This window comes from Cyprinodon tularosa, unplaced genomic scaffold (genome assembly GCF_016077235.1).
Source record: "Cyprinodon tularosa strain WSP-4 unplaced genomic scaffold, ASM1607723v1 ctg437, whole genome shotgun sequence".
Classification (NCBI taxonomy): Eukaryota; Metazoa; Chordata; class Actinopteri; order Cyprinodontiformes; family Cyprinodontidae; genus Cyprinodon; species Cyprinodon tularosa.
In genome coordinates, this window is record NW_024039160.1 from 424,412 (window position 1) to 568,590 (window position 144,179).

Below are 144,179 nucleotides of genomic sequence, written 5' to 3' on the forward strand. Positions count from 1 at the left end.
GGGTCTCCTGAATGTCCTAATTGGGATTTGAATTATAAATTAACCTACAGTAGGCTATTGGAAATAAGACTTCCAGGCCCTTTTAATTGAATATTTTCAAACAAAACGCTGTTTTAAGACAAAAGGGATATGAATACTCTTATTTATATATATATATATGATTCAAAAAGAAATTGTAACATTTCTTAGTCTACACACCCAGTTTAATCTATATTTGGTGCAAAAGATGAGAATTTGAGCAGGGATGTGTAAGATTGTTCTAATAGCTTTTTACATTCTTCAGTGAAGCTAATAGATCAGTGTTTAAACAAAGCATTTAGAGCACACCTCTAAACCTCTAATGTATGATATGACCATAAATAGGAAATGTTAATGGCTTCTGAACTCCTGATTAAAATATGCAACTCATGCCTAATTAATTCCCTGCCCTAAAGCACGGTTAAAGACCATCCAATTTAGCTAATTTAACTCTAAATTAGAGGATATTAATTTGCATAAGTGCAATTTCTCTCATTTTCACACGTTTCAATAGGATTTGGATTTTTTTTTCTCCAGTGTTATGCACTTAAAATGGATTATCCAAGTGTGTAGAGTGGGCTCTAAAGAACATGTTTGTAGGTCAGAGGCCCATTGTTTTAAGAGGTCATGATTTTCACGGTTATGATCAAAGAGGATGGAAAAAAGACCACCTCTGCACCAGGAATCACACGTCAAAAACGGCGTTTATTGCTGTGTAATTAATCCAAATAGACAGCATGTGAGCGCCAGAAAATAATTACATCACAAGTCTTTGCCTGATGTGTATTTTGAGGTGAGAGAAGGAAACACCAAATGTTAATTTTTTAAGGTGCGCATTATGCTTTTAGCAATTGTCACATTAGTGACAGGCATTTGTGTTGACATTAGTATTTTTAATTTAATATTTTCCAAGATAAAAAAAAAAATAAAATTCTAAATACCTTGTTATTTAATCAACTGGACAAACTTTAATTATTTCCATCCCCAAAAAAATAAGAACAATTAGGATATACCTTTTACTTTTTGTGCAAATAGATATTGGTCTGTAAGGCATCTGAACCACACCAAGTTAAATGACCATTTATTTGTTTTTAAATCCATATATTATGTTAATCAGTGGGCATTTTATGCTTTAATCTTTTACAGAAAATAATTTCCAAAATAAATTCCTCCCCACACACAATCACAATATGGAGAGAAAACAAGCGCCAACCATAACTGTAAAACAGTTTAAAGACAAGTTATTAAGATACGGCAGGGTGTCTGGAAAGCTGCACGGCTCAGATAGTCCTACTAATTAACCAGCTAATGTCAGCCTATTATACTTATGTCACTTTATGAAGATCAGGATAAAATCCTGTAATATGCTGCACAATATACATCAGAAAAAACAGAGAAGTCTTTTGATATTATTTGTTGAACACACAGCTTTAAAATAATGCATGAAATTGATGGTTTTAAACTAATTATGTTGCAGAATGCTTAGTAGCTGTTGGAATAATTTTTGCATATTTTAAAATGCAGTTAGAAGCAATTAGACATCATACATTTGTTTGTATTTCATGTATGACTGAATATACTGAAGGTTATAATTACTAGACACTCATATCATTTACTGGATAGATTAAACAAAAGTAAAGTTCAAAGAAATTGAATATTTTTATGTAAATGAATGTTCAAAAAATGTTTTCATTCTCTTTTTTCCTTTTACTGTAGAACCTAAAAGGAAACACTTTACCTACAGGCTTGATTTACTTTTCTAGACTTAGTACTAAAATTAGAAAAGAAAAAATTCAATTTTTTTGAAGGTTGCATAGAAACCCTGGCCTATTCATGGTGTCTCAACTTAAACCATTCATCTCTTTCTAAACGCTCATCAGGTTCATTTATAATTCATTAATAAGCCATCATATTCCAACTTCTAAAGCAGGGTTATAGCTTCATAAATCTGGGCTATTATCTCATCTTGTCTGCATTTTAAAATTATATCCATTCATGCTTGTTCAATTATCCCCCCGACAAAGTCATCTCAGCACCAAGAATAAAGAAACAAAAAACAGGACGAAGTGCGACTTTAGGTTCATCTTTACTGATTGATTTCTGCATCATACAAACATTTGGAGGGTGTTTTTGTGTTATGGTGGAGCAGGAGGGGGAGGCAGCCAATCAACTCACACTTTAGTCTAATGATGATTGGATGAGATGTTGGAGAGGAGGGGAGGGGTCTCTCTTAAAGGCACAATGGGGCTCCTTTCTGAGTTTGAATGAGTGGAGAGATGAACAGAAAATTGAGTCAAATGTACAGTCAAATAGTCTCTCCTGTTGTTTTGCAACTTTAAACTGCTCAGATATGCTTAACTGAAGCGATCAGTAAAGTATCATAGCTTTAAGGAAAAAAACAACAACACAAACTTAAGGAAACCTAAGGACAAAACAATGTTAGGGCACAAAACAAGTGAAAAACATGTGATTTTATAAGATAGAAAGGCGGAGTTTAGCACGTGGGGCGTGGTGGACATAAACAACATGTGTGTACAAAAATAACTTTCAAATTATCATTTACAAAAACAATGATAGAATAGCATTTCCATCATTAATATTATTAATTATACAATCTCATTTAGAGCCCATTGTAGTCATCATTCAGGGTCCAGGAGGCAGGCTGTGCTTTCTGCTCTGCCTACTAATTAAAACATTTACTAACCATTAAGTTTGAAAACCATAAAATCCAAACTGTGAAAAAGTTTGCAATAAGGAAGAGAAAAAAAATATAGCTGAATAATTTACATTATCTATGGAGAGGAATCAACATCATCATGCACGGACTTTCTTACATCTTCTGTTAATACAAACAGTAAAATCATAGCAAATTAACTTGGAACATTATATACCTTAACTGCACTGTGCAGCTCTTTACATATATAAAAAAACTATGCATATACTGTGTAGTCACTGCTGCAAAGGATGGAGATGTCATTCAAAGCAGTAATCCTTGGTCTTTACAGCTGCTTCTGGTGTGGAGAGGCGTGTTTGTGTCGGGTGGTGAGCTGAAGGGCTAATACTTCTGTCAAAATCCACTTTCAAATGTTTCATATGTAATTTTCAGATCCTGAAACACTGAGATGTTGACTGTGAGAGGCTGTGAGGACATCTTTAGTAACTGGAAGGGTTGGAAAAATAGAAACACATATACAGAGTTTTGGTCAGAGCTTTGGCCACCCCTGACAAAGACGTGAGGGGAAAAAAATTCAAATAATGATAATAATACTGGAATTATTCATCTTTATTGGTGTGAACATAATCTCTTACAGAGAAATTTGGGAAGAAAAAAATAAACATGAATGTGTTTCAAAAAATAAATAACAGGTGGTTCTTTTGTTGATAACCTCTCAAGCGACTTATTAATTTTCCAGAATGATATCTAATATTTCTCATTATTTAAAAGTATCTATTGACTGCTAAAAAGGATCCGTGCATTTTGGCCAGACAGGATTACAATCCAGCTGGGTTTAGTTTAAAAGGATTAAGATGGTGAAAAGCATTTTATGCATACAATTAAGTACGGTGCTGGATCTGTGATGCTGTGGGCTTTATAGGCTGTGAGGAAATTAGGAATTTCTCTCTTAATATTAATTAATAACAGACAGATTAAAATAAAAATCTGATTTCACTCTAGGATTATACTACCGCAATAAGAAATTCATTTAAATAAAGGCTTTTGACACATCTTTACCAGGGGTGGCAAAAATAGTTTAAAGACTAAAGGGGAGGAGAAGTGAAGATGGACCAAGATGGGTTTCATTCTCTCATGGTCCCGATGCTTAAGAGTCTGAGTTGTTTGCTAAAGAGTTTGAAAATTTATCTCTAATGTGATCAGACAAAAAAAAAATTCCTGATTTTTAATAAATAAATAATCTTTTCATTTTACAAATAGCCTGTGTTGAATTTTCTGCTTTCTTGAGCAAAACTTTCATAAACTTCCTATCAAGTCTAGCTGTCCCAAAGCTACATTCTTACCAGCCTGTAATTAGCTGCATATTTAGAATGAGCTGTCAGTCCAATCAGTGATTTGTAGATGTGGTAAAGGAAATCTTTAAGCAAAGGAAGGAAATATTCACATATCAGTGACTTCAAGTTATATTTTAGGACTAAATCAAACTGAAAGTTGAGATTTTTCAACAAAATAATCAACGAATCCTGTTTGCATATGACCTCAAACAAATGGAAGAAAGAACAACCAAATATAAAAACCTTAAGAGTTGAAGAATCACTGGACGATGGTAACCCTCGGCTACGACGCTCTGGTATCTATCCTGAAAATTCATAAAGTAGCACCAGCAAGAAGAAGAAACTTTGAGGGACAAAAATACAAAAGAAGTGAGAGAAAATACCCAGGCAACCTCCGCATACCCAACTGAAAAGGTTGCATCATGAGTACGAGATTATCTAAGTTCGCTTTGAAGATTGTTCGCTCAGCGGGAGGCAAAACCACCTCTGGGACAGGAATCTGCTTCCCAACTCTAGCTTTTCCTTTAGAAGTCACTTTCCTCTCATTTGGCTTGAAACTATTTTAAGAGTCACTCTGGATCATGCTTCATTTAGTGTAAAATAAAACAAAAAAAGGAAAAGTTTACTTTAAGTGTCAAAGAGGAGAGGAGACCCCCCCCTCCATTAACTAAGAGAGGTCCCAGGTCAGCATCTACAGCAGCCAAGTCAACATTGTGAGGAGGATAATCTCTGGATTTTAAGTCTCTATGCCAGCTTTGTTGTTTTCTTTTCCTGTGTGCCAGTCTGTGTTTTGGGCCAACCAGTCAGGAGTCGTGTCCCGATAAGGAAAGACGTTGATGGTGGATAGGTCGTTCCATCATGTCCACTCCACAGGGGGTTCTCGGGGGCCTTTGGGCTGAATGCAGCGGTTACCGAATCCTGAAACAAGAGATGTTCTTAGCTGGGTTTGCTTTTTGTTTTTGGACAGAATAAATAGCATCCAGAAATTTCCCCAACATTCTGCCTGGTCTTAATGCCAACTATGCTGCACATGCGGGCCAAAGCTAGACTTCCTTCCAGCAAAAGCAACGCCACATCAAAAATACGCCTGTCAGCAACATTCTCAGCAAATGTGCAGCTATTCCTTTTCCTTTTGACTAGTGTCCTGCAAATGTGTTCAAACTTTATCTTTTGTCATATTCAGACCACAGTTGACAACAATTTTAATAAAATTTGGTCAGGCAGACCAACAAATAGTTGTGCAAAACAAACACAATGCAAAGGTTACATGATGCTAATCTTTTTCGGATGATTCTCTAAGAAATGCCAATTCTTTAACGCAATTGGCTCCAATCAGCTTCTGAAAACAACCTTCCAGATTTGTACATTCTTCATCTGATTTATCCTGAAATTTGGCTACGCTATTTAAAAGCACTCATATATTCGAGGTAAATAACATTTGCATCGTAAGTCTCTTTCTGCTGCAACAGTTTTCCTTCCAAGAATTCCTCCCATTCGCTGCAAAAGAAAATACTACCCAGGATGATTGGGATTGAAGTTCTGAGAGAAATTACGGAAGATGTAAAATTTTCTATAGAGGTATTTGGAGAAAAGGCGAACTTACCCACCCAGGTCTACTTGGCTAACTCCTGCTGTGCTGCCATCTGATGCACATACCACTGGTGATGTCTTGGCACAATCAGAGACATCTGAACACAGAAAAACAGACAGAATCATTAAAACCTACAAAACCAAAGTAGTTGGAGGTATCTCACTATAGATCTGGATGAAAAGAGTAGATATTAGTACGGGAAATCTTAATGCTTGTATGAATGTAGTCTGTTTAGAAAGGTAGTATCTAATAAGAGCTCTGGTCAATGCTCAACTTCCACAACATTTTTCTCGTTCTTGTTCGATTCTTTATGACTCGCTCTGCATCAGAGAGATGCGTGTAGAAAGCTACTATAACACTAAACGTAAATTATTCTGACATTCCACGGAAAATCCTAAGTTTATGAAACAAGTAACAACTTTTTCCAGATAGTTCTTCAGCAAAATTTACAGAGAATTCCCAGAAAAATGTTAAAATAGCATTTTTTTAGCAGGTCAAATCAAACAGAAGAAAGACTATTGTTAGCTTCTCTTTAAATTAAAACACTACAATGAGTTAGCTGTAGCTCTAATGGTTAGCTCTGGTATGTCCTTAGAGGCAAAGTTAAAGATATGGGTGTTTCTGTTTAAATGCAAGTATAATTAGGCCTTTTTAGCCATTTCTTAATTTGATGCCAACTTCACTTGTAAGTAGAAATCTTTGTTTGATGGAAATACAATAGGCCTTTTAAAATAAGAGATATGATATAATAACCTTAAAGTCCTATAGAACCTCTTGTTTTGTCACATAGGAGGAGATGAGATTTAATTAAGTATATATCAGTTTAATCAGCTGATACTAACCCTGTGGTGTGGACCAAGTGGGAGCTCAAAAAATATTAAGTTTGCACTCAGTAAAAACACATCAGTGAGCAGTGATTCCCTTTAGATGAAGCTGCAGAGCTGAACCTAAGCCACCAAAGCAGTAAATTAGCCCTAACAATCCTTAAGCAATCTTCACAGCTCTCATTTTTATTGCACCTCTCTGCTGAGTTGTTTTATCTCTCCCTCTCCTTTATTGGTTTTACTTGTCGTCTTTCCCAAACAGCTGCTCACATTTACTGTTGTCACCGTTAGCCCACACTAGCTAATTCATCAAAGCTTTGGAGATCTAGCTCCATCTCTATTTAGCAACAACTGTGAAGATGAATTTGAGACTAAATAAACTGAGGTTATTGTTTCTGTATACACTGAGACGGAAAACCAAAAGAAACCAAACAAACCATTAAAAACAACAGAAAGAGTTGAAGCCGACATAAGTGTCTGTACCTTTCTGTGAGCAGCTCCATTCAGCTGAGGCTGATGTTCTTACTTCCAGAGGATCTGAGTGAGCGAAAGACAAACAGTTACAAACAAAACTGAAAAATAAGACATAGAACATTAAGAGACAAAGGAGTTCATCCAGTCACACTCATGCCACTCACACTGCTTAAAGACTTGCATTTTACTAGCTACAGAAGGAGGAAACCCAAAAGTTCATCCCAAAACGTTTCTGATATTCTGATATTCTTTGCTTTTCGTCCGGTCATACAAAACAAGATAAACATTGTTTTCACATTTTTTCCTCATTTTAATCACACGTTTCAACATATTTATTGGGATTTTATGTGCTAGACCAACAGAAGGTCAATCAATATATTAAAATGGAAGGAAACAGATGTGGCTTTTTCACAAAAAAACTGAAAATATTCCATTTTGCCCCTTTTTACCCCACACATAACACACATCATGCTGTGGGATTCCTTTTCTCCAGCAGGGAACAGGGAGTGGCAGATCAAATCTCCAAGTCTGCTGTTTTTACTGTGTCTGTAAATGAAAAAAATACTATGCTGATGCAGCTGAACTAGGAGCCCATGTCCCATTGAAAAAAACCCAATCTGAGGGACCAAAGCCCAATAACAAAATTCTTCTAATAGGGAATTTGCATTAATCAAATGTTCAGGTTTTTAAAGTCAATTCAATTTAAAACACTTTATAGACCCTAAAGGGAGGTTAACTATATTAACTCACAGGGTTTTTTATTGGGCAAATGAGGTTTTATGGATGTTAACAAGATAAAAATCATTTTTTTGAAGTCTAACAGGAGAAACCACATCTAAACTTACAAGACTTGAATTAAATGAAACTATTTGATTTTCAGTCTTCATGATGACGTATATACAGGTGCTGGTCATAAAATTAGAATATCATGAAAAAGTAGATAGATTTCAGTAATTCCATTTAAAAAGTGAAACTTGTATATTATATTCATACATTACATACAAACTCATATATTTCAGATGTTTATTTTGTTTAATTTTGATGATTACAAATGACAACAAATGAAAATCTCAAATTCATCATATCAGAAAATTAGAATATTACTGAAGACCAATAAAAACAAAGGATTTATAGAAATGTTGGCCAACTGAAAAGTATGAACATGAAAAGTATGAGCATGTACAGCACTCAGTATTTAGTTGGGCCTCCTTTGGCCTGTATTACTGCAGCAATGCGGCGTGGCATGGAGTCGATCAGTCTGTGGCACTGGTCATTGGTCCATTGTGTTTTCTGAGGACCACAGTCAGTGATGGTTTGGGGTGCCATGTCATCTGCTGGTGTTGGTCCATTGTGTTTTCTGAGGTCCAGGGTCAACACAGCCACATACCAGGAAGTTTTAGAGCACTTCATGCTTCCTGCAGCTGACCAACTTTTTGGAGATGCAGATTTCATTTTCCAACAGGACTTGGCACCTGCACACAGTGCCAAAGCTACCAGTACCTGGTTGAAGGACCATGGTATCCCTGTTCTTAATTGGCCAGCAAACTCTCCTGACCTTAACCCCATAGAAAATCTATGGGGTATTGTGAAGAAGAAGAAGATGCAATACACCAGACCCAACAATTCAGAAGAGCTAAAAGCCACTATTAGAGCAACCTGGGCTATCATAACACCTGAGCAGTGCCACAGACTGATCGACTCCATGCCACGCCGCATTGCTGCAGTAATACAGGCCAAAGGAGGCCCAACTAAATACTGAGTGCTGTACATGCTCATACTTTTCATGTTCATACTTTTCAGTTGGCCAACATTTCTATAAATCCTTTGTTTTTATTGGTCTTCAGTAATATTCTAATTTTCTGATATGATGAATTTGAGATTTTCATTTGTTGTCATTTGTAATCATCAAAATTAAACAAAATAAACATCTGAAATATATGAGTTTGTATGTAATGTATGAATATAATATACAAGTTTCACTTTTTAAATGGAATTACTGAAATCAATCTACTTTTTCATGATATTCTAATTTTATGACCAGCACCTGTACTCTGATTTTAGCAAACAGTGGGTTAAGAAATTAAAGAGACAAATTAATGCAACATCTTGAGATTTTTGTTTGAGAGAGAAAAATAAAATGTCCCTTTTCCTTCCACTTCCTGATTATGTTCAGTTTTATTGTACAATCACATAAAAACCCAAGTAAAATATGAGCGCACTTTTTAAGGATTATGATGAAAATATGTGAAAAAGTTTTTCCAAGCATGTTGATATGGAGTTGTGGTCTACAGCGCCCTCTAGTGATGCAATGTCGCTAACACCTCCAGGAGAAGGAACACTGTTCTTGCACCATGTGCTCCAGCATGGAGGATTATTTGAACATACGTTCAGATGGTTGAGCATCAGAAAAGGAGAACATCAAATCAAACAACAATAGCTGATGGGTCTCAATCACATTAACAGCTTGACAATAACCTCAGGACACCTACAACCACTTGGATATTTATTAAACACATCTTTGTAATTCAGCCTCACAGATTCATCCACCTTCAAGGAGAGGATGGCCGATAGCATGGAGGCAACCCAGTTGAGTTACGTCACTGGAGGCCCACCTGAAGAGGGGGGACCAATGCAAACGCACCTGTGGCCAGTATGAAGGACTCAGGGGTTCTCTCAGGGAGGGGGGGAGGGGAGTCGTCGCTGTCCCAGCAGTCTGGGTTAAGAGGTCAGAGGGCAAACGAGAGGTTAACAACTGGCTGACAACAGAAGGAGAAGAAGTGAAAGTGTTGTGATTTAGAACCTGCTCTTATTTTGCATCTAATTTTTATCAAAACAAATCCATTAAGATTAGTTGAAAGAATCCCAAATTTTAAAGTGTAGGGAGGAACTCTTTCTTCACCTGTATCATTATTTCAAAACAAATCTACAAGATTTAGTTGAGTTTGAGGCTTAAATGACAGCAGCTCACAATTGTAATTTTCAAACCTAATGTAAATCTAAAGTGTGTTTAATATTGTTTTTTTCATATAAATGCATTCTGGATTATTTGACTCCATATTTATTCCTGCTTTAAATGAGTTTTAAATAGTGTGCTGCAGTAATTCTGAAATGAGCTTCTTATATATATTTGTCTCCATTTGGCAACTTAGTCTAATGTACTGCAGCATAAATCAGCTTTTTCAGATGAAGGATGTTTAATTCATTTTTTTTTGTTTTTGCTGACACAGATAATACATTTTAAAGAACCTGCTGCCTAAAAAAGGTTAAACTATTCTACATAAAATTTAGATAAATATCTTCAGTTGTCGACATTATACCTCAGGTTAGTTTCTGATTGTCTTTTTAATTTTTGTTAACCATCTTTAATCATACTGCAGTTATAAAAATTTGTTTTATTCTCATTCAAAATTGAGCAAATGTTTGTTATGACAAGATTGTTTTACAATAACTACAAAAAATGTAAAATATTTTTTCCTTTCCAGTTCACTTTAAGAAAACGAACATTTTTTATTTATTTTAATTAACATTAAAATACATAACATTGATTTCCTGTTGCTATTTTATCATCTAATAGTGTAATGACGTCTTTTATTTCTTTATTTCTTTTATTTCTTTGCATCACGCTGGATTTATAGTCAACTTTTTTATTTAAAATTAGTCTGGAGTCTATGATCAGCAGGTGAATATAAAAAAAATTATTAAAAATAAGATTTGCAAGCATTTTGATCTATAATAGTAGGTGCTTTGAAACTCCTATTTGAATTTATAAAGAAAATTTTGGCAAAAATGTGCCAAAAATGACCAGAATTTATAATACTTTTTCATTTTTTTAAAACAATAACCCCTACTGGTCCTTTTGGATTGGACATTAGTGTCTGAACAGAGCCTCCCTGTTTTAAACTAGTTAGCCCTTCAGTAACAGTCATGTTGTGCCAACAATAAACAGCAAACCTCGGCACCGTGTGCATTGTGCTCCTCACAAGGGTTCAGTGCATCATTCCCAAAACAGCCAACAAATCAAGCAGCCACCAGCAACCCTAAGCTTTCCAACCACCACAATGCAGCAGTTTGCGCCCAATTAACAAGCAGCTATCAACAATCAAACAGCAGCCGTTAGCCAGGGGTAAATAAAACTGCCACGCTGAAATGAGTGCCAGAAAGCGAAGCAGGCCAAAACATAAACCAGATTCTTAAAACTCTAGAGAATCAACTAAAGATCAGGAGGATTTTCAGCCTTCAAACCACCGAAAAATGTAAACCACACCCTATAGTCACACTCAAGCAAAGGGTCCGACCCCACTCCGCTCTGCTAGGCCCCACCGTGCACTAATGTGGCACCGATCAGAAACATGCAGTGTTGATCCTTTGCCGTCCAACATGCACACACAGCTCACGCAACGTCGCCGATCCATTCGCTGATCCAAACACAGGTAGAAGAGGGGTAGAAGTTTGGCTGCGAATGCTTGTAGCATTCTTAGCAAACTAAACTAATTAGTAAATAAAGTCATGCTTTTAAACAAGACACCTGGCTGCACACCTTCCCCTCCCACCTGAGGCTCACAGTGCCCTCAGTAGGTTTCATTTTTAGGGGATTTTAGGAGCCGGATCATTAGGAAATTGTGCATATTTTTGAAGTGGAAGGAAAATTATACATAGTTTTTATTATTAAATGCTTTCAACAGGTCATTTTTTGTAATTTAATGAAAAAATCTGTTTAGATGGAAAAAGCTCTCTGACCTACTTGCTAAAAAAATCTTTTGGAGTTTATGTGAAGATGATTAAAGTCAAGTGTCTGTTTGAAACTGCATAAAACAAAAATAGAGGCTGTATAATTTTCCTTTCACGTATATGCACTGGTGTGAAAAGGTCAAAGGAGGGTCTGTCTATGGTGTCACAGTGTGACAGGCTGGGCAGGTGTAATAAATCAATCAGAAGAGCGATCAAAGCGGCTTTAAGACGTACTTGTTGGGCTTCCAGAGGGCGATGGGGTGGTCTGTCCGGCGATAGACATAGGCAGCACCTTTCTGACCGACTGCTGTGTTTCAAGGTGAGGCGAGGAGGTCACCGTGGCCGACGCTGTGGAGACGTTTTTATGATAACCCTCCTTCAACTCAGCCATCTCCTCGTTCCCCTCCTCGTCCGAGTTATCAGAGTGAAGGGGGTTGGTGAAGCTGAGGGCAGTCCTGACGGGGGTGGAGGAGGAGGATGACGAAGAGGAGGATATGTGGGAGGAGGAGGAGGAGGACGGGGCGACTCTGTCTGAGGATGAAGAGGAGGAGGTGGTCTTGGGGAAGGTTTTCTCAGGGCTGTTCCACGCTGCGTGGCCACTTTTCACTTCTTCTGTCTTCTCCTTGCTTTCGCTTGTTACAGGTAGGTGGTTTGGTCTGGTTAGGACGCTCCCGTCGCAGTGACCCTCCTCACATCCCCCTGCTCCCCCCTCTGTGCCGGAGTCCTCCGACAGCGAGGAGCTCGACGTCAGCAGGGTTTGACCGGACCGAGCTTTGAAGGCGTGGCCTCTCTGTAGCGCGGAGCTACTGTTGGTTGAATTGTTGGCTCCTACGGAGGACGACGTGTCAAAGCTGCGAGGCCCTTCCTGCAACGGAACCTTTTTAATCTCTATACTGAGCTTCCTCTCAATCCGAGGGGCGCCACAACATTCAGCCGTCGGGGAGAGGGGCGAGGAGGGTGTCTGAGTCTGGCCCGACTCCGGCTTTGTCGACGCTGAGGAGGATTTGTTGTAGTTGTCGTTGAGATCGAGGTGTGAGACCTGGGTCTGCTGATTTTGGCTCTGTACATTTAGATCTCTGTGCTCTGAGGGGTTGGCTTGTTTGGGAGGACCGGATTCAGACTGGTTCTGCTGCTTGTTCCCATCTTCATTCTGCAATCAGAGATAAATGAACCATGTCAAACAATAACGATATTTGATTATATTTTATTTTAAATAAGATGAAGCAACCCTGAACTGAATCACATATGCAACAGTCCAACAAGTCAGAAAATCACTCTAATTCTATGACCAAATAAAATATGCTACTCAGATTATGGGAAGTCTGTTAGATCCATTTAAAAGATGTATTAGACTCAACTTTATTTATCCCTTGGGATTACTCCTTCAGGGAAATTCTGATATATAGAGCACAAAGAGTTAAAACAAGATGAGATTAATGCTAAAAATACAACAGACATATTAAAAAGTCAATATCCTTAAGCATCAGTTTATGCTCATAACATTTTGTCGACTGTCTAGTTAATCTGGTGCTATACATAAATCTGGATTGAATTACGTTTTATTCTGGCAGAAAAAAAAAAAACTAAATATGGTTCTTAAACATTTCTAAGTCAGAAATTCTCAACTTTAAGACACATTTCCACTCAGGGGTCAAACTTTAATACAGACACAAACTATGAAGTATGTTTAGATCTACAGCGGTCTGAAATTAAACATGCAATCTGGAAAAAGTTGAAAACGAGAAGCGAATAAATGATAGGATCGTGGACAGACTCATGGATGAACTATTAGATTTACAAGAAAGTTTTTTTTTTTAAATCCACTGGTCTTTGTTTTCAGGTTTAGAGACATTTTGTTTCACATCCAGGATGATTTTCAATTCAAAATGTCAGAAATAGGGTTGAGTTCAAGGCTTTATAGAGTGGATCAAAACCAGGCCTAGTTTTGGTTTAGAAAACATGCAAATTAAACCGGACGAACAGGTCAGCCCCTTAAGCTGGGCGTAGACTGTGCGATTTCTTGTCCTTTTCGGGCCGATTCACCAGTAATGCGAGAATTTTTTGACTGGGCCGACTTTCCGCCTGATCGTGCGTCGTGTAGTATACGGGGGTAATGAGGAGCGATTAGCCTCTAACAACCACCCCCCAATCAGGAATCCTAAGGTCTGGACAAAATCAAACATGTTTGAAATTCAGTCGGCCGCCGTAAGGTCGCATTAGAGCGTCGGACCGCACAGTGTGAGAACAAACATTGTGAGCTGTGAACTTTTACACCCTGCAGTTTCATCATACAGTTTGAGCTGTAGCTGCATACAGCGATTTAAAATTTCGCAGTTTATTCCCGGCTTGAGGAATGGGGAGTCGTTTCGGTGCAATACCTAATACTGGTCTATGCCTCTGAAAGGGGGGTGGTTAGGGGGAATTGTTGGTCTGGTTGATGTTCTGATCCCCTCCCTGTATGGGGACCATACAGTGGATAATGAAGACAGACTGGAAAACAAATATTCCACTCCTCCCTGCAAAACTTTCACCTGTGTTTATTATAACTTTGCTTTTTGAGAATTATTGGTTCCCAATATCACCATTTGGTGGATTAATAATTACTAAAATCCGAATCCGACTTCAAAGCGAGACAACTGCTACCAGTCCAAAGAAGAAAAACATGTTTTTTTTATTACACACAGGTCCTTATAATGACCTTAAATGTTTCTTTGTTTTCCTACCAGACTCTAATTTATATGATCCACACATAATAGATTTTCCTCATTCTCTTTCTTAAACTACGTCTCAGTAGACATTTGGTTATTGCATTGAGGTGGGAAAGGAGAAAACCCACCATTCAATTAACAATAAAGTTATCAAAAGGACCAATGGAACCAAAAAGTATTTCTATGTTCTTTGTTACCATTGATGGGTTTTCACATGTAGAAATTAAATATCAGTCATAAATAGCAGTGCTTCCAGTACATTTCACTTTCCCAACGTACCTCTTTTAGGCCGCGTTGGGTCGTATCCAGGACATGGATGACTGGTTTGGGATGGTAGCGGTCGTTGTCCTGCCGCACGTTGGTGACAGTGGGGAAGGCCGATGGGGGAGAGGGGGTGAGAATAGGGGGGACAGGATGAGCCTCAGGGGGCTGGAGGATCTCCTCCTTCACATCACCTTCCACCTGGGAACTAGAAAAACCAGAGAGGAGTTAAACTGTTCCTTGTTGGTCTAAAATGACACATAATAAAATGAACCTTCGTTTTTTGCAATAATATGGAAAGTAGCAGTTTTTTTCTGTTAGGTGATATCACCACTAGATGGCAGGATTTAAAAAAGTCTGGCAATAAACTCCAGAGAAACGGATGACATGTTCCTAGATTTCAGGCTACAGTTGCTGGATAATTTTAGAGCTTAAAATAGTCTCTCATTCTAAAAGAAAAAGCTCAGATTAGATTTATAAAATTCTCTAACTAACTTTGGATTTAGGGACAGTAAGGCAACAACATTTAGAAGATAAATCCTTTATCCGGTACTAAAGTGAGAAAGCACTCAAGCATCAACTTGGATTTCATGTTTTAGTCACATTAGTGGAGCTTTTAAGTGTCGCTAACATTTAGGCTCACACAAGATTCAAAGTTAGACACCAAGACGTCCCTCCACTCCCCAGAAAACAGGCTTTTACATGCAGGTACACATGAAATGACGACGATGCAGAGAAACGGTGAAAGGATGTGGTGGCGTGCTGATTCAAGAGCACATGACTGAGGCTAGAGCCGAGGCAGGAGTGACTGCACAAAATGCTGCGTGGATCAAAGGCTGAAAGCACAAGGAGGGGGATTTCCTTTCTTTTAGTTTGGCAGTTAACCTACGAGAGCCTTTGTCACTAAGCCCGAGTTCTGGAGCTTAGCTGTCTCTGGCTGATTCTTTGAAAGAGGCCGAGAACTGTTGAGCTTTTATTGTTTATCTGTGATCTGAACAGGCTGTGATACCGCACCGAAAACATCGAGTAAAGGAAACCCCTGAGATGTTTGCTTGGAATTATAAAGGCAGCAACACTAGAACATTGACTTATTAGATTTTGTTTTTGTTGCCTAAGCACAGACCGTCTCTAACTACAATAACGTCCTGCTGCCTCCCAAAAGTCACCTGTTGGCAATTGTAGCCCATTAGGCTAAACATTACCCCTTTGTTTTCTTTAATAATAATAAAAAAAACAACCACAGAGGAGGTTGCCTCATTTTAATCATATTTTTTTGTCTCAACAGGCAAAAAAATAAAAAGATATTCAACAATAACAACTACGACTCCCGCTGGTGTTGATTGCTTCTACTGGGATTTAAACAGTCTGTAAAAAACTGCATGAGATGAAACTCGAATGGCTCCTAAGGGGAAGCTGAATAAACACTTATTAAGGCGCAGCAAAAGAAACAAGTAACACCAAAAAAAAGAAGAAAAAAGGGTGAGGAGGCTGCAGGCAAAGACAGCTGCAGCGACGAGACATGCATGATGAAATGGAACTACTAGGATTCAGTTTAAACAAACTTCTACTTTCATTCAGAGGAGCCAAACTTTCCCTGCAGTCTATTAAAGTGGTCCTAATCAACTCTTCTACAAGCTTCTGTTTGGACTTTGGCAGCTTTTATTCTTTTTGTACATTACAAATGCCAACTGAGCTGTGAGCTTTGTGCACAAGTAGAAAACAAAAAGCTGAAAATGCCCTTAACAGAGATTAGTCAACACATAGCCAAATTAAAAAAGGAAAAACCTTGAGAAATGTTCAGAAACTGCAGAGAGCCATTCATAAGATCATTTGAAAAGGTTAGAACAAACAAAATATTATAACAAGATATATGTATTAAATCAAAATGTAGGTCTATCAGGCTCTTCTGCCAAATTGTCAATGTTCTCCTTGGAGAAAGTGTCACATTCTTCTGCAGGTTTCAAAGAAGATAAGGGACACCCGAACGGAAGCTAAAAAAGATATTTACTAGTCCCATGGTGAATTTTGACAGATTTACACCTCAGCCAAGAAAGGTAACAAACCGTATGTGAAGACCAAAGAGCTTCATAGAATTAAGATGTTGGAAACACATTCTGAGAGAGAAACAAGTGATCTGTTCGAAAACCTAGGACGCATCCTTAGAAGACCGGATTCGAAGGCCGATTACGTCATAGCGCGGCGCCGAGGTCTGGTCGGATTCCAAGAGTCCTCGTTATGCGGCCTTAAAATGCGTCCTTCTTTTTGCCCGATTTGAAGGACGGGTCCGATGTATCCTCGGTATTCTTGGATATCCCAGGATTCATTGCGAGACCAAGCAAGCCGTGATCAGAGTAAAGGTTACTTGGCGCCGAACAGTGGTGAAAATTGGAAGTTCAGTTTAATATAATACAACTCTGTGAATAGTTCCGTCTGAAATGAATGAAAATAGTTGTTTTAATGGTTATTGAGTCAGATATGTGGCGGTAATGTTTGGTTTATCTAAAGGATTTAATCTGTTACTGTGTAAATGGGTTTGGCTGTAATTTAAGGACAGATTCTAATATATTTGCAGGGTGGGGACTATAAATCTGATAGGATTTTTATCTTTTTATTGCTGTTTTGCACAATATGCTTAACTTCCTATTTTTTGTTGTTGAATATTAGAGATTTTGCAGATATATTTTTTATACATATATTGTTTAGATTTACTTATATCTTTCTACCCCTTTTATAGAATAGAATAGAAAATCTCTTTATTTTCCCACAATGGGCAAATTTACAGCAGCAGAAAGATTATTGAAAATGGTCACACAAATGTGGACCTTAGAAAAATGTATAAGAATAACATAATAGGGAAGAGTTAAAATATAAACAATAAAATACTGTAAAGTGTTTTAACAATATAAAACTGGGGAATAAATAACCAATATGCAGCTATGGACATTTTTACAGTCATGGATATTTGAAAAAGCAGCAACATCAGAGATGTGCAGAATGACAGCAGCAGGTTATTTAACTGACTTTTTCTATCATTACATTTGATTTGATTTGTTCCTGCTCCCGCTGGTTGGAACCTTTATTCCACTCTGGATTCTTGTTAATGTAGTCTTTGTTCACTTCACAATAAAAAAGAAATAAATAAACAGTTTTGAAAACTTCTGTATTCATTCTTTTCCTGCTTTGTGTGTCAACGTTCACGGTTGCTCAGCAACAGAGCATACGGCGGTAAAACCCGCCAAAGGGTAGACCTGGTCGAATTTACAGCCAAAACTCTTCCGGTCTCCTTATTTTCAAGGACTTCGAAGGATCCAGTCTAGGTAGACCGCGTCCTTGGAGGACCCGTCCTAGGTTTTCGAACAGAGCCAAGGACTAAATGCAGGTTGTGTGTAAATAAACACATAACAAAGCCATGACTCCATTGTTTTAAAACGTCCTGCTGTATCTCCCTCCATCACTCACGCATACTCAACTATAATTCCCCCTAAACACAAACTTGCATTACCAAAATGACTCCATGGGAGTGCAGCTTATCTGGATAAAAATAGCTTGTACCGTCATGAGCAGATTTGGCTTGAATATGTGTTTCACATTACTTCTTTAAAGACAGTTGAAGGAGGACGGGAGGCGTAAGAAACACCCAGAAAGTTCCGGAGAGCATCCTCTTCTGTCCCGCTTCCAGGAACGCTCGCTATCTTGGCCGCTTCTCAAAGGTCAAATTTGTGTGTTTTAAAAAGAACAGGAAAGAAACTCTTCAGTAAACAGTTCACTTATGGCTACATCCTAAAATTGGGGCTCTGGAAAATGTTTCCCATCGAAGCAATTTGGTCAAAAAATTAAGGAAAGTAAATTTAGAGCAGGAAACAATAAATGTGTTTGAAAACATATTTATATGATACTAAACCAACTCGTTTATATTGATACCTCTGATAAATCTAACCACAAATGGCTGATGAAGTATTAAAGGTAAATTTTGTTGTAGATGAAAAACGGCCCTTGGACTCATGCCAAAATGTGGCCACTTATAAAAAACAGGAAAAAAATGGAGGAGCACTAAAAGATCTTAGCAAGAAAAGCAGATTTCTTCTCGAACTATGTTTGCAACTGATCAGGGAAGGAACAACCGAATAAGGTGATGGTTGAGGACAAAAGTTTTATGCCACATTAATGTGATAATTGTAGGAAAACAGCAGCAGTTCAGCAGATGTTTGTGAATGTAAAGTTTCTTAGGAAACAAATCTATGATTTTCTGTGACTTTTACTCTCTAATGTGTACTTTATCAGTATAAATCTATTTACTGATATCCCAGTGTCTGAACCAAATTAATGATAGATACATATTCTGTAACAAGAGGTTGACCTGACTTTTTAGGGTGGAAGAATATATGTAAAGCAGCTATAAAACATGAAGTGTAAGGCAGAATCAACTCACCAACAGGGATAACTCACTAACTAATTATGTAATAAAGTTTGTTAAACCTGTAGCAATCTCACAGTTTGCCAATATTAGATATTTGATCAACATTTTTCTGCTCTGCTGAACATGTTGCGCTGAAACAGGGTGGGAATGTGGTGTTTTTTTCTTCTCTCCTTTTATTGTTTTTTTTTTTTTGTATGTAGTAGGAGAATATTTCAACATTTGTACTTGTGCGTATATATTAGAAGTTATAGCTGCATAAGTATACGTTTATCCACAAAAAAAAGTGAACTGTATTTCTTATTGTGATTATCTTATCATTTGCTTCAATAAAAACAATTTGAAAAAAAAAAGAAGATATTTGATTAACATTATTTGGGTGAGTAAGGGAGCTAGGGCACAGATGCCCCTTTCAATAGTAATACGAGCCAGAAACACAGTACAAATTACTATTGCCCCATTTACACTACCCTTGAAAAACCGATCCAGGCCCAGACCGGTCCGAGCTTGGATCGGTAACCAGGCCAAGCTCAGTTTTGACGACCGTTCACACGTCACACTTATCTCGGTTATCTCGACTCCTCGCCTCCTAGAGACGATGTGCGGTACTACTGCTAGGATTGAAGGAGGGACTCAAGCAGCTGGTGGCGGTAATGCACCAAACGCTGTTTGTCAACCGCCGTAAAACCCAAGAAGAAGAAGACGAAGGAGGAGGGAATCAAGCAAATCAAAATGGTGGCTCCCGTCACATTCAGAAAGTTATGCTTGATTATTATTGCTGTACTTCCGTGTTTGCGGTGGGTCAGGCGAAGACGGCAACCTTGCGCGGATGTACTTGAATGGAGTGTGAATCGGCATGTTCAGCCAGTCGGCGATGACGCGTTCTGCTCATGCGCTCTTGTTATCAGAGAACCGAGCCAGGAAAAAACCGAGCCGAACCCACCTCGGGAACTGGTCTGCAGTTAGCGCGGTCCGGTTATGTCTATCTCGGTTCAGTTCAGGTTGTTTCCGTTCACACACGACAAGTTATCTCAGTTACTGAGCTCGGACCGGTCTCGGCTCAGTTTTTTAAGGGTAGTGTAAACGGGGTACATGATAACCTATCGTGCGTAAATGGAAAACAAACTGAACTGAACGGAGCTAGACACAACCGGACCGAACTAACTGCAGACCAGTTCCAGAGGTGGGCTAGGCTCGGTTTTTCCCTGGCTCGGTTCTCTGATAACAAGAGCGCATGAGCAGAACGCGTCATCTCCGTCTGGCTACACATCCCGATTCACACCTGATTCCCTCCTTCTTCGTCTTCTTCTGCTTGTGTTTTATGGCGGTTGGCAAACAGCTTTTGGTGCATTACCGCCACCAACTGCTTGACGTCCTCCTTCAGTACTGGCAGCAATACCGCAGATCGTCACTAAGAGGCGAGGAGTCGAGGAACCGAGATAAGGTGATGTGTAGACGGTCGTCAGAACCAAGCTCGGCCTGGTTAACTGATCCGAGCTCGGACCGGTCTCGGCATGGATCGGTTTTTCAAGTGTAGTGTAAATGGGGTATATGCCTACCAGAATTTGATCATTTAGATTGTCTAAAGGAGTCACTCAACACTTTTAGCTGCGGCAGACTCAGCTTTCAAGAGATTTAAGCCTATATCTAGATAAATCTATTAAAGATGGTCACAATTTCCACTTAAATCCAGTTTTTAGAATTGGAAATGTTCTACTCTGTTGGTAAATAAGTTATAAATTAATGCTTGAGCTTAGAACTTTTAGCTTCATTCTGTGCTACCTTCTATATTCCTTCTGTCATTTTTTAAACTTAAGACATGGGAATGGATTCAACTTCATGATCTGCAAATATGAAACCAGCAAAAATAGAAAAAGCTGGAAAAATGACAACCTTTAAGTAAAGGTTCAGCTTTTTTTTTAAATATCCAAGCTGTTCTGGTGGAGCAAAAATCTTAAAGCAATGAGTTCACTTAATGTAGCAAAACAAACCTCACAAATTGCTGATAAACCAAACTTTTCTTAGGAAAACCTCAGGTAACAGGAAATGACAAGATATACTGCTTCCCTACAGGAAGACCTCCCCTCTGAGATTAAAGCATCAGTAGCCATGAAGCTTTGAGGCGTCCTTCAACCTTGTTAAAAAAGTTGTCATGTGTTATATATTGCTGCAAGTGAAGAGGGGAGGGCTAAGCATTCAGTGGGTAGACTGTAAGAAGTGGAGCAGAACCCCTGATGGGAGCATACTGCATGGCTTGAGTGGTAAAAATGTCAAAGGAAGGAAGGAAAGGGGGGTAATAACCAACAACTACAGTAAGTGAAAGACCAGTAAGGGAGAGAATATATATTCTAGAAATTGAAAACTGTTTATTTCCATATAACATATATTAAAAACTTGAGAGTGAAAAAAGGCTGACTGTATCTGTGGGTTGATTGGAACCGTTTCCCTTTGGTTAGATCATATTATCGTATGACCCACAAAAACTTACTGTATTGCATTCTTCCTACAAAACACTTCTGCTATGTTCAATAACGTGCCGCCTACTCATCAACCATGGATGAACCAGTTAACTCATCTCTCTGGAGGACAAACGTTGCTCCGTTTATTCTTAAAATGTGTCCAACGTGGCATTTAACATATGAATTTACTGTTTTTGGAAGGATGCTAACAGAAAAAAGAAGCAGAAGGTCTTACCTGCGAATGCGAGGTGGTTTGGGAGGTGGCATGTCCCATCGTTCCTCATCTGACTGAATGCTTGTTTTGTCTGGACTGCTTTCGCTCTGGACAGATACAAAATAAATAGGATTTAGTACCAGTTTTTAATTCCCTTTCTAATGTTTATCCCCAAAAATACTTAAAACTTGGACACTATCTTCAAAACGAAAAATATTTATCTTTCAGTCAAACCCCTCAGTTATTTTCTTTCTAGCAGAACTAGTAAATTTCCAGGTAAGGAAGATTTTTAAACATAAAATTTTCTAAGTATCAATAAATAAGCAGCTACTGGTCAAATTAGGCTTCTCCTAGTCTAATTTTAGTGAATATGTAGAAACTATCACTACTTTTACTTCTAAAGTAGAGACAACCTTCAGTATATGTTACCTGCATAATTTAATTTTCTATTAAAGAGTCATTTCATAAAAAATATACAATGCATGTAGTGATCGTAAGGAGAAGAAGAATTTACCGCCAATATTTGAATATCTTAAATTATCATATCAGGGGCAGTTTAAATTGCAATTGAAAAGGACATAAACAATATTTAACAATCAGTCAGCTGAGGCTTTATTAAAATAGATAAATAAATAAGTGGTGGAGGGGGTTCCACAAGAAACAGTTTTTGATCCCCTTCTTTTTTGTTTATATGTTAAATAATTTTCAGTTTTATGTCCTGATGGGACAGGTATCTGTATGACTTATGCAGTGGGACACAAAAAATAAACTAAAATGAACAATAAGTTTATTACACATTATTTAAAAAAAAATCTGGAAAGTGTAAAGACAAAAAATCTTATTGGTTTAAAAAAACTGTTTATTCTTGTCAGAGATATAGATTTAAATTGCTGGGAAAAAAACTTGAAGTTAAAATATACATTTTTCCTGTTGATTATAGTTTCCCACAAAACATTCAGTAAAATAACCAGAATGACAAAAAAGCGGTTTGTAGTTTCTATATAAGAAAAACAAAATCAAAAATCAAGTCAAAATTAAGGGGTATTTAATCAAACTGGTGTTTCACCTGAATCCTAACGCTGCTCTTTTAACTAGAAAATGTCCGACTTTTGTATTAATATCTGAGATGCTTCATTCATTTTTCAAAATATAAAATGAAACCCATTTAAAATTTTTCAACATTAGAAGTTGCATCACACATGGCATTTAAAAATCTGGCAATCACATTTAGAGCACCTCCCAGATTAGGACAATGTGGCCCTCAAACAAGCTAATTATGCCCAATAGGTTGATAGAAGAAGTTGATTCCAAGTTTCTGTTTAATGAGAATAAATCGCAAGAAGAATAGAACATGCATGTGAGCATGTTTTGTGGGAGAGCGTTGAGCACATAAAAAGAGTGTGGGATGTATATACGTGTAGGCTTCATTGTTCTTGTTGCCATTAAGAGCACCTTATGTGGGCGTAGTGTTCACCAACAATGGCTGACTGGACATGAGTCAGACTGAACAAACTGAGTCACAACATCTCCCTGATAATCATAGGCTGAGATCAGGATTTCTTCTTGGACTCCCAAACATGTGAGAGAAGTTTTCATCAGCAGCAAGAAAGTAAATAAATTACTGGAGTTTGTCTCAGCCCAAGTTCAGCACTAAAAGATTAAGAATAAGAAATTTTATCTGAGGTTAAATAATTGTTTTCCATTTTACTGGGAAAAAGAATGCTGTTTAATTCCTAGAAAGTGTTTTGTAGCTTTAAGTATGAATGGTACTGATTGGAGGACTAACTCAAAGCCTAGTTAAAATGAATAGCTTTGATCACATTCTTTAAAATCCTAAGCAGACAGAGAGGAAATCAGGATATGGCAAATTAAAAGGTGCACATCAGAGATAGAGAAGATATGTGATGTCTGGCTCTCATCAGGAAGTGTAATCTGAGAAGAAGCTGTCTGATCAGGCTTACCGAAGGAGACTGTTAAGAATATTTTTTTACCTCGCTCTTCCGATGTTTCTACCTGCAGTACATCTATAAAAATGTTCTAAACACTAATTTGTGTATTTACGTTTGTAAACAGACACCTGCCACCTCTTTGTTACTCAGGACTGTGTCGATGGCAGGAATTGAGGCTTCAAAAACGCAAAGATTTATTATTTACTAAACTGCTCTGCAGATTAAAAGCTAAAGAATCTGTCTCGCACTCCCTTAACCCAAAAGTGTGATGTTCATTTTAGGGAACCCAACTGTAAGGTTTCCTGAACAGAAAGTCATCCGATTTTCAGCCAGTACTCCCTCATCATCTGTTTTTAGACATTACAATCATCTTAGCTTTTGCTCAGAACATGCTGTGATGACATTCAAATCCTGCAAACAGACGTATCTTAAGTCATCAGGACATTATGTCAGCTTTGAGAAGAAAACAGGACAGCAGAAGTACTTTAACTTGGTCAATGATGTCAGCGGTAGCTGACAGGACAAAAGTTTGTTTGCTTTTTGAAACAGAGAAACTCTCTTGTAAGATATTTTTCCTTCAGGCGAAATCCCTCCTGATCGTCTGAGTTTTTAGGCGGCAGACTCTCCTCCGTTCCTCCTTCCCTATATCCCCCCATGACTAATTACTTGGCTTCTTCCTACTCCAAGTGTTACTCAGCCACATCCTGTCTTGTCTTTAACACCAGGCACAGATCAGTACAATGTTAGGGTGTCATACCATGCCATCTTGTATCTGCGTGTTGGTGGGGCTCTCCAGATGCTGTAGTTGTTTCTCAAACAGCTGAGCGATAGCTCTGTGAACTAACTCGTACTGCTCCTACATGGAGAGAGATAAAAGGCAACTTGAGGAAGGCCAAGTAGAGGGAAGATGAGCAAAAACAAAACAAATAAAATGTCAATGATCTGTTAGAACGAATCTGTGACCGAGTACACATTTAAAAATAACCGTACTGACTGGAACAGTTGGCAAAACAGGAATATAATAGTTGAAGCATGCCAATAGAAAAAAAGGCTTATATCTGCTGTATATAACTTTGTAAAAAAAAAACATAACATTAAAATACAGCAGAACAGCCACACAAAGTAAACTGATAAATGCATTAAATGCAAATATGATCAGGGAGGAGGAAAATGGCAAATTCAGGAGAAATAAATTAGCTCTGCCTCTGATAAACACATGACTGAGTCAAAATGAAGCACTAATGGAGTATATTTGAAGAATTTCCCAAATACTGATTTAAATTAGGAACATATATGGAAAGATATTAAGTGAATCTAGAAGCTGCCAATACTGAGCTTGGGTAGTTGCTTCTGAAAGTTTAACAAATCTGTTATTTGTTTGATTCAGTTGTTGATGTTTTGAGAAAAACATAAAAAAAATATATATATATATATATATCTGATTATTTTCTCTCAACAGAAGAATCATACTTGAGCTCTACCAGGCTGCACTTATACGCCCACATATAAGGATGTTCATGGTTAGTATTTATTAGTATGAGAGTTTCTGAGAGAACAATCTGAGTTGTATCAAGCTAAATCACAGCTCACAGGGTGCCACAGAGAATACCTTCTCATTCTTTTATACTTTTCTAAATGTTTACTTCCTGTAACTCATCAACACTCCACTGATACTGAACAACAATTCAAAATAAACTGAATAATTTGTTCATTTGTTTTATTATATGAAACCAAAAATTAGGATATTTATTCTGCTTCATAAATACTAGAGAAAAATGGAGAACAGTTCCTTTTTTTAATTAAATATCTCCCCACTACTTTAAATGTGGAACAGTTGTTTGACCCGGGTCGACATGGGTCAGTGAGCTGTTCCCACTGGCACTAAAAGCTGGGTTTAAACAGGTTTTTGGCCAGTGGGAAGGGGGAATTATTGACCTGACTTTATGGTGATTTTTTGGGGGGAGGATTTGGAATTGAAGAGCAGATTGTCTGACAAAACAGCTGATTTTGTTTATTAAGTAAAGCTGGCTAAAATATGTCCAAAATTCTGTTGGTAAAGGGTATCTAAGACAGCCCTCAGCCCAAAATGAAAAGAATGAATATTGCTCCTTATCATTTTATATATTTAATATAGCATGGTAATGAGAAACTAAAGAAGGAACTGTCATCTGTTTTTCGGTGGTATTCTATTAAATAAAATTTGAAAAAAAAAAAAAAAAATTGTTTTTCCATTGTTGGTTTCAATTTGAGAAGTGAATAAACAAATGATACATGGATTCAGAACTAGGTGCAACAATTTCCACCTAGAAGAGAGCAAAGTTTAGACAGACCTGGTAATCCTTTGCTGTTCATAGATTTGGAGAAACGGAAGCTGCATTTAGGAAAGAAAACATATCATCGAAGTCTAAGAACAAACCTTAGTTTGAACGGCAGAATGTCGCTGTGTCCTCATCTCTTGGATCAACCGGAAAACATTAAAGTCCTCTGGAATTTTCTTAAAACACAAAGCAGAATATAAAGATGAGTACCCATAATACTGGACCAGGCTTTGGATTTCAAGGTTTATATGAGGACAATTTAAAGATGAGCGGGTGGTTATATTATATGGAAGGTTGTTTTGTTGCATACCCCAGCTTTGAGGAGGTTCCATGTGTAGTCAATAGCACAAATAGCACCCGTCCTCCCACAACCTGCACTGCAAACACAACAGATTCCTTCAAAGAAACCTCTCACAACTAAAAAGAAAACTCTGTAAATACTAGACATTTCTATTTTGTTGCCTGAAGTTGTACACAAAAAAAACACCTTCTGCAGACAGGAAGGAGACAAACGCTAGAGTGAGGCTAATCGCTGCTGAAGTATAAAATCATAAACCTGATCTCACGCTGTCAGACAGCTTGCTGCGACTCTAAAGAGTCGGCTCTCTCCACATCAAACCACACAAAGCATCTTCACAGCAACAGAAACACAGCTTTGAGTCCTGCTGTGTGACACAGGAACCCGGAAATGTCCCCAGGCTGCTCATTACAGCTTATTACACACACATGGAGACGAGCCTGTGAGCTTATGAGTAAACATGTGTGCAGCAGAGAACTTTCAATCCAGTCAGTCATCAGTAACCGTCTTTACATTTGCTGTTCTTCCGATCACTTCAGCAGTGAAAAAGGCAATCATTTACTCCGAGAAAAGGTGTGGTTGTATGCATTATAATAATCATTAATTGTGTGGTGCTAGCGTGGGCTGCATCAGCTTACCTGCAGTGCACACATATAGGAACTTCGTCTTTCTCCTGGTATTCCCTCATCAGTCCGATCATATCCAATATGGAGTCAAACGATGACGGGACATCGTGATCAGGCCAGTTGATGTAATGGAACTGAGATATCCTCCGAGTTTCCTGCAGGACAAATGAAACCATTAAAACTCTGAAACCACAAAGACTGCTAAAAAAAAAAAAAAAGTATAAAAGAAGTGTTGATTTTTTTATTGAAATACAGTTAGATATTTTTTATTTTCTGTACACTAAACCTTGTTTCTAAGATGTCATGTAAAGAAAAAGAAAAATTTCAGAGTTTTTATCAGAATTTTATGCAATACACCAATGTTGTTTCCAAAAACTTGAAATATCTTAAGCATGATTTTGTTGTCCAGCCCCTCTAAGCTGATACTTTGTAAAAGAACATTTTGTTGCAACAGCTGCAAGTCTGTCACTGTATGTCTCTACCAGCTTTGCACATCTGGAGGCTAAATTTGTTTTTTTCTAAACGGCTCGATTAGTGGATGCTGAGCATCTGTTAACGTCAATCTACTAAACTGGATCCAGGATTAAATTTCGACTCAGATTCTCTTTACTTTGAGTAAAATCAGTGATACTCAAGCATTTTGCCATTATGGTGTAAAACACTTGTAGGTCATAAATATCCTATTTTCTAACTAAATTAAAAACAGAAACAACTTGATAGGGAAGTTTTGCAGCTTCTTAACAGTTTTTAACGGAATTTTCTCAAACTAGATTACTGTGTCCGATTTTCAGGAAGCATGACGGGACATTTGTGATGCAATTTACAATGAGATAAAAATGAAAGCAGAAGCACGATTAAATAACTGTTTCGCCAAACAATTTCCATTTAAAGGGGCAAAGCCTCATTGTGGTACTTTCCAATGTGTACGTCAGTATCTCAGCCTGGTTGCAAGGGTTTTTCTAAAAAAGAAGTTTACTAAGACCTGCTGGAACTTGATGTGTTATTTCCATGTTCCATCTTTGTTTTTGCTCATTTTGTTTGTAAACAAAGCCCTTCTGTGTCTGGTTTAAGGTGGTCGTTGTAGTGTGTAGGCCTGCAGTTTGGCAACAATGAAGCATATTTACATTTTTATTTATGTCCCATTTGGCAGGTGGTTTTACTGCAAGTCATTAAAAAACAACATCTAACTAGAAGGCATTGCAACAGATTTAAAAACATAACTTGGTCTATTAAGACCATATAAAGAGTTAATCTGAGTGAGCAATGACCCAATAAACAGATAATACCCATCAGTCTTAAAAATAAAAAAAATCCCTGCAAATTAAAGTTGCTAAAAACACATAAACACAGTTTCCAAAAATGTAAAATAACATTCTGGACAATAGTTCGGCGAAATGGATTCTCTGTCAAAGGTTGTAAGCTGTAAAATTATATTATCATAACTTTCACCTTTAAAAAAAAAAAAAAGTTGGAGTACATAACTTTTTTTTTCATCTCTTTCTGGTAAATGTATTTATTTTGATTTATTATCTTATAGTTCATTTGTCTGTTAAAAGGGGTGTTAAGAATTACCCGACAGCTTTAAACGCTGCAAAACAGACATTATTTTGTTAATAATGATCCATGTTTCTCTTTATCTGTTCCTTTAAAATAAACATTAAAAATAAAATGAAAACATCTGATCCTGCTTGTTGGGATGTTTTTAGTTTTTGCTTTGGAAGACAGCTGTCGGTGAAAAATGTCTAAGTTTTTCATATGTGATTTTGGTTTAGGTCACAAAGTACAATATAATCTATATTTTAAAAAAAACATACACAAACCATATAAGAAATAGAAGAGTAAACCCATTTCATTGTCTCCAAAGTAAATATCACTATTACTTTAATTACACCAAGATAATCTATGATATGGTAGGAAAAGGAGCAGACTGATTCAGGACACTTTTTTTTTTTTACTTAGCAGGCTAAAAAACAACCACAAGGCCAAAAAAAATGTATGTACAGTAACACACCCACCACCTATTTTACCCTCCACCCAGATAACCCTAGATTAAAATTATCGGTCAGGGATTAGGAAAATTGTCATAATTGTATGCCATGCGCACAGTGTAAATATGGCCATCATATGGCAGTCTTCTGTACAGTGATGCAGGTCATACATTAAAAAAATGTTCATTAATTTTTTTTCTCTGACACATTGGAGAGGTAAATTTAAATGTTATAGAGCTAAACATGTTAAACTGGTGACCTGTTATGTTATTATTATTGTCTTGTTGCTGCATTTATTTTGTCTGGGAAAACTAATCCTGAGTCAGTTAAAAGTCAGGGAATTCTGAAATTATGTAAGACTGGAAACCCTGTATAAAATAACTATGTATAATGATTCTCTAGAAAAGTCACATTATATTAATAGTATCACCTGTATAAGCATACCGTGACTTTAAAATAAAAGTTATTCATTTGTGACATTGACTTCTGTCTTGTGATTTATCTTAAGTTTTTAACCTGTCAAGTTTTTTTTAGATTTTTAACATTACAATTTATATTTTTCCAAACACGCAACAGTTTAAAGCAAAGTTTAGTTTTAAAAGAGTGAGCAGGAAGGATTGAAAAGCATGTTAACACGGTAATGTAGGCTTGAGTTCATTATCTGACGCATGCATATACACACCAGGAACCTTTAAACTTAAAAAATACAAAATTACAAAAAACATTTTAAAAACAAACATGTTTCATTGATATATATGCAAAAATGAATATTAGGAACTATATTTATCAAACATTATACTGGGCAAGTAAAAATTGTTTCTGGGCAAATGAAATGTGAAAGTCACTTGCCCAAAGGGCAAGTGGTAAAAATCCTTAACGTCAACCCCTGGAGTATTTAGGTAGAACTTACATTATTATACTGAACCGTCAACGTCCTGATAAAATAGTCTGTTCTTTGCTGCTCCGATTCCTGGAAAACCGAGATGAGAAAATAAAGTAAAATCTCTGACAACAGAATGCACGGTTCTGTCTATTTGGAAACATCTTTAATATTGCAAGTTTCACAACTTACACAGGAGATTCTGAAAGGCCCGAAACTCAGGGGCTCTTCATCTCGTGATGGAAAATACCGCTCACATTTTTTCTAAAGCACAACAGAGAAATGGTTACCGCAGGAGAGATGCCACAGCTTCCTGCACACAGAAACCTTTGTTGTCTGAAGTACACAGTTAATATGAGATGTAGAACAAAGGCAGTGAGAATTAAAGCAGAAAATACTGAAAGCTCCATTTTGACAAGGAGGGTTTTACTGCTGTTAAAGGATGTTTGATTAGTGGAGGGAAGAAAATACCTGTTAGACTTGTTACTCATTTAAGAAATGTTGACTTTAGCTGGTTTTTCATCACCAGAGGCTGATTTATTACACAAATATTACAATTCGGCCCCAATTTACTTACGATTTACTTCTATTTTTCATTCATTCTTTACGACTTTTTTGAACCAACTACCGAAAACAAACATCATCCTCTGTAAAATAAACTGAATTTGAAATGATTCTCTTTATCTTAACAAATGTATCTTAATCATTTTCCCTTCAGATCAGCAGAAATTAAAGCTTTTAAAAACTGCAGACACCTTGCTTAAACGGACTTGCTAATTTTTCATCTAATGTATTTTGATTAAATTTGAAAAAGAAGAACTATTTAATACACAGAGTTTGTTCAAGGCTTTAGGCTCCTTAATTTAATTCCTCTGTGTCAGACATGTGAATAATAGTGTAGAATAAATACAAGCTCTTAAATAATCAGTCATAATTCATTTTAACACCAGAGTGGATCAATTGAAACATATTCAAGGCTTTTAAAGCCGCTTCTTTGCAAAGACGTTCCAGTACAAGCAGAACAGAGAAGGAAATCCACAAAGAAATAGCAGAAACTCTTCAAGGATAAACAACCTTCAATATGAATAAAGACCGATACATTCTAGAAGGTGGTAGAAACGGCGGAAATAAAATGCAGATGTGTGCAGACAGCCTTACCCTTCCCATCTCAAACTCTCGACAGGCCATTACAATAACCTGTGGAGACACAGACAGGAAGAAAGACCACAAATCAATACACGCTCAAAGATGAAAACTGCTTTCAGTATGGATTTAGTATCCGTATATGTTTATTTAATTTAAAATATGATAAACTGTGATTTGTTTCACGGGAACCATTAACTATTTTAATTGCACCTTTTCTCAAATACTGTTTAGGAGGATGTTACCACTGTTTATTTATAAAATGAGGAAATTCACCAAATCATAAATGAATAAATACAACTGAAAATACAAATTACTTCAATTTAACACAAGCAATTATGAAACAATGTATCCTATGTTCTCATATGAAAGTTTTAAATAAAAATACAGCAGAAATTTTAATATTAATGCAGTATGAGACTTTTTATCAAAGTTTGCAAATTTGGAAAGCCATATATTCAGCATGAGATTTTATGAAACCACTATTATCATGTATTCCACATGTGAAATAATGCTTTTTTTTATTTAAAAAAAAAAAAAAAGGGAAGTATTTCTTGGATTGCGCTGACATTGGGCTGATACAGACTGACAAAACTCTGTTAGCCAAAAAATAGATGTCCTCAACAGTTCTAAACCATTTATAAACCATCATTTTAAAAAAAAACAAGAGGAAGGGGAAACCCTGACAGACAGATCATAAGGCCTGTTAGCTGCTAATAAAGGTGGCCTCTGCTTCAAAACTTCCTAAAAGTCAGTTATTAAATGAGTCTTACATTTTTTTCAAGACACTTAGATTAAACCAGAATTTCTACTTTATTCTGTTTGTCGAAACACAAAGTGAAAAATTTAAATGCTTTTGCTGGAATGAGCACGACTTTACAATTAGACATGATTTCAAAAAGCATAAGATCCAGAAAAACTAGACTCAAATGTTCACATTCTTTAAGTTTATAGTGAAACATTACATTTCTAGATTTTACATCATTATATAAAAAATTATAACATTTGTGGGGGGTTTTCACCCAAGGGAGACTCTTGGTAATGATTTTCATCACAAAAATTATAATAACATGCATTAGCCAACAATGTCTGTTTTAGTCAGATTCATATCTGTAAAATCTTCCTAACAGCAGGGAGATGAATCTCTTTCACATGGAGTTATACTCACAGCGACATTGTACTCCCAGTTCATCCTCCAGAAGTCGATGACTGTGTTTGGGAGGGGACCCTGAGTGGCTATATAGGCTTTGGGGCCATCAACACCCTGAACAGACAGAGAATGAAAGAAAAAATTTTAATTCAGACAATTAATGATCTTAAACCAAATCCAACAATATGTTTAAGAGCAAAGAAAAACAATAAAGGATTTTTACCTTAATAAAGTTGGCATTGATGTAATCTGTGTCTTGATTGGTTGTTTTAAAACTCAACTTTACTCTAGTGTGGTCAACTGTGGGGGAGGAAAAATGAATATAGTTTAAAAGATATATTTATTTCAAAAGATTGAATAACAGTAAGAGAAGAAGAGGAAAAAAGGGCAGAACTGGTGGGGTTTTACCCCTTGCTCACACTGGCTCCGGTGCAGTTACCGAGCCGACGGAGACCGCAACTCCCGCACACCCCCTCTCACACCGCCCTTTTGACTACGGTGCGGTGCGGCTCTGCGGCTCCGGCAACAGGTCCGGAGATTTAACAGAAGTTCACTTGAGTTCACGTAACTTCACGCGATAACACGGCCCAAATAAAGGATTTTTGCGAGAGCTTGTTGCGGAGGGCTCCGGCACGCCGCAAGGATAGCTTTCTTGCGGAATTTTCTGCAGCGCCGGAGTGTCTCGGTAACCGCAGCCGGACAGCTCAGCAGCCGGTGAGAGAGGTTTAAGTCTTTTTAATGACTTGGAATCCTTGCGGCGCCGCACACACCGCACCGCAACGGTAAGACCGGAGTCTGTGTGAGCCTGGGGTTAGGCACAGCTTCAGAGAAAAAAACAAAAACTCATTGCTATGTACAGCAGAAGGCAGCATCTGTGTGATTGCGTGCGTGTCGGCGTCCGTTATGGATGAACCAGTTCTTTCTTTGCCTTATCAGCTCATTCACTAAAAGCTTTAATGAATGGATGGGGAGAAAGGAGAGCGTAAAGGAGGATAAACATTAAGGAAAAAGTAGGACAGACATTGGGTCATATAAGCTTCCCTGCGGTTGTTAAGTAGAGAAACAAGCTAAAACATCTCATGCCTTTTAAAAGACCCCCATTTATTTAGTAAACGAAACAAACAGCACATTTCTCTTAAAAGTCTACAATTCATCCTTAAAATTCTTGCACTCATACCAACTCAACCTTTATTTCATCCTGGGTGCTAATATTATCTTTGATGAAATGTGGATTTGTCTAGTCAGGCAGTGACCTTTAAAGCTGAGCTGATGGATGCACGAAATTTTAAAGCTGCAGCACTTACAGAACACAAGGTTACAGAGAGATTAGATTGTGAAAGCAATGCAGCAGATGGAAACTCTGTGCATTATTTTAATGGTCTGTAATGCCTGCCTCATCTCCACACACAGCAAGATGAATGCCTCAACTATAAATGAGAAAGAAAATGTAGATTCAAGGGAGTTGTTGGAGGTAAACCACGACTTACATGGAAGTATGTCTTTGTATCTGTTCTTCTTCACGTTCTCTTCCTTCTCTCCTACGTTTGTTGGGTAGATCTTCTCTGTTCGGTACTTTGTTGATAACCGACGCAACCGCTAAAATAAACCACACAGAGGGAGTTGGATAAAGAAGAAAATATTAGTAAGTAATGGGCAACAATTCTGCTTTCAACTTGAAAGATGACATGGCAAATAATATTTTAAACCACACAGGATTAACACCAAAGCTACACATGCATTCAGAGGTTTACACATAGTCACCACAGGCATGAAGGTCAATAGTTTGGGGCTCTTAATGATACGTTTCAGCAGCGTGGGATTAAAAAGAAAATTAAATTCATAAGTTTGAAGTTAGGGTGGATTTTCTTTAATCCACGCTGGATTAAAATTGGACAAGAGCATAACTCAAAAAAAAAAAAATCAGAGTGGAAGTTACACCACCAGTAAATCCAATGTGGACCAAAAGGAAGCTGTGAAAAAAAAAAAAACTCTGCTCTGATGTTGGCAAAGATTTAAAGTCATCTAAAAAACAACAGACAGAATCTAACATTTTAAGGAATCAGGGTAAGGCGTTAGAACCACCATCCCAACTGGTAAGTATGGTAGTGGCAGCAGCATGCTAAGGTGCTGCTTTGGTACCAACTCCTGGACAATCTGTGGTGCAATGTGACGAAGGTGGATGGATCCAAACATGATGTCCTAGATGTGCTCGATCAGATTCAGGTCTGGGGAGGAGCAGGCCTATTCTAGCCACATGTGGTCTAATTTGTTCTGCATTAGGAGGAACCCAGAGCCAACCACACCAGAATGTGGTCTCACAATTGGTCTGAGGAGCTCATCTTGGTACCTAATGGCAGTCATACTACCTCTGGCAAGCACATGAAGGGCTGTTTGGCCGCCCCACACCATTACTGACCCACTGCCAAACCGGTCATGCTGAAGGATGTTGGAAGCAGCAGATCGCTCCACATGGTGTCTCCACACACTGTCGCGTGTGTTCAGTGTGAACCTTGCTTTCATTTGTAAAGCACTAGGCACCAGTGGTGAATGTGGCAATCCTGGTGTTCAATGAGTGTGAAAGCACCAACATTCAAAAATCAGCCAGAAAGCACTTTGAGAAGTGGTCTGTGGTCCCCAGCTGCAGACGCACTATTTTACTGAGCATTTCTAGCTAATTGTCAAATAATTTCCAACTTTTCAATGTGAAATTGATTGTCAATCAGCGTTGCTTCCTAATTAGACAGTTTGATTTCACAGAAGTTTGATTTAATTGAAGTTATATTATGTTGTTTACGTGTTCCCTTTTTTTATTTGAGCAGTATATATTAGGAAGTTGGCCGACAGAGCTGACCTTGAGCGGCAGCTGTAATTAAACATATTTGTTCTCCTTCAATGTGGCAGTCAAGAAAAAAAGTGGCTTTTAATGTTTTATTTTATTTTAACAAACAGTGCATGGGAGAACCATAACAGGATGGCACCTTATCATGATAATGGCGGTTAAAAGGCTCGTCACACACTGCTGTTCGACAAAATCCTATCCTTCAATCAGCATCTGTCATGTTTGTCTGATTTTATTCACAAACCCATATGCAACCATCAGTGTTCAATAGGGTAAAAGTGTTGTGATTGTGCAAAATGCATTACTGACTTGGGGCTCAAATAAGAAATATATTCTCCTTATACATGTGGCTGAATTTAAAGGGAAATACTGTAACCATGTTTTCTAATAACATGAGACTTATTATGTTTTGTGCCAAGTTTATTTGTGCTTATAAAATATTTATCCTGTGATAAATAAACACATTTACAGGTCAGAAATCAAAGAAATCTACAACAGGATTAACTTGTGATACAAGCCAGAGAGAAGCCTGTTTATCAGCATCGACATCAGAGAACAGAACCAGCCTCCTGCGGTGCTTTTTCAGAGCCAAGAACGAATGTTTCTGTCTGGTTAAACCACCGTTAGGATGAACACGATAAAAACCATTGTTCTGCATATCTAACTCATAGAAATCTTCCCTGCACGCATGAATATAAGAGTGCATTCTTCAGCTCAGGCATTGCTATTAATACCCCAACATCGCTGCTTCACAAACACACACCCTTTCCTCTTAGTGTGACAGTGCATAAAGTTCAGCACAGCCAAATCTAATATAGGCTGACACTGATGAAGACACATTCGGTTAATGGGAAGAGAACAATTACAGTCTCTCAGCTGACAGCAGGGCAAAGCTTAGCTCGGCCTCCTCACACACGCACAGGCCAACAATAGAGGATTTTCAGGGCAGCGAGGATGAGAAAATGTCATTATTTCTGAACGATCAAGCCCTGCACACAGGATTTCTTATCCTGTTCACAGACATCTGCAGTTTTCATGTGATGTGATTTTGGGCTCTGTTGAAATCAAGGTCACCTACATTAGACAGGCACTGCGTTTAAGAATGTTGTTGGCACAAAAGCTGCAAAATATGAGTTACATATTCAATGGAGGTTGGTTATCAAAAACTCAGCCTTCTGATTTTGTTTAATCAAGAGCTCATTTTCTTTTACAGAGAACGTAATGTGGATTTCTCCTGAAAATCAGAGAATTTGACACATAATCCACCACGAAGAACCACCGCTCTGGGGGGCCGTTTCTATTTGAAGCTTATGTTTTGGTAAATTCTCTATCCAGATAAGATAAAAGCTGTTTCCTACAAAAAGAAATCGGCTCCTGGTTCCTCACAGCCTGCTGAATTTAACCTAGAATTTTAAAGTTGTTTCCATCTCCACCATCAGTTTTAGCCTGAATATAGCGAAGCAACTACCATCATTATGCAAGTGTAAAAAGTACAGCAAACCAACAGCCGTTCCATCCTGGAAACATTATTTATTCTGGCACAACCTTCTGTGTGCATATTTCAGTAAGTCATTCTGAATTTTTATAAGTCAAACTGGAACTATACTAAAAAAACAGTATAAAGCCTAGCTTACAGCTTTGTTGCTTTTTCTTGCACCTCATAAATTAATTTAAAAAAAAAACAACAACAGGGTTTTACTCCAACTGCATCACAAATAAATTTAGCATTTGAACTTCAGCCTGCACAACTGATACTGTAAGTTCAGTCAGTCAACATGTGCGATTTGGAGGTGTGTGCACTTTAATGCCTTATAAGGCCAAAGCAACCAAAGGAAACTGTCAAAGCATCTTAGATTTCAGTGATTTCAGGTATATTTATTATGTTTTGGTGGAATCATTTCCAGTTTGAAAGGGGTATTGGACAAAAAGGGGATGCATACAGTTTTGAAGAATTATGCATTAACTTACAACCAAAACCTTAGGCGCTATTTTTATTACTAAGCCTATGGTAATCCATCCCCACAATCATACATTTTAACATTAAGTAAGGTATTTACAGAATTTGGTACATCATGAAATCCTAACAGTAAAACTTTTAGAGAAATCCAACTTCTAAACTTTGAGAAGCAACAAAGAAATCCTGCTAAACTCACATAACCTCCATGTAATGTCATTCTCTGGGGTCCTTTTCTATTCTCTCAGTACTTCCATTTCTTTGTGAAACATTAACGCGTATCTGCATATGTTCTTGCCTGTATCTCTCCTCCCCTTCATTGCTTACTGAGTCTGAGAAAGTTGGCGTGGGCGTTCAGGCTTCTGAAGCCTCGTGTGAAAAATGGCCCCACCTCTGCTCACTGGCCCTGGGCTGCAGGCTTTCCTCCCATTACAGACGCGGACATGTACTGCGAATTTTGATTTCCTGAATATCCCCAAATCTCTAAAGACCTACCTCCTTTCATTTTTTTTCTTCTGTAACTTCTGGACTAATTTATGTTTCTTCTTTTGAAAAATGTCCTAAGCTTGCAGTAAGCTGCTGAAACTCAGAAAAAGTTAACACCAGCAGCACAGAAGTGCCCTAAAAACATGATGATCATTGTAAACCACAACAAAGAGATAATCAGGAACTGAGGGAGAGGAGCAAAGGAAAAGAGGAGTTGGAGGTACGTGCAGTGAACGTGGGCGGCGGCACAGCTGTGCGTGAGTGTTCATTTATGTCAGAGTGTGGGGTAAATAGCATTACAGCTTCTCTGGTCTCATGTGAATTACATTTGCAACAGAGGTCTGCTTCTGTGCTGGGCTACAGCCCGACAACATGCACAAATACACAGAAATAGCCAAAGAAAAAAGAAAAACTTCCCTTTGCAAAAACATTTTACCTAATTTACAGAACGTGGGGAAAGAAACACAATTTCCTCATTACAAAAGTAAACGGGAGCACATTCTGGCACTTAGATGACAGCTTAGTTTGGCTGAGGACCACAAAGGTTAATCTGCCAACACAAACTATATCACCTGTACTTAAAGCGTGTTTTTGGAGATTAGAGGTGGTAAATAATTTAATCACAATAACAGAGCTAATAGCCAGAGAACCGGGGGGTTTAAAACTTGACTGATTGAACTCTTACCCCTTCACCATAGCTACGCAGCTACTTCCTGTTAGATGCCAAACATATTTGAGTGAAGGAAACTCAAAGTTAATCAAAGCTATTACTAAATCAGTAAGTTACAAAATAAGCCTTAAAGCTGCATTTTCCATCCCCCATGTATCTTTCCATAGATTTTCTTAACTATTATCTTTGTGAAAGGAGGCCTCTTCATAACCCTGCTATTAACAAGATAAAAAAAATGCCAATAAAAACTATCACCGTAGTTTTTATCCAGTTGTTCAGGTTAAAGCATTCAACAAGGTTGTGCAAACATTTGTGCGATTTAATAAAAACAAGCTGGATTCTGTCCACCTAAACAGGAGGAAATCATTTTTCATTGATTTTATTCATTTTATTTATTTTTGTAGGTTGTATTTGTTTTATACGATGGTATGCGAGCACAAGATAGAAAATGCCTTTCTGTTTTTACAACTCCCATTCCTCCGAAATGTCTACATAAGTACTTATACTTCCTTAGATACAAAAGAACGTGCAAAGCACTAAAACAGATGGAAAGGAAAGGGGGCATTTTCTAAGAGATGGAGAGCTGTTATAAAACAGCATGGGTTAAAAAACATTTGGGATGATATTTCAAAAACAAGAGGAAAAACAGTGCTAACAAACAGAGCAGATATATTTGTAATGCCTTTTATCATTTAGCATTTCTTATTGCCATGCAGTTGAAAAACGGCATCAAGTCAATTTTTTTTTCTGGATATTGTTCTAGTTTTGTTACACACTCCAAAACACTTACATCTAGAGTGTGTTTAAAATGATAGAAAAAAAAAAAAGAGGCAACGATCATTTATGCTATCAAGACTTCATTCTACTTTGATTAGTTGTTAATTTTTCCACATTCAATGATAGAACAGTCTATGACAAATAATCATCAGTGGAGTGATCCAAAACTGAAGGAGAACATTAACATGGATAAACCTGAAAATAAAATTATATTATTTTTCATTTAGAAAAATATAATAACTAATAGTCTTTATCATTTAACAACACAATTATGCACGTCCCTGCATTGTTAAAGACCACAAAACCATGATTTGAGTGTAACGATTGGATACTTAGACAAGGTACTGTGTTTATAAATAATTAAGGGACAAAACAAAAAAATTAACTATATATATATATATATATATATATATATATATATATATATATATATATATATATATATATATATATATATATATATATATATATATATATATATATATATATATATATATATATATATATATATATATATATATATATATATATATATATATATATATATAGGGGTTACCCATATTCACCTATAGATATTAAAGGAGAAGTTCGGTTTTTTACACTAAGCCCATTTTCTGTAGTGTCCAGGATGAAATCGAATGATTGACACCAAAAGTTTGACAATTGCTCCTGTCTCTGCTTTTTGGCTCATTTAGAATCCCCCCCTGGCTGCTTTAGAATGGCTTCCATTGTGCATGTCCGATAATGTCCTTAAAACAACCTTAAACGTTCTTTTTTTAAATATGCTACTCACCGGGTCGTCAGCGCTGTTCAATGACGTTCCAAAAAAAGTTTCGTGAAGAAAAAACGTTCCTGTAGTGTTTTATTTAGCATTTTGTAAATCCCATTGAGTTCTGTTGGAATAGTCAATATTCCCCTGCCACCGGAAACGGAAATGGGGCCTGTTTACACAGTTGTAGTCTTTTCGCTTCACTCTGTGTACTCCGACGTCGAGAATCAAGAATCCACCTTTCGTATTCCATTTTCAGAGTTTTTTAAAGTGTTTAACAGAGACGTTAGCACCTCGACGTCGGAGTACACAGAGTGAAGCGAAAAGACTACAACTGTGTAAACAGGCCCCATTTCCGTTTCCGGTGGCAGCGGAATATTGACTATTCCAACAGAACTCAATGGGATTTACAAAATGCTAAATAAAACACTACAGGAACGTTTTTTCTTCACGAAACTTTTTTTGGAACGTCATTGAACAGCGCTGACGACCCGGGTGAGTAGCATATTTAAAAAAAGAACGTTTAAGGTTGTTTTAAGGACATTATCGGACATGCACAATGGAAGCCATTCTAAAGCAGCCAGGGGTTGATTCTAAATGAGCCAAAAAGCAGAGACAGGAGCAATTGTCAAAATTTTGGTGTCCATCATTCGATTTCATCCTGGACACTACAGAAAATGGGCTTAAAGTGTAAAAAACCGAACTTCTCCTTTAACTATGCGTCTCTCTCTACCTTTTCTTCCTCTTCTGTTTTCCACTTCCTGTCAGTCAGTGAAGTTACTAACATAACTGACTCAGTCCGTTTCCTGTGAACTCACAGGGTGGAGCTCACCAGGGGCTCATACCAACTTCAAAGACCCCCTTCCGGGTGTTTCCCAGTCATACTTGTTAAGAGAAATGCTTTTAGACAATGAATGGGAATGACGTGACTCATGGATGCCCGCACAGTTACTGGGTTAAATGGAAGAAAGGATTGTAAGAGGAACAAGCTAGATGAAACTGCAGGATTTTGTTATTGGATCTAACCTATTTTCTGCTCTCTAAATAAGCCATCATTTATGTACCTCCCTCACACATTGAATAATTCACACACACAGATACTCATTCTGTTTCTGGAGTCCAATGCGGAGCAATGACTGAAAACATGCTCTCCCTGCTGAGGTGGTGGGAAAAAGGTTTTTGACTGTGGCAAGGAGGTAAGCTTGGTAAGGGTGGGTGGAAGAAAGGCTTTACCAACGGTCACCTTCCATGCACACAGGCGCACACAAGCTAAAATAGGTCAGCCTTACAATGCTCTCTGAAAAATCTATCTACATGCTGCAAAAGCATGCGCAGAGAGAGATGCCCTGCTATGGTACCATGACTATAAGAGTCAGTTTCCTCCTGCTCCTTCCAGACTCAGTCACCATGGGTGTTCTTTTCTTTTCATTCACCTGGGCTGCGCTTACATCCAAGATTGGCCAGAAATTAGAAAAATACATCCTAAAGAGACAAGTTTTTCAGAGTTTGTTGAATATTTGGTAGTTAAAAATGAGGAGTAGGGGTGTCTCAGACTGTGTTTCTGTTATCTAGAAAGACCACCAAAAGCTGCTATGGGGAGATTTTTACACAGAATAAAAAAAAAAAAAAAAAAAACACAAAAATTGTTAAGGTTAGGCTTGGCATGTGTCAACCTGTTTAAAAGAGTTACGATTACCAAACCACAAATATGTTCCATTACAACCTTACTACAGCTTTGTAATGACTGAAAAACTTGAAATCTCAGGCCCCGTCCACACGAAGCCGAACCCTGGCCTAAACTCACAAATTTTTCACCAAACCAGCCTCTCATCCATACGAAGCTGGCGTTTCGGGGGTCTGTAAACGATCTTTTTTTTATTCAGCCTTCAGAGTGGGAAGATTTTGAAACGCCGTTTTCGCGTTGCCATCTTTAAGCTCTAACCGCATTTTTTTTCTTACACGCATGCGTCATAGCGTCGCCTCTAAACATGCATGCGCGACACAGTATCACAACAACAATGGCGCCGTATTGTGTTGAATGGTTGCTGCTCATGCTACTCACCCTGCTGTCGGGCTTACAACAGAATCTTCTTCTTCTGGAATATCTCCAGGAAGAACAGAGCAATATCGACGACATAGTTCAGCACCTGAATTTGACTGAACCACGAAAATGGACCCGCAGGGCAACCATGTATAAATATTAGTGCGCATGCCCAACATTTCGTCGCCTATTTTTGCTTTGGCACCACAGCGCCACTTACAGGCCTGGCATACATTTTGCAGCGTTTTCATGCATTCGTGTGGACGATCACATTTATTTTACGTCTCCGTCTTTACGACAAACGTTCTGGAAAATATTAGCGTTTCGTGTTCGTTTTGACTTCGTGTGGACGGGGCCTCAGTGAGTAAATCTTTCCTAAGATATGTGCATTTCATCTGGAATTGAGCAGGCAAGTGAAATAGTTTGGAATAACACAACAGCAGTCTCTTATCTTATTTTAAGGGTAAAATGTTTATTCCATTACCAACTCAAATAAAGGGTATATTGTTCCTTTTTTTTAGATGTTATTTAGAGTGTTGTCTATGGCATAATTGTCTGATATGCAGAATAAAGTAGTAGTATACCCTTTGCTGTGCACTGCCAGTTAGTAAAGTTCTCTGCCTCTGAGGCTTTATAGACATCTTTTCATTTGAAACAAATACTCAGAATGAGAAGTAAAAAAGCAGCAATAACTTCATAAGCTTTAACATGGAACCAGAGGCTGGTTACAGCTTGAACACATTCTTCTTATTAACATGCGAAAGTTTTCTGGACTTGAATAGTTGAGAATTATGTTAGTTTTCTCTATATGTCCAGAAATTACGAACATATGAATTACCAAGAATGGCTTCTAGTTAAGCATTGTGATAGAGGGGAATTTCACAGCTTTTATCTAACGCTTCAACTTAAAAAAAAAATAATAGGATGTCACAGACACTTTGTCTCAACCAAGATTGTTGAAAGATCAGTTGGAAATGTGAGTCTTTATTTTGCTAACAATAAGAGGTCCTTGGTTACAAACTTTGTTATGAATCAAAGTCAAAATCTGACTCTGCCTTATGGAAATGTGACTTTTTCATGTTAAAAAGTGTTTGCCCGTTTTGTTCTTCAGTTAACACTGCAGTGTCAAGGAGCTTTTTTTAGTTCAAATAAGAATAGCCCACAAGGGTGTGCGTTGTACACAAAGTGCGCTTTTGGTCCTACTCACTGATTAAAGTCATTCATGGAAGGGTGCTAACATTTGCTAAGCTTGCTTTCACCACGACAATTCGGGACTCACATGCAGGCACTTGCTAAGTGTTGCTGCTTGTCTAACTTTTTTATCTATTAGCCCCTTTTCCAAAACCCTTTTGAAAGCCCAGGTAGCAGTTCTTTACTTATTTTACCTGGGTACATTTATTCTCCCAGGGCTTTGGTCCCACTACAGACCCACAACTTTCTAGCTTTCTCTAGGCTTGTTGACGGCAGGTGGTGTACAGCGGCAGTTCTTTATTTCTCAAGCGGTGCTTTAACCAATAAAAGGGAGCCCAGAAATGCTATTTCTGTACCTTACGTAGTAACAAAATAGTTTTTTTTTAACGTTTTTAAATAATAAAATAGACATGTGTAGTCAATTTATAAAGAAATAGCCTACTTTTAAATTTATGTCAAAGTGTCAGATCGCCAAGTCTTCAGGTTAGGCCGGTCTAAGCTTCCTACTCAGCTGGGATGTGGAGTGTCCCTCATGCTAAATGTGCTGGATAATGGGAAAACATGTAATTAGCTTTTATCTAAAACTGAATTAGCATTAATATAAAGACAATTTTAGAAGGACTGCATATGAAAAATATATCCAGGTACAGAGTTAAAAATGTCTTTATTAATCTGTTTATCACCAACATTTCTTACCACTATAGCTGCTAGCTTTGGGAGTTTGCCAGTAAAAAATAAAAAAACTCTTCCTATATCTGATGATTTGTGGGAATTCATTAGAAAGATCAGTACTGGGGTCTAAAACAGCATCTTAATTGTGTCAGAGTCAGAGTTGTGGTAACAAATACTGGTTTGCATTTCTTTTCATATCAGCCCAGGTGGATTTCATATTTTAATATTTCAGGGGAGTGGTTTCTATTAATTTCTCAGCTATTCAATCAAACTCTTCACAGTTTTTCATTACTCTGACTATAAAAATGAAAATCAAGAAGTGTGAAGTAATTCCAATATTTGTATTAGCTATTTGCAAGATAAGAGGGTGCATTTCTGAAACAAATTGTCTGAGTTCTTATACAAGTCTCTCAGTTTTTTTGTTTTTTTTTACCCCATTAATGCATTATTTGATTTTACTGCTGGGTGGTTCAGTTTGGATACATTAAACAAACACTAAGTTACTTGTCAACATTCATAAAATATCTTCATAACTTTTGCGATTTTACATTGTCTTGCAACTAGTATAATGACACCTCTATCATGGAGCGAGGGGGTCTGTATCGCACTAAGGAACTTTGAGGGCGGTGGCAGTAACCCTGCCACACAAAACAACTACAAATGTGCAGACTGCTTTATGGCACACGTTATTTCGCCCTCTGCCTATTCGTTATAAAGATGGAAGTCCATGCAACTAAACTTCTAAGAAAGTGGATATTTGTGCAAATTCTGCAGGGCTGATATTCAGGCAGTGCAGCACCTTCCTGCTGGGGCCTATACGTGAGTTTAAAGTGAAATGATCAAAAAAACAGTTGAGGAATGGGGGGCCGGTAGTACGGGAATACAGTGCAAAACAAAAGTTAAATGCGTCTTATTTTCAACATTGTCATATGACATTGTTTCATCACAGTTAGCTAATGTAGTTCAATCAAACCGCAGGCGACAGGGAGATCAGAATTTTGCGTTGCTATGGTCTTACAGTGCTGGCAAAACGATACCGCTTTTGTCCACTAGGGGAGCCAAAATTGACCGAAACTGAAAGTTATTTAGAACTACTTTAAATAAATTTAATTAAAAAAACTTTTTTTCTAAAAATTTTTGATCCTCAAGCAATGTTTGGTGGTTTATTCTGTTCTCTGGTTGGTTGAAGAGTAAAGGATTGTTCACCTCCCTGCCCTAAAGACACCATGACCTCCCAGGTTTAAATGTCTCCATGCTTCAACGCAGCTGGATCTTAGATTGGATTGAAAAGAACTGGAGGTGAAATTCACTGGCCTGAGTGGGTATCACGAGTCCTTCAAACAGAGCTAAGAAAACATTATGGAAAACCAATCCAAAACAGTATTTATTGTTTTTTTACAGTATTTTATTGTTTATCTTTATTTATTTATTTATTTGTTTATCTTAAATTTAATCACCATTATGTCATTGTTATATATTTTTTCTAAGGTCCAAATTTGTGTGACCATTTTTTTCCTATAATCTTCTTCATGCTATAGACACCAGAATTTCCCCATTGTGGGACAATAAAAGGATTTTCTATTCTAAAAACATGGATCCTCCACCCTGATAACCAACATGAGTCAGCAGTCTGGACTTTGATAGCTGGAGATCTTAGCAAAGATAACTTCAAACAGATTGCACCAGTTACCAAAGGGGTAAACACACTCCCAAACATGAACACAATTCATGACAGGGATGCCATTTCCATTTAGTGACAACTGGCCAATATAGGTCAGTAGAGCATAGACGGCATCCACACACAGACACATGCTTGCTCTGGCTTTAGCAGCTTGGCATTCAGTGACATAAAGCAGAATGTGATTTCCTTTTTATCAGCCACCAGGCTTCCTGTCCTGTCTGTCCCTCTTTCGTTTATTTTTTTTATCTTACCAATATACCACAACCACTACACACAAATAGAGTTATGTAAAGACTCACAGTGGGGTCTATGTTGCTATAAACTGATAGTTGGGGGAATAAAAAAAAAACTTTGATTAACAAATTTAACCACAAGGGCAACAAGTGAAGACTGAAGTCTGCATCTGTGACAGCTCAAGCGTCCCGCATTCAGAGTAGGCTGCACTAACTTTGGCTTTGGAACGAGCCTGAGAACAGCCGGCTCAGCCAGCCATTACCGCCAGCGTCTCTTCAGGGTGCCCACTTCCTCTGAGATCTGTCAAACATGCTTCTACAATCCTTTTCCTGCTGTAAACCCAGACAGCCTCAGAAAAGATACTTACTATTAGGTAGGGATGGGAATCGAAAACCGGTTCCTGTTCAGAACCGGTTCCGTATTTTCCGATTCCATGGCATCGTTTGGCAGCTCACTGAACGATTCTTTTTTCGATTCCCGCAGCACCAGAGCCTAGAGCGCCGGCTCTGGGGAGCACGACTTACGTCACGTTTTTACGTACGTTACGCAAGTTATGCAAGTTGGAAGAACTATTCGAGGAGGAAGACAACGAGCTGCGGTCACTTTGTGAATCAAAGCCCCGTCTTTCCTTAGCCCAGAGGGTAGATCAGGAAATCCAGCTCTATAAAAGCTTGCACTCCATCCCCTGCAGGGATAGCGCCACACTGTGGTGGTGGAACAAGCAAGATACGCTGCCCTTGCTATCTGGACTGGCTGAAAACTACCTCTGTGTGCAGGCTTCCTTCACCCCATCTGAGAGGGTGTTCTCCACGGCTGGAGACACCATAAGCCCTGAAAGATCCCGTATCCTTTCAGAAAAAGCAGATATGCTCATCTTTCTGCAAAAGAACTGTTAATTTTCCCTACTACTGTTTTATAATTAGTATTTTTTGTTATTTAAAATAGGTTATTATCCCATCATTTGTTATTAGACATTGTTGGTTATTAAGTTTGTTCTTGTATTCATTTTTCATTTAAACACAGATGTTACTCCAGTTTCACATTTCCTGTGGACATCTTGATCTTGTTGAGTTTGTAAGATTGTGCAATAGTTAAGTAAACAAAGTTGATGTTGATAATCAAACTGTTTGTTCTCCTTTTTTCCCCCAAATTGGAATCGAAAAAAGAATCGATAAAGAATCGAATCGTTTCATAGAATCGAAAAGGGAATCGGAATCGTGAAAATCTTTTCAATTCCCAACCCTACTATTAGGGTCCTCTTTACCATACAAAGATAAACAAAGGTAATAAATAAAAGGAAAGGATGTAAAAAGATTGGTGACACATGAGGGTTTAACAAATCAGCTTGAAGTTCTAATTTGTTACGTTTTATCTACTTTTCTTGATTTGTTTTCCTCCAGAGATCTCTTTTACAGAGCTATTCCTCTGTTTTTTTTATTAAAAGGTATAAAGCAAAATAAACCCTTAGTAATTAAGATGATCTTTAAGTTGTTTTGCAGTTCAAAAGCACTAAAACTTCTGCAGAGGAAAAATTTAACTTGTTCAATTGAGTAAAATAGAACAAAAAAGGACAATCTTGAGGGTTCCAAAAGATATCACAGTGAAAATATATAAATAATAAATAAAAATATAAATAAAACTTTTCTAGGGTGGAATATTTATTTATAAGTAAATCAATCCCAGGTTTGAAAATCAGAAGCGCTGTGATGTTTGCTTCAAAAAGCCATTAATACTATATCGATAAGATCAAGGTCCAGGAAGTGAGAAGGTCACAGAAGGTGTAATTTTGAAATCATTTTTAAATATCAACCATTTCTGTGCCGATTTGCCCATTTATTTTGACTTATAACGCCACTGAAAAATGAAACAACTGCCTTAAAGATCAATCACGTAATGCAAGTAAATAAAAATACAATCCACAAAGCTACAATGTACAAACGCAATTCTTTTAAAGCTTGACTTTTACAACCTTTTGACAGGGATTTCAACAAGTTGCATCTGATGCAATGATGTAGATGAAAACTTAGTTACCAAAGCATGTTAGCAAAAAAAAAAAAAAAGATAACTGGTATTAGTGTGGTTATAATTTCCCTCTCTGGATCCTGGCCTGCAGCAGGAAGCAGATGTGGACAAACCTCATATAATCCCAGTCATCTGGGACCGGTGGGATGGGGGGGTATTCATAGCGTCTAAGTTGTAGCAATTGCTTCCCAGCTCAAATGGATTCAGTTCGTATCGGGGGGGAAAAGAAGAAAACTAATAAGATAAATTTTAGGATAGTAGATTTCCCCTCGGCTGCTTTTCTTTTTTTTTTTAAACTTTCTGTCTGCTCTCTTGCTTTTTTTTCACGTATGGATTACTCGACTTATCTATTGAGCCATTTCCTTTTACATAAATCATATATTACCAGACGACGGCATCACTGGAAATTTCCTGTGTGGTCTCCTTATCTTGATCAATTAAAATCTTCTGCCATGTTGGTGGGTCAGCTCCATTTCATCCTCTGGAGCCTCTCTCTTCCTCTCTCACACACAGACACACTAGAACTAGGGAGCGGAAATACTGTGTTACGGCTCTTCTCAGAAACAGCCGTTTCCAAGGCTACTTTTTGACTTAAGTCGTGGGAAGGAGTTGGGTGAGAACCAAGGAGACTTGTGACACCAGAAGAAATTGGGAAGTCGTGTTTCATGGTGTAGTAACACGAGGCGGGCAGACAGTAGTCGCCACACACTAACGCACTGAGAAACGGCAGCCGAGCCCTGCGGTGCGCCCCTCTGCACCCATGCACAAAAACAAGCTCATAAAAGCTACGACGAACAAAAACAGCTGGATTTACATTCTCAGAGGGAACACAGCCATCCAGTCGCATTTTACCGGCCTTCCGCTATGTGTATACATGATTAAAGTTCAGCTGGAAACCAACTTCAGAATTTGATAGTTCTCGTAAAAAAAAAAAAAGGGGGGGGGGGGGGGGGGGGGGGGGGATGCAAAATGAGGACTGGACAAACATTCCTACAAGATCAGAGTGCATAGCAAGAGAGTTCATAAGCCTGGAAATTATTTATAGCCCAAAACTTCATTTTACTTAAGTTTTATTTTATAGAATCACTTACTGTTGTGCACAATTAAATATGGGGAAGAAATTATACAAGGCTTTTGCAGTTTATTTTTTAACTGAAGCAACATAAACATGGTTTGCATTAATAGTTTAAATAAAATCATCCTGAGGAGACCCCTCATAGAGAAACACGGTAATGGCAGCATCATGTGGTGTGGATGCTTTTCTTTAGCGCTATGGGAGGATGAATCCAGCTGAACACACATTTAGGCTACGTTCACACTGCAGCCTGAAGTGACCCAAATCTGATTTTTTGGCCCATATGTGACCTGAATCTGATCTTTTCATGGCAGTCTGAACAACATAGATGGGATTTTTTCCAATGTGACCCCGGCCACTTGCTATGTGGTCCTGAATCCGATACGAATCTGCTCTTGTCAAATGCGACCTGTGTGTGAACGGCCAGGTCACATTCATACTGCCTGAACGTCATTAATACCCGACAACGGTCACTATTATGCTGAAGCGGCAAGAAAAACAACAACTATGGCAGGTGATGATTTTGCAAGCAGTATTTTTTTTAACCATATTGAAAAGATTGTGCTTTAATGGTTAGAAAAGGCCGCTAGATGCGGCACTACAATCTATGTTTACTTCCGGAAAAAAGAGCACTCTGGCCTGTGACGTCATTGCATCCTCTACTGCGCATGCGGGACACTTGCTTTGTATGATTGCAGTCCACACAGGAGATCACATACAAGTCGCATATATTTGGAAATATGAATGACAATGTAAAAAAAATCGGATTTCGCTAAAAAATCGGAATTGAGCATCAAGGCCTGCAGTGTGAACGTAGCCTTGGAGGCAACAGAGAACCAGTGATAGGGATGTGAGGTTGAACTCGCGGCAGGATGGGGAAACTAATTATTAGAGGAACACCGATTCATTTCCTTCATTTTCAGATGATAAATAGATACTTAAATGTGAAACTGGTCTTATACAGTGACCTTATCCACCCCCGCAAAGATCTGAAATCAGCCACTACCAACACTCTAAATATAAAATTTATTTTTTAAAGCACCGAGTCATTTTTTTTTATCAATAAAATCCGATTGGAACATTTATAGTAGATTAAAACCTTATAATAGAGTAGTAGCCATTCAAAATTTCCCCACATTCCTTGATGGGTCCTTGGTTAATCCCCTACAATTCCTTCTTAAACATCTAAAATATTCTGTCATGATTTGTGGAGATCAAGACCTAAAGAGAAACGTTATCTCCTGGTCAGACCCTGTAATTCAGCGAAAAGGTGGAGTCAGAGTAAAAAAAAAAAATATGCATGCCCATGAGAAGGGCAGTGGCTGGAAGTTGGAGGGGATTTTGCTGCCATTTGGCTAGCTTTCAACTGCGAAGGGCCATTCTGAAAGGCTGCTACTGTACATGAAAAATATAAAAACGTAAAATCTGGCTTTTTTAAACAGTGATCGACCAGCAAACTGCAATTGATAAAAAAAAAGCAGTTTCTATTGATATTGGTTTGTTTTAATTGCTCACTTTGAGTCCAGATCTTAATATTATTAATGATTGTTTTGAAATGTTTTATAAAATTCTAATAATTACATGTGAGGTTGACTTTGCAAGTTTGGTTAAAATGAACATTGTTGGTGTTGTATTGTGTTATATGATATGATCATTATAAGATGTATTATTTATATATATATATATATATATATATATATATATATATATATATATATATATATATATATATATATATATATATATATATATATATATATATATAGGCATTATTCTTTATTCTTTTCTTTAATCATGATCTAAGTCCTCCTAAAGCAGCTTTAACATTTGCCTGGTTTCTGTTTCTCAAAGGCCCCTGGCTCATTTTCAGCATGCCTGACTGATGACAGACCACAGCACACTGAACATCCTCCAGGTGGTAAATAAATTCAGAGTAAGTCTAAGTTCTCCGTTTTGATCTTAAAATCTTAAAATTAGACCATATTTTGCCATCTACTATCTAACATCTCTATGCTCCTAAACACAATTCATGCATAAAAACTACTATATTATATGTTTGGCACTTTCACGTTTCCCTTACCTGCTTCCCTTGTGTGTGTGTGTTATTTTTTATTTTTTTGTCTGCTTATCAGGACACTTCACAGAAGCTTGTGTGTTTGCATTTTTTCGCTTTCTTTGATGTGCAGATGTGGAGTCATCAGCATGCAGAGGTGTGGCGGGAACACACAACTACACACACAGAGGCTGAACTCCTAAACCCCATCTAGACTGTATTATTTAGCTCCACTGTAGCTACATGTGCGTTTTATGATGTTGCACTTAACATGTGATAAGAGAATATCGAAGTTGCTGCTATGAAATGCAAAGGTGACGGCTCAAACCAATCTGGGATCTTTTAGTTTCCGTAAATATGACCTATTTCCTGTCTTTGCATTGAGCTCCTTTCACTTCTTCTCAAGTCAAATACGTTTGTGGTTTTAGCTGCTCACAATTTAAAACACCTACACAAACACTTTAAAAAGTATTTCAATGCTCCGTCCTTGTTCCGGAGGCTTCAGATGAAATTCACAAAAATGCTAATGTTCTCTTATAATTACGATTAAAATCAATTTAGCCATAGCACAGCCAGATTAGGGTTTTAAATAACCTTTAGTTCAACCAGTTTACAAGAAGTGTGGAAGAAATCGGTATTTAACAGACTTAAATATGATAGTCTGACTGAAAGAGCTAAAGATTTGGGTGATAGTAAGATGACCACCCAAACCTGTAGACATGGAGTTTGTCGCCAAAGATAAATGTTCAAAATACCGACGGAAAAATGCCAAAAGCATGACAGCAATTAGGATTAGATTACTGTAGAGCTGATAAGATCACCGCTGCCAAGGAGGTGACGTTTTCGGTAGCACTGGTTTGTTGGTTAGCAAGATTATGGAAAAACTTTGGACAGACTGCTCTAGAAATGTTACCACAGGTGTGCGATAGCTCAATTTAATTTTGGTGGTCATCATGATTAAAATTCAGATTATACTGCATTTTCTTGCAATTTTAAAAAGGCGATTTTTATCCCTAAAAGCCCCTTAATCGTGTTCACATTACATTCAACATAAGAAATTTAGTTTCTCACTTAAATTCATCCTTTAAGGTTTCAGTAAAGAGGGTTTGCTGTCACACAGAAGGGATCCATGCATGTGAGTAGTAAACAATTTCCCTCACAAGGGTTAAAATAAAGTCCTACAACAAGGACAAGTGAGCTTTCAATGACATGAAAGCTAAAGCCGGGAATATGCTGTATGATTTTTTTTTTTTTGCCCGTTTCGGGTCAATTCCCCAGTCGTGCAAAAATGTTTTCAATCGGGCTGAGTTTCAGCCTAATTGTACACCCTGCGTCGTGTAGAACATAGGGGGTAACGAGGGGCAATCAGCATCCTGTCCTCCTGATTAGGAATGGTGAGGTCAGGCGAAAATCAAACATATTTCAAATCCGGTAAATTTACAAAGCCAATTTACAAGAACTTGAGCACTGCACATGTGCAAACAAGGGAGTTCTTCTTGGTTTGAAGATTGACAAGTCCAACCAGCGCCATCTCTCTGCGCTGAGTCCAACATGTGGTTTTTGGACGTACAGTGTAAGAAGCTTGCATCAGAGCGTCGGGCCATAGAGTCCAAGAACATACGCTGTGATCTTTGAACTTTTAAATCCTGTGGTTTTGTCCTACAGTTTGCACTCTAGCTAGGTGCAATGATTTGAAATATCATACAGTGTATGGCCGGTTTAAGAAGCCCTGCAGTTAAACATCTACATGCTTAGTGCAAAAATAAAAATAAAAAATCTAATCACAATGTTGAATGAAAATAAGTTTTTGGCAAATCCTTTCAGCTCTAATGACATCATAGATCTATTAAAAGAATCAACTTAGCATGGTTCATTAGGGAAATGAGCTGCTTTGGCGAGGATCTTCTCGCTCTAGTGTTATTCAACTTTCTTGGCTTTACTGTAGCATCAAGTACAAACTGTTTTATTCATATAGAATTCAAATAATGTTCCAGTAATGTAAAAACAACCCTGAATTGATCTAGCAAATTTGGTTTTATTTCAGTTTTTAGGGTGGAGCCATATTCAAGAGAAATGATCCTTCAGTCAATGACACTCAAGCCCAATATGAACTAATTGTAATACAATAAATAAATCCCAGTGATCTTTAAAGTACAAGGAGGTAAAAAGGCAACTATAAAAAACTCTTTAGCTTTGCAGCAGCTCTGTGTTGAGCAAACATGTGGTGCTGGTGGACATCTGATCGCATTAATTAGTTGCCTGTTCTTATTCACAATAGTACCTGTAGAGTTTTACAGGTGCTGGTCATAAAATTAGAATATCATGAAAAAGTAGATTGATTTCAGTAATTCCATTTAAAAAGTGAAACTTGTATATTATATTCATACATTACATACAAACTCATATATTTCAGATGTTTATTTTGTTTAATTTTGATGATTACAAATGACAACAAATGAAAATCTCAAATTCATCATATCAGAAAATTAGAATATTGTGAAAAGGTTCAAAATTGATGGCCCCTGGTGCCACACTCTAATCAGCTAATTAACTCAAACCACCTGCAAAGGCCTTTAAATGGTCTTTCAGTCTAGTTCTATAGGCTACACAATCATGGGGAAGACTGCTGACTTGACAGTTGTCCAAAAGACGACCATCGACACCTTGCACAAGGAGGGCAAGACACAAAAGGTCATCGCTAAAGAGGCTGGCTGTTCACAGAGCTCAGTGTCCAAGCACATTAATAGAGAGGCGAAGGGAAGGAAAAGATGTGGTCGAAAAAAGTGTACAAGCAAGAGAGATAACCGCACCCTGGAGAGGATTGTGAAACAAAACCCATTCAAAAATGTGGGGGAGATTCACAAAGAGTGGACTGCAGCTGGAGTGAGTGCTTCAAGAACCACCACACACAGACGTATGAAAGACATGGGTTTCTGCTGTCCCATTCCTTGTGTCAAGCCACTCTTGAACCACAGACAGCGTCAGAAGCGTCTTGCCTGGGCTAAAGAGAAACAGGACTGGACTGCTGGTGAGTGGTCCAAAGTCATGTTCTCTGATGAAAGTAAATTTTGCATTTCCTTTGGAAATCAAGGTCCCAGAGTCTGGAGGAAAAGAAGAGAGGCACTTCATTCACGTTGCTTGAAGTCCAGTGTAAAGTTTCCACAGTCAGTGATGGTTTGGGGTGCCATGTCATCTGCTGGTGTTGGTCCATTGTGTTTTCTGAGGTCCAGGGTCAACGCAGCCACATACCAGGAAGTTTTAGAGCACTTCATGCTTCCTGCAGCTGACCAACTTTTTGGAGATGCAGATTTCATTTTCCAACAAGACTTGGCACCTGCACACAGTGCCAAAGCTACCAGTACCTGGTTGAAGGACCATGGTATCCCTGTTCTTAATTGGCCAGCAAACTCTCCTGACCTTAACCCCATAGAAAATCTATGGGGTATTGTGAAGAAGAAGATGCAATACACCAGACCCAACAATTCAGAAGAGCTAAAAGCCACTATTAGAGCAACCGGGGCTATCATAACACCTGAGCAGTGCCACAGACTGATCGACTCCATGCCACGCCGCATTGCTGCAGTAATACAGGCCAAAGGAGGCCCAACTAAATACTGAGTGCTGTACATGCTCATACTTTTCATGTTCATACTTTTCAGTTGGCCAACATTTCTATAAATCCTTTGTTTTTATTGGTCTTCAGTAATATTCTAATTTTCTGATATGATGAATTTGAGATTTTCATTTGTTGTCATTTGTAATCATCAAAATTAAACAAAATAAACATCTGAAATATATGAGTTTGTATGTAATGTATGAATATAATATACAAGTTTCACTTTTTAAATGGAATTACTGAAATCAATCTACTTTTTCATGATATTCTAATTTTATGACCAGCACCTGTAGGTATTAAATCAGAATTTCTTAAAATGTCTCTCGGACAGCAGCTAAATAATCTAGCAAAGCAATGTTTCAGAACGGCCCAGTCCAAGTCTAGAAACTAATCCATGGATTGGCAAAACAATTCCTCTTCACAGGCAGCATCCATGCCTGCTGATTCTGATATTTATCTGCATTTTTCAACATTATGTGTGAACTTTTCAATCTCTAGATGTGCAAAAAACAATAGAGGAATGATAGTTGCATGAAAACACATTAAATCTTTTGAGTGCCATCATTCATTGATTTCCACCACCCCCACCCCCCACCCCCCCCCCCTCCCCCACCCCACCCATATGATTAGAGCACTAATTGGCTGCCCTGATGCAGAGATTTTAAAGTAGCTGCACAACACTTTGGTTGATGTCTTTTTTCATTAAAAGCAATTTAGAATAGTCTTTCCACCTCACCATTTTTCATACAGGTATCTGCTACTCGTTTAATCTAACCATATATATATATATATATAAAAACATGCTGCTCTATCAAACAGCTGAAAAAGCCCAGTGAACAAAGAATATAATCTTTGACTCCTTGCCCCACTGGAGCCTGTAATTAGGCCTATAAAACACATTCTATATATAAACAACAATGGACAGTTAAAGTGGGAGTTTTGTCAGGGAGCTCTGGTGAGTCACAGCACAGAGAGAGCACACCCCATGCTCTTGGGGTGTAGCAAGTTAGCCTTTAAAAAAGTCCTTTAAAGCAGGCAGGTTTGGTAAAACAGTGGATGAAGGCTGCGGCTGGTCAACCTTTGCATCTCTCTAATCGCTATGCTGGCACACAGCCCACCTGCATTCAGTCAGAACAGGTTTTCTCAATTCCAGGCTGCGTTAGCTAAGTCACTCAATAATTTTTTTTTTTTAAGGAACAAGACTTGCCCGAAGCTCTGGTTAGGAGTAGTGAAACTTTGCTTGTGCTAATCTGGTTACTGTAACAGAGTTAAAAAGCAAGAGAAAATTTTTCTGAGGAAAAATAAAAAAAAAAAAACCCAAAAAAACAAGGTAAACAGGTAACAAAAAGCAAAGCTTTGACCTTAATATTATTCTAGGTCACATAACTTCAAGAACAACTTCTCCCTTAAAGAAACACAAGAGTTTGTTTGAAGTAAATAGTTTAACAAGGCGTGGATATTCGAGTGATAAGTACGTTAGTGATAAAATGTAAAGTGACAATTATTGAGTTAAAAACACATCCGTTCTCTAACACTGCCCAGCAGCTAGAGCCTGTTTGAGCTCTGCAACTTGCACCATTAAAAACGTCAAAAACAAACAGCTATTATTTAGATAATTTTGTTGGATACTTTATGCGTCGATAAGGCTTCCTTCTGCACGCCGTGTAGAAAATGTTATGAAATAGGCCAAGAAAGAATGCTGCAAGCTCCAGCAAGCAGCATGCATGAAGTAGGGAAGTAATGGAGTATTTGTTTGCAAGTGTAGACAAATGCAGGAAAGGTTTAAAGGCTCTGAAGCCGATTAGCACAGACAATGATGCTAAGATTTAGAAAACGAAATACGAATTGTCATAAAATAATTTGTAGTTGTAATCCCCTGTTGCATAAAGTCAGGATGCAAAAAGACCAATTAAATATTTTCTATCTAAAATGAACGGTTAAGGCCTAGATGGTTATGAGAGACGTGCCACTTTCACAAGCCCAGAGAGAGGGAGAGGCCTTATTTTAGACCCCAGAATTGCAACATCTAGAGATGTAACAGACACAGTCATCAGTGCCAGTCTGTGGTCATCTGAACAACATTTTGAAATCGCCAATAAATGATTGTTTCTAATATTCAGCGGGATCCGCTTACACACACAACACCAATAATAATTGGACATGGTTGAGCTAAAACCACAAAGCACATGTCAAAGCTGGAAACTGGGTCATGACTTGTGAACTTGTCAAATTATTCAGAACGATTCGATTGATTTCTAACTGCTCTTTATAAGTGGACGGCCTGGTGGCACCATTGGTTGTATTGTCCGCTCAGGTTCAGTTGTTAGATCAATGACTCCCTGTTTCCTTCTTTCATTTTTAAACTGATGCAATAAAATCAACAGTCATTAAAAGAAGAATAACCGGGTGCTACACATTGCTTTGCCCCGGGTTGTTAATATGCTGATCTGAAGATAGCAAACAACTATTTTCTTTCAGGTTAAACCTGCAAATTCAACAAGGACCTGAAGGTAAGCATTAATGCAAGGTCCTTCAATGAAGCCAGTAGCTTTGAAACCCGTTGAAAACATAAAAACAAGACTATTCTAATATTTTTTATTGAAGAATTTACATCTTCTAACCTGTCAGGGTTTGACACGCCCATCAAAGGTCACTATTGCATTGCATTAATGTCTGTGTGTGTGTGTGTATATATATATATAATTTTTCAGCACCATCAACACCAAGTCCAATTCCTTGTATGTGCAAACTACTCACTACCTACTGGGCAATAAACTTGATTCTGATCAAAAACTCAGAGGATGGACTGGTGCATCGTAACCATTTCCAATTAATTAATTATTTGTTAGCCTTTGACAATAAACTCTTATGATTTAAGTTGAATTTGTTTAATGTAGGAGCAATTAATAATAGAAATGCACAGATCAAGGAGACAATTGTCCTCCCAATTGTAACAGACCGTTTTTTTATATTTATGCCTCTAATATAGATCCCTATAATACATATTCTTAGCTCCAAGCAGGGTGTAAATGTGCATGCAGTTGATTGATGGAGTTAATGTTTTGGTGCATTTAAATAAAAATAACTGGATCAACAATCAGAGCTGATTAGGATACAGGTCAATCAATAATTGCAGCTCAACTTATTTAATGCTTTTAAGCATTAAACGAAACAAATGTGTAACTAAAATCATTGTTTTTAAATGGTGACACATGAAACATTGCACTTTAACTCAGAAAGAGTGACTGAAAAACCACAATAACAAAGCACTTTAACCTTAGCTGCCTGGGTAGCACCTAATTATTAATAGGAAGGAGAAAAAAAGGTGGCCTGGATGAGTCCTTTCCATTTCTGAGAGGACAACTGTGGTTGTTCCTGAGGTTTGGGAGACAATGCAAGGCCGCCATATAAAGACTGGAAATGGGAGGAAAAGGAAGAGAGCAGTGTGGCCGCCCCTGTCTCACCTCCTGGGGGATACAGGAGAACCAGGAGACGGGAAAGGGGAGGTGGTGGGATATGGAGGAGATACATTTAAGACAGAGAGGTCCAGGTTTATGTTCCTGGTAATTCTGACCCACCATAAAGTCGCTGCCGAAGTTGTCCTCTCCTCTGTCTACATCCAATTCGCTCATGGCCTTCACCCTCTGGATAAAGTTTCTCAGGATACCGGCTTGGTCCATCCTTTAGCCTTCTTCTAACGTTTTTCTTTGAGGAAAAAAAAATTCCCAAACTAACAAGGTGGGAATGGGAAATAATACAAGAGGACACAAGGGGAAAATGGGTAATAAATAGAAAATAAATAGGCTTCACGGGTCCTCCCAGAGAGTCATCGTCGGTCCGCTACACACATTTTTTTATTATCGCCCCATGTTGTTTCTACCTTCCCTTCTTTCTTCTGGACTATTTCCACAACGACAGCAGTTAGTCCCGAGGAAAAGCGGTAACCGGCTCCACAGCCCCGCTAACAGTTCCTAACCGTGGCGAGGTATGAACCGTGGTGACTCGGCTCAACGAGAAACGGAATATAAAGAAAAACGGGACCCAAAAAAAAAAATAAGAACCACCCGGTCAGTGTTTCCACCCCTCCCTGTCTACCTCGATTGCCACATTCACACACTGCTGGCGCTGGGGCTTGCTATTCTGCTACTGGGGGGAACGTCCGGACTGGGGACAGCCAACAACACGTAGCCCCGCCTCTTCCAAGAACACCTGCCTCTGATTGGTCCCGATGAAAACACATTGAGAGAATACCATTGGAAGAAATTGGGTGTCACTCAACTAAGTTATTAGCTGTGATTGGAGAAAACAGATGTTCGTTGTGTTAACGCCTCTTACAGCTGCTCCAAGAAAATAATATATGAAAAATAAATAAATAAATAAATAAAAAATACTATACTATACTGTACTATATAAACCGAATTTAGATCAACTGCAGAAAAAGGTTTATTGATTTAATTCAGTTTATTTCTATAGCGCCAATTCACAACACATGTAATCTCAAGGCACTTTACAGTTCACCAGATCATACAGTCAAATTGATTCATAGTTTTTTATCTAAGGAAAACCAGTTGATTGCATCGACTCATTGACTCGGATGCAATCCCTCACACTAAGCAAGGTTGTAGCAACAGTGGGGAGGAAAAACTTGACATGAAGGAACCTCCAGCAGAACCAGGCTCATTGTGAGCGGCCATCTGCCGAGGCTGACTGGGGTTCAAGGAGACAGAAGCAGAGATACAAAAGGCAACTGTAAATGAAGAGAGCACATCCAGGCAGTCAAAGAAAAATAAATGGAATAATAAATGGAGTTGGACACCATAATTCTACAAATCAGCTATTTATAAGATCACATACATTAAAATTTCCGGACATTGTATATTTAAAAACCTTGGAAATTATGTTACGAGTGGTAAATAAGACACCCTGGTTTGTATTCAAAGAATGTTTAAGCGAAGGCAGGGGATTTATAACTTAAGGGGGTTACTAATGTTTGAAACTTACAAAACCAGAATTAATCACAAGTACAGATGTGTGTCAGTTTTGGGTGCAAAATTATGGAACGGACTAAACGATGACATATAGATGTGTAACTCTATGTTCGTTTTCAAGAAGACTTTAAAATCTAAAATTATAAAAGGTTACAATGAAATTTGACTGAGTTTGATTTTTAAGTTTAAGTTAGGTGTTTTGTAATTATGTATAAGTACCAATGTTTTATTGTGAATTATTGTTATGATGGTACAGGATAGGACAAAAAATAAGCCTTGGGGCTTCAGCCTATTCCTTTTTCGGTGATGGGTTCTTTTGTAAAAACGATTATTTTATTTTTTGTTTTTAAACCGAAATAAAGTAATCATTCATTAATTCATTCAACTGCAGCAGTGATCAAAAAACATGGTGCAAAAACGCATTGATATGGAAGTTCAGAGTATAAGGTAAATATATATATGGTGAATGATGATAACACTTTATAATGTTGCCATTACAAGGGATTACATTTCAATAGACCCTTATGTTGCAGGAACTGTCCTCCAGTAAACACACACAAACAAGAAACAGCTACTTTGTTTTCATTTAGATCTAGCAGCAATGACAAACAAACCCAACTATTCACCTCACAGGAGAGCAAAACAGAGAAGGGACGCTGCTGCTTTGCCAGCAAGCTTCATGCTCACACAAGCTGCTTTTTGTTGCTCTTGTCTTCTAACCTATTTGCTTATTATCTCCATACATTTTCTGCCCTTGCCTCGCTTTTTTCTCCACAGTTTTGTTTCTCCTCCGTCCTCATTTGACCTTTCCTTCCACAGACTCTGATCCTACTTAGAGAATTTAAATGTACCTCTATTATTTTAAACCTTCTTCAAACATTTGGTTTTGGTCACATTATTTTAAGAAAAAATACATGAAAAGCTGAAAAAAGTTAACACATTTATGTTTGCTTTGGTGTTACAAAAAAATAGTTTTCTCCTGTTATGCGTCTAAAGGACCATGTAAACTGTGTCCAATACAGTAGTATGGAGTATTCATTGTAACTCCTACCACCCAATTTACATGGTGCCAACAACAAAATTGGTCTTTGTTTATTTTCATGTCACAGGTTCAGTTTATTTAAAATTTTAATTTGGTAATCTGCCTTTAAATGAACCATTTCAAGCCTTTCTCAAACACACTTCTACCTTGCTTGATTTGCTTGCTTTCTTTAAAGACATATATTTTACATAGATAATAGAAAAAAGTAAATTATACACTAATACATCTTCAACAAAAAATTGCTTTTTTTTTTCCAATCAAATCATCATAATTTGAGATTTATTTCAATTAATTACACAAGCTCAAATAAAAGTGAGTTTTATTTTCTGCTATGACAAGTTGTATATTATTTCACTGCAATTAAAAATCTGATTATTTAATCCTTTCTGCATACGTTTAGAAGGTGAGTCATGTGTAGAGGATGGCTATGTAAGGTCAATACAACACGAAATATTAATAGAAATATGCTAAACAGACAAATCAAAGTACGTAAATACAAAAAAAAAAGCAGTCAGGCCCTCTAAAAAAAAATATTTGTAACCTTACAGATTTCTTTGGCTTGTTTGTCATACCCTAATGTTTTAGATAAAATCCCCCAACTATGCTGGCTCTATGAGAAAAAAGTAATTATAATCTAAATCTAATAGCAGCCAGCGCCACACTTGTAAATTATTTCTATCAAACTTTTTCAATATCTGGTTATTATTTATTTCTTTATACTGCTGCTCTTTTTTGAATAACTGCTTTTTTGAGCATCAGGGATCTGTTTAAGGCCAGAGCCACAGCATCTCAATCAAATTAATGCCCAGACTTTTACTAGGCCACTCTAAAACTTTAACTTTGGTTTCCTTTTGAAAGGTGTCTAGTTTGATACTATGCCTATACCAAAAAAAAAAAAAATCATATATTAATATCCAAATCAAAACATATACCTAACATTTGACCTGATAGTGTTAACTTAGTCATTTTTAAACCTGAAAATTATTTTTGCACCTCACGTGATTAGTAGACATAAACATTGCTGTACGCTGTTGCCATCTGCTGGCAGTATTTACTAATGGAGCCATTAACTTGGCAGCTTCCACAGCTTTAGCAGCAGCTTTAGCAGCCACTAGTGGTCAGGTTGTATTGTATTCTGTGAGCTACTCGTATCGTATCCCTCTTTAAATAAAATATATATTTGCACTTTTTCAACCTTGATTTTAGACTTTTTTTCACACCTCCACACCTCCACTGGGATTAGTTCGGGTCAATTACTTTCTAGTTTACTCAATGCATGTGACATGTGGCACCTCTGAATATGGGATCTGGTTACGATAAAGTCTCAGAATGCTTATTATTACAAACCAATTCAATTCAAAGTGAAAACACATAAATGAGAAATAATAAGCCAACAGAGCTATAATTTAATCAAAATGTCTTTATATACAACCAAAATCAACTACCAGCATAGAAATTTCTGTCTCTTACCATTTTCTCTTACCATGAGTATCTCTCTCAGTTAAAAGTATTGATGATTATCCAAAACTACAACAGCTGAAATAAAGACTATTTCAAGACTGATCTCTGTGAAAAGTAGAACGGAGAGATACAGAAGATATTTTGTCCCGACTGCCATTAGACAATTTAATGCCTCTTGAAGGACTGAGTTTTTTTTTTTTTTTTCATCTAATTGTGTGTCTTTTATCTTATTTAATATGTTCTCATCTTTGCTGTCAACAGGTGAATTTCCACCATCTGGGATTAATAAAGTATCTATCTATCTATCTATCTATCTATCTATCTATCTATCTATCTATCTATCTATCTATCTATCTATCTATCTATCTATCTATCTCTCCATCTCAAATAAAAAAACATAAATATGTTGCCTGGAGGTTCGTAAGGAATCAAAATAAATACAGAATAAAATCACATTATAAACCATTATTTATAAAACTAGAGCTCCTCTATGTAACTTCCCTATAATCACATTTAAACTTGATTATTTGGGGGGGAAAAATACAGAACAAAAGTTATACTCAGGCTGAATTAATTAGTTTCACATTGTTTTCATCAAGACAACTGAGCTGTTTTGAAGAGCTCTGATAGCTCAGTGTGAAAACCAGCTGATCCCAGGCTGTTCTCTACATCCAGTCTGTTCCTCTGCTTGGTTTTGATGTGTGTCAAAGCTGAAGGTAAATAAAACATATAAGAAAAAATGAGTTTTTGGTTTATAAAAGCTGGTTAAATTTCCAAAAAGTTTCTTCGGCTTTATAATCAATGACTGAATGATGAAACTGATTAAAAAAACTGAGGCTCCCAGCGCTTTAAAACTCCTGAACGAGTTATTGATATGATTTTGCAGCAATTCTTTATGATGGTCACTCAAAGAAAGTTTCATCACTGTTCGTGTTATCTACGCATGCACTATAGTTTACAGAGCGTTTCAAACCCTTGGAAATTTGCTGTGCAACCATTTCCAAACCCATAGAATTCAATGATTTTGTTCCTCATCCTGTCTTGAATGTCTTCGGATCGGGACATGAGATGTTGCTCTAATGGCCTCCTTTTCTACAAGTCTGGCAGTAATAAATGGTCAAAGTGTGGCCACTGAAACTGATGTAAACTTTCATTAAATCACATTTTTGATAAGGGCAGCTGCACAGGATAGTTTTGTCGTGATTTGCAAACTGTATTTTCTGAAAACTCTTATGTATCTATCCTCACTAACAAAAGAGACAAGTTGCTTTTTCAGGTTGCATCTTGTATGCTAATGAATAAAAGCTTCAAATACTCTGTTAGTCTACTGTATTGAGTGTTTTCTTTAATAGCTGTACAAAAATGATCTTGTGACCTTTTTTTTTTCTTCTTCTCTAAATGCCGGCTCTGGTTGCCTCATACTGCCTGTGACACTGACCTTCGATCCCCATGTGGGAATAGGAGGGCCAGAGGTTCACCATTTCACAGCAGGGATCATTTACATATCATATTATTATTCCCCTCCCCCTCTTTGAGCTATTTCCTCTCTTTGTTCACCACTGCTGTCTCCTTTAACTTTAAACAAAGCACATTATGTCTTATTCTTCATTCTTTTTCTTCCCTTCTTTTATCAGTTCCTCCTCTTTTTCCCTTTTCTCCCCCCGTCTTTCTGGAATGTGCTCTACAGAAGCAGCTGAGTTAAGGAATGTTGCTGTAACAAGGCCATGCATAATCCTGAAGGTAGGGAGGCTCCCTCAGATACACAAATAAAATCCTCCTCCTCATGCTCTTAAGGCTCAGTCTCCACCGAAGGTCTCGATTTCCTCGTTGTCTGCTCTTTTGCAGGGGAGCGAGAAGCATGATGATGCATGTTTGAAACCAGGGTGAAATAGGAATATCTACCGTAGTCTGCACACAGACACATTCATGCTTTAGTGTGGAAAAGTTTGGCCTCGGGGCAATTAAAAAGAAGAGCTACATTACACAACCACACCATGCCCCTGCTTATTAGAAGTTTTTAGAAATAAGTCATGTACTGTTAAGAGTGCAGGGCATTATTAATACATGTTTAACATTAGTAACACACTAAAGCTGTAGAGCAACAGCTTAAAATCACCATGAGGCAACTATGGGGTTTCACAAACAGTTTATAAACTCACCCTAACATCACAATCATGATGTTGAAATGTGTTTCATTGGGAAATTAAACATAATTTTCCTTTATTCTATCAATATTTGCTCTTTGTGCAGTTTTTACTAGTCACAAATGAATACCAAACATTTGTTCAATACCAACATCTGACAGGAGATTTGTCTGAATTTATACACCTTTTATGAACCCTGTTTAATCAAAGGTGGAAAATGGCTTCAAGTTGCTTTAAGCTCATCCAATATTCCAGGATACTCGTGATTTGTTTGATTGCACGTTTTTGTTAGGAGCCAATCAATCCATTATTCATCAATCACCCTTAATTCAATCAACCAAGCAGCCAATCACTGCCACAGCTAAGTGGCTTTGTTTTATTACTGCGATGGAAGGATCTTCTGGATCATTAAATGACTCGTTTAACTGCCTCTCGGCAGGTTTTCCGTCACTCTATCCAGAGAAATGTCATCTGTCAAGTCCTTCCACCCTAAAAGAAACCGCAACAGAGTGCCATGTTGTTATTGTAGGACATTGAGGTAAAGGTGCTTCCGTCTTGCTAGACCTTGCAAGCTTATGTACTTTTCCAAAACCATGCCTTGTAGGAATGATACATTATATTGCATCTTAAGGGATTTATATTAATTCATTATCCTGCAGACATCTCTTTAACTTCAGAATATTCTGTCTGGAAGGTCTCAGGACATTTCTATTCACATATTGGTTTAGCTTCAGCTTTAGGAAGCATCTTCATTGTGAGATTTTATATTTTCAGTGGAGCATAGCTTGTCTACTTAATTCTCCATCCATCTATTTTCCTGACCTGCTTAACGTTCAGCAGAGTTCCACAGGATGGGTGTTTTTTTTCTCTTGCAGCAATTTATTTAATTATTTCCCTTTAAGTTCATTACATCAAAGAAGCACTGTAGTCAATTTTAAGAAAATGTTTATGTAGGAAAAAGAGAAATCGGATCCCCCCAAGGTGTTTATGTAAGGAATTATACAAAAATTCTCCTTGCATTCCTTTACTTGTTTGCATATAATGACCGATTAGATTGTTCGACCTTAAAATCCTCTTTATAAATGAGGATATATTGAGAGTCGGCATCTCTCCATGACACCCCTCTCCAAATAGAACCCTAAAAACCCAGTTAAGTATCCTTTTGAGTGTGTGAAAGGCATCTGTGAACTCTTCCTCCTCAGTTATGTCAAAAACAAAACTCACAGTACTACAGTAAAATCTCTAATAACTTAAGAGGGCAAAATATTGTCAAACTACAAAAGCTACCGTTGTGAGTGACATGTTTATGAGGACTAGTATATTACCCCAAAACAGAGTGATCGTGTTTCCACGTTGTGTTGCAGCCATGTTTGTGTCTTCACAGCACCAGCGCACACTCACATATTCTGGGCTGCTGCCAGGCAGTGGCGGTTAGATGCACTGTCAGATTTAGACCTGTAATTACTGCTTTAACTTCTGCAAACTATGTATTTGTGAGTACGCTTCTGTGTGAAGTTGCCAATCTAAATATACTCTAAATGTCAGCATATAGCAGGTTTACTGCCTGGGCGGTGGAGCATCGAGTCCCTGCTCCTGTTACAGTCCAGACTCTCAGACCTTTACCAATCAAATAGAATATTGACCACAATGCTTCTAGAGCACTTTAAGGCGAGGTTATGTCAGCTTTTTTTTTCATTGTCCATTTGCACCATTTAGTGGCCAATATGAGATTTTCTTTTATGTTTAATCCCTGAGCTCCAACGTGTTTTAAATCCTCTTATGCAACAGATGAAAACTAATAAAAAATGAAAAGTTAAAAATATTGTTAGAAAATATAATTAGAAGAGATCAGCAAACAGAAAACCAATAAAATAAAAAAAAAGGAAAAGGATACTGAAGCTAGCATCTGATTGGACCTTTCAACTCCCATGTTAATGAGTGAAACAGCAGCTTCAAGAAACCCAAACAGGATAGATGCCAGCTTCAGATCATAAGGAAAAAATATTTCTAAGTAAAGTGTAACTTAACCCTTTGATGCACTACTTGATGCAAAAGTAACCTATTTATTTCCCTGGTTTACCTTTTAAAATTTAGTTACATTTTAATTAACACAACAGTCTTCATATAATGTTTAATAAGGCAATATTTTTACTTCAGATTATATATATTTTTTTGGTTCAAAAAGATTTTTTTTCTACCTTAAATCTACACACAATGCATCCAAAATACTCCCTTCATCTAAGTGCGATTTAACAGGAAATTTCTAAATATTACTTTTCAAATACTTAGTATACTTAGTCAGGCAAGTAAACATTTAACATATTTTTTCCTCATTATTTAAATAAATGTTTAACTAATATAAAGCAAAAAGACAAAGTGGGATTACTCATGACCCACATTATACATAAAAAAGGAAATGTTATAAAGGTTACCATGCACACATCGTCAGTTTTAATACAGAGAAACTAAAAACTAATTTAAAATCATTTAGTGCTGCTTTAGAAAGTTAGCTAATTTATTTTTATAAGATCCAGTAGACAAAGATGGGAGATCCATCCAATCCTGTTTAAAAAATAGGATTGTGTCTGTGGCTAAAATCATATAAATTTGTTTAGTTTCAATATTTTATAATTATTTTATGTTGGAGTTTGAGGTCATGCAGCTCCCCTCCTCAGCAATTGGCAGCCTATACGGTCTATTATTCTTTGCAACTATAGCACAGATGAGTTTACCATAGATGTAAATGATCCTGTTTCTATTTGAAGTTGCCCAGACATTAAAAACAAAGGAACAGTGGAAGTGATATCATGCCATTAATTTGACAGCTTTCTATAGTTCCTCTCTGCTGCTTCCTAAAGTTTGGGCTTATTAATCTAGATTATATGCAAGAGAAAAACAAATGATTTGGGTAATTTTATTGGCTTTAACTCATTTGTCTGTTAACGCATCACAGATGTTACGACCAGCTGCTTCCTGCTGGAAAGTGCTAATGGCCAATGGATGACAAAACAGAACAACAATGTGGCGGAACTGCTAAGGGAAAAAAATATGTTTTGGAAAGTATTTATGTTCTTTTAAAAAAAAAAAAATTATCAACACTTTTGCAAGGCGGTCTACATTTTTTATACATGTATGGCTTTGATGAATACATTTCTTTCACCTACTTTAGAGAGTCCACCTACCTTCCACTAAGCTCAGCTCAGCAGGTCTTCAGACTCTAAGCTTGACCTGCAGAATCAGCAGCAGGATATGGGACGCTATCTTCGCTGCCTGCAGATAAAATGATTTTATGATGCAACCATTGGTATTTTATATTCCTACTACATCTGCCACTAAAAGTAATAGTTTCACCTTTCTTTTTGCATCTCATGCACAGTTGTTCCACCCTGTGCACCGAAATAAAGCTCTAATATCCATCTGCAAAAGTGCCAGGTTGGAAAAATTAAAGATAAAATAAAAGGCAAGCAAGAGTTAGTAAATAAATAGACTCCCTTTAACTTTACCAAATGCATACACCTTAAATATCTAAATAGATTATTTTAATGTTTCATGGTTTCACTCTGCATCATGTTTTTGCAAAATACCATTTATTTAAGAGCTGATAAGTGTAGTTTCAGGTGTAATAATACACTGTGGCATTGTGTGGGAGCAATCACCTCATCTTGAATGTGATGCATCAATAGGGATGATGATAAATTTCAAACATCGTTTCCATCAGGAGGTGGAGATCAGTGTTCACCTGGACAACAGGCTCCATTGGAGAGGCAGCAGGAAAGCACTAAAGAGATTATAATCTGTTCTGACGTCATCTGCTGGAGAAGCAGGAGAAAAGCCAGAGACAGGCTGACAAAGAAAGCTGGTTCTGATTTTGGTAGAGTTCCTAAACACCCTCGTCCCAGAATGCTAATAAAAAAAACAAGGAGTTCAGTCAGACGCTCCTTAGACCTAATGTAGCACAAACCACTACAAGGGATAATTTCTGCTAACTAGCATCACCAGCTTAGAGAAAAAAATGGAGGGAATGAAATGGGTGACATAAATTATTAAAGAATCAGAAGAAGAAAACATTAAATTAGACAAAAATAATGAAAAGAGGAAGAAGAATTGTCTACGGATAGAGCAGGTGCTCACTATGCGGAGCGTAAGGGTCTGTTTCCTGTTTGATGTAATGGCGGCTAAAATCTATTAAAAAACAAAAGGACCTGAAGGAAGAGAGGAAAGTTGTATGGCAAACAGAGTGATAAATACATCAATTGGAAAACAAAATACATGAAAACGAGTAAAGAAATATTTATATAAACCTAATACAACTTTAAAGGTTTTAAAGTTTTCCTAATTGGACATTAACCCTGAATAAAGAGATCAACTCGCACAATGAACCCACAATCAGGCAATACATGTTTGCTTTTAATGGATATGAAAAAACGTTGACATTTTGTGGCACAAATTTACTGCAATAAGGTTTGGCGACACGAACTGGAAAACTATAAAATACATATATAAGTTAAATAAATAAAATTCTGGACAAAGTTAACTCACACTGGGTACAGAAGAGGAGACTTGGATATTTTTCATTGTAAGCACATTGGACGATAGGACTGGATAAACAAGTGTAGGGCGATGCAACGGGATGAAGACCGAGATTAAAAAGCAAGTCTGTGGTAACAGTAAGGGCTGCGCTGTGTCTTTAACTCACGTGTGCTTCGATTCAGTCTCTTTAGGTTCAAGTAAAAATGAATAACTACAAAAAACTTGTTCTCGCAGAGGAGCGCTGCGTCCGCCTTCCCCTCCGAGTCCTGAGCGCCTCGTGTCATGGCTCTGGTTTTTATTCATCACAAGACACTCAAGAGGAGGGACACGCACACATACATACACACATACACACCTACAGACGATGTCAGCCTGAACAAGGTCTGCCTCTAAAGAATGTCAAAGTATTTAAAGTATCTACAGAGAGCTTTTCTGTGGTAACAGTGAAGACTTCAGCTTTAGTGTCTCAGTTCCTCTGCAGCTGCTGCATCGTCACCATGGAGAGGAAGGATTTTAAGACTCTGCAAAAGACGAAAACCAGAAGATATTTTAAAAAGCTGCTGGATGTAAAGCAATGCTATAAAGGCAATGTGCATGAGTGGTACCTATGACTTCAGGCGTATCATCAGCCAACGAATCGGAGCTCATCACGTACTTGGTGCCGAAAATCTGAACCAACTTCTCAAAAAACTTGCACTCCTGTTTATCCCCTCTGAAAACAAGAAAGGAAGCAGCAATTATGAAGAGTAAAAGACGCTCAGAGGATAAGTGTTGCGGATTTTAGCTGCGCTTACTGTCGTCCCTCCAGGAATTGTCGGAAGTTGGCTCTCAGCCTCTTTACCCTGGACTGACACTGTTCAGGAGAGCGCAGGTAGCCCTGGCTGGCCATGACCTGAGAGATCTGCTTATAGATGCTTTTGTTCTTGTTGCCGCCCTTCAGGTTCTCCTGGATCTCTGCACTGCCCCAGATTTCCAGCAGGGCCTCAGTCTCGCTGTCCCCCCAGGCCATCTTAGAGCTGTCGGCCAGCCAGTGGTTACCAGAAGCTACTGGGTAAGAAGACAACACGTTGATAAGACCATATCGATGATGCATTACCTTACTAAAATATCTCATATTTTACTGAAAACAGTAGATTAACCTTCTGTGAAAAAGAAAAACTGCTTCTCACAAAATATTAAACCCTTATTATCATTAATACCTTAAAGTCTTACCTTTCATTTGGTGGACTTCAGGTGTGAAGTCATCTGATTCATCTACAATAAACGGGTTGACAACAGACTCGTCCATGTTTATCTCCTTTCTGAAAACCTTGTCCATTTCATTGAAGAATTTGAATTCTTCCCTGGATTCAATAGAAAAGTTTTATTTTAAACGGTTATTGATGGAATAAAATACCCATCAAAGGATTAGCACGTGGTTATTGTTTAGTCGTGACTCACTTTTCATGGACGAAGCTGTATTTAAGGCGCTTCATGCGGGTGTAGCACTGCTCGGTGGTCCTTATGAAGCCGTGGTTGCTTAGCTTCTCAGAGATGTACTCAAACACGTGTCGGTTCTTCAGACATCCTCTCAAGGTGAGCTGGACGCTGTCCTCGCCCCAGATCTCCAGCAGGGTGCGGGTTTCCTGATCAGACCAGGGTGTCTTTCTGCTCATGTCAGTCAGGAGGTGGCTGGTTGAGGGCTGATCGTCTAAAATGGGAAAAAAAGATAGTCACTAGTGTATGTAATATTCCAACAGGAATATTTCCTCGTGTTTATACGTACACATGACAGGATCGTGGTCCGTTAGAGGTCCTAAGGTATCGGCTGTAGAACCGTCTACACCGGAAAACGCCAAATCATCACCGAGCACCGGAGCAAGAAGGTTGAAGTACCGAAACACTGTTGGCCTCCCTCCGTTTCTGGAAAACAGGAATTCCTTTTAAAAAGTGGGAAAATTAAAACATGTAGTTAAAAACCACGACTGATTGGCGTACCTCCGATTGTTGCAGAAGCGCCTATAGGTCTTCTTAAGCCTCTTGATCCTCAGCTGGCACTGCTCCGCCGTCCTCAGGTAGCCGAGGGAGGCCAGCTTCTCGGATATGTCGGCGTACACGTGCCCGTTACGCATGGAGGTCTTCAGGCTGTGCTGCACGTCATCAGCGGCCCACACCTCGACGAGAGCGACCGTCTCCTCCTCGGTCCACGCCGTGTTTGTCTGTTCATCTGCACCTCCTGCAGACAAGCGATCCAAAGACAAGGAACATTAAAGCTGTTCTGAAGAAAAGAGAAAGTGCGAACGTTTAGAAATGGTACCTGGATCCATTTCAGCGTGTTCTTCCCGGTCATCATACTCATCAATGTTTATGGCCTCCGGTCCCAGGATTTGTTCCAGCTGATGATAAAACTTGTAATCTGTTTTTCTTCCGCTCCTATAAGAGGGACATTATTTAGCTTTAGATATCTAGGATGACAATATTTCCTTGCGGCCTAGAAAGCATTATTCTAGATCTAGATGCATTTGGATTTACTGTAGAAAAGTTCCTTCCTTCTTCTTTCCTTTGGCCATCCTTTACATTTTCGCCTTATTTTCTTTTTCCCCCCAGTTTGTTGTCCCTTCTATTAAATCCTTGTATCCTTCTTTCATTTCTTCTATCCTATCCATCCATGTCAGCAATATTCTACCTCGCTTGAGGTAATTTATTTCCATATTTTTTTGTGTTTTAATTTCCTCCGTTTCTTTAATGCTTTTCCTTTTTCTGTCCTAAGAAGAGGTACAAGGGTCAGTACCTCCCTCTTTGGACGTCTATTGCAAGACATTACCTATTGTCACTCACATGCAATATTCTTCACCCTAACACCTGCCAAGTTCTGTGTAGTCCGTTTAATTTTTTACTTATTTATAAGGTCAGTACATCTCTGCAGGACAAGTGCAATAATCCAAGTCAACTACTGTTTAGTGTTTCTTTAGCTCTTATTTTTACATCTAAAGGAAACGTATTCCAGGACAAAACTACTTTTTTATCCTCTTTTTTACTATATACACTCTTTTTATATTGTCTTTTGTATTTTTATCTTTAATTGCATCTTGCTTTAACTCTTTGTACTTTATAAAAATCGACTAGAACCAGAATTTATCTAAAGGAGTAATCCCAAGGGATAAATAAAGTTGAGTCTAAGTCATTTTCTGACTTTTGCTTGTAGTTTTTCCAGCTTCCAAAGCTAAAGCAAAAACTCTAGAGATATTTTTTACAGAGCCATGGCAAAGGTTTCTGTTTGCGGATTTTAAGTAACAATATATAACAACTAATGTAATATGTAATGTAATAAAAACTTTCGAAAATTGAGACCAGAAAGGTCTGGAATCTGGAGTAGAGTATGATCCCGGAAAGGAGAACCTGATAGGAGAAAAATCTCACTTCTTCCTGTCGTAGCACTGCCGGAAGTTGATTCTCAGTGATTTTACTTTGGAGCGGCATTGCTCCGAGGTTCTGGAGAAGCCGAGGTCATGCATCCTCTCTGAGATCTCGGCGTAAACGTGCCCGTTATGGATGAAGCCCCTCAGAGCTCGCTGGATGTCCTCTTCACCCCAGATCTCGATAAGACCCAGGGTCTCCTCGTCTGACCATGTGCTGGATGCTGGTTTTTCTGATGATACTTCGTGGGTCTCTCCATCTGATGCAAAACAGGTAGAGATTGTTTTAACATGAATGGATGACCCAATGAAAGCAAACAGAATAAAATGAACCTAATATAAATTGAAGGAATTATGAAAACTTGAAGTAAAAAATGTTACAAAAAACTGAATCACAATTTAAAAAAATTATACAAGTTTATGCAATTTTATTGATATAAAACTACTGATAGAGCTAAAGTATGAAAAAAAAATATTTGAATTTGACACATTTCATCCAAAATCAATAAAAAAAATCTAATTTTACATAAAAAGTCAATGCATTAGTTATGATTTTTTTCATTTTCCCACCTCTTTCTGTTCCCGATTCTCCATTGGAGTCTTCCGATATTTCAATAGAGTCCGTTACGATGGCGGACGACGTTGATGGCTGCTTTTCCAGAATCTGTTCCAGCAGATCATAGAATTTAAAGTCGACTCGGTCCGTCCCAGATGAGCTGCAGACACAAAGCAAGTTTATGAGGCACAGGGCTTGAGAGAAACCCAAAGAATCGAAATTATTTGATTTGCTTTTCACCTCATGTTCTCTTTACACTGGCGATAGGCCGTTTTCAGCCGTTTGATCCTGGTGTGGCACTGCTCCGGGGTGCGGGAGTATCCGTTAGCGTTGAGCTTCTCCGATACCTCCGTAAAGATGTGTCCGTTGTGCGGGTAGCGCCTCAGACACTGCTGCATCTGAAAATTCAAGTACTTATGTTTTTAATATGGCTTAAAAGCATCTGAAGATATACAAATAGTAAAACAAAGGGTTTAGATGAGTTAACAGAGAGGCTGGTAGGTTGCTCTACCTGTGGGTCACCCCAGACCTCCAGCAGGATGATGGTCTCTTTGTCGGACCATGGCACTTTCTTCCGGTCCTCCTGAACTCCCACAGCAGACTCTGGAGACACAAACAATAACCTGGGATTATTAGCAACACATATTTCCACAGCTGCATCTCTCAGGCGGGAATGTAACAGGTTAAATGTTCCAGTTAGAAATTAACTTGCAGTCAATTGGCCTACAGGGAGAAAGACTATTCAGAAGGGGGGACACTGTTGACATTCTTCCCAGGAGTAGAGAGTCCCAGCAAATTCCAGAGGGGGGGAAAAAATGCAGACTGGCCAGAATATTTCCCAAAATATTCCAAGGGCTGAACACTAAGCTTACTGTTAGATAAAGCTGGAATCTAAGGTTAGTGATGTTACTACTGAGACAAAACACCAGACTTTAAGAAAAACTTCAGTTTGGTACACAATAAACCAAACTAAAGATTTAATTAAGCTGCATTAATGCAAATTAAAGAAATGTTTAACAGTTTTACTGAGACTGCATTTTAAAGGTATAGTGGAGGATTTTTGCAAATTTTTGAAAAGACTTACCCTCTCCACTTAAAAAAATTAAATAAAATGCACATGCACAACCCTGTACCCACTCCTGAGAAGGGACGTCTATTAAGTGCGTGCAAGAGCCCATTTCTCATCGTGCATGGTCGGTTTTAAAGTTGCTGTTTGCATCGCTTATACAAGTTCACTTTCCAAAAGAAGATTTGAAATGTTTTTCAAGTGAAAATGGGGACGAGGACGTAGGACGGCCTTATGTAAGCAAATAATGGCCTGAATCTAAAAAGATAAACGTATTTGAATTGTTCTTTAATTGGCTGTTCTGTTCGAAAAAATTTTTCCAATAAGGAAACTTTGGTTCTCTAATAAAAATAAGGCTGGGGGTGAAGAGGTCAGAGGTCAAACTATCAGACAACTCTTCTCTGGGTTGTTCTTATGAATCAGCTCCAGGATTATCCAATCCAATCCACTTTATTTATATAGCACGGTTTAAATAAACACAAGGTTTCCAAAGTGCTGCACAAAAAGATAAAATAACTAAAATAAATAAAAGTAAATAAAAATAAAGGCACTGCCCGCACAGGATAAAAATATGCATGTGATAAAAATGTGCATGTGATAAAAATATGCATGTATCCAAGCCAGCAGATGAAGAACAACTATCCTGGGATTACCGAAGGCCACCTGCATGAGGAGGATGGGATCGGGCTGCAGAAACAATCCATATAACAAGATAAGAGATAACAACTGTAGGATCCGTAGTCTTGACAAGATGAGGAAAGCTACAATAAACCCCAATCCTAACTTTTTTCTAGTCCAGATTTACTCTTTTATTGAATCAAGTAAAAAAAAAAAAAAAAAAGGTATAAATTAACTGAAGAAAACCAGGAAACCTGAATTTGGCTTCTAATGCCCAACTTAGACCTATTTACTAACAGACGTGCACAAAGAATTACTAAAGTAGGATCTGTCTGATACGATGAAGTAGGCAAGCAAGGCATCCTTCACTGATTGAACAATATAAATCAAGAACTAATGAGAAGGAAAGTTAAAGTTAAATCTGGTGCCGTTTCGTTCAGCCAAACAGCATTAATATTATATAGCCCTGCTATATTCCTGTAACTCTGAGGTCTCACAATCATCCAGACTCACAATCAGCTGATGGTTAAAGGCTGCTTAGCTTGTTAGCTTCCATCACCAAACAGGATATACTCACTTTTCCCAAAAAGATCAACGTGATCTGACACCTTTCTACAACAGATAAGAGAACTATTACCGAGGAATTCACAGAAAGCTGAAAAGACATCCAAAGTAACCCATAGAAGAAGAGCCGATATACTGTGCTTACAAACCTTTCATTCTTACCTGATAATTCACAAAAAATGAACAGGCTGAATTTAATGACAGCAAAACAGATAAACAAAAAGTGGCAGGCTTCTTCTGCACACATAGACCTTCTTTATTTGACTATTTGAAGAATTTTACAAAGATTTTACCGATTTTCTGGTGACTGTAGGAGGGGAAGTCGCCGTCATCATCCTTCACTGATATGTCATCCAGCTGCATCATCGACCGGAAGTCCTTCACTAAAATGCTTCCAAGCTCGTTGTAAAACTTGCACTGAACTTGCTCATGTCCCTTCAAACTTAAAAAAGAAAGGAAAAGAAGAAAAATATATTTAAATATCATGAAAATTTCCTTTTTTATGTCCTGATATATACGTACTTGTTCTGGTAGCACTGCCTGAAGCTGGATTTGAGTCTTTTCAGCCTTGTCTGGCATTGCTCCGGCGTGCGGGAAAAGCCCAAGGCAGCCATCTTGCTGGATATGATGGAGAATATGTGTCCGGTTCGATTCCCTCTGAGCTCCTGCTGCATTTTGTCAGCTCTCCATATATTTATGAGGGCTAAAGTCTCCATGTCTGTCCATGGCACGCTTCGAGTTCCTAAAATAACACAAGAGGTCAGAATAAAACTGCTGTGTAGCATACACTTATATACTTTAATGTAATCTGCAACTGTGCCATATGTAATGATCAACAACGTGCATACCAAAAACTTTATACAGATATATCTGTTTTAGGCTGGCAGGACTAAAGCTGGAGGGAAGGTGGAGGTTTTTCCCATACGTTCACAATCAGAATCTTTGATTTAAACTGGAGGAGCTGGACAGATTCGTCAGCAGGGAAACAGATGCTAATCCAGAGGTGGCTGTGATTGTGGCTGAAAATTTTAACCAATCAGGATAAAAAGCTGTGCTCTCCTTATTCATAAAGTTTCCTTCCAGAGCCCATAGTTTTCTAGATCAGGTTAACAGTAGCATTCCTGGAGCATCCAAGGCTGCAACAGCTCTTCACACTGGAATGTTGGACCTGATCACTGCCTACAAACCCATGATCAGAACCACTCAGGTTTGGACTGAAGGGAGGCTTACTGTTCTGTTGCTCTGACCCCACTTAGAAGGAAAATCGTTCAAAGACGATGCCGTGTCGTTGGCACTTCACACGGCTTTGCAGCACCCCAATGCAGTGCTGTTTCTGAACTTTGTTCAAGGATCAGACTTCCTCACCAACAGGCATAGGAAAACTTCTGCCCTCTGATGCTAAAAACACTGGCATACTTCAGGGTTGTATTCTCAGCCCGGCCCTCTTCCCTCCCTTTACATAAGCCTATATATGCTTGCTGAACACCATTATAAAAAACAGGGAAAGCGTGACAGAATTTTTTTTTTTTTTTATGCAAAAGTTGCGATCAACAACTGGCTAAAAAGAGAGGATGACGAGTTACCACTCAAACAAACTAATTCCACAGTTATTTTAATTGTATATCTTTTCTAATGGAATCGCAGCAATTATAAAACTGTGCTTTTTTGTAACGGATATGCAAAATGCAGCCTGTGATGAGACCCCTACAGATAAGACATCCAGTCTCATATAATGCCAGTAAGACCAAGGAGATTCAGATTCTTAAGGGGGTCCTCTAAGAAAGCTAATTTCTAAGTCATTTTTTTCTAATCTGAATGATCTATAAAGACAATAAAGACTCTTTATTTATAAAGATGAAAGTTTGGTCCTTTACATTCACATCTGATCAAGTCTTGATGGAGACTTATGTTCTTTCGTTATAAATGGCGCAAGTATGTCAGAAAGAAAGGAGATTATCTTTTTAGCTCTATCAATCTTACCATTAGCCCTTGGCAGGCAGCCTATGCTTGATGAGGAAAAGCCTCTCCAAAGCATGACGCTGCCACCACCATGTTACACCATAAGAACTGTGTGTTTAGAGTGATTCAGTTCTGTTTTATAAAAGCAAGCTACCGGTATGTAGATTTCACAGTAGTTTGCATAAAGGATAAAGGTGTATACTAATAGAAATAATGCAAATTCAGTTAGATTTATTTGTCAAATTATTGCAATATGTTACCAATTTCCAGCTGGCCAGAGTGTGCGACAAACTGAAGGTCTTCCTCCCCGTCTTGGGTCTCGTCATCATCTATGACTTCCTCGACATCATAGGTTATCTCAGGAACAGACGAGGCAGACGACGAGCCGATAATCTGCTCAAGCTTCGAATAAAATTTGTGGTCTGGCCTCGAGTTCCCTCTAATGGAAAATAGAAAACAAGCATTTTTAATACGGATTACCGATGCCTTGTCCAATGCTTCCTAAATTAAAGAGCAGTGTTACTTAAGGCTCTGGCGGAAGCATTTCTTCAGCCGTTTGATCCTCGTCTGGCACTGCTCCACGGTTCTCATGTAGCCCCTCTCGGCCATCTTCTGCGCGATTTGAGTGAATATGTGGCGGTTCTTTAAGCAGCCCTTCAAGGCTTGCTGCACCGAATCCTTCCCCCAGATGTCAAGCAGATGGAGCGTCTCTTCATCTGACCAGGGAACCTTTGAGTCCATAAGAACTGGGAAAGGACGTTCCTGAGAGTCTAAAATTAGACACATAAGCTTATTAAATAGTTGAAAGATAGACAGACAGACAGACAGACAGACAGACAGATAGATAGATGCTACGTACATGAAAAAGAACAAACCTGTATATTCTCCCCATATAGAGATCAGAGGAGATTCACCTGAATTCTCATCATCCACTGAGGAATTTCTGCAAAAGAGGGTACAATTAAATCCAGTTAAGTAACTACAAATCATGGAATAATGAGTAAAAAAAAAAAAGGTAAATTTTTTTTTTCTTTGACTGAACAAAAAAAAATAAAGTTTTCAGAGAGGTCGGGCTGCAGGCCTACACTGTCAGCGCCCAGAGCTGCACTGTGAGGTCTCCTGCGCTGTTGGAACCGGAAGTTTATTCGAAGTCTTTCCGAAGTAAAAGCTAGTGTCAACAACCTCCCCGTAGAGCTAGCTTCCTTTGAAAAACATGTGTTGTTATGCCTGAAATGTATCTACACGCACAATTTTACTCCCCACCTAACTCCAATAATAGATATGTGCTACATAGACATAAGTCCCTGTATTTGGATCGCTGGATGGAAAAAGGACATTTGGTCTATAAGAAATGTTCTTAACGACAATGACGTTGGCTGTCCTATGAGGATTTTTGCTTACTGTATAATTTAACCTGCTCCTATGCTCATTTTAACACTGTGTTAGGTTTATTATTTATACACCATGTGCATTGTTACTTTGTTAGCCATATTAGACAGAGTAGAAGGCCTTCCTTCACATGGTGGATGTCACTGTGTGTACGGAGGTCATCTAATCAGGACAGCCTCCATGTCTTTAAAAATACACAGGATATGGGCACATCTTGGAGCCGGACTGATAAAGGAGAGCTAGGTGTAATCCTGGGGTAAAGAGGCAAGATGCATAAAGGTCGAGGCATGGATGGCGCGTCAGTTTCTGATACGGAGAGTTAAGCATCCACCTGATGCAACACATGGAGGTATAAGAAGGAGGAGATTACTTTGTTTGGGGCTCAATCTTTGCCGGACGCTGGCTGACGCTTTTTGAGCCCATAGCTGTGCCGACTCCAAGCAATTTCTCTGTCCTGTAACGACCTGACCTGGAATAAACTCTGTTACTTTTTTACTCCTGTTTTAGTCCTTTTTTATATGGTTTTACTCAGTTTGAGTTAAGAGTAGTAAATAATTTGCTCCCAGGAAAAGAACCGAAAGGAAGTTCTGAGGCGCAGCAGCCTTCAGGGGGATCTAACTTCCATATTTAACAACTGTCATAAAATCTAATCTGGCAGCAAACACGTGTTGCGTGCTATTCCCCATGGCTTCGGGGCACAACTTCTACAATAAACTTCCGGTCCTGACAGTGCAGGAGACTCCATTTTGCCGGTCTACAATGGAGGGTCCTGACAGTGCAGGAGACTCCATCTTGCCGGTCTACAATGAAGGGTCCTGAAAGTGCAGGTCTGCAGCCAGACTCCCTTGAGTTTCCAAGGTATACATTTTAAGAATCTGATGTATTAATCGTTAAGAAGCGGCTTTATTATTAAGCTGTTTATCTTACACAATGGCTGAAGCCTCTGCACTCTGCTTCATGGGAACCTCCGCGCCTCCACTCAGCTTCCTCTTCCTTGCACTGTGAGAGCCCAGTAAGCTAGGGGTGCTCTCGCTGGCCTCTGACTCAGAGTCAGCGCCTTCGTTGGATATAGTGAGGTCAATGGTTTCGTTGCAAGGCTGTGATGAGCTCTGCATTTTCCGTTCCTGAGAAATGTTCATGTTCCTGGCCTGCAGCTGCCAAGCACCGGATTCTCGTTCCTCTCTCAGTTTCTGTCTCAGCGTGTCAGATGCCCTTATGCTTGTTCTTTCCTGGCTGCTGGTGTTGATAGGGGTGGGTGAGTCTTTAGGTGGAGCAGGAGACTGAGAGGTGGCGTTTATAACAGGTCTGGTCCCGGGAGGCAGTGAGAGGGACGAGAGGATGCAGTCATCCATTGGTAAAAGACTCGGATCTGCAAAAAAATAAAAAATAATAATGGCTGATTTAGATAGAAGAAATGGTTGTCAGTGTACGACCAAAGTTTGGTTGCATTTTGAGTGTTTTATCCTTAGAAAGATGAAATCATACCCTTTTCTTCAAAATGACCAAGGCTCCTGTGGTGATCAAGAACAGCCTTCATGTCCTCTGGTGGGAAAAATGATCGTAAACAGTCGTCAAGAAATGACGGAGCGTCTTTCAGCAAAGCTGCCAACTGAGAAGAGAGACTGGGTCAGTACATTCAGTAAGTTATTCATTATTCTTTTTATTTTATTTTTTAAACAATTAGCTTTCACATTGGATATACATTCCTTTACAGCTTTCATGATGTAAAAGATGTGCAAAAACAATATCAGCAATATTCTTAATTAAAATATACACATTAAGGATTACAATTATAATCATGATCATTGAAAACAATGATAACAATTTAAAACAGTGCAAAACTTAATATAAAAATATTAGATATAAAAACAATAAAGGCTTAGTGAAATATCACTTATAAAAAGACCAATTAATGTCATTATTGTAGTGAAATTATGTAATGTAGAAATAGGGGGTGGGATTTTTATTTGTATTTAGAGTCTCTAGTTTTTGAATCTCAACTATCAGTTTTTGTTAATGCCATATTTAACGAATAATGCACACAGGTTAAATTATTTTAAACAATTACTAAAAAGGTAGCAGTTTTGTGTTTTAAATATAAATCATTTACAACATAAATCCCGTTGGCAAAATAATTATTTTTCTTCCCTATCAATGCAAAACATGACACTTGTCATCATTCAGGTGCTGATTCCTGGCTTGATTGCTCATTTCATTCACCTGTCCAGCTCTGCCCTATTCCTCGTCACTCATCAGATCCACCTGTTCCGGGTTCCTATTTAAACTGCCTGTTTTCCAGCCATCAGTACCGGATTATTCTTGAGCCTTTGGTGTTGAGAGTTCTCTGCCATTACTATAGTGTTCTGATTGTCTGATACTGATCTGTTTCTGTATTAGGACCTTTGGGCCAGCCTGCCTCAATCTGATTAGTTTGCCTGCCTGTCTTCGGACTCCTGTTGGATTCTTCTGTGGCCTGAACCTGGATCTGCCTCTTGACTTCGCCCTGTGGATTATCCTGTCTTCCTTCGTTAGCTGAGATCTGATCTCCTGTCCGCACTGCAGCCTTCTAGGCTTCTGTGTCTGGAACTCTCGGGCAGCATTCGCTGCGTCTGTTCAGTCAAAAGGCTGCAATTATCATAATTCTCTGGGCACGGACTGAACAGTCAAACCAGGTTAGTTTTTTGCATGCTCATAATCAACCTCTGTCAGATTTTTGCAGTCATTAACCTTTCTCTCCATAGACGTTCCTGCCTCATACGCCCTAGCCCCTGCCGCATCTCTCTCTTTCTTTGAATAAACGTCTTTTAAGGAATCCACTGTCCGTCTAGCCTGAATTCTGGGTCCTACCTTCTGAGTCATTACAACACTACTATTAAATCTTTTATAGGAAATTTATTCTGAAAAATATACATTCAATAAATATGTGTACGTATGTGCAATTTGGAGGCGTGTGTGAACGACTCCACATCTAAGACCCTCAGCAGGTTAGTGGATAGATTTGGACATGGTAAGGTAAGTTGAAGTCATGACATTCAAACCATTATTCAATATTCTGATGATCAACACGTCTCAGAGAGATGAAACCACATGACACAGATAATGTAACACCACTGCTAGCAGACGGCTTCTACCATAATGAGAACTTTAAGAAGGGTCAAAAATATTCTGGGACGTCTCCGGCTGAAGCATGTTTCAAACAGCCTTTCTTCTGACTGATATTTTACATTTTGGTGTTAGTCCGGTGTGAAAACGGCATTAGATAGGATTGGTTTAGGCAAACTCAGTGCTATTCCAATGAAATAAAATGATAAACACCTGATTAAACATTTAATACCCTAAATAAAATAATAAAGAACAATCAATGTTGGTTATTTCCTTTGTTGTTTTAACTAATAGGCTTTGTGTTTGAGATTTTCTCTATAGACTCTCTTCTAAATGGATGAATCATGAGGGGGAGTCTACTGGGACATTGGCTCCCAGTTCCTTCCATCACACCTGAGCCCTCAATACCAAGGATATGATCCAACTGAGCCCTTAGAGGAGCCTCATTTTGGAAGTAAGGAAACACAAACATGATGTAAAACGCTTTGGTTCTTCAATAGTAAGTTTAGCTTAGTTTCAGCATGTAACTGGTTAATAATGTCTTTCATGCTTGAGCTGAAACAACAAAGCACCTGGGTGAAGTCGGGAACAGGCATGAGCTCCTCCAGTCTCGATATAAACTCCCACACCAGCATCTCCAGGGCTGCATCATACTTTGGGCCGAAATACACAGGGAAAATCTCCTGCAATAGATAAGTGGGTCAAGTCAACAGAGGAATCCATTTTGGAAAAAGAGCTAACATGGTTACCGAGGGAGGTTTTTATCTTTATTTCGACAATAGCTCAGTTTTTTTTTAAGCTCCAATCACAACTAAAAGAATGGAAACTATTGATGTCATTGAAATCAATTTCTTTAATAAGTAAAACTCCCAAAACTCCACCATCAGTGGTTCTGTAGCATTAGGTAAACACAATGATACTGGAAATTAGTAGAAAAGAATGAGGACAAGGCATTTTTCCAATCACCATAAATGCTGCACAGATCTTTGCCTAATTTAAACTGGATTTAACAGATAAGAATATTTACCGGTACAGGTTGTCTATAAAAACTGCAACTCAAATTGCATTAATTACAGCCCAATAGTGTCTTTTAAACACCTGATTTTTGGTGTTCCATGTGTTTAGTCTTTGTCTCTGGGCCCATAAATGTGGTCCTAACAGTGCAGGACTCAATAAATCATCTGTGCATGAGTCTGAGGAATGCAGAGTGCATGTAAGATCCGTGGCCCTGCAGCAGGCTGCATGCTCTGTGCATTGGAGAGATTATTGGCATATATTCAAACGACATGCGTATTTTACCGTTAAAGAAAAAATTTGCTATATCCATTCATCTGTTTGGTGTTCAGTTAGCTTTATTCTCACTTTAATATTCCCTGCATATCAAATGGTTAAATCACCCCCCTTCCTCCAACAAGTAAACATAGTAGGAGGTCTTACTTGGAAAAAGTATTTCCTCTCAGAGGGATCCTCCAGTAACGAGTGAACCAGCTCAACAAAGTTCACCTCAGACTCCTCCACCTGGTTTATAGTTACCTATGAAAAACAGATCATATATTAAATGTTTAAACTAGTTTTAAAAAGCAGATGTGACTCAACTAACAAGGAATACCGACATTTTCTTTTTCCAAGCCCTAGTTTACTCACATGGTGATCCTTGGCTGTGCTGACAGGAGCTTTTATCCTGTCCAGATGTGGCTGAATGGTCTGCATGTCCACTGGGTGATCTCCTCGACAGAGCTCCAGGACCAGCTAGTTACAAAACATAGCCAAAAACATACCATTTTTAAAAGGCTATCCATTGCAGAACATAAAAAAAAATAAATACAGATGGAGCTTTAAATATATAGTAGAAATTATTTAAGTCTGATTATATATTTTGTGAAAAGCAAAGCAAGATGAATGAAGTATCTATCATATTTCAACACTACTGACCCTGGCCCTGAGGCCAAGGATGAGCTGAGCCCTCTGACTGTAGCTCATCAGCTCTGGGACCAGCTCCGTCACCATGGTAACAAACTCTTCTAGCATCCCATAGTGATCCACCAGTCCCTGCTGCACAACTTGCCACACTGCAGCCGACAGGAGCTGCAAGGGCGGGGCCAGGAGCCGCAGATAACGGGCTGGGAGATCATTACCTGGAGAGAAAGACGAAAACGTAAACAAACACCTAAAAATTCTTCAATGACTTCTTTAGAGCTGCTTAAATATCAGAAAATATAAGTTGGATGTGCTTTTTGTCGTGAACTGGCTCCATGTAAACATACCCGATAGAATCCACTGATTTCTAACAACTTAAAAAAGATCCTTACAATTTGATGGTATTTGGTAGAAATCATGTTGCCTTTCTTAAAACCAGCGTTTGGTCACACATTTTATTCATATTTAGACCCAATTCAACAGATCCGCCTTCAGTGTGATTAGTTGAAAACTAACATTGCATCTATTAACATCATCCTGGTAAATATTGCACCAACAATCAGTAATAAATGATTTATTTCTTTGCTTCCTCTAAAATATGATTTGATCAATGTCATTAGTATCATGTGTGAATATTTAGTGCCTTGCAACTTTTCCGTTAGCATAAGAAATGCAAGATCGTAACCCATGGAATAAGTCAGCGAGCAATTATTGCAATCCGATCAGTCCTTTGTTATTTAAACACTGGACATATGATTGATTTGACATATATGCTGCAGATGCAGTGTGAACCTTAGCAACCTAGTGAAATACAGTGGTGGGAGTATCATGCTATGGCTAAGCTGTTTTCACCAGGAACGGGGAGCTGAACAAAGAACAATCCTGGGAGAGTCTGTGGCCATCGACACACATAGCTATACGTTTATATACTAATATATATTTGGAGTGGTGGACTAGGGGTGTCAAACTGGTTCCAGAAAGGGCCGTGTGGCTGCAGGTTTTCTTTCCAACCAAGCAATCGCACACCAGACTCCATTCATCTCATCAAGTCATCATGTTCAGATCGGACTCAGTTGATGAGATGAATGGAGTCTGGTGTGCGATTGCTTATTTGGAAAGAAAACCTGCAGCCACACAGCCCTATCTGGAACCGGTTTGACAGCCCTGGGGCAAAGAGCTTGGAATCCTGAGGTTGTAAGTTCAAACCCAACTGCCACTCTGAACAAGACAATGGCAGCACACTGCTCCCCAAAGGGACAGGTTAAATGTAGAGGTAAATTTCTCCAATCTGAGATCAATAAAGTTCAATTATTATAATATAAAATCAAAGCATATTCATGTCAGAATAGGCATGAATTTAGTTTCCTAAATGTAATTAGGAAGCTAAGAATGATCAAAGTCAAACTTGAAACTGCAGCACAGGTTTATAAGACAGCAGGACAATGACCTTAAACAAACAACCAGAGCTGGAATGGAAAGGTATAGATCACCATGAGTTAGAATGGCTCAGTCAAAGTCCATGCAGAGGTGCTCTATGCAATGTGACTGAGAAGAAAAACATTTGGAACAGAGAGATAAAAATAATTTCTAACTCACTAAGGTAGCAAATGGATAGAAGAAAGTAATATTATATATATAAATACATGTTTTACTTTATCTAGGTCTGCCTATATAAGAAATGATTGATCACAACATGAAGAAAAGGAAAAAGTTCAAAGAGCTACAGATGCTTAGATGCAACCCCCTCCTCATGATCCTACAACCTCCACCTGAAAACAAATGATCCACCTATCAGAGCATAGATAAAAACACACAATGCGTAAAATAATGATATGAAAGCTTGCAGCACAATAAAACCCATCAGATTGTTGTATTCGGGGCTTTATAAGGGTGCTGGGCTTTTTGCACAGGAGGAAAAAAATAAACCTAACACAGAATAATGCTAAGAAAGCATATGGCACAGAAATATCCAGGCAAACTGATTCCTGCCCTGAGGAGGGGTGGGAATAAAACAGCATTCACCTCCCCTCACCATCAATAAACATCCACAGATATAGCAGCGAATTGAACAAAAGCAAGCATGTAGTCCAGCAGTGGGGGCCCACGGACTCCAAAAACACGCACAAAAACAAAAGGCTGAATATTTGGATTATTATGATGAGGATGCACGCACCTCGGCTGTTTCCACTTTCTGCTCCGCGTTTTATTTCCATTTAGCAGATGACCGAAAGGGGGGGAAAAATGCACGGCCCTGGATCTCGCCCTCGGGTTGTGGTTGCTACAGAAAACGAGAAGTAGAGGGAAAAAAATACAAAAAAAAAGGCTAGCCTTAAAAGGTTTTATAAATATATCCTATTTTTTTTTTGTAAACGTGTCAACCATTTGCGGTCGACAACCCATGAAAAGGAGGTGAGGTTTGGCTGGATGCATGAAAAAAAACCTCGCGAATTTCGTCTTGGACTCGGATTAGGAGCAGAACAATGGTTCCTGGTCTCAGCCGCCTCAGTCCAGATCATGGCAAACCCTCTTTCCTCGTTGGTTGACGAAGACCTGATCGACCAAGCAATTCAGCTGCTATGACACAAGAGGGCGCCAGAGAGCTCTGTTTGTGATATTTGGTTATGTGGGGTTCCTGCACATAAAGGTGTAAAAGGCAGAAAAATTAGTTAATTCTTTAAAAGGAACAATAACCAAAACAATTCCTTTTGGGAAAGGGGAAGATAAATCAATTATTAAGAGTAAAGAAATGGAAAAATTGAAAATTATATAAGGTACAAAAATCAGTATTAAATAGAATCATTAATGAGAGAAACAGAAGGGAAGAAGTACAACAGGTCACACCTATTTAAATGACAATTTATATTTAATAGGGAGGAAAAAGTAATTTAACATATATTGATGAACTGTAAAACTTATGAACACGAAGGAGAGAAATTAAGGATGGTTTGAAAGGACAGGCCAAGAATGGAGTCTTAAAGGAATATTGGGAAATGAAGGAAATATAAAGGATATTCACAGATTAAGGAAAGCATTATTTATTTATCTACAGAATATAACATTAAAAAATAGAATTTGATGTAAAGTGATGTTGCAACACACTCATGTACAGTAGGTGGCGGTATGCACCTTAAAGTTGCTTGCGATCCACCATAATAGAAAAGAAGAAGAATATTTTTTTAACAAAATATTTATTAAACAATAAATTAACAAAAAAAAAAAAAAAAAAAACAGTTAAAAAAAATCAGGTCAACAATACATTATCACATTAGCAGCTTTTTATGTTTTAGCTCTCCCAAATCAGAAATTGTGCACAAAACACTATTAAAACCCCAAACTTTAAATCCTTCAAAACTTTCAATCAAGCTGAGGTCCTGCCTGCAGTTTGCAGGGTTGGAAAGCAGTGGCTTAACTGTAATGCACACCGTTGAGAAGAAGAAAAAGAAGAGCTCTTTGTTTGGATCATGCTTTTCTTAGTTTGTTCAACCAAAGAGACGAAAAACAAATGTAAACAGATAACACATGTATATTTACTTATACATATTTGTATATATCAGTGACAAAAACCTTTGTTGTTGACAAATGAGTACATTTTACAGTGTAGCAATGTCATTTTAATATAGTTGAAAAGTGAATAGTGCAATTATAGTAAATCTGTATAACAGGGACGCAAAGCCAAATTATTATTAACTGCTGACATATCCATTTTCAACTATCTATGCTTAACAAAAACATACACAAAACATGTTTCTTAAAAAGAAATGTGTTACATAGATTGTTAACCCTTTATAGGGCACTCAGTGAAATACTTTGAAAATTAAACTTTCAAGCGAATATTGCTTTTGGAATCCAGGACAAGACCTTCAAAAAATATGGATATTTTGATCACAAAAATCAATGGCAATGTAATAACAACAAACGCCAACTTGCCCAAATATATTAAGTAATTTTAGTTTATAAACCTAAATATAATTTTTAATTAAGCTTATTAACATTTTTTTTTTTAACATTCAACTGTTTATTAGTATTTTTCACAGCTGTTTACATACACGATGTACATGAACACTTCACATTCAATATAACATCACATAAAATCTTTGCTTGGGAGCCATTTCTCTATTTCAACCTTGTCCCATCTGGTTTATCTAGTTCTTTATTTTTTTGTGGCTGTCTTTTGTCTTCAGTGTTGTCTATTTCATCCACTCTTCTTTCGTTTGGGTTTGCTGAGGTCTCAAATTATGTCTTTTTTTTCCTTAATGTAGATTTCTTCTATTACTCCACCTTTTTTTCTTGACTTGGTACCCTTTTTTTCTACTTAATTTACAGTAGGTAATATATAATTCAAGGGCTAATCTAATTGGTGAAATGCCAAAATAAGATGTACAGCAGCATCTTAGCTGAATGGCTGGATATAGATCTTGTGCTTCTACACAACACTGAGGGATGGGTGGGGGGACTCCAATTGTAAGGGGAATGTAAATGATCAAAAACACAAAGGGTTAATGACACTATATAGACATGTTCCTAACAAACAACAATAACATAAAAAACAAGCAACATATCAGGGTCTATGGATAAAATAACTTGTTTTTTTTGTGTGTTGTTTGTTAGCGGATAACATATAGTGATGAGATATTAAATCTGACAAAAAATAAGAAAGTAAAAAAGACAGATAGTGGTGTCTGATATTTCTTCATCTATGTCTGTTGTGAACAGGTCGCATTTTTGCTCCCATTCAGTGGGTATAGGTACCAACAGGGAGTTGCTACTTCTTTGTTTTTTTAATCCATTGTAATTTATGAAACAGTGAGACCATTGTCTCAGTATCACACTCTTCAACGTTTATTCATGCAGTACTGACTAACAATCCAAACATGTGAAGCTTGGGAAGGTTTGATGACCATCAAAGGCTGCAACACAAAGACCAGGACCGTTAGAGGGACAATGGAGAGGGCAAATGAACTGAACAAGTTCTTCAACAGGTTTGAAATGTCTGTGACCAATCCAACGCGGCTGCAGGCATCCCCCCCTTTCCCCCAAAATTCACCTCCCCCCATCTCCATCGCCTCTTCCCCCCAGCAATCAGCTCCACCCCAAGCCTCCACCTGCACCCCCACCTTAGCAGTCACGCCATCCTAGTCTGCTCCTGAAGACCCTCCAACCTCAACACTTTCCCTGCCTGACATCACCACAGATCAGGTCAGAGGACAGCCCTGCAGTTTGCATACCAGCCATGAGTGGAGGGCGCCGTCCTCTAATTACTATACCGAGTCCACTTCCTCCTGGATAAGGTTTCTCTTCCTGGACTTCTCAAGTGCATTCAACACCATCCAGCCGTCCCTGCTGAATAGCATGGGAACATGGGACCCCTGTCTGCTGGCATTTAAATGTAAATCCCTTTATGGTTCCACAATGGGGAAATTCCATCTGCATTTGATCCATCCCCTTAGGGAGCAGTGGGGTGCCATTGTGTGGGGTTAAGGGTTTTGCTCAGGAACCCAGAGGCCAGGCTGTAGGGATCAAATGGGCACAAGCGCACTGCTCTAACCACCAGGCCGACACTCACAGATCTCCAGCTACCTCACAGACAGACAGAAAGACACCATCTCTGAACCTCTGGTCAGCAGCACTGGAGCCCCCCAGGGCCCAGTGCTGGCCCCTGTCCTCTTCACCTTATACACCTCGCACTTCTGTTACAACTCTGAGCTGTGTCACATACAGAAGTACCCAGATGACACAACCATTGTGGGGTGTATCAAGGACAACAGAGAGGATGAGTACAGGAGTCTGGTGGGGGGCTTTGCCATCTGGTGCCGCACCAACCACCTGGAGCTCAACATCTCCTGAGGAGCTGGTCATAGACTTTGAGAGGAATGGACCAAAGACTAAGCTGGTACTGGAGGGGGCTGAGGTGGAGGCTGTGGATTCATACAATAAACTGGACAATGAACTGGACTGGTCAACACACACCAAGCACCTGCACAGGAAGACACAGAACAGGATCTACCTCCTGAGGAGACTGAGGTTGTTCAACATCTGCAACAAGCTGTTGGAGATGTTCTAGCAGTCTGTGGTTGCCAGTGTCCTCTTCTGCACCGTGGTGTGCTGGGGGAGCAGGACATCCAAGGAGGACACCTCCAGTCTGGACAAACTGGTGAGGTGAGCCGGCTCTGTGATTGACAAGAAGCTGGACCCTCCGAGGACGGTGGAAGAGACAAGGACACTTAACAAACTGGTGGAAATTATGGACAATGCCAGCCACCCGTGGGGGAAGAAAGAGGTGATATGAAGAAGGACATGGGTCAGCACCCCCCTCCTTGGACACCTTGTGCAAAAAATTACCTATTGTCACTCCTGTGCAATATTCTTCTCTCTTACTGTGCAAGAACACATGCAAACTACTGTGCAGTCAGTGTAATTTTTTACTTATTTATAAGGTAACTACATCTCTGCAGTGCAAATGCAATAATCCAAGTTAACTACTGTGTAGTCTTTCCTGAGCTCTCTACTGTGCAGATATTTTTTATATCTAAAGGAAACATATTCCAGGACATTACAATTTTTCTTATTCTCTTTTGTAATATATACACTCTTTTTATATTTTCTGTTGTATTTTTATCTTTAATGGCGTCTTGCTTTAACGTTTTGTACTCTATATAAGCTACTTGAAACAGCATTTTCCTGAAGGACTAATCCCAAAGGATGAATCAAGTTGAGTATGTCTAATCTAATTCTAAAGTGTTTTAAATATCAGGAATATTAGTATTTTAGAATGAGACACCCATATTTCTGCAGTAAAGGATGAGACATGTAAATTAGTTAAGATGCAGATACCCCCAAATTTTTAAATATAATACCTGTATAAATACAGTGCAATTTAACACACATTATGCTTAGGTGGTTTTGTATGTGGAGTTAATCTTATTTCTTTCTTAAACAATATAATGAGTTGCATCATAAAGGCAATGTGCTGTGTTGCTGCTAAATAAAGTGTAAAAGAAAAGCCTCCCAAAGCATGATGCAGCCTCATTGTGTCACCATGGTGATGTTTGGATCAGTGTGTTCAATTAATGTTCTTCTATCAGGGTGTCACCTGCCAGCCTCATTTAGCTCATAGCAAAATAATCACTTCATTCTTTGACAGTCTTTATCGAAATGCAGAGTTGAAGGATTCATCTACCTGAGCTGTGCAGCTGGAAAAAGACCAGTCTGTTTAGTGAGCTGACTCACATGATTCGGATCCGACAGAAGAGTCGGAATTCCCATCACTGGTCCAAATTCCTCTACCTTTCTACAGAGCAAAATAGCTTCAGGGTCACTGGAAATGCGCGGTCTGCGCATGTGCCCGGTCCGAGAATGAAGATGGAGACCGACATGAAAGGAGTAGACCCCATAGATATCCATAATAAAGGCTAGATGTCTTACGGCGGAGTCTCAAACGGCATCACCGGCGGCCATCTTACCTCAGGCAGGCTTTCTGTTGTGCTCTGTGGTACCTAATGTAAGGTGAGTGATCAGCACGAACACAAATACTCTTATCTCACTGAATTCTTGACGGATTTACAAACAGTTTGGTTTCTTACAAACATTATGAACGTGGCTATTATTCTTGATGCTTGAACATGTCGAAATTGCAGATTTTCTTGTCGAAAAATGACTTAATCGCGCAGCATAGTTGTGCATCACGGCTACTTGCGCAAGTTATCAAGGCTGAGATTATTAGTCAATTATATAGGTTTTACTGACACCAATAACAATTGTATGACAATTAATCTTTGGTGTAAATTACAATATTTGTGGATGTGGTTGTAGTTATTAGTTGGCTAATAACAATAATCTGAGTGTTGTTGTATTTTCATTATTAGCCTAATGTTAGCTGGCTAATAACAAGAAGCTGCAAAGTGAGACCTAACGTTAGTAAGTTAGCAGCTAACGTTACAGTTTAGCTAGCTGCTAACGTTAACCAGCAACTTTACATCAGTGGAAGAGGCAGAATTGAACATGATTTCCAATCGATTTCGTTTGTCAACACATCTTACATTATGTTACAGGAATTTGCTGGGTTTATTAAAAGGAAGATGCCAGACTTTTGCTATGACATAATAGTATTACAAGATTGTTGTTGACTCAAAGCTTTTATAAGTTTGTATTAGTTTCCTTTGGACAACTTAAAGATGGTGTTGTGCCAAACATTTTCAACTTTCCAGCTCATCTTCAAAGGGCATGTGTATCATTGAAATTTAATCACATATTGATATACCAATCTTATACACCGTGAATTGTTGTTGGTCACTTTTGTTTTTGTTTCTGCAGGTTATATAATGTGTAAGCAGGAGGAGAAGATCTTCCATCCCCGTTTGCTGACATTCCTGCGCTAGTACATGACCACAGCTACCTTCCTGTCCGCTTAGATGGCCTTGTGGTCAACGCTCTCTTGTACATTATACAGAAGCTCAATAAAACCTTCCTTTTCAAAGGGCATTAGCCAAGCTATGTTTTTTGGGTCATTTTTTAAATCTCTGTCTTCCATGTGTATACCATCACAGTAGTGTAGTTGGGGATTTCAACATGCTACATCTATATATACTTGTGAAGGGGACTATTGTACCAATTTTAATAGCAAATAAATGTCACTTTTATAATGGTTTAAAAATAGGAACTTTTGTGTAATTACCCCTGATATAATATATTAATCCGAATAGTCTACATGAAACTTCAAAGTGTTACCTTTAATTTGAAACCTGGATTATGCTGCTACACCAAGAGGTTGCCACACAATAAAACTTTTTTGTCAGTATTTCATATTTTATTATAACAATAATATTCATATTATAAAAGTATGTATGTAAATATAAATAAATTAGGACTGTGAAATAATTAATCACACCCAAATAAAAGTGTTTATTTATATATATATATATATATATATATATATATATATATATATATATATATATATATATATATATATATATATATATATATATATATATATATACATATTTATATATATATACACATATTAAAATATATATACACATATTAAAATATATATATATATATATATATATATATATATATATATATATATATATATATATATATATATATATATATATATATATATATATACATATTTATATATACATATTTATATATATATAAATATGTATATATATATATATACATATTTATATATATACATATTTTTATATATATACAGGTGCTGGTCATAAAATTAGAATATCATGAAAAAGTAGATTGATTTCAGTAATTCCATTTAAAAAGTGAAACTTGTATATTATATTCATACATTACATACAAACTCATATATTTCAGATGTTTATTTTGTTTAATTTTGATGATTACAAATGACAACAAATGAAAATCTCAAATTCATCATATCAGAAAATTAGAATATTGTGAAAAGGTTCAAAATTGATGGCCCCTGGTGCCACACTCTAATCAGCTAATTAACTCAAACCACCTGCAAAAGCCTTTAAATGGTCTTTCATTCTAGTTCTATAGGCTACACAATCATGGGGAAGACTGCTGACTTGACAGTTGTCCAAAAGACGACCATCGACACCTTGCACAAGGAGGGCAAGACACAAAAGGTCATCGCTAAAGAGGCTGGCTGTTCACAGAGCTCAGTGTCCAAGCACATTAATAGAGAGGCGAAGGGAAGGAAAAGATGTGGTCGAAAAAAGTGTACAAGCAAGAGAGATAACCGCACCCTGGAGAGGATTGTGAAACAAAACCCCTTCAAAAATGTGGGGGAGATTCACAAAGAGTGGACTGCAGCTGGAGTGAGTGCTTCAAGAACCACCACACACAGACGTATGAAAGACATGGGTTTCTGCTGTCGCATTCCTTGTGTCAAGCCACTCTTGAACCACAGACAGCGTCAGAAGCGTCTTGCCTGGGCTAAAGAGAAACAGGACTGGACTGCTGGTGAGTGGTCCAAAGTCATGTTCTCTGATGAAAGTAAATTTTGCATTTCCTTTGGAAATCAAGGTCCCAGAGTCTGGAGGAAAAGAAGAGAGGCACTTCATCCACGTTGCTTGAAGTCCAGTGTAAAGTTTCCACAGTCAGTGATGGTTTGGGGTGCCATGTCATCTGCTGGTGTTGGTCCATTGTGTTTTCTGAGGTCCAGGGTCAACGCAGCCACATACCAGGAAGTTTTAGAGCACTTCATGCTTCCTGCAGCTGACCAACTTTTTGGAGATGCAGATTTCATTTTCCAACAGGACTTGGCACCTGCACACAGTGCCAAAGCTACCAGTACCTGGTTGAAGGACCATGGTATCCCTGTTCTTAATTGGCCAGCAAACTCTCCTGACCTTAACCCCATAGAAAATCTATGGGGTATTGTGAAGAAGAAGATGCAATACACCAGACCCAACAATTCAGAAGAGCTAAAAGCCACTATTAGAGCAACCTGGGCTATCATAACACCTGAGCAGTGCCACAGACTGATCGACTCCATGCCACGCCGCATTGCTGCAGTAATACAGGCCAAAGGAGGCCCAACTAAATACTGAGTGCTGTACATGCTCATACTTTTCATGTTCATACTTTTCAGTTGGCCAACATTTCTATAAATCCTTTGTTTTTGTTGGTCTTCAGTAATATTCTAATTTTCTGATATGATGAATTTGGGATTTTCATTTGTTGTCATTTGTAATCATCAAAATTAAACAAAATAAACATCTGAAATATATGAGTTTGTATGTAATGTATGAATATAATATACAAGTTTCACTTTTTAAATGGAATTACTGAAATCAATCTACTTTTTCATGATATTCTAATTTTATGACCAGCACCTGTATATACACATATTTATACATGTATAGATATCTATAGATATATCTATATATCATGTTGCCATACAGTACACTGAGTTTTAATAGCATATATTGATTTAACATAAATACCTTGTGCATGTGTATATTTATTGCACCTGTATGTTCTATTCAATGTTCTTTTCATATGAAATTCCATGGTTATAATTATTCATAAGTGTGCAGTTTCATAACTACATGTCTGACTTTTGTTTAACAAACCAAACAGTTTGAGAATCGTTAGACAATTGAGGAAGTTATGGTTATTTAAGTACATGCGCCTTTAAAACACAATCTTACGAATGAGCGAGCTGCCTGTGGCAAGATGGCCGCCACGTGCGGACGTCGACCCCCATTGGCCAGCAGCGCGGACGAGACATCTAGCCTTTATTATGGATATCTATGGTAGACCCCGCATTGACTGTCGCAGCGCAGAAATTACAGGCGCCATCTTGGGGAGGTCGACCTGCTTACCCTAACCTGCTGGTTTAAGCAGAACAGAACAAGGCTGCGACGGACTGCTCACACACACACATACACACACACGTGTGTGTGTGTGTGTGTGTATATATATATATATATATATATATATATATATATATATATATATATATATATATATATATATATATATATATATATATATATATATATATATATATATATATATATATATATATATATATATATATATATTTATATACACACACACAATATATATACACGATCCTTCTTCTCCTTATATACAATAGTCATCTTGATTGATAAATGTTCTCAGGTGTGTAGCAACACGGGTCGGGTCAGCCAATGGCAAATATCCTCTCTGTTATAGGAAGCTCACTCAAATCAGAAAAAAAACGCAGAGACCCTAACAGCTGGTGATTAAACGGATCTGAATAATGCTTTCATATGGTATGCAGGAAAACCCATATACTAAACATGAATAAACAATAGTTATTTATCCATTATGACATGCAGGGGCGTGCACACATAGACACTAGGTGGTGCTAAAGCACTAGGAAGTTTGCCCTCTATCAAAGAAAATGCCCTTTTGAAACTCGTTTTTTTTAAATTATTATTAATATTATTAAGATTTTACTGAGGTCGGTTTTGAAATGATCTTTTGAAAACCTGAGCCATTAAAAACGACTGAAACAATGCCCCGAAATGACCGACCTACTTGCGCACAAACAACCCTCTCTCTCTTCGTTTGTCACGTGAACTTGCTCGGTCGCCCGCAGGGCATGCCAGATGCGCAGCATCATAGCAGTTTTCAGATAGCAGGAACGGTCGCTGACAGGCTGCTTCTCCCGTGCCCCATTAGCCAGGTAATATACAGATCAAGCAGAATAATTTTGTTGTGCATTAAAATGTCTCATTCAGCAGCACCAAACACGCATTTTGCCGACTGGTCACCAGATAAACTAGTTGTCTCCTTGTAAGATGCTATTTTACTTTTTATGTTTTGTATCCATATTTTTTATCTTAAGTGTATACATTAGTCTATTTTATTGCATGACGTATACCCACAGTTTTTAGATATTTTTATAATTTTATTTACCTATTCCATATTATATGTTTCATGTTGCACGATTGTACCATAAAAAAATCCTAGTTTGTGAACTCCTTCACTAACAATGGCAATAAACCTGATTCTGATTCTGAAAGTTTTACACTGTAGCCCAAGTCAATGACAGATAACGTGAGGACGACCACATAGGCTACAAATAATTTTGGTAGAGTTTGCAATTGCAAATACGGAAGAGGATTAGGGCCACTGAAAAAAAAAAAAAGTTAACTGATTTTTAAATTTTATTTCAGTTCAGTATGGGAAAAAGGTCAGTATTCTGACTTTAATCTCAGAATTCTGACAATAAAAAAGTCAGAATTCTGACTTTTTTGCCATGTTAAACTGAAATAAAATTTAAAAATCAGTTAACTTTTTTTTTCAGTGGCCCTAATCCTCTTCTGTACAAATCTATGTGTTAAGACAAACGTTTTCTGTTGTATAGGTTTTGTTAGGCAACATATATTAACACATTTTGGTCTCTTTATTGTCTTAATTGTATATTGATTTAGTAATTGCAACACAATACCAAGAAAGGAGGGTTAATCATATTGAAAAATCTTAAAAGCTGTTCACATTTTATTTTTAAGTGGTTTGTGCAGCAGGTATTAAAATAGCTATTATTTTGTAGGCTACCATAAGTCATATCCACGTGACAAGACTTCCAGTCATGTTGCCCTAATAGCCCATTATTTAAACTAATGTGGCATATTTGTTAAAGCTATTATTATTATTATTATCATTATTATCATTATTATTGTCATGATGGTTATTATTAATATATTGTAGCCAGTCACAGCAGGGAAGCTCTATACCATCAACATCTACCAGGACAGGAGATGAGGAAGAGTTCAGGGAAGACACAGAGACAGAAAAAGACCAGGATGAGGGAGAACAGATGGGTGAGGGAAAACAGGGAGATGAGCCAGATGAAAGAAGTATGCTTTAGTCTGTTCTGTTGGTGATGTGACTTTTTTCCATTGAAAAATCACGTTTAGAGAATGTTACAAATAAAAGTCAAATTTCATTCAACATGCGTTTATTTTTTTTTAATAATTAAGTGTTACACGTGTGCTAAAAAGTGCCCTCCCCCCCCCCTCCTGAGCACCTGCCCCCCAAAATGTCTGTGCATGCCTCTGATGACATGATTGTTTAATCAAAGCATCACCATCATTTTTAAGAGTCAAAGTTATTCCAGATTCTTGACACTGAAAGAAATTTCAGAATTTCCTAGTATTAGAAAACAAGATGCACATTTTGAAATATTCGTTTCAGAAACAGCAGCAGATGAAACACGAATGCCTGTAGATAGCAACAAAAATGCTAATAATACTGCAGGTCTTCCAGGAATCTTAAACGTATGAATAAAAGCTTTTTTAAATTTCACCAAACCACATAAGAAGTTAAGTATCTATTTGCTCTAGTCTTGTAACCAAACCTTTAAACCTCTGAGTGTCCAAATGAGATTCCTTGTAGATCAGGGGTCTCCAACTCCCTAGTGGGCTCCATTTGCATCTGTTGTGAACACACCTTAGAGCAAAAGCAGGAGTTACAGGACTCTGGTTCCTGGGGACCTAATTTAAATTGTAGAGACTGAGCTTTTTACCTAAGTCTATTTTTATGACCCATGGATAGTTCTTTTTAATATGGAGACTGTCTGAGGACATCAATTTCCCGCCCTGCCACAGATTTCGGATAGGAATAAATTGAATACAATTTAAAGTCCTTGTTTTTTAGTCTGTAATAGAGTATTCTTCTCTTTGGCTTTGACCAACTTTTCTTACCCTGCAAAAGAAAAGCATACCCATACCATGAAGTCACTGCCACTTTTTTTAGCACAGTGTGTTCACTTAAAGGCCATTAGTTATTTGCTAATCATTGGTACAAGGTTAAATGCAAGTGTGGAAAAAAAGACAGATAAAAAAATGCATGTAATATTAAAAAAACAAAAACAAAAATAAAATATTTCTAAAACTGTATCTGTGAAGAGCAAAAAGTAAACCAAATATAAGAAAGCAGTGAAGTTGGTGGTTATAACATCAGAAAAGTAGGAGAAAAAAAAATCAAGGAAAAACTTAAGTTATACATTTATTATACAATTAACCTTAAGACTGGCCTACATATATAAACGTTTTACACACTTTTATGGCACATAGAGAAGTTTTTACTAAATATTAAGAAATGGCAGCTTTAATTAACCTCAGTTTTGTCTGTTTTATAATATTTGTCAAAATGCGATTATCTAGTAAGTTCCGCAGTTTCAAATCCCAACACTAGAGGGAGACAAACACCCGTTTATTCTTCTGAGAAACCTTAAAGAAGGACCTGCAGGGAAAAAAAAATTATCACTACTGGTTGATTGATTTGCTATACATAATATTCTTTAGTTTATAATACTATTTCTAGGCACTTTTAATAGAGCAAGACCGGATTAGAAGTAGCAGGGTTTAGCCAAGTATTTAAAATTTAGTTTATATATTCTTGTCTGTTTTTCTTTTTTTTTTAATGAAATACAATTTCAGGTTTCTACCAGACAAATGTTCTCTTTTCCTTAGCAGTGTCCTCAAACTCATCAAGGTTTAGGATTTGTTACTGGAATGTTAACTATATTTTGCATTCACAAATTAAGGGGTTCATTTATTTTTAGGCTAATCCTCATAATTATGGTAATACATTTTACATTTCATTAAAGTAGCAGCCCATTTCTCTCAAATTACAGCAGATTGCATTACATTACACTGTAGGCTTATATTGAAAAAAATAAATAACCCAGTAGTAGTTTGTGTTAACCCGGAGTTTATAAAACTGGATGAGATTAAATTAGTTTTTAATGAACTGTTTAGAAGTGAGCTGCTACATGCTGTTACATGTGTCTACTTTGTGTCTGGTCTGAGCCCGATGGCATCCGACTCCAACTAAACAGTAATCAGGGTCCAATCTGCAAATGACAAACAAGTATGGGAAGGATTTTATCATCTCTGAAGTATTGCTAAAAGGCCGCTAAGTCCATTAGTGTGACTGAATTGCTTCTAATACCTCAGAGAGATGAATTACACTGAGAGACGACTGAGTAACCAAAATAATTACTTTGTGTGGTTCAGTAATAGCAATAAAACAAAGGTCACTGACATCCCCATCCTGGACGCCTCATGGACATTAGGTATTATTCACTGATGGAAGATAATTAAGTGAGATAACCCTTAAGGAGAGTGGCTGATTGTTGTGAAGGGACTTCCAGGGGTGTTTTGTATGTGCGTGAGCACATGAGCTTTGACTTGGCAGGAGATGCAGGACAGGTGGATGCTCAGCCAGCCAAAGACCCGTTACTCGCTCAGGGGGCAGCAAGTGTGTGTGCCTGTGCGAGCTGTAATTACTTTTCTATCCATGTGTGCATGTTTGTGTGGGAAGACGGGGTGATTAGAAATGGGTGGAGGGTGGAGGGCTTGTCAGAAGTTATCTTCCCATCTCATCTCATCATAGGCTGTCTGGCGGATTCCCTCGATGGCTCAACAGCCTGATGCTGCAGCGCTGCTGTCAATCGGGCCGTCAACGCCTGCAGAAATCGATGCCAATCTCCCTGGGTTTCTATTTTTAACTGAGGCTCAGCACCAGGCCTTTGATAAGGATGCTACATTCTTTAGGCAGCCCTCTTTGCCATGGATGAACAGCCCCCACCACCACCACCACTTTTCCAACCTCTTTCTCCTGGCTCGCTGATGAGGCCTGATAAGAGCCAAACAAGATGGAGCTTAAAGCACAGAGCTGCCCCCATAACCTGACAGGGGCTTTCTCTGCTTAAGGAAAAGAGTATTTAGAGCAGCACAAGTCTAACAGGTGAAAAATGTACAAAAAGTCCTGCTTAATTTGTCCGGTTTTAGCTGTTATTTCAAACATTTGACGTGAATTCAATAAATGAAAAAAATGACAAAAGTAATTTGCTTTAAAGCAAAAACAATACATGGTGGTAACTCATACAATCCGCATAATTTAAATTAGGGAAGTCATAGAGGAAATCATGAACAATTCACAGCTTTTCCTTTAGTGATTCTCCACTGACATATGAAGAATCACTAAAGGAAATCACATGGAGATGTGACATCCAAGAGGAGATACAAGTAGCGGATTGGGAAGCTGCATATTTAAAGGCACAAAAGCAGTCAATAAATATGAGAATGCAAGGGCGGAGCTAGATGGGGGGCCAGGGGTGGCCATGGCCAACCTTAGCCAATCATTGGCCACCCCCTACCGTTTTTTTCCCCCTAATACAGATGGTGGCAGCAGGGACACTCTCAAATGGAATGTTCTAAATTATTTAACATTTACATTTTTCATATATTAACAGTTTCTTGACAAGAAAAACACTATGGTTAAAAATGCACATCAATATACTAACATAAAAAGATACAGAATTTATGCTCTTTTCAGAACTAGATTTTGTCTTATGGGGTAAAGAGAAAATTACGTCTTTGCAAGTCATCTAGGAGCAATTTTAATAATAAGGAATCAAATTAATGTAGATATTAGTAGATTTAAATATTAATTTTATGCAGAACAATTATTGATAAAAGTATGTAAGTAGTGACAGTGATTAAGATGCTTGTCCTAGAACTCAAACTTTAATTTTGTCCACTATACCTTTAATTTAGACAGCATTTGTTATCAAAGGCTGTGGGAAAGTATAGTTAGTCTTTATTTAGAAAATATGGATGTTGTGATTGTTCATTTTCCTTTTGGAATAATGTAGATTGACCCTGAGGTTCTGGCACCTATCCGCTTTCGGCCACCCCTCAGTGTTCATTGGTTATTGGCCACCATTATTAACAATTTCTGGCTACACCTCTGCAAGGATGAGGCACATTCAATATAAGGGGTTGATGATAATTTACATTACTCCAATCAAACTGAATCGCTGGTCAGCTGTCCTCCCAGATAGCTGTGGTAAGTGTTTGGTTGGAAAAGGTACTTTTTTCACTATGTATGGGAGTGTCCAAAACTACAGCAGTACTGGAACTCAGTTATGCAAAGTTTCTTAAAGACTGTACGAGTGAAGGTATCTGCTGATGCAAAATGTGTGTTTTAGGTAAATATCCAAAGAACTGTGGTTTTATCTCCTGCAGGCCAGGAGATTTACATCACTGTACTGGAGAAAGATGGATATACCCTCAAACCATATATGGCATCATGTATGGCTCTGAAGCGACTTATATATATATATTGTCAGAGGAAAGGGAATACATTTTTAAGAGGCATGGTCATCATTGGCCACATTTCTGAAAGACTATGAAGAAAATTGGAAGAATGATGCAGATTGCTGAGTAATTCATGTGTTTTGTTCCTCGTTTGTGTTTTGATTTGTTAATTTTGGGGATTAAGTTGTCAAATGTAAATCTTATGTTGAACGTACGACTGCCACTTGTCCTGTGTTCCAAAAAATTAAATAAACATTATATATATATATAAATATATATATATATATATATATATATATATATATATATATATATATATATATATATATATATATATAAGAAGACTTATGAAGGCCATCAGTCATCCAAAGAAAAGAAAACAAACTTTTAATTTTCCTTCCATTTTAGTGGAAATATCAGTCGGTTTAGCACACATGTTCAAATAAATAATACTAAGGCTAGTGGTTCTGACAAAATGGGTAGTGTTGCAGTGAAGACCACATCAACCGAGATAAAGGAGTACCAAGACAGAGACGTTTAAACGTCTAATTGGAATGATAGATTTAGTATAATATTGTCAAAGTTTTTCTCAGTTGAACAAAAAGCAAACTTTCATTGGGTACAAACATATTTTGTCTGTGTATCCATATTGATTTAGATTCAGTAAGATATAAAACATAAGGGAAGAGAAAACATCTGCAGAAATCATTCAACTATTCATCCCCCTGGAGGAGAAGCATTCATTTGTGTATAGTGTTGTCTTCGTATTGAATCTGGAGTGAATAATACCTGTGGAAGCTGCAGACAGTATTAACTCCGTTGTTGAGCTTTCAGCTCAACTTTTTAACAGCCTCCCCCTTGATATTTAGCTCCTTTCCTCATTGTCTGCGTTTTAATCTCACCTGAAAAATCTTCTCACAGGCTTTTCTGAGATTTGGCTTTCCTCTTAATTGTTTGTGTTCTTAGTTGCTTCCCACTCAACATTTCATGCAGCCTATTTTATTGATTTCAGGGATTAGCAGGCGGAAAAGGTTTTCTTTGTTTGTTGTACATATCAAAGTTAAGCACTCTTCTTTTCTTGTAGTTATCTCATTAATCTCTGTCTGTACTTTGGACAGTGTTTGTCATTTAAATGCCCTACAAGAAAATAATGATTTACCAAGACAGTATATCTGTTTTAGGACTGGTGATCATAATGGAGCCAAATGCAGGGAAGAGGCAGGAGAAAAAAAAAAGCAGGGAGCAAAACAATGACTAATAAGAGGCCAAAGACCAAAACAAGTAGGTGTTTTAGACAATTGAAAGGGTAGCCAACATGCAGATCTGACAGGGAGCAGGAGAAACAACGGAAAATGAGGAGGGGGATTGCCAGACGGAAAACAGGAAGATGCAGTTCAGAATGAGAAGCAGACACTGAGTGAAAAACATAAGAGGCAATGCTAGAGCAACATAGACAGAAAAGAGGGAAGATGAGGTGCTTTCCTCGCTGCTGCTTTCCATTATCCTCAGAAACTACATTTTAATGGTATTCCGTGCCTGTGAACACGTTGAAGCATCTTCTCTTACAGTGCATGTGACTGTCTAATAATAAATATAACTCTGTTAAACAGTCAGAGTTAGAAAGTTTTATTGGTGTTGATGCAAGTTAGCAGCCATCTTGAATGCAGAAGCTGGTTGGGGTTGATGGTTACACTGTAAGCAGCACCAGTCAATTATTTCACACCCTGGTATTGGTCATGCTTTGCAGACTCACTGATGTTATTTTTCAGTATTACGAAAATAGAAGTCAGATGCTTCTGACAGGTATGACCAGGGTGATATAATGGACATCTACCTGGACACTTTAACTCATTTTAAATGCCTCTTATCCATCATTCCTGGGCCAAAGCTCTTCCAATAATGGCAATCCTCATTGCAGGCCTCAAAGTCTAAAAAATCATTAAAATGAATCCAAAATTCACATTTGGCGTTTCAATCCATCAAAAGTGCAAATGCAACAGATGTATGTTTCTACGTTGATCTTACTTGTGAACACTCACTTATCTCTACAGGGTTTGTAGGAGGAGAAACTTCTCAGTCATTGTAGATGATTACTGCATCTTATTTACTGCAGACTTTTTCAAGAAACAAATTGTAGGGTTCTGTGTGAAGAGCAGGCATTGTGTTAAAAAAAAAACAAATGTGTGATGCTACGGTAGACTGAAGGACCTCTATTGTGAAACTGCATCTTGATTTGGCAAGATCCAGGAATTCAAAGGAAGTTTTGAAGCTGGAAAAGCAACTGGCTCAATATATATTAATAGAAAAAGCTTCTGTGCAGGGAGAAAGCTTTTTCTCCATCTCAACTTATTTTGACACTTGCAATCCAGTTTTATGTTAGTTATTCATATTAGCCTGATCATCCAGACTCAATTACCTTAGGCAAGATAATTACATGCTGTGCATACAGCATATGTCAGTCTAGCTGGCCAGACTATGCATGTATGTCTAAATATTGGGAACAGGTGCACCCCAGTGGTGCATAAAGTTTAAAGGTGTAGTGGAGGATTTTCTTTTTCCGGGTGGATCATCAAAATAAGGCCATCCTACAAGCTCGTCAATCTTTTTGAAAATAAAATTGTATGAACTATGCAAACAGCAACTTTAAAAGAGACTGTACACGAGGAGAAATGGGCTTGTGCATGTTCTCATACGCGTTTAATAGGCGTTCCCTCCTGGGAGCGGGTACATTGTCGTGCATGTGCATTTTCTTGCATCCTGTAATTGTGTTTGGTTAAAGTTCCTAAATATTCTTGGGTAAAATCATTTACCTTGAACAGGAACCATGCCTTTAAATCTCTTATCTATCTTCAATCAGAATCGTATCTTGTTTCTAGTTTTAAAGATTTTCTTTCCTAGAACGAGTCTGGAGCCTGAATACCTTAAAACTATACTTTAAGTATAGTGTTTCCAAAGGACCTTGACAGCATTTAATGATCTTCAGCTTAAAATAGTTTTTCTTTCTATTGAGCATTTTACACCAAGTTGAAAATGACAAAAAATGAATTGAATAAACCTGGATTTCGTTTTATATACTTTAGCTTCATCTCTGATTTGTTAAACACTGATGTTTTCAATACTTTTAAGTCTGATTTTTCAGATATAATTTACTTTTTCTAAACTGGAATTTCTTTGAAGAAGGAGCTTAGCAATGAGAAGGAAAAAATCCCCACTGCTGAACTGTTTTTAATCTTTCAAAAACAGTCTTACTGGGCTAGAGCTGTGTAATGAGATCCCCCGGTGGGGTTTTATTCAGCAGATAAACAACCACATAGTACATAACTGGTATAAAGTGATTTGACATGTTTTTACATGATGTTTCAGACATGGTAGACAATGGAGGCATTGTAGATTAAGGGGCCACTGATTTAACCTTAACGCCAAGTGTTGATAAAGATCAACGTGCTTTGCCGTTGCATCTTCAAGCGAATGTCTAAGATATTCTACAAAGACATTTTCAGGCTCTGTTTGTCATCTCTAATTGTATTTCCTTGAGTAAATCTCGTTACGTTGCTTTTCTTGCCTGTGTACTTTTTGGCTCAAAATTTGCTGGCATATCTGGATTTCAACATTTTCCTTCTAATTGGATGTTTTTGTAAAGGCAGGATTAATCAGCTGCAGGGTTTTTAATGTTGTTTGGGTAGCTGAGAGGTAATACAGCCAAGCCATTAACATATCATTAAAGAGTCCTAAACACTGTAATTGCAGCCAGAGCGCTGACTCTACACTCTCATTAAGTGGACTCAAACAGTGGTCGTCTCGTTGAGATGGGCTCCAGTGAGATGTTGGGGGGTGGGGGGGATCTGTGGAAAGCAGCACGCCGTTGTCACAATGAGATCTCCAGAGGTCACGCTGTGAGAAGATCATTTCCAAAATGTCATGTAGACCTTTAAAAGGCACACAACTTTGGTAAATTAGAGAGTGAAAAACAAGAACTCCAGCTGATTCTGCCCTTCTTTTTTTCCTCTTTGAATCTTACTTCTCCAGTGGACATGCAAGGCTCCAATAAATTAATCTATGGACTGATAATCAACAAGTCAACCAGCTTTGAGAGAGTTTACTGAAAGTCAATACAGTGTTAACCACACATTGACGACGTTACCCCAGCTTTGGAAGAAATAGAGACTCATTGCAATCAGATTTTTTAGACATTCATTTTATAATGCTGATGTTTACAGATGAGAGTAATTTGATTGGATAAAAGTCACTTGACTTGATCTAGACTTCTTTGTCTTGAGACAACTGAAGGTCAACATTGTTGCAGCTGATTTTTTGCAGGTGAAATCTTTGCTGGAAAATTTCAAGTAAAAGAAAAAATAATTGCAGAAGACAACAACTTAGTGTCATGAACTCAATATCTATCAAAGGTATTTCTCATGCAGAATATAAGTATTTGATCAGCTATCAACTCTAAAGAACTCTGGCTCTCACAGACCTGTAAATTCATCTTCAAGAAGCACCACTGTCCTGCAACTGATTATCTGTCATTGCACCTGTATAAAAGACACTTGTCTAAACACCTATTCAGACTTCAAACTTTGCGAAATGGCGCAAGTATCAGGAGCCAATCCATGTATCATGTTTTTTCAGCCAAGTTTACATTTGATCACTGCTGCACTTAAAGAAAAATGAAATGTCATGAGAGCTGTGCAAAACAAATTTTCGTTTTGTATACAAAATGACAAAGTTTGTCTAAGTCATCAGGAGATCTTAGCCTACAACCTCGTGCTCTCAGATCACTAGATGGGTCATGGCTGGGTCTCTCAGCATGAAAATGACCCAAAGCATACAGCCATGGCAACTAAAGAACGATGCATCTTAGGGTCATGGAGTGGCCTAGCCAAACTCTATAGCCCCGTTCACACTCCTTTTGAAACCGTGCCAAGAACGGCCCGTGAACAGAAAAGGAGATAAGTGATGAAAATTGAATGCAAATTGAATTAAATTGAATGCAACCAAACTTGATCGTGCCAGACACAACCGATTCGTGCTAAATCTAGTACTAGTTCGACAGTAGGGCTCAGCACGGTTCAGTTATGGCTGGGTTCTATGATAACAAGCAGCGAATGAGGAGACTGCGTCTTCTCCTATTTACAGTCAGCCAACTCATTTTGTGGGTTTTCTGGCTTTGCAATTCCCAGATCTCTTCACCTGTTCCGAACACAAACCTCTTCTCAGCCTATTAACAATAAATGGCATTAAAAGGGCGTGGTGTTACCTGAGACGATGCTAAGACCAAGCCTCTCATTGAATTCAGGGTGAAAGATGCTATCCAGGCGCATAAGTTCCTGGATGTTATGGGCGCTGCCATTTTTGCTCGTGTAATTCCCGCCTCGAAAGATGTAGTTTCGTTGGACCGCCGATAGGAGGTGAGAAACCGGGCTAGGGTGATATGTAAATGGTTCTGAGAACCAAGCTCTGTCCGAACTCGGCACAAATTGGTTTCAAAGGGGTAGTGTAAAAGGGGCGTATGTCTCTAAAGCAGTTCCTTGCGGTCCCAAAATCAAAATATGGAGAACTGGTCCAAAATCTCTACTGCAGTGTTTAAAAACCTGATCAAAAACTAAAGGAAATAACTAACCTACACTGAAAAAGTGATCTAGAAATATGTAAAAATCTCCTAAATCAAGTGTATTTAGCATTAATTTGAGTAGGTAAATAAGATGATTTGCCAATAGAATGAGTATTTTTACTCTAAAATAAGATAATGACATAATATGCACTTAAAATAAGACAATGCAATTTTTTTGTTTTTCTTATTTTAAATGTAAATTTTCTTGTTCCACTGGCAAAGTGTCTCTCTTACATCCTCAATTCAAGAAAAAAACCCACTTATTTTTAAGAAAAAAGGACTTAGATATAAATGTTTTGCAGTGTATTGTAAACAAAGGTTCCTATAACAAGCACTAAAATCTGTCTCTCTATATTGTGTTGTATAATTACCCCATTCATTAAACGAAAGTCAAAGATTAATTATAGAATGTAATTTGTTTTAATTTCTGTCTCTCACAGTTGAAGTGGTCTTTGATAAATTGTAGGCGTCTAAATTCTTTGTTAGTGGGGAAAATCCTGCAAAATACACAGTGAATCAAATACTGTCCCCACTGAAAGTATAAATGAGGGCAACTTTACAGATATGACCTGAAAAGGTTTAACAAAGTAAACCATGATTATAAAGTAAAATTCATCTGAGCAGAGGACCTTTTTCTTTCATTTGTTTGCTGTGTCATCTTATATGGATGGTGGCAAACAGTTCCTCTAATTTCATTCTTTCCATCTACCTACAACAGAATCATTTTGTTGTAGGTTGTATTTTTTTTCTTTAGGAAAAAGAAAACTAGAGGTTTTCTGACAATTTATCTCAGTTCAAGGTGTAGGAACCATGCTGGACACTGTATAATACAGACGTCATGCTTGCTGCATCCCATAACCCCAGACAGATGACTCACAGGAGCCGAGCTGAAATGTGGGGTTAACTCTAAAGCCTAGGATGACTGGCTGAGCCCTCATGAAATTCTTTCACTTTGTTCTCTCAGAGATTTTGGACAGCAAAGCTCGTCTGCACACACCAGCTGCTTGTTGTCTTAGGGAATCACCTCACACATCTTCTTAAAATAATGATGAAATCGGAAGAAATCCAGAGGCTGCCCACGGCGAACCTCACACTTTTTTTTTTTTTGTCTTCACTTCTCACAGATTTCCAGTGACATGCCACTTCTCTATAAACATTGGCACTGTTCCTCGTTCCAATTAGAGGAAGGAAAAGAGGTTTGATGGCACGCAAGCAGTAACGAGATAATGCCTGAAATTTTCGGAGAGCGCACAAAAGGGAATGTGTAATTAAAAGACAAAGTCTGTCAAATATTGACACAGATGTGTCCTATGAAAAAGAACTGATGTGAAGGATGAGTCTACATAATCAGGCAGGTTTTCAAAACATCATTTTTCTAGAAGAATACTCCTCAGGTCTAGAGAGAGGAACAAAACTAATTATATAAAAATCTTTTATAAAAACCACTGTTGATTGGTTTGAAAAACTCATTCAATATGTTCCTTTTTGGGATCAGCTGATTTATCAGAGACAGCCTGTAAGGAGACCTGGGGCTTTTTGGTAGTATTAATTCTATATCTATGACATACAATAACTTGTATAAAATAGTATGAATTTGTAAATTTAAGATAATTTATGTAATCAAATGTAACATTTGTGTTGAAATCAGTAAAAGTTGCGAAAATGTGTGTCAAAAAGATTGATTCAGAAAATAATGAGAACAAATAAAAAAAAAGATGTTACACCCCATACCAGTTGGTGGCAGTAACGAGCCTGAAAGTATGGGGGCATTATTGTTGGAATATTATTCGTAAATATGTGCGGAGAGTTGTGTGTCAGCATCTCATTTGTTTGTGCAGTGGGATTTGCAAATGTGTGAGATTTGTGTGTCTGTGCGAGAATCTGCACATGTGTAAAATAACTTGTGTGTAACCCGAATTGCAAATTTGTAAAAAAAATTCTCAAATCTGTATTCAGGTCTACAAATGTGTGCTAAGATTTGCAAATCTTAGTAAACATTTGCAAACAACTCTCTGCAGACATTTGCAAATAATATTGCAACAATAATGCCCCAATATAAAGTTGTTCGTCTGCTTTTATAAGAGGAGCGCAATAACAGAACCATTGACTGAACATTATGTTGTAGATGCCTTGACAGCAACATTTCAGCAAAGACATAACTAACGATGGATGGTTATATTTTTTCCTCCTCTGCTTTAAAGGCAGCTGGCAAACATACAGGTGCATAAACGCCACCAACTGGTAAGGGGTGTAACAGCCTCCTCTGGGTTGTGTATTGCTACTAATGTATTTATTATTTGTATTTTTAGTATGACTTTGTATTTATATCTTCTAAACGTGCATTCTCAGATGTCACATGTATGAGTTGACAAGCAGCACATTAAAACCTCACCTCAAAAAATTGAGACGCACATACGTTTTTCACAGTTTTTATCCCCCACATATCAAGCTACATTTATCATTTTTTGCAGGCTTTAGAGACGAGAAATTCAGATCCATTTTATTCTTTTAAAGCTCCACTAAAGAAAAACCTTTGCTGTAAGACTGGAAGAACAACAGATGGAGGCTCCGTTTTTACATAAAGAAAAACGGCAAGCTCTACAGCCCCTTTTAGTTGTATCTCACATTTTGTTGGAAATTATTTCAGAGCTGAAAAGCGTAGCCTCTGATTTGACAGTTTATTTAGGGGGTGAGTCTGTTAGGATAACCAATAAACCAAAAAAAAAAAAATAGCTTATAAAATCTGAGTATTGACTTTCTTGGCTAATATACTTTGTAAATAAGCTTATTAGGGGCTTATCCTTTTCACTGATCGACTGAAACATATCAAGCAGCATCCAAAGTTTGAATCTGAATTAGGGAAACTGCTGCTACAGCAGATCCATAAATATTGTCCTCCAAAGTTATGCGCTCTTCTACAGATGTCTCTTCTTCCTTTGAACAATAGCACCTGTAATAACTGTCCTTTCATATCTTGACTGATGTCTGTCAGCCCTTTATTGATGCATTACTTTGTGGTGCAGTGTGACAAGAGTTATCAAGATTGTATCATATGAAGATTGAATATAGTGACATGCTCAGATTCCAATACAATTGTCAAGAATCTCATTACACATCATCCTTTTGTCATGTCTTCACAGTATTGCCCTTTATGGAAGAAAATAACTATTTTGGAGGGCTGTAGTTCAGTTGGAAAAGGAGTCATCCTGAAAACGATTGTGGGCTTGATGCTTCCTCCTGCTACATGTAATTTAAGTGTTATGCCCTTGGATAAAGCAAACAAATACAAGTTGTACTGATTTTTGTGATCAGATTCTGATGGATATAAATGTAACCTAGTCATAAAGTGCTTCAAGTTGTCAATATAAACCTAAGCTTAGAGAATGTGCAGTGGAAGGCAGCCAGCAATAGCATTAAGTGGTAATCTGGTAGGATGGTTCTTAACTGAATATTTAATCCATGTTGTACATTACCGTCGCAGAAAACCAACTCTGCGCCTCACCCTGAACTGACAGTGCAGACCATTACCACCATAGTGAAATACGTCTGCACGGCAGGGAAGCCGGTCAGAATTAAGGTTACATGGATGAGGCTAAATGTGCAGCGATCCCAGAGGAAAACCTGTTAGAAGCTGCAAAAGCTTGAGGGTTGGGTGAGGGTCACCTTCCAGCAGAACAGAGGCCCAGAGGATTGGTTTAGATCAGAGCAAACCCAGATGTTATGATGCTTCAATCAAAATTCAAACTCCACCCCTATGTATAGAGCTGCTTTAACCAATTATAGCTTGAGCCATTTTGCAAAGAAAAATGGGCAAATATTTCAGTCTAAATGTGGTAGCCTGGTATACCAAAAGTAGACTTGCTGCTGTAATAGTAAATGCATGTTACTATTTTTAAAAGGGTTATGTGTAGAAACAAAGTGTGTAATATGTAATTGGTCTTGATCCAAATAAAATCTGGACAAAGCAGCCTGAAGGCTGATTATTTAACACCTGAAAAATGTCTTTGCAAGACATTAAATGTTGCAATTTTGTATTTAAATTAGATGAAAAAGACTAAATTTTATTAATCTTAGCATTTAATGATCTAAAATTGAACTCAAATATATCATCTAAATGTGAAAGTAGGCTATTAATATTCTTTTTGGTGTTGCTCCCGCTCATATTCTGTGCACAAAGCAGATTGCCTGTGGTGTTTTTGTTTTTTTCCACTAATCCACTGAGATTTGAGTTAAACTCTTCACTATACTTGCATGAAAAAATAGTTTGTTTGCTGTGCATGTCTTTCTGAAAAACAAAAAAAAAAGGGAAAATTATGCCAAATGACAAATGGAAAAAGAAGAGATATGCAGCAGGTTGAACTGGCATTATTCATAATTTATTGAGCAGTAGAGAGATTACAACTGGGAACAAATGCAGCATAGAAGACAAAAGAGCATTATTTATTACAGGGAAAATCAAAGCAGAGCCTGAAGCAGGGTGGAGATAAAGTAGAACAATACTCATACATTAAACCTACTGTACACAAACGCGCCACATTATTGCATCTGTCAGAGGAAAATCCCCCTGCACCCGAGTTGATTGACTTCCACCTGAACTTGAAGGATTCGGCGACCTTGCAGAATCTCATCATGAGCCGTAGAGTCATGAAAGTCGGAATTTGGAAAAAAATGAACCGATGTCAATGTTAAAATGAGCCCAAATGCTGTCTGTCTTATTTTGACATTTGAATGTGAGGTTTTTAGGTCTGGGTGGATCACAAACCGAGGAACACACCCTCAGGCGAGACAGAAGACAGCAGCAATCTATTCAAACACTGCTTTCTCTTTATGAGCCTGTGCCGCTGTAAATAATGCAGGCTCTTTCCCATAGACTCTATCTCTGCTCATTCCCACCTTTAGGTTCCCAGGGACCCCTACAGGTTTAAAAATCGAAGCCTTCCACTGCTTTCTTTAATGTCTTCCTTCTGTTCAAATATTCTCTCAGACGCCCTCACGACTCAATAAAGCAGAGAAAAAGCCTATGTGGAGGTGGGAACCTGAAAAATAAATTAAACAGATAATGCAAGCAACAGAAACTTGTCAACCCTCCCCTTTGAATATTAGATCACAACATTTTACAGCTTTGAGATAAATCATTAAACTTCAGCAGAACTTATCTAGTTTTCATCTCAAATTATTATGCATCTCATATCAGCGAAGTAGTAATGTCCCACAACTGCAAACATGTGTCAGCTTCTTGTAATATCCAGGGATTAATAATTCAGCTCTTGGCTTCTGCCTGTTTATAGACTTTATTCAGCTTGTGTGTAAGGCGAGCGGGCTGGCAGCGAATTTCACAGCAAATACAAACACAGAGTTGACATTTAAACCCAAACCCTGCAGCACATGACAGACCTACCAGCAGGATAATTTGAGTTTCTTGCTTAATTAGTTGACACAGAGTTCAGCTCGGGCGAAAAATACTGCTGCGCCATTATTAGGGTGCCAGAATTTGTACATAATTTAGGAGGGAAATGAAGGGAGTCGCTTTGAGTTGAGTTAAAGTTTCCTGCCTTCAAGTTTTAAATGGATCCAGAAATCCATCAGGAAGGTTTGTTGGAAGTATTAAAAATCTGGTGCTTCAAGGTTACTGCAAATACCAACTTTTACTACTGTAAAGAAAATGTTTAAAATAGTTGCACCACTTTGATGTAGTGGAATTTGAAACATTAGACCACGGCCCCATTGAGTCTAACTAAACAGACTCGAGTCGGTCTCCTGCTGCTTTGCAAACACCTCCTTGTACAGACTAAATCACTAAGAATGGGACTCGCAATGAATCAGAATAAGGCACCATAAACATTTTAACAGACTTTGTTTATCCTAGTTCGGGTATTTTGTTTTTGTTCAGGTTACACTTTAATAATTCTCAAGTCTGGTTTATCTTTCATACTGTAATTTATTTTAGCCTCCATTAAATGGTCAAGAAAGGATAATGCTTAACATCATTGCATTTGAAATTGGGTAAAAATTACAATGATTATAAAGACGATGCAAACAGAAGGCAGATTTACTGTATGCATTAACCAGAAATGTTAGATTATTAGGGCGCAGGAAAGACAATTATTGAGATGTGTAACATGGCACTTCCTGGTTGGGTCTACTTCACAGTTCTATGAAATCTATGTAAAAATGGATGCTATCTGGTTCTTATGTTACACCCCTAAATGCCATAGATCAAATAAATCTAAAGTACTGATTTTAGAGTTTGGCATTTCTACCCAACAGGTTGTACTTTTGAAGAACTTTCACTTTGTATAACTGGAGATATTTTCCTGGAATTTCTATGTAACCAGGCAGTTTACATAGAAATTGAAAGTGTGGAAAGCTCTCAGCACTAGCAAAGAGATTTAAAGCGGCCTGTTTCTGTGAACCAACATGTCCTCGTCTCTGCCTCACAGGAGAACAGCAAATAGATTTAGACAGTATTGAATGACCTACCTGAGTGAGTCAATTTATTTCGATAGTGGTTTCGAGATCTTCCCAGCTGCAGTTTTGATCAAGGGCCACAGGGCAGGGAAGTGAAGAATTAATTTTGAATTCAAGATGGAAGCAGCCACCGTGCAGCTGGGGGAAAATAGGTTTGCTAAGACAATTCTGGTGGAAGGATTGAATTTTTTTTTTAGCTGAAAGTGGCTGAGGATTTTACAACAATATAACAAATCTATATGCACCTTCGGTCTAAAAGCAGCCGGCTTTCAGTGATCTCCCTGAACTATATTTAAACCGTGTGCATTCAGGATAATGGGCAGCACATTGATGTGAACATGGCAGCTGTCATATCCACAGGAAGCTCTCTGCATGGGCTGGCCAGCATGTCGAGCACTCACCGCGTGTTTAGTGGCTTCTACTCCTACATGAACCATTCTACCATCACGTAGGAATAAAAAGCCATAAGACACAACAGCAATCTCACAGGAGGAAGGGAAAAGTAGGAAGGAGGAAGGAATACTAATGGAGCAGTCCATGGTGCTGCAAAAGGAGGGACCAGCTGGAAGGAAAAAGAAGACTGGAAAGGGGTCCCCAAGATGCATGGAGGGTGGTTAAGGAGAGAGTTAATTTCTAGTGGAAAGGACGGAAGGGAAAGAAGAGAAAAGGAGTCATTCATAAAGCAACACGTGATTTTTCAGAAGGCTGTGTTCTGTTTGTCTTTTTTGTTTGTTAATGTGCAGCAGATGAGTTTGGATTGCAGGCATTACTCGTTTCAGAACATTCCTCTGTGTGCAAGCAATATTTGATGCACTGAAAGCAACCTTCCCAAATGATCCTAATTAAAATCCATCTGCTCCATTTCCAAATGCACACATTCTCTACAGCCAGCCTTGCATGATTTAAAAAGCCTGCTTGAACGAAAACCTTACTTGGATGGTCCACAGATAAATGTATGCTTCTTAAAACCAACACACTATGGTTCATATCCATTTCATAGTATCTGCTTGCTTGTCTCTTGCACAAGAGAACCGTGTTTGCATGCAAAAGGGGTTACAGTATGAAGGTTTGCATGCATAAGTCAGGCACATCCAGATAAATATGTATGACTCCACGGCGGTAGGTTTCCTGCTTTGTATGCTAATGATCTAATTCAAGTTTAATTATGCAACATAGGTGTGCTGAGGGTAGGGAGGTGGGCTGACACACCAGTGAAGGACCTCATGAGATAAAGCATTGGAAATGAGCTAAAAGATTAAATCTTACTAATCAGACTGCAGTGGGAATGGGACTTTCTCTGCAGAGGACGAAGACTGTAGCTTATAATGAAGAATATATATATATATATATATATATATATATATATATATATATAAGATTTGAGATAAGTATGGTTGGTGTTCTATTAGACCTTTAAGAGTAAAAATAAATAAAATACAAATCAATGAGCGATCAGAGAAAGAAAAAGACATTTGTGAGCTGTATAGTCTTAGTGATCAAATTTAAACGCACAAGTTAATAAAGCAGTCCGTTTTTTCAGATCAGTCTGACAATAAATGACACTTGTTGTGCAACCATAATGGTCAAATTGATGCGATAAATGACAGCGCTTATGACATGTTGGTGGCATGTCGATGAGAGATACAACTTTTCAATTAAAATGCAAATGACTAAGTTTATTAATTAGGTAGTTTCACTGATTTGATCCTAAGTTATTTATGAATTAACCTCTGGCAAAGTATGCCGCTCTAAAAAGGTCAGAAGCAAATAATTAACCTTTAATGACCTTACACCCTTATTTGAAAGAAACTGATCATTTTTTTATACATTTTGGGCTTAAATTATTTAGATGTTTTCAGATACCTGAGGGGCATATCATTAGATAAAAGTTGGGAACCAAAACCCTTATTTCCCTGAAAATGGTTTGATTAAGAGACAAATGGATGAGGAAGAGCTCCACCGAAAATAGTCAATAATCGGTGAAAAACAAACAGGAAAAAAACCTTAGAAGATCATAACAAAGAAAGTCTTGTTTCTTAAAAGCAAAGTATAAGGAACCAAAGTAAGACTTCTCTCTACTGTTTTGTACTTTCCCTGTTTTTGTGTTTGGTGAAAACACTTGTGTTTGGATGTCACGTTTCCGGCTTCAGCTGCCAAAGGTTTCTTCAACTCCTTCACGGTGGCTGCAACAGAAAAAAAAAGGGAGAGAGAGCAAAGAGGTGAGATGTGAACACACAAGAACTCAAGAAAAATGAAATCTTTATTACTGCACTGCAGCTGGTTATTTAATGAGACAGTCCAGAGGGTTGGTTATTGAATTAAGGATCATTAGAAGGGGCTTGGATAACAATGCACAGCCTGGAAGAAATCGTCAGTGTGCAGTTTGGGCTGCCGGTTTCCAAAAGCTGTCTCTCTTTAAAAAGTGCTTCTTCTTGAGAAAATCTGAAGTCTTAAAGAGCTCCCGCTGGGTTATTCGCAGCTCGCTGACACTTACAGCTTCACAACAGACATTAACCACAAACCAATTATGTCGAGCAGCAACTACTTGTTGATGACTCCTTCAGTTTAGCACGCCTAATGAAAAGGTAATAGTGAGCACGCTAAGAGGTTTCAGCACCTGCTACCACCCCCACTGAGGTAAAAATTGTTGACAACCGAGCAGTAAAATATAACAGTATTTAGGTCAGATTCTCTAACCATCCACTGGATCCAAAATGGTTTCAGCTTTCACTTTATCTTCCAAGGATCCTATGGGAATCATTCAGGGTAACCGTCCACACAATGAGCTGTGACATCTTCATTGAAAAATGATTGATTAGGCTGCGGTGGGGGAGGGAGGGGGGGTTGCTATTTGAGAAAAGAATCACTCAAACAGTCGAGCTGTAAAAGCCCAATAACATGATGAATGGTCTATTTACGCAACAGATGAGGAGAGACTTGCATGAAGATTAAAACGTTTCGTTTTTTGACGTGTACCGTTCACAGAGATGGGATTAGAAATTTAAACAATGTCTTCTCAGTCGGGGAGCAAGTTGGAAATGAAATAAAGTTGCGAGAATGCAGATCGACTCATTTGTCATCATACTATGGCGCTGCAGGAAGAGAGGAGAATGGTTTTCATCGATTGTGGCGTAAGCAATTCAACACCTTTGAGGACTCTCACCTGCTCAGACACATTAAAGAGATGATATAAAACATCACATAAAAATCAGCAGCAAATAGTTTTCCTTCACCCAAGGCCTTTAAGCTGTTGTATTCATGCATCATAAACGGACCATTTAACACTTAGAACTGCGACTGTACGTAAAGATAAGCCACTAATGACTTAACTAAACAATGTCTCTATGGATCGAGAGCTACTGTTGATAGAGTGACCCAATTCCTTGCACACAGCATTTATAATTGATGAGCAATAGATGTGGCCGCCTCAGATCTGATAAAGGTTTGGCTCTGATGGATATCCAGATAGGCTTTCGCGGGGGGAACAGATGTAGAGTTGTGCATCAGAGAGGGATGGGGTTGCCTGTGAGCGTTTCCACCCTGCAGCGAACAAAATAGCCCTCATATATCCCTGTAATCTGCATTAGTGCCGGAGCACCAGCCAGGAGACAGCGCAGAGGGGGATGAGTAATGGGGCTACCGCTGATTTGGCAGAGCTATATTACACCTGAAAATCTGAGGCATGCCCAACTGGCGAGAATATGAAATGAGGATGTCACAAATGAGCATCATCCCTCCCCGCTGATAGCTGTATTTATTAGACTATGTTACACCCAAATACATGCTTCAACTTTAAAACCAATTTTATTGTTAGTTTATGCTTTAAACAATTTAAAGAGGCTTTAATAAAATAGCTGCATCTGGAAGAAGGTTTAAATTGCTCACTCAATCACTTTATAGTCCATTACATAGCCATTCAGCCGGTTGGTAGTGGTATTTTAGACTGTGATTGCAGTACTTATACAGTCTGGCACTCGATGGTGAAGCTCCATGAGCTTTAGAAAAAAAAAATCCCAGAAGTTGCACTTGACCAGATCGCCATAGACTGCAATCAGCACCTCTGGGTTGACATTAAGCAAGTTCAAGCTGTTGAAGGATGTGAGTAGGTGACTCAAACTATCAACTAAGGGTGGAGACTGATTTAAGTGAGGAAGCTGGACCACAATACCAATATAACAAGGCAATGCATGGTACTGCTGAAGATGCGTAGAATCAGCTGGATGGACTTCAAGAGATCATGAAACCTGTCTGAGAATCAAACACCTTGTCAATATAACTGGGTAATTAGCAATCATTGTCCCTTAATAAAGATGCTTCACCACCACTCTTAGACTTCCGCTGTTGATATGTTTAATACAAGCAGGAGAGGTAATCAGGAAAATATGAAAAGAGAAGTTGAACAAAATTAGATCCTAGCCAAGATCGTAGAAATGCTCAGAAGGGTATCGCTATCCGAGGGATGTTTCATTAATTAGTTTGAGACTTTTTGTCTCAAGTCTGGCTCAGTAAATTCCAGTATCCTGGAATGGCAAAGGATTTATTAGTTCAAACCTCAACCAACTTGTCTCCGTAAAGATCTTACCCCCAGATTCCACATCCATCGCTACTCTTCCGCACGTCACCGTCCACTTAGGTCTTCTCCGTTCTTCAACGTCAAAATACGGAGCCAAGCTATTTTTTGCTCCGCTCCGGTCCCTTGGAAGCTGGCAAGTTTAAGATCCGCAATTGCAATAGCGAACAGGAAAAAGAACGTCGAGAAGATCCGGTTTGTCAAAGTAAAATATAGTAACGACAAATCGGTACCTACAACTTAGAGCATAATTCTTATATACAGGTGCTGGTCATAAAATTAGAATATCATGAAAAAGTAGATTGATTTCAGTAATTCCATTTAAAAAGTGAAACTTGTATATTATATTCATACATTACATACAAACTCATATATTTCAGATGTTTATTTTGTTTAATTTTGATGATTACAAATGACAACAAATGAAAATCTCAAATTCATCATATCAGAAAATTAGAATATTGTGAAAAGGTTCAAAATTGATGGCCCCTGGTGCCACACTCTAATCAGCTAATTAACTCAAACCACCTGCAAAAGCCTTTAAATGGTCTTTCAGTCTAGTTCTATAGGCTACACAATCATGGGGAAGACTGCTGACTTGACAGTTGTCCAAAAGACGACCATCGACACCTTGCACAAGGAGGGCAAGACACAAAAGGTCATCGCTAAAGAGGCTGGCTGTTCACAGAGCTCAGTGTCCAAGCACATTAATAGAGAGGCGAAGGGAAGGAAAAGATGTGGTCGAAAAAAGTGTACAAGCAAGAGAGATAACCGCACCCTGGAGAGGATTGTGAAACAAAACCCATTCAAAAATGTGGGGGAGATTCACAAAGAGTGGACTGCAGCTGGAGTGAGTGCTTCAAGAACCACCACACACAGACGTATGAAAGACATGGGTTTCTGCTGTCGCATTCCTTGTGTCAAGCCACTCTTGAACCACAGACAGCGTCAGAAGCGTCTTGCCTGGGCTAAAGAGAAACAGGACTGGACTGCTGGTGAGTGGTCCAAAGTCATGTTCTCTGATGAAAGTAAATTTTGCATTTCCTTTGGAAATCAAGGTCCCAGAGTCTGGAGGAAAAGAAGAGAGGCACTTCATCCACGTTGCTTGAAGTCCAGTGTAAAGTTTCCACAGTCAGTGATGGTTTGGGGTGCCATGTCATCTGCTGGTGTTGGTCCATTGTGTTTTCTAAGGTCCAGGGTCAACGCAGCCACATACCAGGAAGTTTTAGAGCACTTCATGCTTCCTGCAGCTGACCAACTTTTTGGAGATGCAGATTTCATTTTCCAACAGGACTTGGCACCTGCACACAGTGCCAAAGCTACCAGTACCTGGTTGAAGGACCATGGTATCCCTGTTCTTAATTGGCCAGCAAACTCTCCTGACCTTAACCCCATAGAAAATCTATGGGGTATTGTGAAGAAGAAGATGCAATACACCAGACCCAACAATTCAGAAGAGCTAAAAGCCACTATTAGAGCAACCTGGGCTATCATAACACCTGAGCAGTGCCACAGACTGATCGACTCCATGCCACGCCTGCATTGCTGCAGTAATACAGGCCAAAGGAGGCCCAACTAAATACTGAGTGGTGTACATGCTCATACTTTTCATGTTCATACTTTTCAGTTGGCCAACATTTCTATAAATCCTTTGTTTTTATTGGTCTTCAGTAATATTCTAATTTTCTGATATGATGAATTTGAGATTTTCATTTGTTGTCATTTGTAATCATCAAAATTAAACAAAATAAACATCTGAAATATATGAGTTTGTATGTAATGTATGAATATAATATACAAGTTTCACTTTTTAAATGGAATTACTGAAATCAATCTACTTTTTCATGATATTCTAATTTTATGACCAGCACCTGTATACCCAAAAACTAAGACCGTTTATTTAAATTATTGGATAGAAACTATTGGTACTTCAACATACCAGGAAGCAGATTTCTCATCTCGATCAAAATATTTATTTTATACTGAGAGGCTTAAAAAATTCATCAAATCCAGTCACAACAACTTCCATTCGCGCATCTCACAACATCAAAAAACTTCTCATCCTAGCTGGCATAGATGAAGAGATGCAGAGATTGGAAGTATAGAACAAACAAATTTTGTATGATCTAATTATCCCTATTGCAAAGATCCACAACTTCATTAAATTAAGCGTTCATTACTGCATGTTTTTTCTCCTATAAATTAAATTACAATATCGCCCATGCTGTCCTCGAGCTCCGAGGAAGTCAGAGCGGAGCAAGATGGGAGGAACCGCTGAGGGTGTAGGTTTTGCTTTGAGCAGGCGGTCTGGAGTGGAACAGGGCAGTTACAGAGGATGTGGGATTTCGGTAATAGAGGTGATCATCCTGCCCTCCTTCTTGCAGCATAGTGAGCATTGTGCCTAACCCTCAGCTGTTTTCTTTATAGCTACTCAATGATCAACCCAACTGGACCAAAGAGCCTTTCTACTCGAATTAAGGTTGGGCAGTCCAAATAAAGGTGCATCAAGTATCAACATGGTCACCAACAGGTACAAGTAACCAGATAGTTGCCGACAGCAACTGTTAATACTTGGTGAGACCTACTTTAATTTGATGAGAAGTAAAACATCTTAATCTCTTTATAAGATATCGCCTTGGATCCCATGGTGTCTCTAATGGATAAAATTGGATTACCATGATATGATTTATTGTCAGTAGTTTGAAAAATGTTAACGTTAATTAGAGGGAGTTTTCCGCCATAGAGATCTTAATTAATCTCAGACTTAATCTTAGACTATGTAACAGCATGTGTATTCAGGCCACATGTAAATGGAAATATTTGCCACAATGTTATGAAGTAGCAGTGCTTAGTGGATATAATTTTTATATTGTAAACAGTGGAATTAATAAATGTGATAATAAAGGAGCATTTTAAACAGATAATGAGGCTGCTGCACCATTTCAGGGACTTTATACAAAGATGCCTTCAGAAACAGCAGCTGTGACAAACTTGAAGCCTATTAGGATTTGTGCAGAACGTGTAAAAACACACAAACAACTAATGAACCTGGAAAGACTCAATGAGGCAAAGAAACTCTTATTAGGAGAAGGAAGAATGTTTGCAAAGGCTCTCAGAAATATTCTCTTGAGGATTATGCTCTATAGGCAGAAAACCTAAGTGAAGCTCTGCATTAGTTTTTGTATATTCAGCAAAACAAAATGCATACACAAAAGATGAAATGCCATAATAAGCTCTGTGGCATATTGTTGCTTAGCTGTGCCAAGTATTAGAGGCACTAAATGTCAAAAATAGATATTACATTTCATTATTACCAGAGCTGTTCTGAGAAATATGCGTCACAGAGAGTCAGGAAACAAGCCATCTAAGGGATGGAGAAGAAAAGATGGACAAAGTCTGTAAATAATGAGGTCTGACTCAAATCATATTTAAGTCGGCAGAGAGCTGAAAGAAGCTAATGCAAAAAATAAATAAAAATCCCTGCAACTTCTCCTTCCACATGGCTCCCAGGAATATTTGAAGAATGATAATGGTGTTAGATTCTACTTCTTTTCTTGTAAAACTTTCTTGTTGCATAACAGGAAATGATAGATAGAGCATATTTACATACATATAAAAAGCAAATTATTTTATATGTATTTTTGCTAAAAATCACCCAAATTTTAATCAATTTGAATTTTCTATGTTCCTTTCAATTTTCTCCATTTCTAAGGAGAGATATGAGCTAGCAATCTCTGTCCAGAGCTCAGTATGGCTCTGGGTTATTAATGAACCTAGACTTCTTTTACTTGCAACTGACTGGCAACAACACAAACACCAGCTTAGAGCCAGCAGAAGGAATTAAAATGCCTGCCCAGCAGCTACAGTGGAGAACCAGAACTTGAGAAATACGAATACAACCTAAAATAACATTTCATGCCACACCCAAAGAGAGAAGTCATCTATTTACCTTTTATCACCATGTTTTATTGCTGGAAAAGTCAATTACAGAAATTTTATCCCAATAGAATTATTCAATTGTTTAATTCTGCAAGACCAACTTTTGACTGTAAATTAAACAAACTGTTCCATCATATTTTAATCCTAAAATGTGAGGTTATAAAGTATCTCCACATCCCCAGCCTTGTAATGGCTTGTAACAGGCTACGCTTACTTGCAATCTGAAATTAAAGCATAAATATTACATCTCTAGAGGCCAATCAAGTAGTTCTGTAGAAAATTCAGCGGGGATACTAACGTAGTGTGAACTGTGTTGTTTTACTGTGCTTGAATTTAGGTTAATTTGCTTTTATAATTCATAGCTTCCCACATAAATTAATTGCGTTGAATGCTTATTTCTTTCTACAATTAAAATATCTAATATACAAAACACACAGCTAAAGGAAGAGTTTCTTTCCCCCCACTATTCTGCTAATGTTGTTATTTGCCTACACACTGAATGGAAATATGATTATCAGGAAGAGACAGATTGCATGCTGCAACATAACAAATGGTGCGAAATCATCAACTTATTCATCAGACGAGATCAAATTGTTTAATTAACTCTTGCGCGTGGAAACAACATATGGTGGTATTCATTTTGGTTCAGGGAGTGATGTGTGGCACTGCAGTCTTTACTCTTAGCCGTCGGTTTTCTGTCTTTTCACAGCATACACCCTGCATTCAGAGTGAGTTTTCATTATGCGTGTGACAAAGCTGCAAAATGGAAATTACAGGAATAAAAATGTGCAGAAGCAGAATCTGGTTTGTGAAATTATCTCAAGATGATGAAAAGCTACGTGATGGCATTCATTTAAAAACAATCTCTTATTTTAGTCCAAAGAAGTTTTAGTGAAGGGCCAGGTACTACAGCAGACACGCCTCATCGAGCTTTAACTTTCAGGAACTGCATGTCCCAATGTAATTAAACCACGAGTTTCATTAGCCTATTGTTAAGGTAAATGTGTTACACTACCAGGTTAATGACTTTTACACTCCAGCTAAGTTTCAAACCTTAAGTGAAACATTTTTACCTCTGCAGGTCCACCAGAACGTTGCCTTTTCCATTACACTATAAACACTTAAGTGCAAAGATTTTGTAAGGAATTAAAAGATCAACGTATCACAGGGCAATAAACTCAAGAGGTTAAAAGGCTGTTTGAGGGTTAATTGTGGAGGACTAGTTTTAAGGTTTTGGGCTACTCAGTGGTGCAGTGGGTAGCACTGCTGCCTTGCAGCAAGAAGGTTCCAGTTTTAATTCTCGACCTAGGGCATTTCTGCATGTTCTCCCTGAGAATGCGTGAGTTCTCTCTGGGTACTCCAGCTTCCTCCCACAGTCCAAAAACATGACTGTTAGGTTATTTGTCTTCTCTAAATTCTCCTTAAGTGTGAGTGAATGCGTGAATGGTTGTTTGTCTCTGTGTTGCCCTGCAATGGACTGGCGACCTGCCCAGGATGTACCCCGCCTCTCGCCCGTAGATAGCTGGAGATAAGCACCAGCACCCCTCACGACTCCAGCAAGGGAAAAGCGTGGCGGAAAATTGATGAATAGTTTTAAGGTATTCAGGCTCCAGGCTTGTTATTTGAGGATTTAAAAGATAGTAATGAAAATCTTTCAAACTAGAAACAGGATAAGATTTTGATTGAAGACAGATAAGAGATTTAACAGCATGTTTCCTGTTCAAGGTAAATGATTTTACCCAAGAATATTTAAGAACTTTAACAAAACAATTACAGGATGCATTTCCTCGTTTCCTTGTCTTGTAAATGGATCCTCTTAGTAGGAGAGCAGAAGTAACATATTTATATAAGGAGTAGGATATTTTCCAAAATTTTTGATCCACCCTCTTCACTTTAGAAAAAAAAAGTACATGCACAACCCTGCATGCACGCTGCTGTTTGCATCGTTCATACAAGCTTACTTTCCAAAAGATTTGCAATTTTTCCACTATATCAAACTCACCACTTGCAAGTGTAAATGGGGAAGAGCACGTAGGACTGCTTACGTAAACATATCACCAGAATGATTGACAGTAAGGAGGACCACTTATTTTGATAATCCAACCGGAAAAAGAACATCTGATAACTTTTGACTTTGATTATTCCTCAGGAGAAACCCCTCAAATTAAATTTGTATATCTAAAATATTCACGACCAGAGAAACCGTGTAAAGGCATGCCTAGATTTCAGACAGTTACGACATGCTTAAAGTGCTTTTTTGGAGCTGCTAGAGGAATTCACATGAAGTCTGACTTTTTTCTCCCCCCAGCTGTAAGGCTTATTAAACTGCTGCCCTTCTCCAACTTGTTGCTCTGAATGTCAGCTGTCTGAAAGAGAGCTCATCCTTTGCTCACAGTAAAAGACACTGGATACTTGAAAATATTTCAGGTTTTTAAAAAAAAGTTAACAGGAGTAAAATTAAGGTAAATAAAAGTAAAGGGACTTATTTATATGATCCTAAATGTTGTGTTGAAACAATAAAAATGGCAGACATGCTGCTGAACAAATGAGTAAATGGTGGTTAAAATCAGGACCAAATCTGCAATGTTATCGCAGCGTTTAATGTGAAGTTGTGTATTCAAGAAGGAAAAAAAAATCCCCCAGCTATTATAGATGAGCAGATACATCTAAACCCTCAAACTTGATTATGAAAACCTCATTACCACAAAATGAGATCAGAATAATTGTGATCTAATTGTTCTTAATAAAATTACACAACAGAAGGTTAAACTTTAAAAGCTAACTCCTTCCCCAGACCTACAGTCAGATTCTGTTAGAAAGCCAAATAACTTAATAAAAGTTAAAGAGATTAAAACCACCAACTCAAGCACAAATCCCAGCGTTATCTGCTGCTTCCGTATACTTTGTGTTGTCATTATCCTCTCTGGGCTTTTTCTACCCAGCAGATGCCGAAAGGAGAACATTTTCATGAAGGCAATGAAACGGTCATAAGTGAGGGCCTGAAATGATTTTTTAATATGATGACATTTTAATGAGGAGTGAAGAGTTGGCTAGTTTGGCTTAGGGCTGCACCTCTTTATCAGTGACTGGCATGCAGGAACTAATAAAGGCTCTAAATGAGGGTAGTTTCTCTTAGTTTGTGTCTTCATTTAACTCAAACATAGTCAACAAAGCAGGCATAAAGCCACAAAAACGTCTTTATATATTCCGTTTGGTCAGAACTTCATTTAGTGATATAAGATCTTTAACTGTTCATAGGAGCTTCTGGTCTACAGTCTAATTTAAAGTTGTGGAAGTCAAATATATAAACATTTTTATAGGTCAAGACTGTTTATTTATTGACATTAATCTCAGAATAATGGAAATTTTGCCTGAAGCATATGTTTTAATATTGTAGCTTCTGGCAATATACATCTATTCTTTCAGCCAAAGGCTTTTATTTCTCATAGATATTTGAACATTTTCCGTGTTTGCTTTAGCCTGCACTGTCCGAATTCCTGGAAGTGCTCAAATAATAATTTTTAAAGTTGCAACAAGTGTCCGTCTCTGCCATTTTCAGTATATAACATGCTCAGGAATGTCAGCGGAGACGGAGCATATTCATATTGCTGCAACAGGTTGAGCAAAGTTATCTTGTCATTGCTCTGACGTTAGCGTAACAGTTTATTAAATGGCTTGCTGGGTTATAAAGAGATTAAGTTATATGATATGTAGAGCGGTGATGATAAACAGGTACATGTATATTTATTCTAATATACATTGAATGCATGCAGAATTGCAATCATCTAACCTTACCTGACAGTTTACAGAAATTATTTCTCATTCAATTTAACATTTTTAGTCCATTTCATTATACCTTTACTTGTTTTAGTGCAATATATTCCTTTTGTTCTTTTACTGTATCCCAGAAATACATATATATATATATATATATATATATATATATATATATATATATATATATATATATATATATATATATATATATATATATATGTTGTATAAACCTAGAATATATGCCAACAGCATCTAAGTAAACATCTTAAAAACACGATTTTAGGTTTTTGCAATTAAAATAAGGAATTCATCATCAAGTAGCTGAAAATGTTGGATTTAAAGGTACACTATGCAACCGGTGTTGATTTTCCAGTGAGGCTCCCTCCAGAGGGCGAAAGTAAAAGTGCACTGTCGTAAATATGCACAGCTGTTCTCCTGGTTTCTCCGTCAAGCCAGGCACGGTTGTTTTTAGCTTAGCAGCGAATGACTAACGCTGCGTTCACACTGGACGTAGCTGGCGCGACAGAAGCAGCGAGTTTAAATGCAAAGTCAATGGTTGACGCGCATCAAGGCGCAGCAAAAGGTCCAGCGGCGCGTTTTGAGCACCAGGCGCAGCACGTCTGAGCAGCTGAAGCAGCGCGTCGGGTGCGTTTAATGCAGGGAGAGAGACACAGCGCTGATGATCACTCCTCTTAAACAGTTTATTGACGCCTAAATTAACTTAAAATGCAGAAATCTGCCGGCAGAATATGCAGTTTGGATTATTTAGATGAAAAACACCTACCAGCTGCCGCGGTGAACCGCTGCTGATGAAGGGATCCATACTGTCGGCGCATCCCTGGTATGTGGGGGTCTGAGCGGCTCCGACAGAAAAAATATTGAAGGCAGGATAATAATCTGAATGAACTGACTGCACTGATTACGTTTTCAGGTGTATTTTCTCACTTAAACACATATTAAAACTACTTTATTCCCACTGATCACAGCAAATATAGCTACAAGGCAGAGAAAGGTTAGTGAAGCTCCGCCAAACGCGCCTCAGACACACTTTTGCACCCCGCAGCCAGAGCAGCAAAGCTGCTTCAGCCTCGCGTCAGAACTAACTGGTACAAGCAGCAAAAAGGAAGCAGCAGACGCGATTTTGCTGCTTTTGCTGCGTGAAGCATAACTGCACAAAGATTGCCACTGTGCTAGCAACGAGAATGCTTTTAACTGGGTGGGTGTAGCAGTTCTCGCTGTAAAGCAAGACTGACTCTCACGAGACTTCTGAGCCTGTGGGTGCGGGTCGGTGCTCCTGCAGTTGCAAGTGCAGTATTTCCCCCACAGACCACCAGGGCGGCCGAGAATACCTTTGTTAAACCTGAAATGACTCATTTAGTCATCCATAACGTTATGGAACACATTAATTAACTGAAAAATGTTGCATAGTGTCCCTTTAACTCCTCTGATTTCTCAGCCCACTCTTCAATTCTTAGTCATGCAACTCTTGGGCAAAAGGCAAATGTTTTCTTTTTTCCTCTCATATTTCCATGCAAATCCCTGTGTTTTATGCCTATGATAAGAATTTAATCTGAGAGCTCTGCTCCTCTGTTGTATGAAAAAATAGTTGGATGAGACTTCTGAGGCTGAATTTATATTAAAAAACTACAAAAAAAAATGTATCTAAAGTTACCCCTTTCTTCAAATACAAACATTTTCTTCCCTGTATTAATATTTAGAAAGTATAAAGTAGCTCTTATGTTTAAAAGTAATGGCACATGCTCTGTATAACATGACCCTAATCAAGAAACTGTAATAAAGCTTAGGCATGTTATGAATTAATGTCTCAAAAGGTGACAGTATAAATATTAGAGCCAAAATGTGCTAATTAGATGTCTTTGTGCCTCTTACTCACACCATGAAACCCTTATTAGTTGTTATCCAGAAGCTCAAGTGTTTTTTTTATATGGTAAAATTATGATAAGCGGCAATTTAATGTCTGTAAAATGTTTCTCAGTGAGCGGTTTTCCTCCCTGCATTATTTCTGATAAGCACAAGACAACTTTAAACTTGTCTTTTAAATGAAGCTTTTACTGTGACATTAAACAAGTGAGTGGTCAGACTTGGTTGTCTCCATCACACAAGGTCAGAACCAGAAAGGGGCCCCTACAAGAGCCCCCCGCCAGAAGCTGCAGAAAAACCACTTCTCCTTCCTTTTAGAAGGCAAGGTCGTCTCAAGCTGGCAACGCCTCTGCAATTAGCATGCAGCCTGTGGCGTGGTCTGTCTGGAGGAGAACATGCCAGCAAGCGACTGCTCTCCGCTCTCCTAATGAGATGCCAGTCAGTCAGGATGGCCCTGCAGGGCATTGAAAAAAAAATTAAAAAGGAAAAATAAAACCTCATATATGTTGGTTGAGGAGAGGACCTAAATGTGCACAGCTCTCTTGGCAAACTATATATATATAGGCTTCCATTTCATAGTCTACTGTGACTGGATCCATATTCAGTAAAACTGAATATATAACTGGCCCATTTTGAAACTTTAGTAAGATTCCTTAAGAAACGTTTTTAAAATTAGCAATTTTTTTTTTCTTAAAATGCAATTGTTTACAGTTTTTTCTTAAAATGCCTTTGGAAGCATGTAAAACATTGATATTCATCATGAGTCACTGGGTTTAAAAACTACTTTTGCAAGCATCAATTTTGATTAATACTCATTCATTTCAATGATAAGCGAAGACATAAGCTGGAGATGACTGAAACAAATTGCTTATTCAAGTGTGGACCCTGCCACCAAAAATCAACCAGTTTCAGGCCACGGCATCTTAAAAATAATGATGTGGTCCCAAGGTTGGAGCCCTAACCTGCCTCTAACTTCCAGGAAACACCAATAAAGGAAATATATGTTAAACATTAAAAAGGTTTTCCTTTTTAAAAATCAAATACTAATTTATGAGATCTGCCCAATTTAGACCTAATTTATACTTTATGGAATCATCATCAAATTTCATAAGAGCAGCATGATACACTGATGTTTGAATCAGTAGTTATTTGCAGTTGTGATCAAAGAAGTGTCATGCATTCCTACTCTGCATGCCAATATGACAGCTGCACTGATAAATTAAGGATATTTTGGTTTCAGTAATATCCCTTAAAAACCATGATGGTAAAAAGTAAAAATTAATTTTTCAATTCTTATAATATGAACTTTAAACTGTAATTTTTCAAAAGCCTGACAAACATCCAAATAAGGAATGCATGTAACATTTGAATGTATGAAATAAGCCCATATTTGGCTGAAGACCTGAAGCACAGTCTGAGACCGTGGGATTTAGCAATCACATTTTCTGTACATGCATGGTGCATTTTCAACAACCACAAAAAAAAAAAAAAAATAAAAAAAAAAAAAATTATATATATATATATATATATATATATATATATATATATATATATATATATATATATATATATATATGCAGAGATTTGTTCCAACATCATTTGAGTGTAAAGTGTGAAATATAATCTGCGCACAGAACCAATTGGAAGTCAAAAAGTCATCTCTGCTCCCATATCTTGGTAATTCTGTGAAGCGTGAACCAATCGCAGTCAAACAGCAGAACATAAATTTGTTTTAGCATTCACGCTTTTTTATCATTATGTTATTTTCTCGCTTAGCTCCTTTTTTTTTTACATATCTATTGATATTCGATGCTGGTCACCTTATGATTAGCTTTCTTTTGCCACTACAAGAAACATCATGAGCTGCGGGTTTTTTACCAAAGTTGTAACTGGGAGACGAAACATTTTGAAAAAGCGACATACGATGGGTCTTTTCATCTCACAAGAGAAAGACATCCAGAGCAAACACCATCATGTTCATCTGGGATGAAATATTTCCACAGCACCAGTGGTTTGGTTGGCTGTTAACAGCTCATCCTACAGAGACTCTGAAGATAGATTTGCTGTAATGCAGCATGTGGTGTTCTGCAGCGCTGCAGGAGGCTTACAAGAGCACAAAGGATATTTCCCTACAGGGAAGATGTTGTTACTTAACAGAGCAGCAGAAAAAATATGTTGGTTTGTCTCTTTGAAACTGATTTTGGGGAAACTAAATAGAATTTTTTAGCATTTAATCTATAATTGATGATTTTATTTTATTTTTCCTTTAACAAACTAGAGTTAAAAGAGTGGCGAGTCCTTTCATTTAATACCCTAAAGAAAATACAGAGCAAATATTGTCCAAGTGCCCCTGAAATAACCAGACAGAAATTACTAACACCATGAACTGAGCTGTTTCTCAGTCGGTGCAGGGACAGTGGATAAGAAGATGGATGGAGCTAATCCTGGTGGAAAATATCCTAGAGCTTGCAGGAGACTCTGAGGTGGAGGAGGTTCAACTATCAGCAGGATGACGACCCTTGACATTAAATCAAATCATCTTCATATGCTAGAATGACCCACTCAATCTCCACACCCAAATCCAATCAAAAATCTGTGGAAAGACTTGAAATTGTCCAGCCGTATTACCAAGCTCTGTCTGACTAAACGGCAGTTATTTTGGAAAGAAAAAATGGGCAAAAAGAATTATTCAAATGTGTAAAAGGGCAAAAATCAAAGCTCAATAGACTACAGCTCTGAATGAAGATGTTTGAACAGTCTGAAAACTACTGCAATAAAAAGTAACAAAAAAATTTTTTTAGGTTGAAATGTTCATTTGTTTTGCTCGATCAAGTAAAATCATAACACTGTATTCAAGTGTGTTGTGCTAACCTATGCACAAACAACTCAGGGGTTAAAGACATGGTGCAGTGACATGCCTCACAAAGCCTTGCTGCCTTCTAATGGCCTCCTATTTGTAATGGCATGCGTATAGCACCGCTTGACGAGCTGCCAAAGGGGGTGTTCTGTTATTGCGGAGCCAATCACCCACTAAGCATTTGCTGGCTTCCATTTCCTTCTTGCTAATGTGTGGGCCTCCCTGGTGCCGCAGCTAAATCGACTCCTTACGCCTGACTTGTCACCCCGCAGCGACGCGTGGAGAATCCCAAAGATGCAGTGTCCTGGTTCTGCGGAGGCCTTCTGTGCTCCTGTGGATATAAGCAGGGATGGGGCTGGGTGTCTGATGATGCTTTCACTGCAAAACTAAATCATGGAAGGTGATGGCTTTCTGTGATTATTGTGATGAGGCTGACATGACCTTTGCAAGAGCCTCATTAGGCAGGGATTGCTCATTTTAATGTGTCTACAGATCCTCTGTGTGTGGGCATAAGGCATCTTCCTAAACAGCTTTATGTCTAATTCATATAAAAACCCACTAAAGTCAGATTTGTTTAATCTATCAACTGTGTAATATAGGCTGTCTCAAAATAACTGTCATAAGTCAATAAAAACATTCCCATCTTAGCTGATGGGATTTGATCTAGAACTGTAATGTTGTTTGATGCATTTCAACCATATCTTTTACCAAATGAGATTTTCTTTTTTTTTTTCAAAAACTCAAACTGCACATTTTAAATTATCTTATCTATTTCTCCAATCTTTTAAGTAGGTAAACCCATGCTGCAACAGGGTTACATCTCGTACTTTAGCTGCACTAGCAGGTATTTTAGGTCAAAGATATATTTAGTCTCAAAGGTTTTCAGTTTCAATGTGGTAGCCGGGCAGCTGCTTTGTTATTTTACTGCTGAAATCTAATGCAATCCAGTACAACAGCTCTATCATAAATTTAGCTTTAATCATTCGAACGTCTTGGAAAGAATTGCAGAAATGATGAAATTTAGCTGCAAGAGGCAGCAGATTTAGACCAAAGTATTTTCAGACAAGCTAGAGGAAATTGGAGTTTTATTTTCAGTCAAAAAACATTCATTTTTTAAAAGAATATTTGTATTGTTAAATGCTATTTGTAATAGCTTTCTTAAAAATCAAGATTGAATATAATTTTAGATTAGTTTATACCTTGGATAGTTTATATCTTATAAACGTACAGTTAAAACCAAGGGTTTGATTGCTGGTATTAAAATAATAAAACCCCTTTTTAAAATAGCTGACTACTATTGTATTTTTAAAATTCATTCTTTGAAATTAGCTCAAAGTCTGAGTTTGGAAGGCTTTGGGTTTTTGGCCTGTATCTTATGTCATTGATCTCGTTTTTATGCCACAATAAATGTGTTGGTAGAGGTACATAAGTGTTGATTCATGTAAAGATTAGCTTCCAATCCTTTGGGAAAAACATTCCCATATACCAGACTGCCATTTACGAGCTAAAGATATTCTTCACAGAGATTTATTGTCTTGCTCTAGATGTACTCGCCAATAAAGACTACTTTGATGAACAGCCCCTCCAGCTATAATTTGTGAAGTCTCATAATAGAAGGAAATTGTTGATATCAGTGTCGAACTTTAGAGACTGCCTGCAAAGAGACGCGCTAAATACGGACAAAAACCGTATGAAAGAGGGCAGCAAGAAAGAGCAGAGAGATGAGAGTCCTCAAGGGGTCTGCATGGGATTGAGTAATATGTGAAAGGAAATCGCAGGCTGGAGAGCTCAGACATACTTTGCCCCCTGTTATCGGCCCGCGCAGATGTGCCTGAGTCTTCTCCGCAGCACTCCCATTCGCCACATCCATCACAGAAACGCACCTTGGGAGACTGAGACGACGGAGCGAGTGCCAAACCCACCATCTGCCGTCGTTTAGAAATAAATGACAAGCCCAAACCTGGTGGGAGCCCATCTCCTTCCACTGCCAGCTTCGCTGCAGCAGTGATGGGTCCACCCAACCTCCCCTTCCCTTCTCCCTGAAATCGATGTGAGGGACCCCTGCCAGTCACGCCCGTGTCTGATATAGAGAGAGTGGATTTGGTCTGTGAAGCGCAGCCCTTTACTCAGGGGAGCAGGCAGGTGGAACAGCATGGGGAAGCCAGCTGCCTCCCCACTGATTACAGCAGCCAACATCAAGTTGGAGGACTCCAGGCGGATCTCACTGCACCGCTTTTAAAGCTCCTGTTTATTTTATTAGAGCTTTATTAATGAGGAACTTTCAGTTATACCAACCAGAGGGTATTATGGGCTGCCTGTTCCCTTTTATTTATATTTCACATAGGAAAGACCTGTCAACACTAATGCATGTGAAGTCCTCAACAAAAAGACCAATTAAGCAGCTTCCCAAAGGCAGAGATTATGGAAAATCACCCAAAGTAAATGGATAATTCAGCTACTCAAAATGATAAATGATACCGCAGGAATCGTAAAACATGCAGACAAAACCCCCATCAGAGTGAAAAACTACAGCTCCGGTATTCTGCCTGCAACACAAAAACACCCTTCCCATGCCATCTTTAACCTCCTGTAGTGAAGATTCCCCAAATATGTCCCTTGTAAAAAAATGAACAAACAGAGCTTCTTTAGTGAGTTTCCTGTTAGTGAAGGCTAATAAAAAAGTTTGGCCTCACAACTTGAGACAAGAGGTAGACTTTATTAATTTCATGGGTCTGGAAATGAACCGTGGTGATAAGGCTATCACTCTCTTATCTGGGGGATGGTGGGGGCGTAATTAAGCCGATAGCCGGCAATGTTGAGGAAGTAGTGTGAGGAAAAAAGCCTAGGGGATATGAGGGTGGAATCTGCAGGGCTCGTTTACCAGAGGGATGATTGGATTGGCGCTTAATTGCCACCTTTTCTATTTTTAGTGTGGTAGCTTTTCTCACTAGGCTTCCACCCACACATTTCCCCACCTTTTGTGTATGTTTGGTCAAGGTCGGATTAGAGGATGTTCGATTGTCAGCTACGTCAAAAGTATTATGTGGCAGGTTAGGGTGAAAGAAACTCCCCCAGGCTGTCAGGATATGTGGGAGATTGAGGTCAAGAGTAGGTGGACTGCAATGTAATAGCACAAGATATTGTTGGAAGGTTTGCTTAGAATGTCAAAGTTTCATCTTTTGAACTCTGGTAATTGTTTTCTAGCAAATAACATGCTTACCAGTCACCTTTTATTGGTGCTTTTTGACGGTTCTGCTACTGAAAAATTCATCACAAATTTCCAAGATTGAGGGGCCCGTTATCGCCAACAACCAGTGGCAGGAACAAACTGTTCGTTTGTTTTAAAATGTCTGTCAGGGATCTTTCAATGAGGGTTGTCAAAAATATCAATACTCATAGGATGCATCAAGATACCATACCCATTTGGCATGGTGTATATATTAAAGACAGGTTTTGTTTTGTTATTTACATTGAAAGAGTCACAAAACCTAAAAATGTTAATTTACATTTCCCCCCACTTATTTCACTAGCATCTGTGATTCTGTTGAGAAATTATTTTTCATGTTGAAATATAAAAAAATTACGTTTTCATGTTTATACATGCCTTTAATTGTTTGTTTAGTCCCATGCTATCAAAACTTGTATAAAGTGTTAAATATTTTCCTTGGTATTTCTATAGAGTTTAGACATTTTTGTAGTGACAATTTTATATTCAAATCTTATGATTAGTTTTATAATCCTCCAGTTATCTTAAACCTTTTATTTTCAGGAGTGTCTGATAAAAGTCCAGTGATATCTTTTCTGGGCTTTAAAGTTCAGTTTAATGAGCTAAAATTAAATTGGAAAGTAAATAACTTAGTGTGAATTTGGTTGATCTTTTGTTTGTGAATAAAGGAGTATTCCTAGATAATGGACTACACAATATAAACTTGTTTAGGGCTAAAACAATTAATCGATTAATCGACAGTGTTGGGCACGTTACTTTGAAAAAGTAATTAGTTATAGTTACTAGTTACTTCTCCCAAAAGTAACTGAGTTACTAACTGAGTTACTTCACAATAAAAGTAACTAGTTACTAGTAAAAGTAACTATTGCGTTACTTTTGCGTTTCTCGCCCCCGTAACCCTCACCACCCAGCCCCCACCTTCTCGCCGTGTGTTTCCAAAGCCAGCTGAATAGAGCGAACGACAAAGACAAGAACCTACAGAGAGTTTTGCATTTATTGCAACTCAACATAAATGACATCAGGGGGGAACGCGATGTGAAGTTTTTTAACAGGGCATTCAGATCTGGTGAGTATATGAAATTAATAACTGGGGATGTCTAATTCTGAAATCCTGTGTACTGCAACATCTATCTATCTATCTATCTATCTATCTATCTATCTATCTATCTATCTATCTATCTAAATCTATACTCTGTGTGTGACATAAAATATGGATCTCCATCCCTGCCACAAAGGCCATCAAATAATGTTTAAAATAAAAAATACAGTAGGTTGAAAAAGCAGAGTATCCATCCATCCATCCATCCATCCATCCATCCATCCATCCATCCATCCATCCATCCATCCATCCATCCATCCATCCATCCATCCATCCATCCATCCATTTTTCTCCCTTTCTCCATATAGGCTATCATTTGATCGTTCACGCTCTCCATAGTTCTCCTGTGGCGCGAGCACAGGGCGATTGTTGCGCGCCTTTAGCGAGCATGCGCGTTTCCTGTCGCGTGCGCGGTGAATCGTGCCGCCTGCGCTGTGCGGAGATGCAGGGGAAACCGTATGTGATGGGGAAACGCAGCTCGACCTAACACCGGTATTTCTATCAGGAAAACGCTGTTTTGCTGCTGAAGTCATCCTCACTCTCCATCTCTCTGTGTGTGCTGTACGTTAACACCCACCAGCGGAGACACCCGCCTACCCAACTGACAGACGGAATCTCACTATACATCATTCAATCTCATCCTCCCCTCTCTCATGACAAGGCGCGCACCTCTGGATGACCTAAAAATAATCTTTAATATCTCTTAAACAAAAGTAGCACAAACAATATTTTTTTCTGCACAAATCTTCACTAACGTTGCACTAACCATTCACTCTATTTGCAGAGTTTTTTGACGTGGGTGGGGTGTCAGCTTCACGCAGCTGCGCACGAGTCTTATCATGAAAAAAGGTTCATTGTGCGACCTGAATAACGCGCAGTAACGGGGTGTCTGCAATGGTAACTGCGTTATAGTTACAGTCAAAGTAATTAGTTAGATTACTCGTTACTAAAACAAGGTAACGGCGTTAGTAACGCCGTTAGTCCCATCACTGTTAATCGATTACCAAATTATTTGCCGATTATTTCATTAATCGTTAACTGGGGTATAAAAACTATAAAACATGCTTTTAACTGATAGAGCAACCTACTGCAGTAACTATATCAAAATTGTAAAAAATGATATAAACATTTTGGTCCCTCAATATGCTCAATCCAGAACCACGCGTGCTCATTTAATCTGACCGAACGCTCGGTACATTTTTACACGTCATGATCGGATCGGATTTTATTTAGGACCCACGTAAGCAGAGATTTAAAATTTCTGATCAACCAGGGGAAATGTTGCACATGTGCACCTACATAAAAAATGCATGAGTAAAATAATTTCCCCCTGGCGTTTTAGTGTGTTATTGTCATTACACTGTCCCAAGTATAGAGCAATGAAATTAACTCTCTGAATTTAACCCATCTCCTTGGGGAGCAATGAGCTGCCAACGTGCGGCGCCCGCGGAGCAGTGTGGGGGTAAAGGTCTTTGCTCAGGGACCCAAAGAGGCAGTCTATGGGAGTGGGGCTCAAACTCAGGACCTCGGGATTCCAAGCTCAGTGCCCTAACCACTAGACTGCCACTTGCCATTTTGGAGTCCTTTTAACAATTTGACGACATACCGTACCTTGATGCAAAGTGTTTTGCTGCAGGGGGGGGAAAAAAAGAAATAAAATCACAAGATTCCTTTAACTTCCATGTTATGTGACAGAAACCAGCTGATTTATCTCCAGTGTTTTCATTTAACTAGACATTGCTGCAGGTGAGAAAATCAGTTGAGTGCATTGTGAGCTATGCAGCTTAATGCTCAGAAATAGAGTTTTGTGAAGAACGACAGTCCTCTCTTTTCATTGGGCATTTTTAAAGTTTTGCGACAAAGTTCCAACTGTCACTTAGTTTTACACAAATATTCTACATTTGGGTTATATAGAACTCTAGTTTATTATAGAAAGTACCAAGGGCTGAACTACATATACGGGGTAAAGATTCACAGTTATACCTATTTGGGGTCCTTTTTACCAACGTTTTTGTCTCCAAAGATGAAATTTCTCCATCCTAAAGCTATGATTAAAACTGCACCCAAATGGACAATCAATCAATTGATGAAATCAATTAGATACTATAAGGGACTTTTAGAAAAGGCAGCAGCAGCTTTTCATAATGAGCAGTAGAGTAGATATTGTTCATCTAACTTGTTTATTTACAGGCAAATAAGTGATCTATTGGCACATATCAAAATATTACAATGAGTTACTAATTATCCAACAATATCCCACCATATGACTTAGATTTAAGTTCACTATAAGCCATTTGTATTGGCTCTGAAAAAGGAGACATTCATTAATGCATATTTTGAAGCCTTGAAGACTATTCCAATTTTAAACAATTTTCTTTTGCATTTCGGGCAACATCTCCAATGTTTAGTATTTTTTACCAAATGTCCCAGCCGCAGAAGATACAGATTCAGATGCCTTCTGTTTTCCATTCATGTGGGAGTATAATGCCGTAAGTAATAACTGGACTTTTTTGCAGATCAGACAGCTGCACAGCAGCATTATTAGATAGTTTGCTTGACTTGATTTTATTAGATTAACCAGTTGTTTGCTTTGTATAATAGATAAACCAAAAGAAAGCACTTGCGTTAGTTTATAATAGTTTAATGTGTGATTCTTCTGAAACTTTTCTAAGGTAGCATTTGTATTGGAATTGTAATTTCCACTGAGAGCATCAAACTAGGATGGGATGACTTGAAATCACCTGTCCATGATTGCACAATGTGAAGCAATGCTCAGAACTAATGAAGACCTTTGTGCAAAGACAGATGTGGGAACACTCCTGCGCCGACACGTGACATCCGTGAAACGTCTCGGGGGCTGCAAATCACCAAAGCCTCTCTCCGTAAAAGCGTAATCCTCATTCCTCCGAAGGAGCACACGGGAGAATGGAGTTTTATCACGTCCGTTGACACACTCCTGTGTTTTTGCCTCCCATCCCTGGGGGTTTATCTCTCCTACATTTCATTCCATTATCCAGAGCACACTAGGCCTGTCCTTGGAGCAACGGGGAACGAGACATCTTGTCAGGGTTGCAGAACAAAGAAGGAGTATGTCGAGCAGCGGATTAGACCAGGCAAGGGGGGGTGGATTGGAGTTTGGGAATCAAGGGAAAACTGTTGCAGAAAATACATAAATGTGACAGAAGAAGACCACAAAAGATCTTTTCATTTGGACCTAATGGAATTACTGCTCAGAGTTTCCAAAAACCATACATTTTATTTCTCATTAACCTAAATCTGCAAAATGGTATTGTATGTTAATTCTGTTTTGGTTTTTTTGGGGTTTTTTTAAACAACCTGCATGGACTATATTCGTCAGAGGAAGAGGAGGAATCATTTCCCTGCTGAATTTGAGACATTCAGCTTCAAACACGACTTTGACCACTAATTATCAGAAAATGTTGGCAATTAACTTGAGCACGCTTCTGTTTTCAGTTTCAAAGTTTCACCGATGTAATTTTGTGCTGAACCACAGCGGATTAGACTTCACCATCTGTGTGTAACACACAGGTGACACATCAGCCCACGTCCAAAACGCTATAAGGCACAGACAAGCGCATGCGGCAACCCCTAGATCCCACACTTCATTACCTGCTCTGCCATCCCTGACTGGAGTAAATCGATGCAGAATAATAGCCAGCGCCCTCATCCCTCCCTCTCCTCTTCCTTCACCCCCCCGGTATCCCTCCATCCATCCTTTCTTACCAATTGTCTTGCTTTTTCCTCGCTCACTCTCTCTTTGTATCTTCAGAAAATTATTGTGCACCAAAACCACCATCTTCCCTCTTTTCCTTTCATTCAAACATCCATCCATCCTCCTTTTTCCTCTCCATCTAATCTGTCTGTTTTCATCACTGCTGCGGGTCATTGCTCTCATCAGGCGAGGCGCCTGTAATGCTGCCATCGTATATAACATGTCTGTTGTGATCACTGACAGCTTGGCCGCGCCCGTATCCTCGATAACGAGGATAATAAGCTCATTTTCCATTTGGGGTTTCTGTGTCGCTTGTGTCCGCCGTGGCTGCTTCCTGTAATTTGAGTGTGCAGCATCTCTGGGGAAGACATCGTTATTAGTCCAGAGAGGATTGTCTGCTGGTGTTTAAAATTCCATTTTGTTAGGCATGTCAGTTTATATGTGAGCAGATAATTCGCCACTGTTACACTTTGTAATGGATATATTACCTTCATTTAACGTGTCCAACTGATGGGAGATAAAAAGTGACGACAAAGGTCAAAGTTTTTCCAAGACTTCAAACTAACTCAGGAAATAATTTATTGTGGTTAATGACCCGTTGCAGTCTTTTGTGCAGCTGAAAACAAGATCCTAACAGACATGGACCAGTATGAATTGATTACATGGCATCTACATAAAACATTTCAAACTATTTATGAGACTTAATGTCCATATTTTGAAAAAGTTATTTAACACTACATTGGATATATTTCTAAAAAGAGAAACCAATGAGCAACACTGAAAAGACCATCCAGTAGGGCTATTTAAAAAAATAAAGAATAAAAACTAATTCCAAATCGATTCTCATATCAATTCCTAGAGAGCAAATAATAAACAATGATTCTAGGCTCTTTCCAGCGTGTTCCCATTACACTAAAATTTGCATTTGCCCTTTGACATCTGGCTCCTTCTGCCACAGTTCTGTCCAGCTCATTTCAGCCAACAGCTGGTTACAGTGAAAGATCTCAAAATGCCACTAAAATTTAGCCAATATCCTACATTTCAATGAGCTTAACAGCTGTGGAAACACCCTTGTATCGCATGTATCTACTTATCTGCACATATATGTGAGAGCAAACTTTGAAGCTATGAGCGCAGTGTCCAGGTTGGGAAGGATTCCCAAAAGGCTGGTCCATAAAGTTGGACTGGCGAATATAATAGGTGAGAGGCAGCCTAATGGTTAGGGGATAGGGCTTGGAATCCTGAGGTTCTGAGTTCAAAACCCACTCCCAAAGACTGCCACTCGAGCTCTCTGAGCAAGACCCTTAATCCCTGATTGCACTCTGGGTGCCCAACGATAGGAGCCCACTGCTCCCCAAGGGGATAGGTTAAATGCAGAGGTAAATTTCTCCTGTGGGTCAGCTTGAATTTGCATATTAAAGGGCGATATGCACGTCGACTCCCAACACAGAGAATCAAATCTCTTCTTGAAGTTTAAAACCATACCCAGCCTTTGTAAACCCAAGGTCAATACAGAAATCTGAAATTTTAAAAGATCCAGAATCAGCAGAATTTCAGAATAAAACTTCCTGGATGGGAAGCAAAACGTCTTCAAACTTGCAAACAAAGTCCAGTGGATTTTTTTTTAAACTCTTTTGGAATAGAAAGAAGACCGGATACAATCAAAACCCAGAGTTTATAGATAAGAATCACAGCTGACCAGGGAGACGGCACAGGCCCCTCTCACTAATGTTTGTCAAATTTAATGCAGAACATTTTTTAAAGTAGTTTATGGGCTGATTGGATGAAAACAAATCATTCCCATACATATGGAAAAACCCAACAACATGCAAAAGGATCCTACTGGCAGTCAAACGGGACTGTGACATTGTGATTTCTGCCGCTTCAAGGCCCAAATGACTTTACCTTAGTTATAGGACCAACAGACCAAGGCTATACAGCAGGATATTGTTCGGCAGCACACCCCGTCAGAACACTAACTGGCTAAATCCCCCCACCAACAAATAATGGTTTACATTGATAAGTTGCTGATATATCACTAAACATGTGACCTTAAACAGAACATTATTGCTAAAAAAACCTTTCTAATCTTCATAGACTCAGCTGCAGCAACTATGTAAAATGTTAAGGATGTACTTTGTTATGCAAGTCCAGCTTGATTTGAATAGAGATCTTGTTCTTCCATCAATTCATCCTTTGAAGGTAGATTTCTTTGGTTTTATATTTTGTATTTGAGCAAACGCTTCTTTGCTATTTTCATGCCTTCTGCCAGTTTTTTTGTGCTTTTGTTTCTGCGATTCTCTTTGCTTTTTGTCATGAAGTCAATTCCAGGACATTACGGCTGGCCTCATGCTTGCTTTTGCGTGTTTAGACAAAATCACAAGAAAATAAAAATATTTTGCTCTCCTATTACTTACAGCATTGCCAGAGTTTTACCAAAGGACCAAATTGGCAGTGTAGTGTCCTCCATTACCTCTTCTGACCAGCAGGGCTCAGCAACATGTAGGGCAGGGGGCAGCACTGCATTATTTGGTTTTATACACTCAAACACCAGTTTTTTATGATGCTGTTAAACAGACTTTCTAGCGCGGCAGAATACAAGCATTTCATATCTGTGTCTTAACATAACCCGACATGCACTGGGCACAGGTTTAAAAGAAGCAAGGAAGCAAATTTTCAAAGAAATTGCCTTATGTATGCCTTGACAAGCAATAAGAAAATAAAAGTGCACACCTTATACCCAAGTCATAGCGGAAAAGAAGTAACTTCCTTTTTCTCTCTCACTACATCCTAAGAAATCTTGAATAATTTATCATCCATCTTTAAAAAAGGGACATGAGTTTTGAGTTTTAGGATATTCTAGTGACTAAACAACGACAGTGGTTTGAAAAGAAGGCAATAAAAAAAGACGCATGAAATATTCAGGGGTGCTGTGATAAAGTGAGGCAGGAGCAAGAGAAGGGAGGCAGCCTGGTGAAGAAAATCAGAGATCAAAGACTCCCTTCAATATTTCACGCGTTCAGCGTGCAGAACATTCCTGTGGCCCGCTTTAAAATTGATACACAGAAAATAGAACAGATTTTCTGGAGTTGGTGAACCAAACAGAAAAAACTCAAACTATTAAAAAAAAAAATAATACAAACCCCACAGTGATGTGGTGGCAAACATCTGGGGAAACAACGTAAATGTCAATCTTGAATTATTAATGCTTTTTTGCTTAGTAATAACTATGTTGCTGGAGTCTAGATTATTAAAAGATGGAAGACTAAGTGAAGGTATGTTTGCTCAAGTTTCTATTCAGCTTTTCATTTAGTGTTTAAACAATGTGAACAAATTGGATCAATAATTTAGATTGTTGTATTAGGAACAGAAAATGACATTTTAAACATGAATTTTGAGCAAATATTCAGCTGAGAACAATTCAGTGATCTAACATTTGGGACACAAAGCAAATGTCCTCAAAAAGATTAGATAATCCTTTAAAGACTGGTTATATTTGAAGGTAAAGGCTGGTCAATAAAACGTGGAAATACATGATATTAAAAATGTGCTCTTCTCAGTTATCATATTCTTGTACTTTAATAAAGTATTTCAGAAAACAATGTATCATACTCGTACTGTAACTTACTCTATCAGTGTTATTCATCAACATGTCTGTAAAAGTTAAAGGTCCTCAAGAGTAAAAAAAACCTAAATTCCCTAATTTGGCCAATTTAACACCGTTTATCTCCGAATTACTTTCAGTTTGAACAGATGAAGAAACCATTTGTACCCAATTATTGCATATTACTTTTTTAACTCTAAAGAGGGTATTACAAAAATGTAAATTACACACATTATGTGTAACGAGATCAGTGGACTTTAATAAATGACTGATTATGACCCTAAATCAACCGAACTAACTGAAATACCTCCTGTCTGTAAATAGTTTTGATTTTTGTACATTAAATTTTCCTGATTATAACAAACTCATTCAATATCCTCACTTTTTAAATGACCAATACAAAATGTTCCCAGAATGGGAAGAATCAACTAAAACAGAGTACCTCCAGCAGGGCCCATAGCTACAGATCTTTAAACTTCATAAAACCTTCAGGTTCATTTCACAATAATGGAACGGATGGCTGAGCAGCAGCAAGTGTGATGCAGAGGGATGTAGCCGTGTTTTGAGCTGCCCCTTATTTAAGCTGAGAGGAATTCAGTGTTTCAGCAAACCAATACATTTTGGATAATTTCCAGCTGCCAGCTTTGTGGGAGCAGTTTGTAAAAGGCTCCTTCCTGTTTTAACTGAACTGTTGACCAATGCACAAAACGTAGCTTATGCTTCTGATCTTTGTTCACGCTTAAATTGCGAGAGACTGTGACCAAAATAAGAAAATAACCAGCCAGTGGATGGCATGAACTGTAGACGACCTAAATGCCATACAATAGTCTATGAATGATTAATATCAGATTCCTTCAAATGTTTTATCAAAGCAGACATGAAGCATAAAAAAAAAAATCCCTGTGGCAGATTGACCAGGGCCATTACCATATACAGTACCTTATCTGCATATATATATATATATATATATATATATATATATATATATATATATATATATATATATATATATATATATATATATATATATATATATAGTTTTCTCAGACAAAATTTAGAGTTCAGAATTTTATAAAATAAAAAAAATGATCTTCTGGCAAAAAAGATTTTTATTGATTTTCTTTTTTAACCGAGGAGGCCCAACAAGCATCAAAGTCTTTATCTCACACAAAACTGATAAACATACAGATCATTTTAGGATAATATAGCTTCATGTTTCAAGTAGTGAACTGTGAATGTTACTCAGTTTTAATGTGTGCAAAGGGTGTATGCAAACTTAAATAAAAGCATTTTAATAATTTTTAGACCCATATCAGGTTCAGTAGATGTCACCAAGTCCAACATAAAGCCACTTTAAATTAATATTTCTAAACTGTAAGCAAAATGTCCCATAAATAGTCAGCCTGCACTGAGAAATTTCCCTGATGGGCAATATCTGTGTTTTACATCTGGTAATTAGCAGGAAGATATAGTTTAGTTGGAATGCATGTTTCCAACCACTAATTGGCTATAAAAGAATAATTGGCTATATCAGAATAATTTCCTTTTCTTTGGAAAAAAAAAAGAATTTGTTGCAAGAATTTGTTTTATATTTGCTTAGAATTTAGCTACATTTTCATATTGCATTACATTCTAATAACTTATGATCCAATTTTTAACAGATGATGAAATAATGGAAAGGTTACTTAAATGTTTATAATCACAAAAAGATAAAAATCAAAATTGAAGCCAAGCCCTTCCAGCCAGGACTGCTGGTTGTAGACCCGACTTTTTCAACTAAAACTAGACCTCCCTGTGTTTGACTAATTGGATATTTGTTCCAATGACAAAGCATAAAAAATCACATAACACCCACATACAGATTTGGCAGAGTAGACTGAATTTAATTTAAGCACCACCAGTCAAATATTTACTTACAGAGAGTCCCTCAGGGTGTGTCTGCCTGAACTTAAACCATCTGTTCTCACTGCAAGCGGCTCAGGACTTCTCATTTACTTTGCCTTGGTGTGTTGTAGCAGATTTTATGTGACACAGCCACAAGCAAAGATATGAATGTGTGTTCAAGCTAAAAAAAAAAATCTTAGATTATCAGTAGTACCTATCAGTAACAAATGGATCATTTTAGATAGAAGCTGTTTTCTGCTGCTTAACTATTAGGCTATATTTCCAAATATCAGGTGAGCAGTAGACAGGCCCCCTTTCCTTTGTTACCAGAAGATTGCAGCAGCATGGATTTCCTCAGCCGGCAGCTATCAGCTTCCTCAAAACAGGAAGGATATTATAAAATAAACTGAGCCCTGATGGAGAAGAGCTATTGCAGTTTACAGCAGATGTGTAAAAATAGCACTCACAACTTTATATAAGATATATCTGATAAAGAATGGATCCAGATATGTGGATAGACTTGTAGTACCTTACAGTAGTAAAAAATCATTCTCTCCAGAAAAAAACATTTATACAAGTCACTTTTTATCTACAAGCAAATGTATTTTTGTTAGGATTTAACCTGTTAGCTCGACAAAAAAAGAGAAAAATTGAATCATGGCATTTAAATCATTTACAAATAAACTCTATGGCAGGCTGTTGCATTCAAACTTTAAATTAATATCCCTGAATACATTTCTGTGCAAATAATTATCTTAATAGGCAAAGAGTCCAAATAAATCTTAGTATGAATCTTTTTCTCTGAAGACTTTATAAAGGGGCCATTTTTGATCAAACGGCATGAAGATTGAGATCACAGCACACGGTTCAGATCCCCATCTTAAAATAAGAGAACCTGTTGATAGAACTAATATATTGCAATGAAGACTGGTAACAAGGTAGATAATACTAAAAGAAAGCCAGTCTTTAAAAAATCTTACCAAAAGTCATAAAAAGAGCTACAAGAAACTGATTGAGGGTGCTTCAACCAGACTAAGATGAAAGTAAACTTTATGACTTACCTTCAAA

General features: G+C 38.0%; 2 protein-coding genes across 5 annotated transcripts; both read right to left on the reverse strand.

Moving 5' to 3' along the window:
* Nucleotides 1-2,085: 2,085 nt before the first annotated feature.
* On the reverse strand, nt 2,086-58,279 carry ptpn12 (protein tyrosine phosphatase non-receptor type 12). Of its 3 annotated transcripts, none has more exons than XM_038299825.1 (18): nt 57,710-58,279; nt 33,539-33,647; nt 32,275-32,351; nt 32,070-32,165; nt 30,917-30,955; nt 29,951-30,022; nt 29,789-29,848; nt 26,903-27,045; nt 26,277-26,343; nt 26,065-26,142; nt 24,406-24,504; nt 21,721-21,806; nt 14,631-14,820; nt 11,878-12,793; nt 9,557-9,628; nt 6,925-6,978; nt 5,634-5,714; nt 2,086-4,944 (listed from the first exon to the last, which is right to left on the reverse strand). In XM_038299825.1, the coding sequence occupies exons 1-18, from the start codon at nt 57,809-57,811 to the stop codon at nt 4,883-4,885; spliced, it is 2,403 nt and encodes an 800-aa protein (XP_038155753.1). In that variant the 5' UTR covers nt 57,812-58,279; the 3' UTR covers nt 2,086-4,882. The 3 variants fall into 3 exon arrangements, with proteins under 3 accessions (XP_038155753.1, XP_038155754.1, XP_038155755.1); XM_038299826.1 differs by having other exon boundaries at nt 5,630-5,714; XM_038299827.1 differs by lacking the exon at nt 9,557-9,628 and having other exon boundaries at nt 57,710-58,278.
* A 9,862-nt stretch (nt 58,280-68,141) lies between these two features.
* Nucleotides 68,142-85,397, reverse strand: zgc:113263 (uncharacterized protein LOC503753 homolog). Of its 2 annotated transcripts, none has more exons than XM_038299833.1 (24): nt 85,036-85,397; nt 82,878-83,080; nt 82,590-82,694; nt 82,383-82,478; nt 81,518-81,628; nt 79,329-79,452; nt 78,771-79,212; nt 77,330-77,397; nt 76,978-77,224; nt 76,715-76,893; nt 75,018-75,237; nt 74,789-74,937; nt 72,759-72,850; nt 72,488-72,645; nt 72,262-72,407; nt 71,696-71,951; nt 70,593-70,708; nt 70,274-70,511; nt 70,062-70,198; nt 69,737-69,986; nt 69,509-69,639; nt 69,091-69,340; nt 68,902-69,008; nt 68,142-68,817 (listed from the first exon to the last, which is right to left on the reverse strand). In XM_038299833.1, the coding sequence occupies exons 1-24, from the start codon at nt 85,073-85,075 to the stop codon at nt 68,810-68,812; spliced, it is 3,873 nt and encodes a 1,290-aa protein (XP_038155761.1). In that variant the 5' UTR covers nt 85,076-85,397; the 3' UTR covers nt 68,142-68,809. The 2 variants fall into 2 exon arrangements, with proteins under 2 accessions (XP_038155761.1, XP_038155760.1); XM_038299832.1 differs by having other exon boundaries at nt 69,091-69,343.
* Nucleotides 85,398-144,179: the final 58,782 nt, after the last annotated feature.

Excerpts from the sequence above, each read along its gene's own strand:
- ptpn12 (XM_038299825.1), bottom strand. The coding sequence starts at position 57,811 with ATGGACCAAGCCGGTATCCTGAGAAACTTTATCCAGAGGGTGAAGGCC. Across the intron at positions 29,849-29,950 it reads GGCCTTTCAGAATCTCCTGT|GAATCGGAGCAGCAAAGAAC; the intron begins GTAAGTTGTGAA and ends TCGGTTTTCCAG. Across the intron at positions 12,794-14,630 it reads CCCAACGCGGCCTAAAAGAG|AATGAAGATGGGAACAAGCA; the intron begins GTACGTTGGGAA and ends CTCTGATTGCAG.
- zgc:113263 (XM_038299832.1), bottom strand. The coding sequence starts at position 85,075 with ATGGAAATAAAACGCGGAGCAGAAAGTGGAAACAGCCGAG. Across the intron at positions 81,629-82,382 it reads AGAGGAAATACTTTTTCCAA|GAGATTTTCCCTGTGTATTT; the intron begins GTAAGACCTCCT and ends TATCTATTGCAG. Across the intron at positions 72,408-72,487 it reads CAGTGTAAAGAGAACATGAG|CTCATCTGGGACGGACCGAG; the intron begins GTGAAAAGCAAA and ends TTGTGTCTGCAG.